This window comes from Mustela nigripes, chromosome 13 (assembly GCF_022355385.1).
Source record: "Mustela nigripes isolate SB6536 chromosome 13, MUSNIG.SB6536, whole genome shotgun sequence".
Lineage (NCBI taxonomy): Eukaryota > Metazoa > Chordata > Mammalia > Carnivora > Mustelidae > Mustela > Mustela nigripes.
In genome coordinates this window covers 101,968,613-102,112,791 of record NC_081569.1, presented here as the reverse complement: position 1 = coordinate 102,112,791, position 144,179 = coordinate 101,968,613, and the positions used below count along the sequence as shown (strand labels likewise).

The window sequence follows — 144,179 nt, the reverse complement described above, 5'->3', positions numbered from 1 at the left end:
TGTTCTTCATAAAAACTCTTAATAAGGTAGGACAATATGGATATAGGAATGTGGTTGTATCTGTAACATAACATGTACATAACATGTACATTTAGGGAAGGATAAATAATTATGTGGCTCTCAAAAGAAGTAGCTTAATACTTAATGGTGAATAACTATAGAAATACTTGTCAAAATCCAGAAGGACGAAAGTTATCCATGTCTCTACTATTGTCTAGCAATATCCTGGTGGTTAAATGCAGCTAGACAAGAGGAAAAAGATGAGTTTTATAAGTGTCAACCATTGCTGTACCAGACCCCTCTGTGGAACCAGCAGAATGACAACTAGACTCTTACATGACCAAGGCTTCCTCCATTCTCTCCCACTCTGTCCAAACCTGCCATAGCCTCTTACCCAGTACAACAGTGAAATGGTGAACAGTGATACTCATTCCCTTTCCATGCTGTTAGCCTAACCTTTCCCCAGTTTATAAGCCCCAACACTTCGTGTTTCTCGGGATGCCTGAGAGCCCCACATGACCTGCCAGTCCTTTACAGGAATTCCAAGCTCCTACCCCATCTCGTCAGGACTCTGCTCTCAGTCTTACCAAGCAGATAAAGACAGCTTTGTCACGGCCTCAGTAAGGACCAACAGGCTGAGGTATGACTCTTCCCAACAGCATGGTTTCACTGTAACTTAGCAGCTTTCAAGATATCCTTTCAAATATCTTACCTGAAAGGAGGAACCCTGACGGAGGGCATTTCAGGTAACAGCGGCAGATTCATGGTCCTCAAGAAGGAATTCCTGTCCTAGATAGGCCTTTCAGATGCAACAGTTAGTGATTCTACCTATATTCAAAAGCACTTCTCCATCTCACTGGATTACTGTTGTTGTTCATTTATTAATATTACATCTTGGGGCTGCTTCCAGAGTGCAAGTTTCTGGCAATAAAAAAGAATTAGAAACCACCCAAAGTAAAAATCATGTGAGGACTGAGCTTCCAGGAAGCCAAGGCAGAAGATGAAATGCAGCACGTTATATACCTTTCACTGCTTGGTAAACAGCACTACTGGCTTCTCAGTAGAAGCAAAGTTCTTCCTGGCCTGAAATACCAAAGCACACACATGCACAGGCACGCGCGCGCGCACACACACACACACACACAAGTATGCATGTCCAGACCCTCCTTCAGAGCTATCCTTTCAGAACTAGCTTTCAGAACAAGGTGATTTGGTAAGAATTCTGCAAAAGATATAAAAGATTCTATCCTTTTATTGGGAGATACCTCTCTGGGGAGAAGGGCACCAGCAGAGTGCAAAGGCAAAAACAGGAAGATTTAAAAAAAAAAAAAAAAAAAAAACTTGCTGAGCTTGGTTACAAATGTGAAAGTGAGCTTAATTAGTTCATACATGAGAAACATTACAGAACCTAAATAAAGGCTCTCCACAAAGTAGTCGTCATTATTACTACTCATCAGTGTAAATGTGTGGTTTACTTTCAGTTCTTCTGCACTGAAGCTAGTGAGACATGAAGATAAAGTTCCAAGACAACGTTAAATTACTAGCGCCTCTTATTAGAAAGCTGCATATTTCTTTTCAGGGTTATGTACTGCCATTTTTCTTATTCATTACTGGTGTAACATCAAGCTGTGAACTTCTGCAAGGCTGGAAATAATTCATGCAACCAATCTTCTTTAACAAACTAATCATCTCTCCCCTTCAGGAGGTACAAGATATGGAACACTGGTGATGATTATGAAAAATAACAGTATTTATAGGAATCCACTGAGCTCCACACTATCTCCAGTATAGCTAAGGAAACTTGAGCTGTGTTTAATGATCTCTCCACTAATACTCTCGTTGGGACAGGCAGGCCCTGTCACATCATTTTAGGACAGAAGTTCTCAAACATTTTGTCCTCTGAACTCCTTTACATTCTGAACAAAGTTATTAAGTACCCCCAAAGGGCTATTGCTTAGATGTGCTGTGAGTAATGACATTTGCTATATTAGAAACTAAAGGGAAAAGTTTTAAATATGTATTTGCTAATCTTATTATGAGAAAATCTATTATAACATTTTTATAAAGCACAACTGTATTTTCCAAAACAAAAACATTTGTGAGAAGAGTGATATTGTTTCACAATTTTTCTTAATCTCTTTAATGCCTGGTTTCAGAGTAGTTAGCTGGATTCTCGTATCTGCTCCTGCATTCAGTCTGTTCCAATATTACATGTCATGTAGCATCTGGAAAGCCCCAGCGCACACCCATGAGAGAACGAGAGTGAGAACGGAGGTAACAACTTGGTATTACTATTTAGACAGTTTTGTCCACACAGACCCCTGAGCAGCATCTCAGGGGCCACTGTATTTTGAGAACTGCTCAACATATTTTGAGAACTGCTGATTTTGATTATGCTGACGTCTATAAAAGTAAAATTAAGTTAAATTTACTTTCTACTGAAAAAAAAAAAACCACACACACACAAGAATTAGATGAGTAAAATTTCCATCCTATATATGTAAGCTAAACAGAAGTAGAAACCCATGTCTGTTTTAAGGGGCTTGAATTTTATCTTGCCTAGGGTGCTTAGGTATATTGCATTACTCTTCACCAAGTCTGCTACTCCTCTTACCTGTGACTCCTCAGTGAGTTCTCCCAACACAGACTCTCCCCATGGGAAGATGATTCTCTTCCCACCCCCCTTGGCTCATGTCTGGCCATCTGACTCACTCTGGCCAGTGTGATGTGAGTGGAGGCCCCATGCACCGCTACCGTGCAGAAGCTTTACGGACTACCGCGTGATTCCTCCGTCCCTCATCTCCTCTCCCCCAACACTCACTATGTCCCAGCTAAGGGCTTCTTCTGCAACCTACATCCAGAAATGAAGACTTGCAGCAGAGTGGCAGTCAGTCCATGAAGTACATGTAACAAAACAGTAGTACTCAGAGATTGCTGGAATTATTTATTACTGCAGCACAACTTAGCCTATGGTGACTGAAAAAGGTGAGATAAGATAATTACAGAAAAACTTACACATTAAAGAAAGTATCTTAAAAAATTATTCCCACATATTAAAGAATAAAAAGCAAAGGTGATCTATGTCAGCATACTCAATTTTTTTAAACAAATATTTTATTAAATGTAATAAGCATTATGGAGACAAACCTTACAGGAAACATCAAATATTCTGGGGTAAGCTATGATCTCAGCATGAAAGGAGCTGATGGGAAGCACGGCTTTGACATTAGACCTAAGTTAGAAACCTAGTTCTGCCACTCACAACTATATGACCTCAGGTAAGTTTTTTGTGAGTCTTACTGTTCTCATCTGTAAGACAAAAATTTGGTACCTACTAACAATGGTTTTGAAAACTAAATAATATGATTATATAAAGTATATAGCAGATAGCCTAGCATGCTGTGTGTTTTCAATAAAGACTACTTTTCTTCGTCCTTTGTCTCACGATCTCCCACCCCTGACTCCCAGATGAGGATCTAGTGATCCTAAACCTAGCTCTATCTACTGGGTTTCTCATTTACTTTTATAGAGTTTAGTCCTTCCATAATTAAAAAATTGGGAATGACTGGGTGGCTCAGTCAGTTAAGTGCCTGCCTTCGACTTAAGTCATGATCCCAGGGTCCTGGGATCGAGTCCCACAACAGGCTCCTGCTCAGAGGGGAACCTGCTTCTCCCTCTCCCTCTGCCTGCCTCTCCCCCTGCTTGTGTGGGAACTTGCTTGCTCTCTCTGACAAACAAAAAAATCTTTTAACAAAATTAAAAATTGTACATGTACAACATACTTACACACACATAGTCATTCAGTCTGTCACTCAAATATTTATTAAATACTATACCCATTTTACAAATGAGATGCCTCAAGCAGTAAGAGGTTTCATAACTTCCCCAAGGTCATACATTAAAACATATATATTTACCTCATATTTTAAGGGCTGATAATACTCAACAGTATTGATAAATTATAATTGACTTAATCATTCCCTTTTTGATGGACATTTTCGAACTGTGTTATGTGTTTACCATCACAAAAAAGAAACCTCCTTATACATTTGTAACTTATTTATAGAGTAAACTCTTAAGAATTGGATTGCTAGGTCAAAGAGGAGAGAAATTTAAATTCTGATAGAAGCTGGAAAACTGCTCTTTGAAAACATCTTTACCAGTTTATCCTCCTGTGCTTAGGGTAGGAATGGGCCCTTTCCCCAGACCTTCATCTACACTACCCCCTTAACCTGCAGCAGCTTGTGCCCCTGGAGCAATGTTTGCCGAACCATATTCCCAAGAATACCCTCACTGGGCACTGTTTAGAAAAAGCTCCTGCCTGGAGAGCATGCCTCTTTCTTGTCTCTGGTAGGTTAATGCTTTCTTTCACTGCTTTCACACATAATGCATTTGGGGAGTCTGGCTGGAAGTGAGCTTTGTTCTGCTCTGAACTACTCAAGAATAATTCATCTCTCTGAAAGGTAACTTGTATATTGATCCAGAAACATTGCACGAGTGTAGCTCTTTCATTGATTCTTTGATAATGGGTCATTTCATTTCTATCTCCTTGTGACTTCTCTAACTCGGATAAAAAAACCAGGTGACCCTGAGCACATAATTCTTCTCCGTGGAAAGCATTTTGCCTGCCGATTCACATTAGCTCAAAAAGCGACCCTGCAATCCTCCAAGTCATTTAGAACAATACATTCCTGTGATGCCTCTCCCAACCTGCCTTATTCTTGTTTAATATTTGGGCAAGAAACCAAAGGAGTCTGAAGCAAATTGCTTCTCATATTTTCTTGGAAGGAAGCAGAAGCAGACCTGAAACATCTTCCAATGGAGTGAGCCCACATGGACGAGAGCACTTGTAATCACTTCCATTGAGTGATCTTAGCCAATTTACAACCACATCCATTGAATTTATAATGATCAGCTGGGACTCACAGAGGCCTAATACCCAGGGCTCCACCGGGGGTTGCTGGCCAATAAATATTTATTGATGATCATTTGGTGACAGGGAGTGATGGGCTCAACCAGAAATTCAATCTTCCTGCAAAAGCGTCCCAGCCAAGATTCCTCCTCAAGCCACACAGATGCAGTACCCAGAGAAATGGGGGCAAAAAGAACTTTGAAGATATGTGAAAACTAAGAAATAGAGTTCTATGATTGTTTTGTTTGGTGAAAAGTAAAGGTAAACTCCTTAAGCATCACCCTTTTAACCAAATTGTCAACAAAGGGAAGAAAATTTGGAATTCAACATTTTGCTCTCATGGATTCTGAATTTTCCTTCCTATTTCAAAAAAGTATTTGAGTGATATGAGGCAGCAGGCATATAGCAGGCTGCACAGAGACTAAAAGGAGGCCCAGGACAAGGAATGAAAGAAATAGAAAGCAGGAAAAAAAATGGCAGAAAAAAAAAAGTTAAGAGACCCTTTCAACCTATGACCTATTTCATTGGCACTGAAAAACATTTAATCATTATTTCTCTCAAAGATGAATCAGCCTACTCTCTCCACTTGACAAACAGGAAAATTAGAGAGATAATTTAGCTATCAGTGTTCATCATCTTATTGGAGGGTGTATTAGTCTAGTCAAGATATGACAGGTTATGCTGCAGTAACGAAGAACCCCAAAATCTTAATGACTCAAAACCATGAAGGTTTCTTTCATGCTCAAACCACATGTCCATCTCAGGCTGCCAGGACATTCTGCTCATCAGAGTAACTCAAGGACACAGGTGGACAGAAAAGCCAATCGCCCTTTCAGAAGGAGAATCTTGCATCAACAATTTAACATTCTGGCCTTTAAGTAAAGAGCACTGATGACTACCACAGAGGGCAATAGTTAAGGCAGGTCTAGCTTTGACTCCCTGTTTCTCATTAACCAAGTGACCTTGAATACATCACTTAAACTCCTGGAGGCTCAGATTCCTTATCTGAAAAATGGGAATAATACAATTTCTCATGAAGTTGCTGTCAAGAGTAAATAAGATAATAACCATAAAGAATGAGCACACACTTGGGGCTCAGAAAATGATATGCTTTTGTTTGTTTTTTACTATATTAAAAGACTTGCAGCGAGCTCACTGAGTTCACACAGATGGGTGCTTTTGCTCATTTGCACATTGTATGCAAAATTCTTTAAAATCTGAATTAAACTACAACATCTATACATATCTCAAGGCTTTCATTGTTACTTATCATGATTCCTAACAGTTCAGTTTTGTACATGGGGAAAGGTGACCAGAAGGAGATGGCAGAACTGAGCCAAAGCTGTTCTACAGTTAAGAAAGTGTTAATATCCAACTTTGTGTCTCCTGACTTCCAAAACAATCTTATTATCTCACGGCTATTCCCTGCTTTTTGTGCGTGGGGGCAGAGGAGACAATATGCTGCACTCCAGGATAGCATCTTTAGCAGCAAACTTTTAGACACGGATCAAGTAAAATCAAAAGATTATTTTCATTATTCATACACCATGACTATGCTTCACAACCATATTTCACATAATAACTAAAAAAAAGTAAAGAAATTTAAAAAATGATTACAATTAAACTGTAATAATGGCTAACATTTACTAAGAATTTACCCTGTGCCAGGTCCTATTCTGAGAACTTCTAGAGGATTTTCTCATTTACTCTTCCCACTAACACTATGAGGTAGGTAATAATGTTACCCCATTTTGCACCATGAGGTGAAGTATCTATTTACTATCCTAAATAGTAAGTGGCAGATCAGGAGTCAAGCCCAGACAATCTTTTTCTCAAGCCTATGTTCTTAGCTTCTTCACTACAGAGTCATTATTTCTGAAATCCTGCTTCCCAAAAAAGGGAATGGGGGCTGATGCAATTCCTCCACAAGTTCAAAGTCTGTGCTAAGAACTGTAGGATCGTTCAGACATACTGTTTTACCCTGTTTACACTCCATATTTATACTCAGCATCTCCCCAGCATGAGACAATTAACAAACAGATAAGTTCCTGAACATGTAAAGAAAGAGCAGAAGAAAAGGGGCAGATTGGAGCATAGAGAAGGTGATCAACTGATAATTACTAAATGACTGAATGGCAATTCATCATCACCAACTGAAGAAAACTCAAATTAATGCTCTTCTTGTGCTAGTCAACAATATCCCCATCATAAATGAAATATGAAATTCATCATCTCGAATCTGTCAGCCCCTTAACACAAAATACATGTGCCGGATTCTGAATATTGAACCTCATTGCACCACTGCCTTTTTACAAGCCAAGGAAGAGGGTTTATGCAACAAAGCGTTTTAGGGAAGTGTCATAAAATAGAGGCAGAGGGCGGGGGGAACTCATGCTTATCTCCAGGGAGAAGGGGGAGACCCCATGAATGGAACAGGCAAGCTCCATTAGTCTGAAAGTTACTACTTCTGTGCTATGGGACCAAAAAAATTGGAGACAGAATTTAGTACCTACTATTTTAATGGTCAACTAAAGAAAATTTTATAATTCTCTATCTATGAAATTTTAAGGGACCAAGTTGTCTATACTAACCCCAAGATGTCATGTTCCGTCAAATAAAACAAATCTCTCTCCAGATGAAGACAACATTAAATGTAATTCTGTTTTTTAAAATGCATAACTGATTAATAATCACTTAGTCATGAGCTAATAGAACTTACTAGGTTCCCCTTCCTGATTTCTCAGAAATATCTGGAAATTAATGGGATATGATTTATCAGACTAACCCTATAAGCTATTTTCAAGCCTTTGTTCCCTTTTTTTTTTTTTTTCAGGTGACAAAGTGGGCTGCAACTAAGAATTTCTGTGATCACAGTATATGAGCAGCATTGCTAAGTGGAAACTGCAAGGGTAACACCAGTTTGCCAGGGTAGATTAGTGTCACATATAAGGCCTCGTCAGTCAACAAGCCTCATATCACACACTTCTATTTGCTGTCCCCACCTCCTCAACTGTGCCTGTTAAAAAAGGCTCAGCCCCAGCAGTTGGTGAATGGTCCCAGCAGTTGGTGAACTGGGATCAGAAATATATGAGCAATGAAAATTTATGGGCAAGGTAGAATCGATCCAAATTCATATACCCTAAAACAATTATGTAACAGTCTCCAAAGTTATCACTTTGTTATCAATAGCTTTCAAGTCAAATGAAACAGACCAGTGTCACTGAACCAACAGAGAGCCAAGATAACCCAAAAGGAAGCCATATGACTTTCTGTCTAGGTGCCTTAATTCAGAAATGATGGAAGGCACTCTCCTGCTTAAATGCTGAGCAGAGAAATAGCTCTCAAAACTACATGTGGTCTTTCTCACACCTTTGGGGTTTTCTGGGCTAGGTCATGGTGGCCATGTTGGAAATGGGAACTCGGCACCAACAACATACATGTAACTACGTGCCCATTTTAGGACTTAAGTTGTTACTTTCCTCTAGGCAGAAACTAACTCTCTAATGGCCTTGGATAGGAGCTATAGCACCTGTATCACCAAGATCTAAAATTGCTTTTGTTAAACTGATGATAGTATCACGATCTTGCCAATAAATACCAAATACATCAGCTCACACTTCCTGCTAGCATAGTAGTTTTTCACTATTCCACAAAGTGCCAGGCTTTCCCAGAATGGCTCACAGACTGTTGCCAAGACAGGAGGGGGAAGAGAAGGTCAAGAGGGTGAAGCATCTATCCCACCTCCACAACCAAGGCCTATGTTTTATATGTTTCATAAGGTGGGGCTACAGTTTTCCACTTGAAAAAGGGTCTGCTTCTTTAAAAAGTATAGAAAACGCTGTTCGAGGAGATGCCCAGATTATCAGAAAAAAATCAGTATCCAGTGTGCCCCATCACAGAGAAGCAGCTACGGAGGTTTCCACTTGCACCTGCGTCCCAGGAGGTACAGGTGGTAACAGTGTCCCCTCCATGCCTCTACCTCCCCCCTCCTCCTTAACACCTGGCTCCCTTCCCTCAGAAGGTCTTGGAGAACCTTCCCTCCCTCCTTGACGCCCCAATTCTGACCTGAGCCCAGAACGAGGGGAAGCGGGTGCCCGCGCAGGAGTCCAGCCGAAACTGACCGCACCAGCTCCCTAGGCAGCTCTGCCCCCGCTACTCGGATCAGCAAGGAGGAGGTGCGGGCCCTTTATAGGGCAAAGGTGACCGAGAGTCAGCCACTTCTCAGAAGCCCCGGAGCCAGGCCATCCTGCCCTGGCTTTTCTGCTCTTCCACCCACAGAGCAATGCCCCTGCTGGTGGAGGACAACGGCGCTGCCCTCAAGACCCCAGTCCAGTACCTGCACCTTGGGGCGGAGGCCCAGGACGTGGAAGATCTGTGCAGTGGTCGCCCTGGACAAGCCCCCGGCACAAGGCCGACTTCAGCAACCCAGCGGCAACCCCAGAGCCAGCAACTGATCCACGTGTCCAGGCGGCCTCAGGTGCCTGAGATCCTGCAGCCAATGGGCGAGCTGCTCGGGCGCATGCGCATTCACTGCCAGGCTCGCCAAGCGCGCAGACTCAGGAGCGGACCTGCTGGACCAGTGCTGGGCTTTCCCGGAGCATCTCCTTCGTGAGTGGCGTGCCTTGCACTGGCTGGCCCGAGACCTGCGGTGGGTGCTCATCCTGGAGAACTCGCCCGCCTGCCACATCCTCCCTCCGGACAGCTCCCGACCTGACGGGTGGCCTGCTGGTTTGACAACGTGAGCGACCCAGAGCTCCACGAAGTCACACCCTCCCTGAGCAGCCCAGCCGCGCGGATGACCGTACTCAGTGCTCATGAGCCTCAGCAGGGCAGCCGAGACCTGCCCTCACACTGGGGCCCACGCCCCTCACACGCGGACTCATCCTTAAGAAAGCCCAGTGACCACCGCCTCCTCAGCATCATGGGGAAGTGGGCTGGCCCCACCAACCTGGCCAGGCTGCTCAGAAGGCAACAGGCTGCACTGAGGGCGATGAGCCCCTGGCTCCTCTTGTCAGTGCCTTAGAACCTCCTTCTTCTTGGGCAACTGGTGGGGCTGAGTGCCACGCCCCGGTTCTCTGTATCTTTGCTTCTATGTGTTTCTGCTGCCAGACTGAGCACCGTGGCCCTTTCCGGTTCCATTTGGGTGAGGGAGCAGGTTTCCCCCTGCCCCATTCCTTGGGCCCACAGTCTGGGAACAGTTGACTCCAGTGCCTTCCATAGAGCTCTCTTCCCTGCCCAGTTTTCCCAGGGCCGCAAACCCCTCAGCCCTTGCCTTGAAGGGTCTCCAGGTTGTGGCATTCTAGGATGGTAGGGGAGGAACCAGTCTCCCACCTCCTCCCTTGGGACTGATACAACTGCCACCAATCTCTACCGAGGAGGGCAGGGAGGGGAGAAGATCTGTTACCGCTTGTGAAGGAAGCAGGGGTCTGGATTCAGGCCCTCAGAGTCCAACTTCTCTAGGCTTATCAGCAGCTGAAGGCTGCTCCTCCACATCACTCAAGCCCTGACCCCTCACATTTACCTTGACCACCCCAAGGCCTTGGGTCTTGGCTCCCCCAGTTCCTGGTGCAGGGGCATAAGTAGGACCCCTTTGTGGTGCCATATAAATATGTATATGTGTACATAGATTTCTAGGGGAAAAGAAAAGGAAAGGGTTGGAGTAGAGACACTCTTTCAACTCTTTCCTAGGACCATGAATTAGAGAGAGGGAGGGAAAGGATTTTTACAGTTTTTGAACTACTATTTTCTGAATAAAACAGGCTAGGCCAAGAGGCCCCAGGCCCCATCCTTTGTCCCTCACACCCACTTTGTTACAATTATTCATTAATTCAGCTCACATTTATTGAGCATCTTCTCTGTGCCCAGCATTGTGCTAGGCCCAGCAGCTGAGCAGGGTGGGGGGGTGTCTTGACACTTACTTGGTGCCTCCCCCACCCACCCCATACTTAACCATTGCCTTTTGGGGACCTGTGGGAAGTGGGACCCTTTTTGTGTAGTTTGGGAGACTCCAGGAAGCCTGACCAAGCTGTCCCCCTCTCCCATGCCAACCCGCCCCCTGTAGCCCCCTGCCTTGCCCCCTGCTGGCTGGGGGCAGCTGCCAGGACATCTTACAGCTTTGACTTCTTTATCTGAAACCCCTCCCCCAAAATGAGGAGTTTGGAAGTCAAGGCCTTGGACTGTCCCCAGGGTCTAACAGTTAAGGGGACCCACATACCAGTGCCAAGGGTGATGGTAAGTAGCGATATCATTGCTCCTCCCTGCCCCCCCCCAAGAACTGGGAGTGGGAGGGAGGACAAGTTTGACCTAAATCAGGTGACCTTTCCCTTTTAGTGTCTTCTCTGTCATTGAACCCCTCAGTGTTAAGACAACTAAAGAGAATGCCAGAATCTTCCCCCTCCCCACCCTCCAAAGAGAAGCAGCTATGTGTATAGCAGTGCTCTGGGTTTTCAGAGTAAGGTATTTTCCTTTCTCATTGGTGAATGTTAGTTACCCCTCAGTACTCTGGAAGGAACCAGCAACCCTGAGTGCCTCAACAGCCTAATGGGGCCCCTATTTGATTAACAAAAAAAGAAGGAAGGGAGGAAGGAAGTAAAGAAGGAAAGAAAAGACATGAGGAGAAAGAATAGGAGATATGAACAAGACAAGTAGTAAAATAGAATGATGCCACCATGGACATGCTATCTTGTCACCTAGTTTCACAGAAATTTACCCATCTTTATAGAAATGGTTCAACACAGCTATTAAAATCTTCGCACAGGGGCACCTGGGTGGCTCAGTGGGTCAAAGCCTCTGCTTTCGGCTCTGGTCATGATCCCAGGGTCTTGGGATTGAGCCCCGCATGGGGCTCTCTGCTCAGCGGGGAGCCTGCTTCCTCTTCTCTCTCTGCCTGCCTCTCTGCCTACTTGTGATCTCCGTCTGTCAAATAAATGAAAAAAAAAAAAAAAAATCTTCGTACAGACGGAAGGAAGCTGAGAGACCAAAGAACTTGAGTAGAGGCTGTGTCTGTGTTCAAGAGGCTGTGTCTGTGATGGCCTATCAGCTGACAGTCCTGCTGAGTCTACAGAGCAAGGGAAACTAGACCCCAGGCTGAATCATCCCTAGTCAATTCTGGATGCATCTCCAGACAAAACAGCAGTCAGACACTCTGGCACCAAAGATATGACCCAAGAAAATGCAGGGAAATGATCTGGGTACAGGTCTATGATCCCAAAACAGCCTATGGCAAAAAGTCTTTGACTCCACATGCATCAGACCGCTTTCATCCTGGTTGTCCCCGCATCAGACACAACCACTGGCAAGCTCCTTTCAGAGCAGGCCAAGATAACTCCTGCTTCTGAGGCCAGAGCCCCAAGACACCCAAATGGAACTTCTTTCAAAGCTCAGAGAGGATCACTTTAAATGACTTCTCCTCTAAGCACCGAGTCTAGGAGAAACTCCAGTCTCATTGTGAGGGGCACAGACCTCAGTGTACCTCTGTGCATCTGGGCCGAGGATTTTGAGGTGGAAAAAGACAAAGCTCTGCATTATGCACTGCTGGGTGGCTTTCCCAGCCCCTTAAAGACCTTCCTCCATCTTATCTGCAATCTGACCCAGCCTAAGAAACTCTGAAGTCATGAACTAATTCTTTCTCTTCTCCAATAAGGCAGCTTCTTTCATACTAACATTACTAAGGTGACCCCTCATCATTAGCTTGGCTTGGAGGCTTAGCAGCTTTGCTCTGTGGTGGCTTTGATCTGGTATTTTCATTATGATATCTACAGAAGAATTTGGGGACATTTTATAAGCCCTAAAGACCTAAATTGGATTTTTAGAGATTCATCAGCTCATGAAATCTTAGGTTATGTCATTGTTGTGTGACAGCCAATAAAAAGGGATCTGAACTATGTGTCTCTAGTGACCACATGGTTTCTCACAGTGAGATTCCTCTACAGCCAGGGCCATCAGACAACCCAGCGACTAGCTAAAGGAGGTGGCATTGTCAGAAGACACCAGGACTTCTGTCAGCATTTTCTTTGTCCCTGTAGGGGAAAAAGTTCCAGTTCTTATTTCTTTGTTTGCCAACAAGATGCTCAGTTGTCTAGAATTCATCTGTGAAGAGTCCCACAGGAATCTGGCAGTCACACCAGAGCAAAGGAATTCATTCCAAGTGATTAGAATGGAAAGTTATAATAGTAACTTGCTAATATCATTTATTCACAGCAGAGATTTGCAGTCTTTGCGGGCTGAGCCATCATTTTGTTTATTAGGAAGGAACGATATCAAGCTCCATCAGAGGAATTTAGATCATTTAAGTACAAGAGATTTAAAGGCTGTACACATACCTACCAGTGCATAGACAAAAGAGAGAAGATGCAGCCTTATCAAGGCAGGTCCAGGCAAACAGCAAGGAAACGAAAGATGGTGGGAGAGGTCTTAGTCCTCTGATTCTGTATTCCCCATCCCAAACTTGCCATAGAGACACTGGAGACTAGTCTCCCTGATCAGAGCCCACATCTCCCACATAGCTGCCGGGTTCTGCTTCTGGTCCATGGACAGAGTCTCTTAGAATGAATGGCATAGGACAGTGGCCTAGATGATAAATTCAGAGGGTACTTCAATTTGACCTCCAAAGCCTATGTTTGACTACTCTTAGCCTAGATTCTTTAGGCAAGGATTAAAGGCTAATACTTTAGTTGGGAAGTTCAATGCCAGGGCAATAAAGTGAAGGGAAAGGAAGGTGAGTTAGGGAAGGATGGGAAGTCAATGCAAGCTCATGTCTTACTGTGCTGTCTGCTGCTTCCTGACAAGTCTTAAAGAGAGATACCAGTGGGTATACCTACTTGGCCACACATGCTGTCTCCATTCAGGCTGTAAAGAGAAAAAAAGAAAAAAACTGTACCACAGGGCTGTCCATCAAAGGGAGGAATGGAGAGGGAATTTACCCATCTCGTCTCGCTGGCTAAAATGTAGCCTATTTAATTTCCCTGCCTTTCTGAGTTGCACCGAATGATCCTTACTCCTGAGAAAGCTAGGACCTCCCCCCCACCCCCCCACCCCCATGGCATGGTGCTCATTTACATCCAGAAGTACTGGAAGGAGACAGACTCTGGGCATCAGAACCGCACCAGATCCTTGCCGGAGTCCATCCCCACCATCACAGCTGAGACCAAGAGAAAAAGGGGGCCCTGAGATGCATCAGATAAAATGACCTGATAATGTAGTTAAAGGACATCACTCTTTGCTCCTGATTTTCAACATAGCTGTCGTTGATTCTGAACCCATTTCGGCAACTGGCAAAATCTGGAGGTTGTGGGAGAGCCTACAGAAAGGAATCTGAGATACGTGCCTCTGGTGACCACAAGGTTTCTCACAGTGAGACTCTTCAGCAGCCTAAAGTAAGGCAAGGAGCTCCTACCCCTCTGCCTGTCTAAGTGACCTTCAGGAATGGAAGACGTCCAAAGCTTTTTTGCACCTGCTCTCTCAGACAGGCTTTCCACTTTCCAGCCGCAAACATAACGTTGGCCAAATTAAATCCGTTTTGGCCCATTGGGCTATTGTGGGACTGCTCTCTAGTTCTTGTTCTGATGATGCGTATCAAGAAGTCAGAAAGAAGTTATGCGTGCCCTCTTCCCTATATTGAGGCAGGCAGCATAGCAATAGTGCCACTCAGGCACCCCAGTAACATCTTTAAAAAAAAATTAGAACCTCTTCATAGACCTGCAGTAAGGATGAAATGAGACATTCTCTGGCGAGTGTCTAAACAGCACCTAAGGGGCAGCTGGGTGGCTCAGTGGGTTAAAGCCTCTGCCTTCAGCTCAAGTCATGATCTCAGGGTCCTGGGATCGAGCCCCACATTGGGCTCTTTGCTCAGCGGGAAGCCTGCTTCCCCCACTCTCTCTGCCTGCCTCTCTGCCTACTTGTGATCCCTCTCTCTCTCTCTCTCTGTAAAAAGAAAGAAAGAAAGAAAGAAAGAAAGAAAGAAAGAAAGAAAGAAAGAAAGAAAGAGCACCTAAAAGTCAAGAAATACTATTCATAAATAAAAATCTCTTGTGTGTTATTATACTTCATGGTTTTGGTCCTAGCTGCCAAAAAATTGGGAAGTCAATGTGACTGCGTTTGACCTCCTCATTTACACACTTCTTTATTCCTCCTGACTTCCAGCTTTATTGTATTTGCATTGATGTGTGACTGTCCTTTATAATAAGCTGCATCTTTTTTTTTTTTAAGATTTTTATTTATTTGTCAGAGAGAGAGAGAGGGAGAGAGAGTGAACACAGGCAGACGCAGAGGGAGAAGCAGACTCCCTGCCGAGCAAGGAGCCCGATGTGGGACTCGATCCCAGGACGCTGGGATCATGACCTGAGCCGAAGGCAGCTGCTTAACCAACTGAGCCACCCAGGCATCCCTAAGCTGCATCTTTTACCTCCTTTCCCATGTGCTGTTCTCTTTACCCCATCCCCGCTGCTCCAGGTAAAGAAACCGGCAGCGGTCTGTGTCCTGCAGCCAGTGCCCTTTCAGGGGTCGGTGGCTGACAGCAAAATGGTCGCTCCCTCATTAAAAGGTGAGGGCAGGGAGGTAGGGTCCAGCTGTCAGCAGCAGAGTGCTGGGGGGTAGCAGAGTGCGGAGGAAGTGGAGCTGGAGTAAGTCCTTAAAAATAGACAGACCCCCCCTCAGACAGCTGCAACCCTCACAAGCCAGCTCCCCACCCCGTGACCATCCTTGAGCCATTTAGTGCTGGCCAACACTCTTGTGAGGAGGTAGGAGGCACCCTATTTTCTCCTGCCCAAACAGTGCATTCTGTTGCCTACAACAGTGAGTCTCTTGGGTAATGGACAGGATAGTTCATTCCTCCAGATGTAAAAACCCAGACTTCAGAACAGAATTGCAGTTTCCACTAGGTTACTAAAGCTGCAGATTTCCACATAACTTCCCTGGGACCCCAAAAGTCTCACTCACCTTTGTGATTCCTTTGCAACTACCAAAAGGCCCAACAGCTCAGAGCTAGTGGCTTTTCTGAGCCGCAGCCTCCCAACACCGCCATTCGTGCTGCTGAGAGAGCCGACACAAGGTGCGGGGGAGAGGAGGCTGGGAGCCAGCAGCCGGACCCCCGCCCCCCTCCCCCCATACTCCATGCTGCCACTTCCCCCCACCCCCAGGTGCTGCAAGCTTCCCCTCTGTCCCGGAGTGCTCCATGCTCCCTTCAACTCCTCTGCCCAATGCTCACATCCGACCCCGCCCAGCAGCCAGGGAAGTTATTTGCACTGCTGAAAGAAAGACTGCAGCAAATTCTCCTGCTGTGCGGGATGGAAGAGAACCTCCTGCTTCTTCAGGACTGCAGATGGTCTTCAGCTGTGAGCACCTTTGGGTCCCTGTGCCCCCAGGATCTTTACAGTCCTATCCATCATCTCAGGCCACGGGGCACAGACTGAGAATAAGGAGGGAGCTCTGGAAATGTGGAAAAAGTCCACTGCAAACCACTCAGAGCCCTTCTGTGTCAGGAATCCCAGATGGACTAGGAGAACTGGGCTAAAATAAAGGGTCTGGCCTCACAGTCCTGGGAAACCTTTTAATCCAGAACAAAATAGGCAAAGAAAATCCAGATGCAGTCCCCTCTTGGTAACACCAGAACAATGCCTGCTTATTTGTTCAGGCCCCAGCCAAACCCAACAAAATAAATGTAGTCATTCAATTTTCATGGCCTTGACTAAGACTGTCAGAGTATAACATTAATTTTATAGAAAAAATTTTCTGTATCTGAGCCCCCATTTTGCTGAAGGCAGCAAACTTCATCTTGTCAAAGTTAAATCAATGTCAATGCCTACCCTGTCTTCATCAGTCCGGACCTCTTTCAGCCCCTTCTTGCCCATTGAGGGGCATAGGACCTTTGGATATTCACACTGAACTAAGAGGGATGCCAGGACCCCGCCAGGCTGCCTCAGGGCCCCCTGGCAATTCCCCCATCACCTGTGACTTCTCCACCTCTGGTCTTGAAGGACGGGGAACACAGGTCATGCTCTGGTGCCACCTAGACTTATCTGGGATTTCTATCAACATCTCTCTTCTGCTGCTGGGCTCTAATGGTTTGATCCTTCCCCTGAAATACTCCTAATATCAAATTCAATTTATCTACTAACTCAAAAAACAAAACCAAGGACAATTCTCCAAAGCCAATAAAAAGTTTGCAGTTGTCAAGAAAGACTGACCTTGCTTACTCATTTTTTCCCAATCCTATTGTTTATGCAGTCAACCTTATCCTCCAACAAGTTTTTTTGACTTTTGGAACTCAAATAATAATAACGGTAATAATAACAACAATAATGGTAATTTTTAAATAGCAACAGCATTTATCCTCTAGGCAAGGAACTACAGGTTTCACTGAGCACGGTAGAGCCCAAGGAACTTGTGATCCCTAGGACTCATTTTTAGAGCCTCCCTTGTTCCAGGTGTCTGCCTTGGGTATTGAGCCTGAAAGAGCAAAGAAAGGAAATGCTGGTTTTTTAAAATAAGCAGTTTTTTTGGAACCCAAAGGAGGTAAAAATGTCTTACCCCAAATCAGTGCTGTAGAAGCACTTGTTCAACAGAAACAGGAATAGCCTCTGCCGTCAAAAGCTGTGGCTCTCCTGCAATTGTCTTGAAGGGAAACACGAGCTAATAACACAAGTTGCCCTTCAAGCTGCCATTACTTGATGATTTTCCCTCTTCTTTGTGAGATTCCTTGTCACCAAAAAATAAAGCAGAGAAAATTGAGACAGAAGATAGGAAAAGGAGCAAGTAAAGATCACAGGTATATTTACCAGCCTATAAAATTTGGAGACTTTAAAAAAAAAAATAGGTGGGGCGCCTGGGTGGCTCAGTGGGTTGGGCCGCTGCCTTCGGCTCGGGTCATGATCTCAGGGTCCTGGGATCGAGTCCTGCATCGGGCTCTCTGCTCAGCAGGGAGCCTGCTTCCTCCTCTCTCTCTCTCTGCCTACTTGTAATCTCTCTCTGTCAAATAAATAAATAAAAATCTTTTAAAAAAAATAGGTGCTATCTTTCTGAGACACAAATGCATAAATAATGATTTTTTTAAAAGATTTATTTATTTATATGAGAGAGGGAGAGAAAGCACAAGTGGGGAGAGGAATAGAGGGAGGGAGAGAGAATCTCAAGCAGACTCTGGGCTAAACATGGAGCCTGACATGGGTAGGGCTGGCTCTCTCACAACCCTGAGATCATGACTTGCACTGAATCCAAGAGTTGGATGCCCAACCAACTAAGCCACCCAAATGCCCCCATGATGAAGGCTATTTTATTTCACTTTATTTCTGATTTAATTTTAACTTTCCTACTATTATACAATTTCTAATATTGATATATCATTACAAGCCATATTCAAATTTCCTCAATTATCCTAATGCTGTCCTTTAAAGTCTGATTTTTCTCTAGTATTCAAGATCTAATCAAGGGTCACATATTGCATTTTATTTTTATTTTTTAGGATTTTATTTGTTTGTTAGAGAGAGAGAGCAAAAGCAAGGGAGTGACAGGCAGAGGGAGAAGCAGACTCCCATCTGTGTAAGGAACCCGACAGGGGACTCCATTCCAGGACTCTGGGATCATGACGACCTAAGTTGAAGGCAGACACTTAACTGAGCCATCTAGGTGTCCCCTGGATTTTTTTTTTTTTTTTTTAAGATTTTACTTTTAGAGAAAGGGAAAGAGCATGCATGTGTGAGGTAAGGAACAGAGGGAGAAAGAGAAAGAGTCTCAGGCAGACCCCAGGCTAAATGTGGAGTCTGACATGGGGCTCCATCTCAAGACCCTGAGATCATGACCAGAGCCGAAAAGCAGGAGTCAGGTGCTTAAATGTCTACACCACACAGACGCCTCCATACATTGCATTTGGTTAAAATGTCTTGTTAATTTCCTTTACTCTGGGGTAGTTCCCTCATTTGGTTATTTGACTCTTTCTTCTTGAGCGGATTCAAGCTCAACATTTTTGGCAAGAATCCCATGGGGATGATACTGTATCTTCATGTGTCACACCAGAGGCCAGGAGGTTGATTTGTCCACTATCGGTAATGTTGTTTGATTACTTCGGTTTGGTGGTGTCTGCCAAATATCTCCATCATAAAAGTGCCTTTTTCCTTATGTAATTAGTAAGTGACATAGGGATGATCCTTTGAGACTGTGAGAATTTCCTTTACCCAGTGGCTTTGGCATCCATTAGTAACTCTTACCTAAGTTAATTATTATGATGGTGGTTGAAAAATGATGGCTTTGTAACTCTGCCATTCCTCTGGATTTACTAACTGGCATTCTTCTACAAAGAAAGGCTTTTCTTTCACCCCTCTTTTATTTAGTACAAATAAAGACTGGTAGAGTCTTTTGTTAATGTAATATATTACTATCCACTACTGTCCTTATTAATTTTGATACTCAAGTTATCCCAAATTTGGTTAGGGGAACCCCTTTAAATAAATTATGTGTCCTTTTGACATTTCCCCTTCAGTATTTCTTTGAACCCTTAAGAATTAGTATTTAAAATGAAAGAAAAATGGGATGCTGGGTGGCTCTGTGGGTTAAGCGTCTACCTTCAGCTCAGGTCATGATCCCAGGATCCTGGGATCGAGTCCCACCTCAGGTTCCCTGCTCAGCGGGGATCCTGTTTCTCTGTCTCCCTCTGCCTCTGCCTGCCACTCTCCCTGCTTGTGCTCTCTCTCTGTCAAATAAATAAATAAAATCTTAAAAAAATAATAAAAATAATTTTAAAAAATAAAATGCAAGAAAAAGATTAAGGGAAATGTGGAAAGAGGAAAAAGAACCATGAAGGACTAGACAAGAGGAGACTTATGGTTTCAACTAAAACAGAGATCTTATCTTCAACTAGAGCTTCCCACCGTCCACTACAGGGGTCCAGACATGCTTTGTGGCCATAGGAACCGGTCTAACAATAGTCTATGTGCTTGAGTCATAGTCTTGTGGGAAGAACTCAAGATTTGTCCTCCAATAGGTTCCAAAATTCTGTTATGGCCGGCATATAACCTGTTTTCAGAGGGGTGGAGAAAGGTAGGAATCATCCTAAGGGCACGGGAAGTTCAGCCCAACTGATTGGTCCTTGGTTGTTAAAGGACATCGAAGTTCGCAAGATAAAAGTGTGGGAACTATTAGATGAACCCACCTCCAGCCAGCCCTGAATGTGAGAGAGAGGCAACTCTCCATGAGAGATTTAACAATCCTGCTTTGGGCCCCTTCTAACAGGTGGTAACACAAAGGTAAGAGAGCCACTCTTCCCTTGAGCAGCAGAGCCCCAAGCAGCTGTGGTTCCAGGGAAGCGGAGGAAAAATCGAAGGTGGCTGAGGGATTATCCGGTCAAACAGAATTGACACCACAGGGGGGCTTCTTCAGGAGTACCAAGGATTGACCCCCCAGAAACACTTCAGAGTAGGAGAGAAAGGGGACTGTTTGGATAATTGTGCAGAGACAAGAGCCAGATTAATATGGGTTACACAATAAATAGTGCTTTACCTGGATGGCAAACAGAAATGATAAATATCCCTGAATCAAAGGCTCAGTGGGATTCCACTATGTCTCAAGGTCAACCAGCGAGTGAGGGGTATTCACCCGGCTTGAACTCTTAGCCCAATACTTTTTTCCACCTAGCAGAGGGGGTGTTGAAGAATTCTAGAAGAAGGGAAAGGGAACACATCTAAGAGAAAAATGCAGATGACAATGACATAGAAGTAGCCATCAAATGATCTACATACAATAGTCAAAGAGGCCAGCTCAGGAGAACACTATTATTGGGATGGGAAGGATCAAGAATGTACCTTACTATGGTGAAATGAAGTGGAGAGAAAGAAGGAGAAGTTGAACCTCAACAAAAACAAAAAAGATCACAAAGGAGACAGAAGGTAAGAAGTCAGAGAACAAAGAAAAAGTCAATTCCTCTCCCTTTAATATCATCCATTCATTTTGGGGGGCAACGCCCACTATTCAAAAGCATTCAGAGAGTCTAGGATGCCTTTGTGGAGACACCTCAACAAAAACACAACATCAAACCTTTATGAGAATGCTTGCCAGTCCCTAATACAAACCTTTGCTTTTCTATTTCAAAACCCTGAGCATCATTTACAGGAAAAATACACTTTCCTTCCAAGACTACATACAGCTTATATGCATTGTCTGTTGCCTCCCCCTAGTGATTGCGTATGTGATGTGCACTAAGAATCCATTGACAGAGTTGGAAAATTAAGTGACCAATGATCACAATAATTGTGCTTTCTACTTGGCTGGCATTGCACGGTCCTCCAAATGCTCTCATACATGTAGTCTCCATATCCTGACCACAGCCCTGTGAAATAGGCACCAAATGGCCTCATGCTGACTTTGTTTCAGAGCCTGTTCCCCAAAACTGGGAAAGGAGAACATGCTAAGAGTTTAGAGTCAAACCCTCCTGTGAAGCCTGGTGCTGTCACGCATCTCTTTGTGATTTCCAGCCGGTGCCTTCTGTGCTGTGCCTGCATTGCTGGATGCACGGAATGGGGCCGAGACGGCAGGTGTCGGAGAGCTGCAGGAAGGGCTCAGTGAGTCCGATCTGTACTGGCCTGTGCATTGTGCCTGGGGTGAGCGAAGGCCCGTGCAAATTTTATGGTTGTCGCTGCTGCCGCTATTGGTAATGGCATCTTGGGGGAGGGGTTTCTACTTCCTTAGAAATCCATTCATGGTTTCTGGACCTCCTCAGAGGCATTTCTTCCTTGAAACTAAAAAACATGCAGCTAGAAAGTACTAAAATATACTTTCTTTTGTTTAAGTATCCTCATCTTCCAGTTACTTCTCCCTTTGGGACCTGGCTGATGACCTGTTACACACTTTACTTTTAAAGAAGAATGTTGGCATTTCACAAGAGTCCCCTTCTGCCGTCCCTCACCTTCGGTCACGAGCCTAGAGCGACATGCAAACCCACAGGACACTCTTTCCCGCTGCTCCCTCAGCTCCTGTGAATTTCTCTGTCCACGCCCTAGGCACCCAGGTTCCTGAGCACAACCAGAAGAGTGTGTTCAGACCAGACTTTGTTCAGCAAAGATGCTCTTACTCAAAGGCTTTCTACCATGGTGGATAAAGAGAAGTCAGTGATCATGAGGAAAGGGAGAAAAATACACAGGAAGCTCTTTAAGACTAAATCAGGGGCGCCTGCGTGGAGCAGTCAGTTAAGCAACTGACTCTTGCTTTTGGCTCAGGTCCTGATCTCAGGATTGTAAGATCAAGCCCTAGGTTGGGCTCCATGCTCACCATGGAGTATGCTTGTCCCTCTTCCCCTGCTCTCTCTCATTCAAACAAACAAACCAACCAAACAAACAAACATACATACATCAGACTTGTTCTTTGGTCAAGCTCATGAAGTACATGTGCACACATAGAAGCCCACAGAGGTTCAGAGCAGTTATAGGCTCATGAGATCTATCTGGGGATGGTGAGGAATAACTCCGATAGTTGGCTACCAAAAATAGGTCCAGCACCTGGAATGAGCAGATGTCAGGATGCAGAGCAGTTTGTTTCCGAGCACTTTTGACACCCTAGGAGTCACCCAGGCATAAGGTTAACAAGGGTTAACTTCTGTCTCCACTCCCTGACAAGGTCAAGACTTGCCAGGTCTCTTTTCAGTCTCAGGAGATGACAAGTTGGGGAGAAAGAAAAAGGGAAAGCAGGGACTACAGAAATGGGTTTATCCCGATGCCGCCTTCCCCCACAGTGAAAAGGAAACAGTCAGTCTTGGCCAGACCTGTTTTGAATCCTGGTTCTACCCCTCCCTGGTTAGTGTATCCTGAGAAAGTTCTTCAATCTCTCCGGTCCTCAGTTTTCTCATTCTTAAAATGGGCATAATAATAAAAACTCCTTGCAAGGAAATCAAGAGGAGTAGAGGAACGTGTAAAATCCTGGATCCTCTTAGGCAGGCAGTAAGTGGAACTTTTGTCATTGTTCCCTTGTAACCTAATCAAAGGCCCCTGGTCCCGTCAGCGAGAGTGTGATCACAGCCCTGCCATTTTGCCCTACGTGATCACACAGGGTCCTCCAGTGCCTCGAGGCTAATGGCCCTTACACGGTGCCTCTTGTGTTATTCTTATGCTTAGGCTTCATTAATTGTTTCAGAGATCTGTTAGGCACAACCCTCCTGAGATTCCTACTGTGCCCCAGAATAGCTTACAATTCTTCACATTAAAAATGAGCATCCTGCACTCTTCATTTCTTACCCCAAGCCCTCTGGGACATGTTTAAAACAATAATCAAAGCAGCATAACCAGTTGACACAAGTCTTGAATAAAAGCAGGCTGCACCTAATCCCATTCCTCTTGAGCTCATTAAGTGACTTACAGTCCCACTTTAAATAAAGCCTTTCACTCCAGCGGCTGAGCCTGAGAAGCTGCTGAACATCTTAAAGTCACTGCTCGTTACTTAGGTCCTCCTCCTCGTTCCTCCTGAACGCCCTCTTCCTGCTCACCCTCAGCCTCCTCTCCTTCAACACCCTTCCCGCTTTCTTGCTCTGCGCCCCCAGTATCCATCTGATAACATGTATGGCACACTTACAATGTGCCAGGCATTGTTAAAAGCAGTTTACACATGCTATGTCTTTGCCTTCTACAACAAACCCATGTGTGCATTTTTCACACGAGATGACTAAAGCACCCACATGTCTGAGGAACCCAGGACCACAGAACCGGTGGACACCCAAACCCACCAGGCACTGAAGAGCTCTCAGCCATCTTCAAGGCCTTCCTATGCCCATCTGTCTTCCACAACCCCTGACCAGGTCCTGTCCTGTCTGCCTCCTCGGTTAGCCCTGACTTTAGTCTCTCTCATCTGCATTGTCCTGTTTTAGCTCAGGGTCTCACTGCCTCTTGCCTGGATTCTTACTGCTGCCACCTCTCCACTGGCCTCACTGCCACTAGTGTGTCTCCTTCCCCACATCATTCTCCACGCGGCCGCATCATTCATTCGGTTCTTCAGTCATTTAACAAAATAGTACAAAGCAGCTATCACAGGCCAGGCACTGTAATAGCTTTGGGTTCATCCAAATGGTAAGATAGTCCCTGATCCCAAGGAGCTCTTGGTATTGGAGAAGTCAGACTCGGGGATAACGGAAAGAAAGACTGTATGACAAGTAGTGCAGAAGCTCAGAGGATTACTAAGTTCTGCCCAGCATTGTGTAACAATTAAGACTGATTTCTGCTGTAAATCACTATAGTGGTTTAAACAGAGTTGGTGTTTTGTTGTCGTTTCAAAAAATGTACTCAGGAGTCTGGAGGTGAGAAGTTACAGGGGTAGGTCAGAGTTTCAAAGATTTGGGGGTTTCTTTTCTGGTATTTCTTTGGTTTGTCCTATATGCCACAAGATGACTGCTATATCTCCAACCAAGGCATGTTAAAGAGAAAAGGCAAAAGGGCTAGATGAGCTCATATATTCCTTTTCTTTTTTCCTTTTGAATCAAGTGAGATTTTGCTTTCTAAGAAGTCCCTTCTGTAGTCTTCAACTTAGGGTTCACAGCCCAGATCTGAGCTATATCACCACCCTTCGCTGCAAGGGAAGCTGGAAAAGTGAGTATTTGGCTTTTCAGCCTCTAATGGGGGGCGGCAAAGGAGAAGGATGCTGGGTGTGGCTGTTTAAGTGGACAGGCCACATATGATCAGAAAAGTTTCAGGGCAAAGACTGTGCTTGCTATGGTCTGAATGTGACCTCCCAAAATTTGTATGTTGAAATCTTACCCCCAGATGATGGGATTAGGTGGTGGGACCTGTAGGGAGGAACTAGGTCATAAGGAAGGAGCCATCATGAATGGGACTGGTGCTCTGGTGAAAGAGGCCCAAGAGAGTTCCCTTGCTCCTGAATTGTACCACGTGAAGGCACAATGAGAAATCTGTGACCTGGAAGCCAGCCCTTACTCCACCATGCTGGCACCCTGATCTCAAACTTCCAACCTCTAGAACTGGAAGAAATAAAGTTCTGTTTTCAAGCTACCCAGTGCAAGGCATTTTGTTATAGAAGCCTGAAAGGACAAAGATATATCTAAACCGAGTCTTGATTCCTAATTCACACATTCCATAAATGAGTGCCATGATGGATATGCTGGTTCTCATTCAGAAATGCTTTCAGAGTGAAACTTTAGGGACAGAACTGTCTTGTCATCATTATCATGTACCCGCTCAACAACAGGGCAGATTTAGATGAAGATGGAAACACACCTAACATTATCCATCACCATTTCCTGTATCTCTGCCACTCCCCACCCTACTACATTCCCTTCTTTGCCTGTATCTCCCACTTCAGGCCTTAGTTTAGATGTTGTGTTCTCCTGAGCCATCCCTGACTTGGCTCAGTGGACCTCCCACACGACTTTCCATGATTTGTAACCCCATGCGGCCCCTTGAGCTCTGTGGAGACTCTGCTGTGTTCCAGACCCAGATCTCCTAAAGACTTAAAAACTTGAATGAATAAAAGTCATACATCTGCCATAAACATATTGTAGCATACCTGTATTTATAGGAAGTGCCTTTATTCTTAGCCAGAAAGCAAACAAACAAGCAAAAAACACCTGAGAAGTAAGGCCAAGAAGGAATGGGCTTAACTTTGATATGATCCAATACCAAGAAGCTACTTCCTGTGGAGATCTGTAGAAAATCCTAACACAGGAATCGAAATTAGAAGAAGACAAACCAATAAATTAGGCTGAGAGATGGTGCTCAAAGGATCTAAACCAGTTTCCTGGCAGCAAGGACCCGATTCCCCTGCCTCAAACACACCTCAGTGCACGTGCCAGCCCCTTGCAAGTATTTGCTATAGGAGGCTGATGTAGTTTGTCATGGGAGGGAGGAAAATTAACATCAGCCACATCGCATCTCACTTCCCCCACAACCGGGGGTAATTGGCTGTGCTGTATGTGGGACAATGCTACACAGCTAGAACATGCTGTGACAAGTAAGCCCCGGTGGCTGAACAGATTATTTCTTGCCCACTCAGTATGTGTCCGCACAGATCTCCTCCAAACACGGATCTGGAATCTGACAGAGCTCTCTGGTGTGACTCCATCAACCTGATCCTGCATTCCTAGCCATGGAGATCTTGCACTTGTACTTGCCTTGAGGGCAAGAGCAGCTCTATTGCAACTTGCTGCTGCTTCCTTCTTCCTCAATGCATAGGCAGCTGATGTACGTACCTTTAGCTTTTATCTGCTGCCGTCTTTTCCTCCTTCCGATGGTCCTTCTGGAAAGAATCCAAGACAATCCCACTGGCTTTCTCCCTCCTGTGCCTCCTGTCTGGCCTACCACAGACATCCACATATCTTTCATTCTGAAAAGTTTGTGTAAGGCAAGCTATTCAGCTTAGCCACTTCTCCCCTAACCTGCCAACGAAGCCACCACCTTTTGGCCTTCGGATTTTCCCGAAGTCATTCCCCAGTCCATTCTTTCCCAAATGCAGAGGATACATTACAAGCTCTAGAGACGGTCCCATTGAAAGCCCTCCCTCTTGACTGGAGAAGAAGGATTCCCACCATCCACCTATTTCTCCCCTTTGGTGGAGGTGGGACTCAGCAGAAGAACAGCAATCTCTGAAAAACCCTCTTACCTCATTGCTAACTCTGAACCCCTTTATGACATCAGAGTGGATGGAATTAAAAGCAGCAGCACCATTTCCCCCATCTTCCACTTCCAGTCCTGCAGATTTCAGAATCTCACCACTTGACACATTTGCTTCCACTTTTATTCAGATATGGAGCTCTTTGCCCGGCATGTGTGAAGGACAGGGGTAATGGAACTTAGTTTATCACCAAAGAACTGGAGATAAGATGGACCATCGAGAAAGGGATAAAATCAATAGGCAGTGTAACTTTTTTTTCAAATGTTGTCAAGGGGCAAAGGCCTCCGTAAGGGCAAACGACAGGAACAGTGGCATTTAGAGGCCAAGAGATCTAGAATGATGCAGGACTGTATCAGAGGATAGGACACTGGAGAATAATTACAAGGTTCAAGGTGTGGTCAAAGGTGTGAAAGGGATGAAGGTCTTTGGAGTCTTTCGAATAACGGCCCTCTCCCCAGCCACATCCTAATGCCCAGAACCTGCAACTATGTTATGTTATATGACAAGGGCCACCTGCGACTCTGATTAAGGATTTTGAGATGGGAAGATGATCCCGGATTATCCAGGGGGGCCTTCACTATACTCACAAGGGTCTCTGTAAGAGGAAGGCAAGAAAACCAAAGGAGGATTACATGTGACAACAGAAGTTATGTGTTTGGAATGACACAAGCAAGGGCTGCTCACCAGCCAAGGAATGCAGGGGCCCCCAGAAGACAGAATAGGGAACAGATTCTCCTTGAGAGCCTCCAGAAGGAACAAATCCTGCTGACACCTTTCGTCTACTGAAATTGACCTGGTGCTTCTAGCCTCCTGTAAGACAGTTATGTTTGTATTGTTTGAAGCTGCTAAGTTTATGGTAATTTATTATACAGCCATAATCAACTCTATAGGAGTCAAGGTCTAAATCTTTATTCCAACTGATTGGAGAGAAAAATCCCAACATTAGTCAATATGAAGAATAACATTCATGCACATTCAGGTTTGGAGTAGTGGAGATAGAGAAATTCATCAAAGAAGAAGGAAACTTAAGATGAACTTGTTTTCAAGAAAATACTCCTGGGGCGCCTGGGTGGCTCAGTGGGTTAAAGCCTCTGCCTTTGGCTCAGGTCATGATTTCAGGGTCCTGAGAGCCTGCTTCCTCCTCTCTGCCTCTCTGTCTAGTTGTGATCTCTGTCTAGTTGTGACCCCTCTGTCAAATAAATAAAATCTTAAAAAATATATATATATTCCTTGTGTGGCATAACCTGGAAATATCAAAAAACACCAAGAAAACCACCAATTGGCACTTTACATCTTTTTTAAGTTTTGGGTGAATTCCGTTTTCAAGGTAGTAGGCTGACATGCTGCAATCTCTCTCCACCTCCCTGAATTTGTAGAAATTATAGAAATGATATAAAAATAATAAATATTTGGCAATGTTTGAAAATAAAAACTCTCATTTGACAAGAAACTGCAAAGAAAATGCAAAAGAAGAAAGTTAAAAACCACAATGCATGATTTTCAAAGTGTGGTCACCAAACCCACATCAGCATCACTTGAAACTCATTCCAAATTGCAAATTCTTGAGCCCCATCTCAGACCTAACAAACCAGAAATATGGTAGGAATATATCAATTAACAATTTGAATTTAACAAACAGAAAATATCCATTCCCTTCAATTGCTTGGAATATTTAAAAATATTGACTACTGGCAACCAAGGAATTGAAGAAAATTCATTGTTGTATTTGGGTTCGAGTTTACTAGAGCTGCATTGTTTTATTACTTGTACAGCTAGCAAGGAAAAAAACTAGATGCCCAGGGCTGAAAAGCCTGCACAATTTAGATGGTGATCAACACAATTCATCAACCTAAGAACAAATTTCCATTTTCTACAACTATCATCTATAGATTACAACAATACCATGTTTTAGATATTTTGAAATGAATACTGCTTTGAGCAGATAAACAGAAGCTCAGTATTTTGGCAATGAATGAAATCCCAAGAACTCTGTATTGAATAGCTCAGAAAGAACCTGCTCTTAATTCAAACTCATGACTTCTTGATTCTTCATAGCAAGAGAATGCATAAATGTAAATAAGACCTTCACCTACCTCTTTGACTCTGTTTCCTGTGTTCCTGAGATCACCAGAAAATAAATATTACCCAATTCTTTATCATTTTCTAACTGAAGAGGATAAGAATTTGAGATTTCAAATCACTTCATTTAATGAACTCATTTCCTGCCACAACTTCACATTTTTGCTGATAAATCTTTTATTCTAAACCAAAACTAAATGATTGTTTTTGTTGTTGTTGTTTTTAATTTCTTTCTCCTAAAGTCTCCAAAAACTCTGGAGATTGGTGTCATATAAGGCATATTCACAGACCAAATGCAATATTAGGAAATAATACTTAAAAAATCCATGATTTGGCTGCCTGGATGGCTCAGTCAAACATCCAAATCTTCGTTTCTGATCAGGTCATAATCTCAGGGTCATGGGGTCAAGCCCCACGTTGGGCTCTGCATGGAGTCTGCTCCAGATTCTCTCTCCCTCTACCTCCACTCCTCTCACTTTCTTGCTCTCAAAAGAAAAAATCCATGATGTGAAAAATACACACTCCAAAAAAAAATAATCTCTTACCTTAAAGGAAATAAAGTTACATAAAATTTTCACAAATTGGTGATATTTAAATGTCCCTTTGAGGAATATGCCAAATAAACTGTGGCATATCCATAGTTAAAAATGAAGAAAAGAAAAGAAAAAAAGCTCCATGTATAAATTTTAAAGCTAATATTGGGCAAATAAAGCAAATAGCAGAATGATTTATATAAAGTTCAAAGACATGTGAAATACATACTATTTCTGGCTACACATATATATGTTAATTGTGTAACATGAAATTAAATGATAAACATCACCTTTGGTGCAGTGGCTACCTCTGGACCAGGGCGGGGTATACAAGCCTTTTAAACTGTACCTTACTTTAAAAAAAAACAAAAACAAAAAAAAGACCACAAAACCTTACGCAGGACAAAATGTTACTTGCTATTGAGAGGATACTCATAGGTTTTTTTTCTGTATGATTTTCTGTATGTCTAAAATACTTCTGATTTTTTAAAAATTAAGAACTGAAAGACAACAAAATCCTCCCATATCAAAATCTGTGGGATGCAAAATAGTACGGAGAACTTAGCCTTAAAATGAATTAGAAAACAAGAATTGAAAATAAATTATAAGAACAAGAAGTTGGCAAAGTGCAGCAAAATAAACAAACAAAAAAGATAAAATGTTTTTAACATTTTTAATTCACCAATCAATGAATGAAATATAAACAAAATACAAGTAAGAAAGTGCTGATAGTTGCCCAGTGTTGGGGAAAAAAACATGCCAGGACAAGCAGCTCTAAAATTTTTGGTCTTAGAAATCCTTTATACTTTACAAAGCTTTTTTGTTATTTCTATAACATTCAATGTACTAGATATTGAAACCAAGAAACATTTTAGATGTTCATTTCTTATTTTAAAATAACAACATAATGAATATGTTTTTGTTAAATGTAACTTCATTTTCCAAAATAAAACCAACCAAAAAGATGTAGCGAGAAAACTGGCATTACTTTACATGTTTGCAAATTTCTTTACTACATGGCCTAATGGAAGCCAACTACTTCTGTGTGCAATCTGCTGTGATGTGCTGTCTGAGTTGAAGTATATGAAGAAAACCTGGCCTCTGGACACAAATAACATGTCATTGGAAAACAGACCAGCAGCCTTTCAGACCACTGTGGATGTTCTCAGACAGAAGAGCAAAACTCAACATGTTATAATCACAGATTAATTACAACATGGAGTCTGAAACCCCATCAGTGAGCTTTTGCACTATTACACTGAAATCCATTAGAATGGATCTCATCACCATGCATGATTTTGTGAACACTGTGTGTTGGTCATTCTCCCCTCCCTGTCGGTTCTTCTCAACCTGAGTAATTTTCTTAGGGCTTCCTGCCTCAATTGGCTGCAGTGGTGGCAAGGGGAGTCACTAGAGACAGAGAACACAGGACTCTCTCTCTGGATGTTCCTTTCCTCTCTCAGGGATCTGCTTATAACACACTGGGAAAAGGTGGACAGTTGAAGATGGAAGAGGGAAATATGAAACTGTCCCAAATTGGAACAGACCATGTTATGAACTTCTTGCCACTTCAGAGGCAAAAAGGTGAATGTGTATTGATTTGGATGTTGAGGGAGAGGACACAAAATTAATGAGATTGGACTGAATCCTTAATTTAATAATTTAAAAATTGTTTTAACTTTTAAAAATTCAAACATATGAAGAGGTTGAAAAATAATTACACATTTTTTCCAAGGAACTAAGCTGTGAAGGGAAGGGAGAATGGCAAGAGAAAGGAAGGATTTCTGTTTTCTTTTTTCAGATGGCAGAGACATAGGTATATTTATAGACAATCGCCAAGGAAAAAGGTTGAGAGATGATATGGTATCTAGCCTTCCAATCAATTTTCCAGTGGTTTGCTGAAGGCAGCCAGGTAAGCCCTGAGATAGTCCAAATCCTCAGGCCAATCATCACTGGCCATGAGCAGCCTCTTCAGTTTATCTCTACATACTTTAGAAACACTATCTGGTGTACACGGGATGATATGAAAAGGCACCACTTCAAATAATTCTCTATAAAACTATAAAAATGAATTTCATCCATTCATTTGTTTCAATACCTGAGCACAAATAAGTGTTAGGCACTTGCTCAAGGGTAGGAAAAAGCAAAGAACAGAAGAGAGGATTCCTGCCCTCATGCAGCAACTTTCTAGCAGGAAGAAGAGGTGTGACCAAGTATATACTGGAGGCTATAAACATTGTAATAACAAAAATAGGTAGGTGGATAGGGAGGCAGGGGGAATACTGGATGATCCAGAAAGACCTGGTGAGAAAGGTGACATTCAGATTTCCAGATGGTGAAAAAGCAAGCCACAACTGACATCCAAGAGAAGAGAGTTTTAAGTAGAAGCATTAATGAAATAGCAAGGAGACCACAGTATGGGGCACCTTGGTGGCTCAGTGGGTTAAGCCTCTGCCTTTGGCTTAGGTCATGATCTCAGGGTCCAGGGATTGAGCCCCAATCAGGCTCTCTGTTCAGCAGGGAGCCTGCTCCCCCCCCCCCCCGCCCCACTCTGCCTGCTGCTCTGCCTACTTGTGATCTCTCTCTGTCAAATAAATAAAATCTTTGGGGGAAAAAAAAAAAAAAAAAAAGGAGACCACAGTATGGCCTAACAGACACTTTCATATTCAGTAGCACAAGACAGCATTCAGTGGTTAGTTAGCATCTGTAGGGTTCAGTGCTTGCATCAAATTATCTAATTAATTAGAACTTCCTCAACAAAAAATAACACATGCAAATTATATAACATAGTGCCTGACAAGAAGGACACTAAAAAGTTACCTATTATTGGTTAATAACAGTTAAGTGTAAAAGCAGAGCTCTTCCACCAAAAGCTGGAGTGGTGGGTCTGAAAGCTAAATTGTTGCCTCGGCCTTTCTGCAGCACACAGCACTGCAGGACACAGTTCACAGCGCACAGAGCCACACAGAAGACCCAGAACTCCCCTTACAGAAGCTGTATGAGTAACAATACCTATCTTACCTTGTCCAAGAGCTGCAATTAATAACTGTGTTCTAAATTATGTTCATCGGTATAGCTAATGAGATCTGCTAAAGCACAATGAAAATTAGAGCAAGTTTGAATAATAAGCATCCCTTTATTTGCTGACGCCATTACAAAAAACGGATTACATTAGCAACAAAAAAGTGTTTTCTTGAAGTCAGAGGCAGTCCCCCCCCCCAAAATGTTAAGTAAAACAGTGTACAACATCAGTATTAAAATGTTAAATTTTATATTGTCTTTACCACTTTTGATCTTCTGAACAATTTTATTGAGCAAAATAAGATAAAAGATTACATGTTTATTTTATCTTCAGGAATGTAAAGGTCTAATTATTCAAACAGTTTTTTATTATAAAACTAAACTCTGAAGGTGTCTACAGAGTTGGCTTTTTTTTTCTCTCTTTAAATCAGTAGTCTAACAAGGATTAGAAAAGACAAAACTCTGTTCAGTGTTTCCGACAAAGTAGAAAGGGTGAAAACATAAATAAGGCTTTAATTTGGCAAAATATAATACAATGCCTTCTGTTATCCTTGAATGAACAGTTTCCCAGTTACTTCACTCTGTAAAAGATCAGAAAGAAACAAATTCATTTTAAAAGAAGAAATAAAAGGCAATCAGAAGACATTTGTCAAACACCAAACATACATACTCTATTTGATCCAGCATGGCTCTTTCAACTAGGATCAAAGCAATTATACTAATGGTAATCAAAAACAAGGGAGAAATAACAGGAGGTGGATTTAAAAATATGAGTGAAAACCTCAGACCAAACAGAGTAATGTGGGGATTTAAAAATACCATTAGAAAATTTAAGAGAACATTGGGAATCCATTTTTGTTAGTTCTACTCAAGAAAATATAAAGCTAATGAGATGAGTAGCACTGAAATTTACAACTCTCCCCCATGAATAAAAGTTTCAGACAGAAATTTTCTGAGGTCATGTGAAGCTTTCCAAGTCAGATAAAATGACTGTAAGAAATTAAACCTCAAAAGTCATTAGAGAGACTAAAAAGACTTAACCAGATCCAACATATAAATCCTGGTTTGGGAAAAATAGCTAAAAAGATACTTGCAGTATAAATGGGGAACTTGAATATGGGTTTAATAATGGGTAATTTTATGTAACTACTGGTTTTGTTTGGATGTGATAGTGGTACAATGCATTTATAACAGAATGCTTTTGTTCTCCAAAGATGCATACCCAAGTGCCTAGGAATAAGCTGTCAAATCTGAAAGGTACTTTCAAACAGTTTGACATTAACCAAATACGTTTATACATGGAAAGAAATGAAGCAGGTAAAGGATGTATGAGTGTTGCACTGTTCTTTCAGCTTTTCTTTATGTGTGAACTTTTTCAAAATAAAAAGGGAAAAAGAATGAGAAATCGAAAAAGTGAAGTTATCACTGGCTATTATGTTCTCCATTAAAAACAAGATTAACACTGGATCAGAAAGTCTACATAGCCCACAGGTACAGGACACTTTAAGTGCTACGTAAACACACAACAGAAAATGAAAATGAAAATCAGTGATAGCCAAGTGTAAAGTGTAGATATAAAAGCTACTTTTTACTCTGGAACACTAATCCTTATACTTCAATACCACTATAAAAGAATATCTTTCAGAAACAAGAAACAACTACATCATAGATCTATTTGTCACACAGAACAGGGAGAGCACCTACATATAAAACACATACACAAAACATCACCTCAATTTTTTCTGGGTAACACTAAGAGTCTCTCCAACTCACTATTGCCAACAAAATACTTTAGAAAAAAGTCAGAATTGACAACCCAAACTGTAAGATGCTGGCAACAAAGGATTAGACAGAATGAGGAGGAAAAAAAAAGCATCAAGAAAAAGAGGTCAGGGCACAGAATGCCTGAATTACAAAAGAAAAGTACTCACTAAGAGCACAGGCACTGGGCAGAGATCACCTCAATTTAAATCCCAGCTCACCCAGCCACTAACTGCATGACCTTGGGCAAATTACAGAACCTCTGAGGTTCGGCTGTAGAATGGCAATTAAAAAAATAAACAACAACACCTACCTACCCACTGCCCTGGGTTGCTATGAAGAATAAGCAAATGACCACAAGTCAGAAGCCTCTCAAGCTTAGAGTGATACTCGTAAAGTGACTGCTGTTAAAAATCAACCTCCTGGGGCGCCTGGGTGGCTCAGTGGGTTAGGCCGCTGCCTTCGGCTCAGGTCATGATCTCAGAGTCCTGGGATCGAGTCCCGCATCGGGCTCTCTGCTCAGCGGAGAGCCTGCTTCCCTTTCTCTCTCTCTGCCTGCCTCTCCATCTACTTGTGATTTCTCTCTGTCAAATAAATAAATAAAATCTTTAAAAAAAAAAGAAAAAATCAACCTCCTCCCTCCACAGGATTCCATAAACGGGACCTGAGTGTTACAGTCTGAGTGTTTGTGCCTACCCCCAAAATTCATATATTGAAATTCTAATCCTCCAGTGTAATGGCATTTGGAAGTGGGGCCTTTGGAGGACTCCACCATCATGAATGGGATTAGTGTCCTTCTGAAAGGGACCCCAGACAGCTCCCTTGACCCTTCTGCAACGCATGGACTGTCAGAAATAAACGTTATTTAAGCCACCCAGTCTATGCAATTTTTGTGATAGCAGCCCAAACAGACTAAGACATTGGAGTAATGAAATCTTCTGATATGGTCAGACATATAGTTTGAACACTTAGAAGACAAGCAAATATGAAAGAAACATAAGAAAAATAGATATCTGGGAACAACAACAACAAAAAGCATACTATAAAGTACTAGTATTGTTAGTCCAAAGCTTAAAAAAAAAAGTATCTTAATTCATACAAAGGAAGGAAAAAGATGACAATCTTCTATTTTTGGGGTGGGGGGATAGGAGATAGGAAGACTTCCAAAATAAAAGAAAGGTTAAAGTTTTATAAATTAAGGATATAAGGTCAACACACATACCCCTACAGCTCAGAGAAAGGCTAAGTAATGTATATTAGAATTCAAAAAATTTAAATAACTGCACATCGTCATCCCATTTTTGCTTTTTTTTAAAGATTTTGTTTATTTATTTGATAGATCACAAGTAGGCAGAGAGGCAGGCAGAGAGAGAGGAGGAAGCAGGCTATCTGCTGAGCAGAGAGCCCGATGCGGGGGTCAATCCCATGACCCTGGGATCATGACCTGAGCTGAAGGCGGAGGCTTTAACCCACTGAGCCACCCAGGCGCCCCCCATTTTTGCTTTTTAAAAACTGTTTTTCCCTTAACAAATATGATATATACTTGCTGTATATCTTAAAAAGAAGCAAGTTTCCTGACATCAGATATTAACCTATTAGCTAAGTTTTGATGATTAATAAGCTGTATTTCCAATTTAATCATCACGTAATAGTGGGTTTGTTTTTCTCATCCAATATATGTACTAGTTTTAAAAGAGTTCACAAGAGGGGCGCCTGGCTGACTCAGTTGGTTGAATGTCAGACTCCTGATTTCGGCTCAGGTCGTGATCTCAGGGTTGTGAGATGGAACCCTGCATCAGCTTCCACACTGGCCATCCAGCCTGCTTAAGATTCTCACTCTCCCTCTCCCTCTGACCCTTCCCACCACCCCCTTTTTAAAAGGAAAAAAATAGTTCACAAGAGGAAGAATACACCCAGCTAAAAATGATGGCTGAAGTTTTAAAGGGTACAAAGAAGGCTGTGGAACCAAGGAAACTGTGGGGAGGGGCTACCACCGCCAATGCCAGGTAGAACTTACAGAAGAAAGAGTTCTCAAATGCCTAGCAGACGCTTTTCTTCATACAATCCATTCTATCCTTCACACTGCACTGCTGATGCTCAACCACCTTTCCACCTGCCAAATTTGGACTGAGGTTCATTAGCTGATGAAGAGTTATCACTTAGAAAAGCTGCCAGCCAAACTATAGTTTGTTTTTAGCTATGTTGCCAGGATATACATATTTAACAAGTTACTACAATTTCATAAATCAAAGAAAAACTCTGAAAAATAAAAGTGTTATACTACCAACAATCAGTAGAAGTCTCAAATTTAATATGAAAATGACCAACGTGGAAATAGGTTCGTAAGACTTAGTATGAGCAGACCACGTGTTTGGGAAGAAAAAGAAACACTAAAGAACACCTTTGAGGTGCCAGAGAGATACTACTGATAAGGTTGAAAGGCACAGGGTAGGAAGTAATCTTACAATTTTTGAGGCTCTCAGAAATGAAGTCCTTTCCTTATCACACCAAGGCCTATGGGATGACTTCAGCCTATTTAGCATATAACTATTTTAAATTTCTTATACTGGAAATTTATACTTTCAGTATCAAAACAAAGGCCTGTATCAGATCTAGCAATCAGGAAATCACTAATGACCTCAGCAAAAAAGTTTTCATCGGAATGCATTCTAGTGTACACAGAGCTGTTAAAACAAGTAAAGAAGTAGATACTGTGAGAATAGTTTCTTATTTTAAGAATCTCTGTTAAACAGTAATGTTAAAAAAAAATTAGGGTGGTAACTGAAGGAAGTACAAGGTTAAAATAAGACATTAGAGTAGGTTTTCAAGACTGAGCAGAATGAGCATGTGCAGAGAAGAGAATAAGGCTGAAAACATGGGAAAGAGAGTTACCAGCGAAGCAGGAAGCAGATTACTTTCTAATTTGGAAAAGGGAGGTAATGTGGCAGAAGTTTAACTATAGGCGATGGAGAGGTCAGCTTACCAAGGATAAATGATTAAGGTGTAGTTATTTTTGCTGACAGGTTAAAAGAATGAGTTGCATTTTTCCACAAAATCTTATGGAGGTAAATGACCTGATTAGCAGGTTTTTTTTTTAAAGATTTTATTTATTTGACAGACAGAGATCACAAGAAGGCAGAGAGGCAGACAGAGAGAGAGAGAGAGAGAGATGGAAGCAGGCTCTTTGCTGAGCAGAGAACCCAATGCGGGGCTCGATCCCAGGATCCCAGGATCACGACCCGAGCCTAAGGCAGAGGTTTTAACCCACTGAGCCACCCAGGCACCCCCTGAATAGCATTTTATTTTTTATTTATTTTATTTTTTTTTTTTTTAAGATTTTATTTATTTATTTATTTGTCAGGGATAGAGGGAGAGAGAGCAAGAGAGCACAGGCAGACAGAGAGGCAGGCAGAGGCAGGGGGAGAAGCAGGCTCCCTGCCGAGCAAGGAGCCCTATGTGGGACTCGATCCCAGGACGCTGGGATCATGACCTGAGCCGAAGGCAGCCGCTCAACCAACTGAGCCACCCTGAATAGCATTTTAAAGGAGAGTTTATGCTAAGGCAGACCAGAGGACAATCATTCTATAAAAGTGAGACAGAATGCCTCTATAACCAAAATGGTGATACATCCAACTTTTCCAGGACACCTAACCTATCAGGAGGGCAATAAAATTTCATAATATTGTTTAGTTAATGTTAGGTTTAAAAGTGAGATTTCTTTGATTACTTTATAAGCAGACTTAAGTAAAAACTCAGTTTCCAATTTTAAAAAAACTGTGATGACTTGATTTTCAATTCAGTATTTAATCTCAGTAAAAACATTTAACTTTATTTTACCAAGTTATAAAAAAAAAATCACAGATACTTTACTAAAACTAAGATCAGGATAAACTACAGAAGCAGCTGCCCATATTATGCAATGAATAAAACCTAGGTAAACAAGTTGTAAGAGAGCCTGTTTTATAAGAAGGTCAAAGGAGTCAAAAAAAAGGTCCCCCCACCCAAAGCTGTGAGACCAAAACATGGAAGAGATGAAAATAAAACTCTAAGAAAGCTAAACCTGTTATTTGCAGGGGCTGAAAGAGAGAAAGGGAATATTTCAATGAGGGCAACAGGAGCTCTGGTAGTCCTGGTAAACCCTCACTACAAATACACACATTCTGTCAATTAGCCCTAAACAGACAACAGTACTTCAGTTACTCTTACCTAATACCTGGTAGTGTTCTTTCTCCTTTGTGAGCTGTTGGTTTACTGCCTGAAGCAACTGCTGTAACTGTGTGACAGTCTGATTTAGACTTACAGACATCGTCTCCTTCTCAGAAGACTCCTGAAGAGAAGAGGGAAGAGATGAAAAAACTCCAAACATAAGGAAAAGGTATTTGCAACCTAAAGCAGAATATTTTATTGTTTTAGATACAAACATGAGAAATCTTGAAAATGACAAAAATTAACAAAAAACACATATAGAAACAGTGTTTGCTATCTAGTGACACAAATTAGGTTGCACCAAAGAAAGCTACGTTATGGGTGCCTGGGTGGCTCAGTGTGTTAAGCAAGGCTTTCCTCACTTTCAGATAAAGCAAAGAATTTTCTATTTTTCTTTATGATTTAACTTTTTAAATTATAAGAATATTACTTAGGGGCACCTGGGTGCTTCAGTTTGTTAAGTGTCTGCCTTCAGCTCAGGTCATGATCTCAGGGTTCTGGGACTGAGCCCCACATAGGACTTTCTGCTCAGCACAAGCCTACTTGTGATCTCTGTCAAATATTAAATAGATAACATCTTTAAAAAAAAAAAAAAAAAAAAAAAAAAAAAAAAAAAAAAGCTAAGTCATTAGGCCAAAAAGGCGAAAATCCAGACTCTGATTAGTAGTTGTAAATCCATTTCTCGTCTCAGAAAAAAAATCTGCCAGACACGACACCAAAGGAGAGGACATTCTTAACAGTAAAACTAAGTTCACATATATTGAGCTCTAAGTGCTAGGAAGCACCGTTTTAAGTGCTACGTACTACTCTTACGTGTTTTAGATAGTAACTCATTTATTCCCTTCAAAAATCCTACAGGTTTGATGCTATTAATATGGCCTTTCACAAATGGGGCTACCAAAGTACACAGAGGCTAAGTAAAGTTGTCCAAAGTCACACTGCTACTAAGTAGCAGGGTCAGGATTCAAGCACAGGCAGTCTAACAAAGCCCACATTCTTCAGCAATATACCATAATACTTCCAAAACAAACAGTACAATTAAAGTACTATCTTACTAAGCCAAAGTGACATTAATAAAAACATTAATTAAAAAAGTGCATTTCAGAGATGGAATATCTGGAAGAAAAGACAACCTTCAGTAAGAATCCAACAAAACTGACAGAAGTATATCGTTTTTTTTAGTCAGAGACAGATCTCACACATTTTTATTCTTCATGTAATTTACAACAAGGCAATTAGCCTAGAGATCTGGGGTAAAAGAAAATGCATACCATTTCTGGGGAAACATCACTATTCTCAATAACAGTAGTGTCTCCAGCAGCTTTTACTATTTTTGACTGAATGAGATCCAGCGACTGTTGAGCCTGTAAGGAAAGCAATATGGTAGCCTCTAAATACTACAGTGGAGTATTATGAGGGATAAAAGGAGTGATTTTCTAAGGTATTTTGTACAAGACTAAAGTTCATCTCAAAATACAATGGACAGCCAATCTACTCCATTTTTTTCTTCCAAAATGAAAACTGTTCCCTCCCTGACCAGATTATAAAAACATATGCTTGTTTTAAAAAGTTCAAGCAATAGAGGTTATGTAAAAAGACATTAAAAGAAGAAATAACCACAGTTGATATTTAGGTTAACATTAGTCTAAATAACATTAGTCTAATCAAGCATCAGCCAAATCTGGCCACAGCCTGTTTCTGTATAGCTCACAAGGTAAGACTGTTTTTTACATTTTTAAGGGTTGTGTTAAACACACAAAGAAGGGTATGTGAGAGAAACCATACATGCCCCACAAATTCTAAGTAGTGGCTTTGTTCTGACCCTCTTTTCCAGATCCCTCTTGTATACATATACATGCTAACAGAAAACTTGGGCAGAAAATTTCATATAAATGGGCTTTTAACATACCTGCTATTTTATACTCGCTTGTTTTACAAAGTATTTTATTAATATTTTATATCAATAAATATTTATGTGCATTTCTAATCAAGTGTTGCACAGTATTTCTGGCCTATAGATATGGGGCAGTTCACGGTCTTCTACGGTTGCATTAGCGATCATAAATAACATGGCCCATCCATATCTTTGAGCACCTGTTTAATATCCTTAATACTTGAGAAACTAAACTGCTAGGCTAAACCTGCATGTTTTATATTTTGATCAAGAGGTCAAAAAGTTGGGGCGCCTGAGTGGCTCAGTGGGTTAAAGCCTCTGCCTTTGGCTCAAGTCATGATCCCAGGGTCCTGGGATGGAGGGCCCTCTGCTCAGCAGGGGGCCTGCTTACTCCTCTCTCTCTGCCTGCCTCTCTGCCTACTTGTGATCTCTGTCTGTCAAATAAATAAATAAAATCTTAAAAAAAAAAAAAAAGAAGTCAAAAGTTAAAATCACCTATCAAACTAAGTCAGATTGCTCATCCTTGACAATGTATCATGAACCTAGGTTTGAGCAACCTGAATTCACATTTTATCTACTGATAATAGTAACACCAAAATAATCTGAAGCAATTCTGAATTCCTACACTTATTTTTTCATCATGCTAAATGTACTCTTTGGATTCCTAGACTTTTACATAACAATTAGAAGCTATATCATACAAAACAAACAAAAATATTTCTTCCAACCTGTAAAAAAGTGACATATTTGTTTTCCTAATGACTCCCACAAATACAATCATAGAGCTAAAGCAGCTCTGATACAAGCATATGTGACTTGCACTATTAAAAATACCTAAAAACAGAATTAAAAATAACTTGCCATCCTAATGTAGAGAATAAGAAATGTAATCTTAAAAACTACCCCCCCAAAAAACAAAAACAAAAACAAAAAAACCCCTCCCTACTTATATATGAGATTAAAGAAAAGTGTATCTCCACAAAGAAATAAATGAAAGGAACAAATTTCTGAAACATCCAAGATCTACACATTTTGGATCTATAAAAATCAAAAGAAACATACTCTGTAAGCAACTACGAAGAAAATCCCAACAAAACAATATATGGATGTAACCCCATTTTTAAAAAAGAGTACCTTCAATTACACTTAAAACTTAATCTGTACTTTATAAAGTAATTACTTATATATATGTGTTGAAATAATGAAGCAAATTAAGAATAATCGAAAAACAAGTCAGAAAGTAGTTCCAAAAATGCAACAGCTTAAATTTATAAACACATTAATATGAACAAAAATCCAGAATTAGCAGTACGTTTACTTAAGATTCAAGGCACAACAACATAGCACGGTGATATGGCATCTTTAAGACAAGCAGTGTCTTACCTTGTGCAAGTCACCAGCTACCTTCTGTCTTTCACTTTGTTCAGTTCTAAGCTTTGTGAGTGTTTCATTTAACTGTGCCTTTAACTGTAAAAATAAAGGACCACAATTAACTTAATTTGCATCCTTCTTTGATTGTGCTGAGACCTCTAGAAGAATGAATGAGAAAGAATGGGATCGCTAACAGTTATTATGCACAGTGGATTAGCCAATATGCTGCACCAGATGTATAGAAAAGCTAAGCAGTGGAGGTTCCCATCTGGAAAGCTAAATATAAGAAAAGCTACAGAAACAAAGTAGGGTTCAGAGTAGAAAACTGTAAATGTAAAAATAAAACCATCACATTCCAGTAAAGTGCCTTTTAAAAGTATTACTATTCACTATTCATAAAGTACTTCATTCATATTTAAATTAAAGTAAAAGGCAAGTAGGCCAGAAATTTTACTGATTGGTTTTTTAAGGACTTATGACCTATAGAGTTAACAGTCAATTGTGTAATATTTTTAAAAACATTGAATGGAAGATTACAAATCCAGTAAAATGAAAACTTCAAAAATTTAAATGTTGATCATCCTTTAAAACATCACTAAAGAAATCAGTGCAAGACCACACGGGCCTAATTATACAATAAACAATGTCTTAAGATACACTTCTCAAGAACCAATTTGTCCCAACAGTTATAAAGTTCTATAAACTCTAGTGCCAATATGTAATGCCTCTTCTCATGATAAATGCTCCGATTAAATAAGAATGAGGGAAATGGACTACACTGACAACAAATAACTTTCTTATTAAACTCATCAAGTTAATTAATTTTCCCTAACACTGATAGGCATAATACTCGTTTCTGGAGACCCAAAAGGGAGAAATATAAGATACTAACCTTTCCAACTGAAGAAAGGATTAATGAGGGACATTCCATTTGGAAATTTTATTTGGGGAACTCTATCTAAAGACCCAAATGCTTCAGGTTTTGCTCTTTCACTTAACTCTATTTAGTACATCAGAGTACTACTCCCTTGGCCGCCAAACATACAATGTATGTATAAGCAAAAAAATTATTTTATCTTAAAATGTGCCAACAGTCATCCTGAGCAAACGGAACTAAAATAAAAATTATGAATTCAAGGCAAAAATAAGAAACAAGTATCATTTAAAATGGCCCCTTAACAGAAGTAAAGAGGCAAAAATACAACAAGAACATTAGGCTGAATTTAACCATAATTCTATGGGTTTGATGGTACTGTTGGAGTTAGCTACTAAGCACCAAAGTTGAAAGTAAATTTTCCAACAATTGTAGTTAAAAATGATTTTTAAAAAACACATTATAAGGTAAGGCTTAAGGCTTTCAGCTATGGCATAATCACTATCCTGATCTGTACAATATATATAACAAGCATATGTATAAAATTAGTCACATGTTGCAGTGGGAATGATTCAATTAAATAAAATGAAGAAGATAAGTAAAACCAAAATTTTATTTCAAAAATAAAGAGGGGGACTCTATGTGTACTTTTCAAAGAGCCCTACCTTGAAAACTCATTTCCATAAATCACTGCCATAACACAGAAGACCAACCACAACTGAGTGAGTTAACAAGTTTTATTTGATACACACAGCAGTACTAAGAAAATTCCAAACCGGGCAAGACTTGAGGTGAGGAGAAAACTAACTATAATCTTCCTAGAGTTTATTCAGATACTTCCAATTTAGTCACGTGTTGTATTAATTTTTCAGTCATAGAAAGACGACGATTGTTTGAAACATACAATGAGACAGTAATATTTATGTAACAGCTAAGAAGCAGTATAAATTTGTAAATTTGCCAGAATCCATTAAATTTCCAGAAAATTTAAGAATGGGAATACAGGGTACTCTGTCATTATAAGGCATTTAGCTATCTTTAGTTAACTTTAAGTCTACAGTTTTAGAATTGCTATACTCTAAATATTATGTTGATGATAAAGACTTTCACAAGCTTGTTGTTATCTATAAATTTGTAGGAAGACCAGTTAAAATAAGCAGCTGGAATTAATTATTGCCCTTGAATGAAGAATATGTATCTTCAACCTTCAATAATCTCCTTCAGATTAGAGAACACGACCAGTTAACTATCAATCATTAACTCTAAAAAGAGAATCTTCACAATTCAGCCAATCTTTATCTATTTGTTTCACTTCTTTATTAACTGAAAATAATGCTGCCCAAAGAATTAAGTTTTACAAAACATGAATTTTTTTCTGGAAAAAAGAGTTGCAAGCCAAACATGCCATTGTTAGGAGCTAAGAAAGAAGGATCATTTTAGGAGTCAAGAAAAGAAAGATCAACTTAGGAGTCATCAGAATACGAAGATTATCTTAAACTTACAAAAATGCCAAGCTAAAGATGTTAGCAAGGAGAAAAAGTTTGGATGGTTTCTCCACATGTCAACACAAGTGTTTTCAGAGCCTACTTGATACCCAGTGGAGAACAAGCTTCTTACCAAATTTAGCTCTTCATTCTGTCTTACTGCTTCAGAATATGAATCATCAAGTTTTTTCTGCAATTCAGTCAACAGATCTTTCAGCTGCAATGAAGTTTAGAGTTTAAGATTGATCTCCTTATGATATCCCATGTTTTGTAGTACGCTACTTGGAAGCTCTGCCACAAACAACTTACACTGAAATATTTTATCACTATTACAAACTTAATTTAAATTGAGAAGCAAGGTCAAAAAATTCTTTAAGTACCTCTCTGACTTCTGTAACATAGGTAGATCGTTCAATTTCTGCCTTCTCTAGTTCCATTTCCAAATGCTCTCGTTCTCTTCTCAGCTAGCAATGCAACAAAGAAGAAAATGTTAACACATTTAAGAATTCCTTTCAATGCTATGATGCTCCCCCATAATGGAAAGTTATGGAACTTACAAATATAATATCATCTCAAACACTACCCAAGATTTTTTTTTTAAAGATTTTATTTATTTGACAGACACAGATCACAAGTAGGCAGAGAGGCAGGCAGAAAGAGAGGAAGGGAAGCAGGCTCCTCGCCAAGCAGAGAGCTTGATGCAGGGCTTGATCCCAGGACCCTGGGGATCATGACCTGAGCTGAAGGCAGAGGCTTTAACCCACTGAGCCACCCAGGTGCCCCTACCCAAGATATTCTTAAAAGCGTAACAACTGCATCATTACAGAAATCTTAAAAAACAGATCTTAAGACAATGCTTAATGCTAAAAATGAGTCCACAGGTTATAAGTCAAGCGATGAAATAACATACATTTTCAATATCTTTATTTTCTCTTCTTAATCGCTCTAGCTCTTGTTCTGAAGATGTGACTGACAACTGCATCTGAAATGTGAAACAACTATATGACCAAGTAAATCAAGAATATAGAGCTGCTATCTTGGAGAATTTTAATCAGACATTTCAGAGATTTTGAAATGCGTCTCATTCTAAAGTCATACTGAATTTTAAAAGACCTTGAAAGTGAGAGCATGACATTTAACTTGATTTATATTGTCACCAAAACGTACCCCATTGGCATATTATATTAAGGCCTAGCTAGAAATGCTTATTTTTTTTTCTAACAATCATTTAATAATTGGCTATATTTAATCCCCAAATGCATTATCATAGAATACCACAGGCAATGCTAAATTCTGTACAGGTTGGCCCAGGAAAACAACTGAGCAAAAGAGGACACTCTTTACTTTCCCTTTATTGTAATGGATTTTTATTACAGTATAACTGGCATACCATATCCTGTTAGTTTCAGGTGTACATTATAGTGACTTGATACTTTCATACATTACAAAATATTCCCCACAATAAGTCTAGTTACCATTTGTCACCATATGAAGAGGACTACTACAACAGATGACACTCTTTACCAGAGCCAAGTAAATGGGAGAAAAATTAGGGCTGTACAAGAATATTCAGATCACATGAAGAGAAAGACTCATTAACTTTTTCTTGAAAACGATATCATGGGTCACATATCAACATCGCAAAGCTTGTTCTGAACCCCAAATTCTTTGCCTTATTTTATCACATAGTAGTTCTATAACTTCCAAAGCACTTTACATTCTAGATAACTACCTTTCAGCCATGCTCTAAAACAATAATTCTCAAACTTGGGTGGGCATCAGAATCAGTTGTGGAAGCTCTTTAATGTACAGCCTGCTGTCTCCACAGAGTTTCAGATTCAGAAAATCTCAGGTGGGGCCCAAGAATGGGCATTTCTAACAAGTTTCTGGCTTATGGATACTGCTGATCCAGGGCCCACATTCTTGAGAACTACTTGCTCTAAGCTTTTTAAGGTACCTGTTTAATAGTCTTCTGTGATTCATCAACCTTAACTTTCCATTTATTTTCTTCTTGCTCCACACTTCTCTGTAGTTTCTGTAAAATTCCTTCCTATGGGCAAAAGCATAGTTGTTTTGAAAAATTCATGTTCTAATGACAAGATAAACTATTTAAGCCACTAAGGAATAAGTTAATTTAAAAATAAAGCCAAAATGTAGGTTAAAAATCATTTCCTACTGTTTCTGCTAAGACGGATTTGTATTTTTCACACTCGAGCTGTAACAGTGTGTGCATTTCATCAGCTTCTTTCAACTTGTGCTCTAGAACCTAGAAAGAATGAAATAAAGGAAACTTCTCTAGTTTTACCAGTTTTGTGTGCTTCAAATTTGTTACAGTATTTAATGGTATATAATGACAAATGGTTTCTAATTGTTTTATAGTGAGACACTACATTTCAACCTTCTTGAGTAGCAATCAAGTTCAATGACCCTTTTGGTCATCAGTCTTTACTAATGAAACTCTGAGTCTGATTACTATAAAATATATTACACAATTTATAACAGGCTTATCACTCTTTAGCAGGATGATAAAAATCAAAGCAGAACCACATGTGAAGTCAAGTCACAACACCTATGCTACACACACATGGAAAAGAGGATTTTATTCATGCCACTTGAGATACAAAAAAATCTTCCAAATTTCAGCTAAGATAAAAACACATCTAGATTCCGAACACTTTTAATGATGTATTTGGGGAATACTTTAGCAAATCAGTCAGTTTCTACCTACCTACCTCAACTGATCTTTACTTTTTAAACCCAGGCTAAAAAGAGAGTAAGAGATAGTTAAATATACAGTTTCAGAAATGATTAAGATACAGAGTTAAAGAAACAGCAAACATTAGCTTTGTATACTTATCAAACGCAATGAAGACTTACAGCATTTCTATCAAAATTTATACAAAATGAAATCACCTTCTTACACTTTCTCAAAAGGTCATTATTCTACCCATAATATATACTTTATCTTTCTAAGCTCATAAAGACAAAGTCTGATTTACTTCTTATTTCCATGTCTGGTTACAACATAGAGAGTTCATTTCTTGAACTAACCTTAACCTCCTCTGAACCTGAAGTTTCAGCCACACATTCTTTTGCCTTCTTTTCAAATCCACGCAACCATTCACTGTAACTCTGTAAAAAAGAGAAGTCAAAATAACCAATTTTCAAAAATATCTAAATGAAACAGGTAAAACATTTGAATCAACCAAATTAGATGACCATGAAAAAAACCTATAGACAAACACCACCCCTCTGGAAATTTCAAAGAACATAACTGCTGCATAAATTGTACCTAACCCAGTCTTGAAAATAATAGAGATAAATAGAGATCTGAGTTCACTTAATTCCAGCCTCTACCACTTACTAGTGCCAGGATTAATAGATTCAATCTTTAAAACAGAGAAAAATGAAAATAAATAAATTTCAAAACTTTTCTCAGGTAAACCCATTCTCAAAAACTAAGTGTTCTGAGTTCATGAACTCATGAAGTTCAACTGAAAATACTTTATTCAGAGGATTTCAAACACTATGAAGGCGCTCCAGGGATTCTGAAAATACTTAGAAATACATACATATAATGAAATGTTTTTAAAAGCATAATGAGAAGCAGTAAAAATACATAAACATTTACTTGTTAAAAAAAATTTTTTTTTAAGATTTTATTTATTTGACAAGAGAGAGAGATCACAAGCAGGCAGAGATGCAGGCAGAGGGGGAGGTGGAAGCAGGCACCCTGCTGAGCAGAGAGCCCAATGTAGAGTTCAATCCCAGGACCCTTGAGATCATGACCAGAGCCGAAGGCAGAGGCATAACCCACTGCCTTCGGCTCAGGTCATGATCCTGGAGTCCCGGGATTGAGTCCCACATCGGGCCCTCTGCTCAGCAGGGAGCCGGCTTCTCCCTCTGCCCCTCGACCCTTTCATGCTCTCTCTCTCAAATAAATAAAATCTTTAAAAAACAAACGAACAAACAAAAAACACCAAAAAGGGGGCACTTTCGTGGATCAGTCAGTTAAGCATCTGTCTTCGGCTCGGGTCATGATCCGGGGGTCCTGGGGCTGAGCCCCACATCAGGCTCTCTGCTCAGCAGGGAATCTGCTTCTCCCTCTCTCCACCCCTACCCCTGCTTGTGCTCTCTCTTGCTATCTCTCTCAAATAAATAAAATCTTTGAAAAATTATAATAAATAAAAACAAAAAAAGCTCTATTTGTGCTGATAGATTAGCTAATGCAAAAACAAGGCATATACCTTGGTTTAAGTCATTCTAGATTTTAGAATAAATTATCCTACATTTTTGATGCTTCTTGTCCAAATTTTAAACTCTGATAAAGAGTATCTCTTATAGGGGCACCTGGGTGGCTCAGTGGGTTAAAGCCTCTGTCTTCGGCTCAGGTCATGATCTCAGCGTCCTGGGATCGAGCCCCATGTCGGGCTCTCTGCCTGCCTCTCTGCCTACTTGTGATCTCTGTCTGTCAAATAAATAAGTAAAATCTTTTAAAAAAAAAAAAAAAAGAGTATCTGTTAGATACTTAAAAGAGACTAAGAGGAAATTTGATTTAAACTCTTGGGTTTAGTTTATTTCGAGTAAAAAGAACACATGAGATTTCTATCAACTGCTCAAATTTAAAGCTTTACGGATATGGCTGAATCAGGATTCTGTATACTTTATCAAGTAAGAATAAAAAACAAATAAAGCTGGATGCTGTGATCACCCCACAGTACAGTAACTCATAGTTCCAATTGGTCAAAAAGGCCTATTTTTTGTAAAGATTTATTTATTTTTGAGGGAATGAGAGAGCCAGTGAGCAAGTGAACATGTGGTGTGGGGGAGAAGAGGGAGAAAGTCTTAAGCAGACTCCACACTCAATGCAGACCCCAACGCCAGGCTCGTACTCACATCCCTGAGCCCCTGACCTGAGCCAAGACCAAGAGTCAGACACCTAACATCTGCACCACCCAGGGGCCCCCCAAAATTACATTCTTACATCATAAATTTGATCCAAGACTAAACGTATACTATTAAAATCCTACTTAGCTTCAAATACTGGAATTCGATAAAAGTTAAAAGTCAGCTGAAAAGATGATTTAGTTGCTTAAAGTTTGTAAACATTCCTCTAGGTCATATAGTTTGGATCTCTCCTATATTGATTAGCTAGCAGAAAAGCAAAAGAAAACAGTAAAAAAATTTTACTTCATGTATAAAATTCCTTTTATATCTACTGACTATATTAACTTAATAACTTTAATTAACAGTTTTATCATAAATTAATCTATCCTTCACATTTTCAAAAGCCTAAAAATGCTATACTTTTAGTAGCAGAGTTGATATATTTCTATATATCAATAGAAATAAGAGACTACATGCAGAAATAGCCAACTTTTTTAACAAGCGGATGAACAAAAGCGAAATATCATCACCCAAATCTTATGGTAATTTATAAATATTTGTAGTGTCAAAACCTATATGGCGGTTGAGAGTAATACTGCGGTTAAGAAAGAGTCTGTTAGGGCCCCTGGGTGGCTCAGAGGATTAAAGCCTCTGCCTTTGGCTCAGGTCATGATCCCAAGGTCCTGGGATCAAGCCCCACATCGGGCTCTCTCCTTGGCGGGGAGCCTGCTTCCTCCTCTCTCTCTCTGCCTACTTGTGATCTCTCTCTGTTGAAAAAAATAAATAAAATCTTTAAAAAAAAAAAGAGTCTGTTACATTAAGAAGAATTTTTCATGTCAGTGATTTTATACAATCTTTAAAGAACAGATATCATAATCACTAACTCTCAGCTCAATATAGCCAAATATAATAAATCCCAATTTTATTTCCACTAAGTAATAAAATTGTAAAGTAGAAATAAAAACAGGTCATGGCCATAAAAGAAAAAACATTAAATAAACAAATAGCAACCCCTTTTTCTAGGCTTCATGTAAGACCAGCACTAGAACTAACAATGTATCCTTAAGTCTGTCCAGTACAAGTTGTCTCATTAGTTGAACTCATAGTGGCAGACATTTAACTATTAGTGATCAAACCCGAATGTATCCACAACAGTTACCAAGGAAACAAAAGAATTGCTGCTTCTTGTACAAGTTAAATGTAGACAGTATGTAGATATAATCTGAGAGCAACAGCTAAACTCAGACTACACATAAAATGGACTATTAAATTTACTTATACCACACCTAGCACCCACAGAAAGAAGAGCCAAGAGCTCCTCGGAGAAACAGTTGACTCCCAAGTTTGGGGTAGAAGACGTAAACGATAAATCAGAAACATCTTGTCATATCACAAAACAAAGAAGCTGTGAGAGTTTAGCAGTGCTATGTCAAAAAAAAAAGACTTGGGGCGCCTGGGTGGCTCAGTGGGTTAAAGCCTCTGCCTTTGGCTCAGGTCATGATCTCAGCGTCCTGGGATCGAGCCCCGCGTTGGGCTCTCTGCTCAGTGGGGAGCCTGCTTCCTCCCCTCTCTCTGCCTGCCTCTCTGCCTACTTGTGATCTCTGTCTGTCAAATAAATAAAAAAAAAGACTTGATAACCAGCCTAAGTAAGTTCTCATCAGCCAAAGAAAAACAAGCAGACCTTTTACAGACCTCATGATAGAAGTGCACAACACTGCTATGAAGAAGTCTTGCCTTGGGGTGTCTGGGTGGCTCAGTGGGTTAAGCCACTGCCTTCAGCTCGTGTCATGATCTCAGGGTCCTGGGATCAAGTCCCACATCGGGCTCTCTGCTCAGCGGGGAGCCTGCTTCCCTCTCTTTCTCTCTGCCTGCCTCTCTGTCTACTGTGATCTCTCTCTGTCAAATAAATAAATAAAATCTTAAAAAAGAAAAAAAAAAAGAAGTCTTGCCTTACTCCATCCTACAACTGAAGGACCGAACCTGAATCTCATCAGGACTCTACTGACTACCAATTTATGGGACATAAAAAGAACAGAGAACACACTGACACTACAGGGATGCAGTTGGTTAAATCCAGACTGGGAAATTTCTTATGAAACTACCTGGTCTAAAAAAAGGCGGGGGGTGGAGGAGGACTGGGTGGCACCACTGGTTAAGCATCTGACTCAATTTCAGCTCATGAGATCAATTTCAGGTCATGAGATCAAGCGTCACATCAGGCTCCATGGTGGGTCTGGAGCCTGCTTAAATTCACTCTCTTCCTCTTGAAAAGAAAATAGAAGAGAAGGGGGGGGCTGCTGACATATAGGAGGGAATCTGCAGAATCAAAAGGATCTATGAGACATCTTAAACCAATCACATACTGACCTTACTTAGGTCCTGACTATAACAAACTAGAGTAAGTGGTTGTTATTTCATTAAAACTGAAAATTTATATGGCAAAAGGGAGAAATGCAATGACAAATGTATAAATTAAGGATTTTTAATATAATTTTTAAAGCAATCCTTATCTTTTAGAAATATATACTAAAATAACTATAGACAAAATGCTCAGATGTTTGAATTCCTTCAGAATAATCTAGGAAGTACAAGAAACAAGGTAATATAAGACTGTGTACTGATGAATGGGGTACACCAGCTTCATTATGCTATTCTCTCTACTTCTGAGTATTTATATAATTTTCCATGAAAATAAAATTTTAATCATTTTAAGAAACTACATGCACTCACTCTGCCCTCAAATATTCACTGTAATAATTCTCTGAATCAGAGAAACTTTTATCTCTCACTTAAGCTGAAGTAAAGCAAGATCTTCTGTATTATCTTCAAGCCTTTCCTTAAACAAGTTAATAGGTGACCAAAATCTTGAGCTTTGAAATGAAAAGAGCCTGGTTCAAACTATTAACACATTTAATTAAAAAATAAGGCGTTCCTGGGGCGCCTGTGTGGCCAGTGGGTTAAGGCCTCAGTCTTCAGCTCAGGTCATGATCCCAGGGTCCTGGGATTCAGCCCCTCAGGGAGCCTCCTTCCCCGTCTCTCTGTCTACCTGCCTCTCTGCCTACTTGTGATCTCTGTCAAATAAATAAATAAAATCTTAAAAAAAAAAAAAAGGTGTTCCTAAAATTAGAAGAAATCTATTTTGAGGTGTCGGGGTGGCTCAATCAGTTAAGTGTCCAACTTTGACCTCGGCTCAGGTCTTGATCTCAACATCATGAGTTCGAGCCCCATGTTGGGCTCCATGTGCACTGTGGAGCCCACTTAAAAATAAATACATATATATATATATATAAATATATATATATATTTATATATATAAATACAAAAGATTAAATTACAATAATAAAATCATGCTGTTTTGAATAAAGCTATTAAAAACATAACTGGTTTATTAAACATTAAGAAATATTTCTCTCCCAAATGTTTATGATCTTCTAAATAATACATATTATGTAAATTTCATAGCATACAACAAAAGTATCAGTTGAATAAACAGAAATGAGTTTTGAACCAAGCTATTTATCTTACCTACTCAAAAGCACCCAATGCTAAAAATAGAAAAGATTAAGGAATAGATGTACTTCTAAACCAAGTGTAGAATGCAAATGTTGTTTATTCACAACTTCCTTAAATAATGGTAAAGAGGACTTATTTAAAAAATAATAAATCAATCTTACCAAACTAGGAGGAACAGATACTTTTGGGAATAATTTTTTGAGAACTTCTTTAGCTTCTAATTCAATAGCTTCCACATGTTGTTGTCTTTCCTAAGGCAGAAGATGAACCAAGTCAAACTTACAAGATTATAGAATTTTTTTAAAAAAGCCTTTTAAGCTTTAAGGGAGGAAAAAGTCACAGTATTTTAAAAATTCATCTTAATACTGACAAAAGCTACAATTTCTTATTTTAAAACGTTAAAATGCTTCCATAAGAAAAAATCTGCAAAATTTCTAAAGCATCCTAAATAATGATGTTTTAAGTTAATCAAACCAAGGCAGTATCTGATAATATGGACACTTTCCTTGCTCTTAGAAATCAAGTGATCTGCCCTTCTAGAAACAATGCAAAACACAAACAAGAACAAAAAATTAAAAATACACTTCCTACAGCTAAAACTTAAACTACATGCAAAAAATATCTACCTGGACAATATAACTGAGGCTTACTGGCTGGCAAATCTCTTTCTATTAAAAAAAAAAAAAAAAGCATCATGGGATTAAAAATGGCATTTCCACATTTCCAGTTTCAAGGTCAAGTGAAGTTACAAAGAAAAAAAAAGGCCATCAAAATTTGATGGGTGGTACATATACGAAAAACAGGAAAGAAAAAGAGGAAAAACTGATGGTGATTAATTCACCAATACCAAGTATCAAGAAGACTAATTCTGACACTCACAGGACTCTATCAGCTGTAAATTTAAAGGTATTACAAATGCATGTCTAAATTTGGTGATTTTAAAACTACAATGGATATCAATTATTAACTCAAAACTATGGTTTGTCAAAATTAGGGTAATGACTTGATTACACGTTAAATAAAAATCTAATGGTCAAACTACCTCTACAAAATTTAAAAAATGACACCCAAAAAACGCACATCTAAATTAAGCCAAGAAAAAAAAACACTTGTGAAGTTCAACAGATGACAAGAAGGAAAGCAAGCTAGCAACATCTCAACCTTATCTTTCAAACACCATTTAAATGTAACCTTTGAAATCCATCGCTGATTTAAGATGAATACACATCAATTTAGAAAGTAAATAAGGGGCGCCTGTGTGGCTCAGTGGGTTAAAGCCTCTGCCTTCAGCCCAGGTCATGATCCTGAGATCAAGCCCCACATTGGGCTCTCCGCTCTTCGGGGAGCCTGCTTCCTCCTCTCTCTCTGCCTGCCTCTCTGCCTACTTGTGATTTCTGTCTGTCAAATAAATAAATAAAATCTTAAAAAAAAAAAAAAGTCTAAATAACATGAAAATCTAAAATTACACAATAAAAAGCTAGAGATTCACCACATTCTGTACACACACAAAAAACTTTTTTTCAACATTAGTGGCAGTATTTTACTAGATGTTTTAATGGATTACTTCCAGTGATTCAATAAAGTCCACTATTTTTCAGAAATACACCTAACTGCAGAAGATACATTCATTCAAGGAAGATGATTAACTGCTAATTCAGCATTAATTCACAATTAAGAGGTCATTTTTATCATCTGACGACAGAAGTGGCAGAACAATCACTAAAGAAAAATAGGAAAAGAGCACTGTGCAACGAAGTTTTATGGAAAACTTTCCAAGGGAAAAAGAATCTAACTAAAAGAAATGTGTCTTATTTATAACAAGAGGGAGAAAAATAAGTTAATTTTGATTTGTACTAATTTCGCTAAAAAGTTTCCATCTAATTTAGTAGTTTGGTTGTGGGTAGCATTTTCTATTCCACTTTAATACCCGGAAAAGATCTGGATATGGAAAGTTGCTATTTTTATCTAAGTGTAATATTTATGAAATATCTTCCACATGAGCCTATCATTTATAGTAGCTCCTCAAGAGTATTTACTACTTTAAAGATAACTGTGAAAAAGCAGTGTATCACCCTCTCTTATATTTTACATAAAGTTATTGTTACTTACTTCTATCATCTAAAGCACTAAAGGAGTTCTACAGAGTTCTTTCTCCTTCCAGCATAACTTATGGTTCTGCTTCAATCAACATCACTTTATACTCAGGCTGTCTGACAACAGTGTAAATTCCATTAAATTAGAGAAAGACTGGAAATTCTATTCTCTGCAGATCACTAGCTATGCAAGCCACCATACACGTGGTGTTGAGTTTTGAAATAAGGGTCAATTTCTATACAAAGCACACGATGAAACATGGATAAATTCTAGTTCTCTTTTGGAAATAATGTGCAAGAATGCCGAAAATGATGGCCTGTAATTTCTTGCAGGAATGGCATGATATTAAGTAAGGGATGCATACTTCCCAGAAACCCAGTCTCATGAACAAAATAAAAACTACAAGGCAGGTGTTAAGAGTAAAATACAAAGTAACAAAAACAACCAGAAATTACACCAGAACCCCCATTGCTAATGGAACTGACTGCAACCACTCACAATGAAATAAGTCCTACCTAGCTGGCCCTGCTTTCTATTTTCCCTGGCCTAGATTTCTCTAGTCCCAGTGTCTGCCAGCTGTCCCAAATTTAGGTCTTAGTGAAATTTAAGGCAGGTGAATAGGTACAGAAGTACAAGTCTATTACACTAGAGGAAAAATAATGACAAACATACTTGATTATAAAAAAAACTTTATAGAAACTATTCTACTTAAAAAAAAAAAAAAGTCCTTCAAATGTCATTAAGACCTACATTTAAAATTCAATAGATTACCATGGTCCACAAAATACTTAGAGAATGCTCAACTAAATCACATAATTGACTTTATTAACCCATCTACAAAATTCAATACCCCTGTTCCACATATATTCTCCCCCCCCCCCCACATATATTCTTGATAGAAACTGTCAAAATGCTTGACTGAACTGGCACATTCATTTGTCTCCATCTTTAAAAACAACTCTTCTCAGTATTAAGCCATCAGAATCTCTGAACCCATGGAACAACCTGAACTCATGGAGAATATCTTCTATTGTTTTGAAAAAGAGGGAGCTATATATTTTAGGAGTACTTTATATACTCAGGTCAAAAGAACTATCCCTTTTATTAATATTCCATACTAAACATAACACATGCCCCATTACTGTCCAGCCACTTCAAAACCTGAAGTTTAACTCATTTCTTCTAAGGAACCACCAGAATTGATCCCTTCCCTGTACTTAACACTTCGATCATTTTCTACCTTGTGTGAGTCATCTTGGTGTGCCCCAAAGAACTTAGGAGAGTTAGTGTGCATCTAGGTATTCAATTGTGTTCATTAATTCAGTTAGATTTTGGGGGGCCAACATTTTTACTAAAGTGCCCTTAACTAACCCACAAGGGGTACAGTGACAAGAGCTTACATGGGTAGCATAGATCTCTTGAGATTTTTCAGCTTAAAGCAGTCATCAACAAAGCTCAAACAATCAGGTAATCACAACTGCATGCTCAAAATTAAAGCTTCAAAGAGTAGATGAAAAAAGCAGAGATGACAGAGATGATAAATGTGGATGATAAGGAGATTTTATATTTAAATTGCAGTAAAATTAAATGCTTTAGTCCGATTTTAAGACAAGCTGCAGATTTTCTCTGTTCTAGGAGTTAGCATTACAACCTTGGAAGTCTTGTTCACTTTGTCCTGCAGCATTTTTTCAGTTGATGCCAATGCTTCCATTGCTTCCCAGTTTTTCTCCCGAAGGTCCTAATCATTTTTAGAAAGAATGATTTCAGTTTATCCATAATTGAAAGATTTTTTGCTTTTTATTTCATCAGTATTTTGCACTGCATTTAAATGCTGGTTACTGCAAAATTATTTCAATGGGAAATATGTATATTAGCAAAAAAATAAAAAGCAATGTTTAGAAGTCTGAATGAGAAAATAAAGATGCCCACTTCCCATGTTTTAGTATACACACCAGATATGCCAGCTATAGAGTAATTACTGTGTACATGTGACAAAGAAGAAAGCATTCAAAAGTAAACACACAAACCAAGATAAAACTATGGTTTCAGGTACACCAAGTATTAGGGGATTAAGGACAGGGCAAATACACAAGTACTGCAAAAAGCTTTACATATGATTCTTAAACAAGGCCCATGAACACTCAGACTTTCCACTACAGCAAAACATCGTTTCCTCTAAATAGGTTTTATTGAATTAATGCATTTCGAGTCCACCTAGGAATAACAGAGTCACTCCTTGTGCTTGCCCATCTTTTTTGGCATAGTCAAATGTGTATGCCATAAAGCAACCTGACATGAATGTATGAGCTACTTGATCAAGGCTGAAAACAGGGAGGCTGGAAAGCTAAAAACCACATTCTTTTGGAAGAGAAAAAGAAGTCACTGGAAACTGAGTTCTGAACTATCTATTTTAATAGCATTTCATTAGCAAATACCAGTAAGGACAATCTGCTATATTTCAGTCTTTCATCAGATTTAGAAATCTAAACATTAGATTTAAAAAAAATAAAAAGCCAATAATCACCACTTACTGAATTCTTAATGTGCCCAACATTGAACTTGGTGCTTCCCATAAATTCTCATTAACTCTCACAACAACGCTAAGAGGTGTTTACTCCCATTTTATAGATGGGGAAACCACAGGTAGGGTAAGTTAACAATTTTGGCCAAATGTACACAGCCAGGGTGGTGGCTGAACTAAAATGGACTCGTTCCCCAATGTTCTGGCTCTTTTCACACACTTCAGTGCCTGGTGCAATGCTGCTGCATTAGACTGCTATTACTATGTCCACCTCATCTCAGAATCCGGATAATAAAACACAGTTAAGATGTTAGCAGTATATTGGCAAATTCACCTCAGGTTTTGTGGCCAAGCAATACTGTTAGTAATATTACACAAAAATACAAAGGGCAATTCACGTACCTAATTTTGACAAACTCAGGAGTGCAAGTGCATGTCAACTTGTTAAACAAATTTATGCAAATTTTGAAAAACTAAGCTTTCATTAGAAAACACATATCAATTTCCTACCAATATCCCCATAAGAGATTTCAGTAACATGTTTAGCCTTGTTGACGTCTTAGCAATCATACTTTTGTGTGCAAAAATCCCTTCTCTAGCAAGAATGTTTGGATTCTACTTACAGGTATCACCTTCTGGTCAAAAAGAATTTAAGAAAATCACCCAAATTCACTAAAAGTATTCAGTAAAAGTATTAGGACTTAAATTTCTTAGGGTACTACCCCTTCCCATTCTAGTATTAATGTATTAAGGCTCTAAGGCCCCTAATAATCTTAATTACCAAAAATCTGATCCAAAGGAGGTTCCACAAGGCTCTGAAAGACAAGTACTGAAAATACTAGGTTTCAATACTGGATTACTTCTGGTTTACAAAAAGGCTAGCCCAGTCAAATTAAAAGGCGATGCCACTGATTTTAAAATACTGAGATGAAAAAATAATTTTTTCAAATAAAAGTTCAACAGAAAGTTAGCTGTATTTAAAAAAAAATAAGAAATCTGAAGCTGTAGTAATTATAGTTCAATATCTAAAATGATAATTAGAAGTACACAAATTCATCTTTTCATTTATTCATTAAAATATCTGTTCTCCAATAAAACGATTAATAATCCTCCCCAAAAAGGCACACACAGAACAGTACTTTCTTACAAATATCAGGAAGAAAACTACAGAAGTAAATTTTTTAAAAATGTGATGCACGGTATTTCAGTGAATAAAAAGAAAAACTTTATTCTGACAAAGATTTGCTTACATTGTTTTTCTTCCTCTGGTGTTCAACAGCCTCCTTCAAAGAATCTAACTCATTCTGAAGACCAGTTATTTCTTCCTCTCTTTCTGAAATTCTAAACCAGAACATAAATACACATAGCAACATTTTAGGTAAACACTGAAGGTATTTATTACTACAAAATAAAAACAAGTAGATGATGCTTTGCAAAACTTATTAACTTAACAAGCAAGCTCTTTTAAGCTTAGCTATTAATTGTCACCATAGAAAACCTATTTGTGATACATTCTTACTTTCAAAAATGGCTTTTACAATATGGCATGATGATATTTGTGCTCAAGAGAAATCATCCTCTTAAGAAACAGTTCATGAATATATGAACTGCTGTAGTTATAGTTGTTTCTATTTTTATCTGTGGCAGGGAAGTAGCTATTTTCAGAAGAATGAAAACTGACAGACATATTCCCTTTGATATTTTTCCCAAAAGGTAATGAAATTAGTTATGACTTTCTTTAAATGGCTAACCCACAATAGAAGTATGATATTAATGTGAGGTAGGTATCATCATTTTCATAACATTTTCAAGATTCAGGTTTTTCTAATTCTAATGCATTAGTTAATTCCCAGAAATGCAGAAAACAATGGCAAAGATTCACAATTTAATTCTGTTACAGTTGAGAGCAGCTTGGGTAGAAAGTTAAATTACAAATAGCTCCTTCTTAAGAGTAGGTTCTATATAAAAGGCTGGCAAATTAGGGATCGAGGCCCAAACAACAGTCTTTTTTAGTCTGGCCCTCAAGCCCAGAGCTGAGATTATGGTTTTAAAGAATTGTTAAATCAAACAAACCAAAAAAAAAAAAATGGGGGGGGGGGATGCAAAACAGAACTCTGTGGCCCACAAAGCCTAAAATGTTCACTACAGGCCATTTATAGAAAAAGTTTGCTGACCTTTGCTCTATACAAACTCCAGACTCAATATACCAGTAAGTAATTCTAAACTAGTAAACTAACAACCTTGTAAATGAATCAATATAAAAGAATCTTTACTTTTATCACCTAATACACATAATGTGGATAACAACTAGAATATTCAAACATACCAACTTAGCTGAAATGACTTTAAATATACCCTTTTACAGAAAAATACAAGCTAACAATGAAAGAAAAATGCTTTAGTAAAAAAAAGTCTCCTTAAGGTGACTGGGTGGCCCAGTCAGTTAAGCATCTGACTCTGGGTTTCAGTTCTGGTCATGATCTCAGAGTCCTGCTCAGTGGGAAGCCTGCTTCTCTCTCTCACTCCCCCTGCTTGTGTTCCCTCTCTCACCGTCAAATAAATAAAATCTTTGAAAAAAAAAAATATATATATATACACACATATATGTATTTTAGCTTTATTAGATGTTTTCTAAAGTACTAAAAACCTTAAAATCTCCCTTAACAAAAATCCAAATATCATAAAAAAGCACATCAGTTTAGCCAAGGGCATAGCTAAATGCTAGTGACCCTGTCGTTCAAGAAATCCAAACATTAATGGAAAAATTAGGTGCCATTTGAGGTACATTAAATTCTTATCTGAGAACTGTTTAACACATAAAAACGATTACCACTATCCAAACCGTGAATCAAAATTATTACTTACACTTTTAATAGTTCTTCATGGGGGGGAAAAGATGATGCCTATTAAAAAAAGTTAAATGTTATTTCAAAATAGTTATTTCTACAAGTCTACAAAAAAGCTCTTCTCAGATATAAATTAACAAAGGTAAAAACACTATATATTCTACCTGTGACCAAGTAATTTTAATAAAAATATGTGTAAGTTTGGAAAAGTACTGAGTGTTAAATCGAATCTTCGTTGCCACAACATAAACTCTTCATTTAGCAAGTATTTATCAATTTCCAATATATGTAAAGCACTGAGCTAATGCCCTAACTCTTCCTATTGTATAATTCTTATTTGACTATATTAAACTTCCAAAAGCCAAAAAAAACCAAAACAAAACACAAAAACCTTAAGATGAAGTCAAAAGAAAAACTAAGAAAAGTTAGCTTCCATGTAAAAACAGAAATTCTACATAATATGTATAAGTACACAGACCTTCACATACAGTATTTACATTCAATCTCCCAAACTTACCTACTATACTATAGTATCCCAAACTGAATGACTACAATCTCCCAAAATGAACCACTGTTCTATAATCTTCTTGCTAAGAAGAACACATTCTTTGGCCCCTCATAATACTCTCTAGCTTACATATATTCAGAAAAATCAAACCATATTTTCTTAACACCTTAAAAAAAATTACACATTTCCATTTTATTTTTATTAAGCAGAATTATACCTTGAAAAAGTATTTTAAATAGAGGCCAACTATTATTCATAAGATTATACATTTCCTAGTTTCTCTCCAATTCCTAAATTGCAGGGAGGGCGGGGTTGGGGGGATGGAAAGGAGGAGGGAAATGCGGTATACACCTAGAGTTAAACTGACCTCTCTAGGATTCTAACTGACTTGCTAAGAAAAACATTCTGGAGGATCTGAAAACACAGAGATATATAAAAGAGCTAGAATACAGGTAGCAGTATTATTTGCATATACCTTATAAATTATAGATTATTTTATCTTGCATATGGCATAGTAAATTACTCTTTTTAAGGACATCTTCTAAATACTTATAAATAAAACAAGATACTTTAGTCTCCATAAAAAGGCAAAATAGTTAAGAATACTTATAGACAGTTATGAGTTATATAACTTCTTACCACATAACTGAAGGGCAAGCTACCTAATAGTACCTACCTGTTGGTAGTTCAGTTGCTTAAACTGCTCGATTTCAGACTTAAACAATTTGTTTTCTTCCTGTACTTCCTATTGAAACAAAAATTAAACATGAATACCTGCACAGAAATTATTTTCCATATAAATTTTTGAAACATATCATATAAGCCAGGGTAATTCTAAAATAGTTTTTTTAAGTGATCATTTAAAAATAAGCCCTATATTAAAACACAGTATAAAATTAGAATAAATTACTCAGTAACAATCTGAGAGTATGTCTCAATGGAAGAGTTCAGGATCCAGAAACAGATCCAAATACCTCTAAGGTATATAGGGTGACATTTTGGATCAGTAGGTCAAGTTCTAAGTGACATTTTGGGCTGGATATTTCTCTGTTAACAGGACCATCCTGTATACTCTGGCATGTTCAGCAGTATCTATGGCCTCCATCCTCTATATGCACTAGCACCTCTCCACCTGCTATGACAACCAAAAATGTCTCCAGACATTGTCCCCTGGAAAGCAGAACTACTCCAGGAAAGCAGTAATGGATTCTTTAATAATGTGGTTAATCTTTTTTTCCCCCAAAGCTAAAACACTGTTCTCAGAACTTACTCAAATAAATTACACGAGTAAGACATCAAACAAAAAAGCAAATTATAAACATATCGAAACGTGAAAATATTTTTATAATCATAGAGTAAGAGATACTTTTCATTTCAAAACTTCTCAGGAAATTACTTATATTTGAGTATATAAAAGTTTTAACTTCCAAAAGTAGGAAGAAAAACACAAAAGAAATTTTTTTAAAAATTTAAGAAAACAAGTCACTTCTTAGGTGACAAAAGGTTAATTTCTCTTATTATGGAAAAAAAAAAAAGGTTTTAATTTGGTGAGGAAAAGTCAACCCAGAAAAAAATATGGGAAAAATTAAAGGCCAATTAATAGAAAAATCAAGTACTTCTCTCACAATCAAATGCAAATTACAACAATCCAACCATCTTTCAAGCATAATATCAAATGTTTTCATCTTTGTCAGTGTTGGGAGAGAATGAAAAGGAAATGGCCCCCTGTTTCAGTAGATGCAACAGATGCAAATAGATGCAAAAAAAAAAAAAAAAAAACTTTTGGAGGGTGATTTAGCACTATCTAACAATATTTAAAATGAATCCACTTAGCGGAGAAAGAGAACGCAACAGAACACTTGGAGCAAGAAATGTAAGCAAGAGTGGTTGGAAACAATACAGCCATCCAAAATTTGCTTTCATTTCAAATTAATGTTCTTTCAATACTTTCAATACTTTCAATATAACAACATGGGGATGAGGAGATAAGGATTTTCAATTTTAACTACCTCTTTTCAAAAAGAAACTACATAACGTTTGGCCCAAAATTTTGTTTCCTGGAATTTTAAATACAGATATACTAGCAAAAGTACTGACAAGGCACACACAAGGATGTTCACTCTTGTAATAGGAAGGCAACCATATGCTGTAATCTAGGCATCCATAAACCAAGACTGGTTATATAAATGACAGCAGATGATACAACAGAATACCACAAAACCATTAAAACTTGAAGACAGAAATGTGCTTACGTGGAAAGATCTCAAAAACATTAATAATAGAGGGAGAAAAGCCAAATACAAACTTGTGTATAGTTGAATACACGTGTTTAAAACAAGTACACACATATTTTATGAATGGACACTTTCTCAAAAGATATACAAATAAGTGCTAGTTTTCTGAAGAATGAGACCCAGTACCTGGCTGGGAGGAAAGAATCTCTCTATCCTATTTTCTTTTGTGGTAGTTAAAATTGTTTAAAATATGCAAAGACAATAATTCACACAATAATTAGTTTTAACTAATATATTCACCTGTAACAGCTTTGTTTTGCTAGAAAGATCATTCTCCCTCTCTTTTAGTACAGTTTCTATTCTCTTCATTTCATTTTCCTTTTCTTTCAACCTAGAATTTTTATAAAGACCTTATATTTAGTTATACAGATAAAAAAGGACAACCAGACTTCAATACCACCCATAAGGAATAAAAGCAGAAACAAGGTCTAACAGATCTTCTCTCCAGATTACACCAATTTATAAATTTGTTTTAAAAAACATTGCAGAATCACTCAACTCAAAGTACATCATAAAACTGTTACAGTTTATTTCATAGTTAACATTTCTTAAGCAAGCATGGTTTTATCAATGCAGAAAATCTAAACCAAAAAAAATTTTTTTAAAAACCCATTATTAGTTGATACTGGAACTTAAAATATGGCCAAGCCTTTGTAAAGCTATGCTACATATAATTTAATCTGGTTCTCCCTTATCCAACATAGATTTAAGTCTTACTCTATCTAGCTCATGTGAATCCCAATTGCCCTTGTCAACCTAAGCAAAAGCCTCAGTAACACCTAGCGCTATTAAATTGATCTGTTTATCTATTTCCTCAGGGCAAGAACCCATCTTAGCCATTTCAGGATTCCTGTGCCAAAGGGCACAAAACCGGCTTTCAAATATTTGCTGAACTGAAAGTTATTTTTATCCCACCTTAATGTAGAAAGAACTTCAAAATGTTTCTAGGTCTACATGAAAAATGGCAAAGGAGAACACATGTAGAATAGGATTAAAAAGTTGGGGGGAACCCCAGAAAAACTTAAATACATATTGTTAGGTGAAACAAGCCATTCTGAAAACCTATATTCCGTAGGATTTCAACTATATCACATTCTGGAAAACTCAAAATTATGGAGACAGTGGTAGCTAGAGATTGGGGGTGGTTGGGGGTGGTATTTGGAGGAAGGAAGGGATGAACAGGTAGAGCCAGGAGATTTTTAGGACAGTGCAACTATTTTGTACGATACTATAATGATGGATACATGTCATTATACATTCCTCAAAACCCACAGAAGACAGAAGAACCCTAATGGTATTTCCACACTAGTTCATCAATTGTAACACACCTACACACTAACACAAGATTTAACAAGAGAAACAGGGTGGAGGTGGGGGGAAAATAGAAACTGTACTTTTTTCTCAATTTTCTGTAATCCTACAATTGCTCCCCCCACAAACCTAATTCTATTTTTTTATTTTTTCAAAGATTTTATTTCTTTATTTGAGACAAAGAACACACAAGCATGGGGAAGGAGCAGACGGGGAGGTTCAAGCCAACTCCCTGCTTAGCAGGGAGCTTGCCACAGGACTCCATCCCAGGACCAGAGGATGGAGATCATGACCTGAGCTGAAGGCAGACACTTAACCAACTGCGCTACCAAAGGGCTCCTATTAATTTTTTTTAAAAAAGAAAACTAATGCAGAAATAGACCTAAAATCACATACTTTGGGGCACCTGGGTGGCTCAGTGGGTTAAAGCTTCTGCCTTCAGCTCAGGTCATGGTCCCAGGGTTCTGAGATCGAGCCCTGCATTGGGCTCTCTGCTCTGCAGGGAGCCTGCTTCTCTCTTTCTCTCTGTCTGCCTCTCTGCCTACTTGTAGTCTCTGTCTGTCAAATAAATACGTAAACGCTTTAAAAAATAAATAAATAAAATGGGGCGCCTGGGTGGCTCAGTGGGTTAAAACCTCTGCCTTCGGCTCAGGTCATGATCCCAGGATTCTAGGATCGAGTCCCGCATCGGGCTGTCCGCTCAGCAGGGAGCCTGCTTCCCTTCCTCTCTCTCTACCTGCCTCTCTGCCTACTTGCGATCTCTGTCAAATAAATAAAATCTTAAAATAATAAGTAAATAAAAATAAAAATTTAAAAAAGCACATATTTTAATGATTTATATACCTACTACAAATAGGTCAGAAATGTGTCTCTAAGCTTTCTATTAGCAAATGAAACAAGTACCTTGATAACCATACAATGCCCCTATGATAAACAATTAGCTGTACAAATGAGAATTTTAGTGTCAAGAATAGAGACATCTCCTTTGTCCTCATAAAGACAATGACCTAATATCTTCAATATCTTACTTTTAAAGACACAGTTTCAAAGGGCCACTTCTTAAACATCCAAAAAGATTGATGGCATCACAGCAAAGCAAAAATATCTTAAAAGTAATTCTATAGTATGCCAAAAAAGATGAAGTCCAGATATCCCTCTCACCACTGTGAACTGATTTAGTTAGCTAAAATTAAGAGAACAGACATTTTAATACAAAAATTTTCTAGGATGAACATCTATTAAGACTAGTAGTACCTTCTGTGCTGATCAGACTCAATATTTTTATTCTTTAGCACAGTAACTGGTATGAAAACAGATAACCATTCTTCTCAATAAGCAAGTTATTTCTTAGAGATTAAATAATCTTCATCAAGGTTATAACTAAGATTATCTTCTGGTTGATGGGTTTGATATAACTAAGATTATCTTTTTGGTTCATGGGTTTGAAGGGCTTGGAAAGGATAATATCCCCATGTATCTGAAAGCACTCTCTTTTATTACCCCATGTATCTGAAAGCACTCTCTTTTATTACACCAAAAGAGACTTATTAGCTTATATGCCTCTGGACTTTAATTCCTAATTTAACAAGAAATGACTGAGAAGAAACTCATGGTATTCAAGTACATTCTGCAAAATAATGAGAACTTCCTCTTTGAAATGCTGTATAAAATTATACTTACACAGTCTCAAGTTCTTCAAATCGTGATGCAGAACATGCCTAAGGAAGAGATTCACATTTTTAATTCTAACATCAAGAAGATCAGGTATTACAAACTACAAAGTATATGTACTATATATAAAGCACCAATAAAATAGAAACATAAAAATAAAGACATAATTTTATGTTAAAATTAGGCTATCTACAAAGATAGAATGAACTTTAACTGGATTTTGTATATCCATTTCTTTAAGGATTACAGATTAATATACCAATTAAACATGGATACTTAGGTAAGTTTAAGAGTCAATCTCCATAAGTAAGGATGGGAAATGCTGTTAGGCTTAGGCCAACAAATCAGGCAGAAAGACTTGAAAAAGATAAAATTTAACTTATTTTATCAACAACACCACAACTACAGTACAGTAATTTTTATGCCAAGTAAACTAAGAGAGTATACTAACTTCTTTATTTTCTAACATAATATAAAACAGACTCCTCACTTTTTATGTAATGTGCTGGTAATCTATTTATACTATACCTCTTTCAAGTTACATTGTGCTACCTCCTGAACATGAGCTTTTAAAGATTCATTTTCTTCTTGAAGATCCTGAAAAAGAATTGGTATGAATTGAACTGACAGTCAAGTATAAAAAAGGTGTTTACTTTTGTTTTTAACTTCTTACCTGTAACCATCTTCCTCGACTGGCTAGGTCTTTCTCCTTCTCTTCTAAAACAGTCTTCATGGTATTCATCTGTTCTTCTTTTCCTTGTAATCTGAAAATAAGTTAATAAGAACTATCAGTGAAAATATTGCAGAACCATACAAACCAAAATTATTGACGACTAGAGAAGTAGATTTTGGATTGTAAACAGACATAAAATAAACTAAATATTTTAAGTAAAAAACCATACAAGATTTTGCAGATAATAAATTAAGAAGTATAAGATGATTGGAGTGCCTGGGTGGCTCAGTCAAATAAGAGTCTGCCTTCAGCTCAGGTCATGATCCTAGAATCCTGGGATTAAGCCTCATATCAGGCTTCCTGCTCCGTGAGGTGTCTGCTTCTCTCTCTTCCTCTGCCCCTCCCCCTGCTCATCTTGTGTCTTCTTCTCTTTCTCTGTGTGCTCTTTCTCAAATAAAATCTTAAGAAAGTAAATATAGGATTATTAAAGAAAAAACTTCCATCTATCACTGCAGATCCAGATACTGAATAAATCAGGGTAGCTCTACTCTCACTCCATATCATCTTCTTTAAACCAATACCAGGAAATCAGCGTATTACCACTGGTTTGGCTATGAAATAGATAGTCAGTTTCACAGTGGCTATTAAAATGGGCAAAGAGCAATATCTCAGTCCAAGGTCATATTCAGATTATAGATGATGAAAAATAAGACTTTCCACTCTACCCCCATTTCCATCAAAAAGCTTAAGTTAAATCCTAATGAAAACATAAAACTATGATAACATTTTGAGATATAATTTCATATTCCTAAAAATACTACATGAAATTAAATAAAAAGCAGCTCTGATTTTCATTATAACTATAGTGTATTGAATTATACATACTTATATTTAACCTGTGGAAAAAGATATTAAAGGGCAATGAAAGAAATGGTACTTACAAGTTCTGAAGCTCCTGAATTTGAGAAGTAATAGATAACTGAAAGAGAAAAAGAAAAAGCAGAAAAAAGGCTATTTATAATCCATTCAAATGACCTTATGCTTTATGATAAACTTTAAAATGTGTACACTTCAAATTACAAAGATCCTAGCTGAATTATTCATGCCAAAATGAGATGTGTTTGGATTTTGACTTCTTTTGATTCCAAAGACAGGAAGAGTAACAAAATAAAAATTGGAATAATAAGTCTAAATAATGTGGTAAATCTAAAGTTGTGAGAATTAGAGTAGTAACTGTACATATACCTCTCTACTGTATCAGAGCTCTTCTTTCCAGTTTTCCATGTCATCCTCTCAACAGTACTCAACACTGTCCTTTTTTTTTTTTTTTTTTTTTTTTAAATCATACAGTTATTCAACACCAACTTTTACCTCCCACTGTCTTCTCACAAGTTCCTTCAGATTTTGGCTTAGGTGTCAGTTCCTCAAGAGATTTTCCTAACCTTTCAATCTATATCAGAGAACTGTGATCTTTTCATCATACCCTGTTTCTCTCAACACATGATCTTAAATCATTAACACAGTGCTTTCACAAGAAGAAGGAACTCAGGAAATATTGTTGAATAACTCTGTGGGATGAATGGATGAATCCTCACTTTTATGCAATCTTACTTTTTCAATGAAGCCTTATCAGATTAAACTCACCAAACCCCATCTATGTCCAGTAATCTCTGGCTACCTCTGAAATACCCTCAATGTCTTTTGTTCTATAGGCAAAAGTTAAGCAATACATATTCTATAACAAAACATTTTAATCCATGCAATTAAAAAAAAAGGTTAAAAAAAGATTTACCAAACTGTTTTCTGTTTAACTTGGCAAACTAAAATGAAACATTAGTACAGAAAACAATTTTTAAAAGTTAAAAAATATATTGAATAAAATATCAAGAACACTTTCTCAAATCAGGCATAAATAAATAAAATACATTTTTAAAAAATGCACATAACCCAAAATACTTACAGCACACTACTAAAAGTTTTTTTCTGAGTAACAAGAAAAAAACCAAACAGCTCATAAACACATACACTAACAAATCTGTCATGCTATGGCTCCGGGATTTTTACCTGTTGAGCCTTTTCAAGCTGGATATTTCCTATTTCTTCTTTTAGAGCCTCTATTTCCTGTTTCAAATCCTTGACAATGACAAAACAGACAAAATTGGACAATGGAAACACAGAAATTGACATAAAATGCAATGTCAGACAAACACATGAAATTAAATGATATTCACTAAAGCTGATAAACAAGGGGAAAAAAAAAGGAAGAAAAAAACCCAGCACACAGTTTACTCTCTCCCAATACCTGAATAGTTTTCTCCTTATTAGCAACTTTGAGAACTTCTGCTTCCAGAAGCTCTTCCACAGACTTGATCTTTCCATCCTTTTCATGAATCCTTAGATGAAGAAATGCAGTATTAAACTTTAATAGAAATCAAGACATAAACAAATAGCACCAACAGGGGTCATCCAAATTTACTCTTCCCATTTTAAATAAAATAGCAAAGTAGCTTGCACATAAGAAGGGAAAAAGATACTTAAAAGTCTTCTTAAATGAGGGGCGCCTACGTCGCTCAGTCAGTTAAGCATATGACTCTCGATTTTGGCTCAGGTAATGATCTCAGGGTACTGAGATCAAGCCCAGCATCGGGCTCAGTACTAAGTGTGGAGCCTGCTTAAGATTCTCTGCCTCTGTCCACCCTGTCTAAGAAAGAGATGGCAGGGAAGTATTCCTAAATGAGAATTAATCAGTAAATACCAGATGGCTAAAGCTGATACACAGAAGGAGATACACACAATACTTCAAAAGTGCATAGAGAATGATATGACTTATACCCTGAAAAACACCGGGAAGAATCAAGTTTCTCTCAACAATATTGGCTTCCAGAGTTCTGAAAGCAGTGGCAGAATGTATACACAATCATGGCATCAAACTTTACAGAGGTCAAGAAGAAGATAAATGCTCTCTATATCCAGTATATCCTGTTTTGTTGTTGTTGTTTTTTTTTTAGTAGTTCAATTCTTACTGCAGAAGCAGAAAATTAACAATTCGATGCCACAAGAAAATAATTGGAATTACGAAATGTTTTAGCAATCACACTGCACTAGAAAAGTACAACGAAATTCCCTTAATCCAGCAGTGAAAAATTCTAGAGTGAAGGTTAAACTAACATACAGCTATCTAAATTGCACAAAACAAGATCTATGAGCACTAAGAAAATGGACCAAAAGAGAAAGACCAGTTTAAAAATATCACCACTTACACTTTCTTAAGTTCTTCAACTAGAGATGCAAAAGAAACCTGGAAATAGGAAAGTATCCTACTTAGCAATTTGCTCAAAATATTAATGAATTCAGAAACAGAGAGTATATTATCCTTAAATTTTCTATTATACCAAAATCTAAATGAGAACAATAAACCCAGGAATTCTTTCTAGGTTTTTTTTAATGTTCTAATTATGAAAATGAAAAGCACTCTGAAAGTAAGTAGCTTTAAGGCTACTTATGGAAAGTGTAGGCTAAAAGAAAAATCAACAGATACAATGTTACAATTAATGAATAATTCTAACCAGATAAGAAGAAAACAGAACTAGGAAATTGCCTAATTCCAGATAGCTCCTTCTACTATTATTTAGAGTCTTTCTCCACATTTGTACACTCAGAACTTTTATAACTGCAGTAAGCAGCAATGGCATCCTATCTAGAGTATGCTACCCAGTGTCTGGTATATAGTCAGCATTCAAAAAATTGCAGCTTCTAGTACTGTTAATCAAGTCACTAATCATTCACAGATTAAAACTATGACTGACAAATTCCACACTGATGAAAGGAGGAATAAACAACAGACTTGCTCTATTTGAAAAGAACAGGTTTGTGCACTGTTTAAAAAGAGAACAGTTGCAGGATCTACTGAATACATTACCTGATCATTTTGCTTAGCCTTTAAGTCTTGAACTTCTTTCGTCAGAGATGAATTTTCTGTTCTTATTGCCTTTTTCAAAGATAAAGAAGCACAACACACTCTTAACTTTCTAAAAAATTAGCTATCTTCAAAATATCCTCATTTCTCATTTTTCTTTAGCTGCTTCTTTCCCTCTCTGGAAGACCCAGAAGTCTCTTTGTCACACATGTCTACAATTCTGTAACTTCTGGAGATACTCAAATGAATTTTTAATTCATTTATTCCCACAAATATTTCTACCTATGTTTCCACAACCTCAAGAGCACATAGTATACCACTTAAGTGGTATACTTAAGTCATTTCTCCCCCTAAACTCAAATACATCTCTAACATTTCTTCCAGCAACCCTGTCCTTATCACGTTAGTTAGAACTAATGATAATCACAGAACAGAACAGGAGTCTCTCCTTTCCCTGGCCTCCAATACTATTTCATGAACTTATGAAATCTGTTAGTTTTCATCTGGGCATGGTGGAGGTGGGGAAGCATTAATTACAAACCGAAAAAAAAAGTATTTCATTAAGACAGTGAATGCTATAATCAACTATGCATTTTTGTATTCCTAATAAACTGTTAAGTTTAACAGAAAAAAGTAATATACTCATTAAATGTGGATAACTAATATTAAGTTTTAAAGGTTATGGAAAAAATCTTAATTTACAGTAATCCCCTTCATGTTCACAGACAAACTCACAAGGAAAACAAATGTACAAAATGTTTTACATTCAGTTCCTCCTCTTTTGTGGCCACTTGAATAAGTCCAGTTTCAAGTAACTCTTCTACAGTCTTCAACTTCTCATCCTTTTCTTGAATACTGAAATCATAAATTTAAAATATATTAACCATTTTTCAAGGTAAATACTATCACTGCTAAATATTTTATATCAACTCCTGTGTCTCTCATTTTTTATAAACTTAATTTCTAGAAAGGTTTCTGAGATCTCTGATCATGGTCTAAAAGTACTTCTTAACCAATAAGTAAAATGTGTCAAGTAATACATAATGGCCTAAATAAAATCATTCCCACACCAAACACCACAAACCTACTGTAATCCCAAATCAAACCAATCAACAGCATGCCACCAACAGCATGCCACCATACTTCCATTATGAAGTACAAAGAGCACTTTAAAAATCTAGATTAATATAGTTAATAATTCTGTTATCTCAAATTTGGTAGAAATTAGTCATTAAAATATAAAAAGAAAAACTAAAACTTACCATTTTTCCATTTGTTCCACAACATCTTTATTAGGCTAAAATAAAAATCACCCCAAAAAAGAAAAATGTTTAATTTTACTAGGTTTACATGATGTAAAACTAATTTAAAAATATGATTCTATGAAAATTGTTTAGTTTTAATTAGAACCAAAATTTAGGAAGGTGAGCCATACTTGAAGACGGCTAATAATTAAAGTGTTATTTAATTTAGAAAACTCAAGACAAAAGAGAAGCAGCTACACAAAAGACACAGAAAAGGATGAAGTATGAGCCAGTAAATTATTAATTATTAATTAATTATTCAGTACCTTCTGAATAATTTTTAATTGCCATAAAAGAAAATCTTAAGAATAAAGAAGAGAATCTGCCTTAATTCTGTATCAATTCTGTTCTTTGAATATAAAAAATCCAAGGCTCTAAAGCCTTGAAGACCAAGAAAGGAGGCTTTGTTCTTTCTTCTAATAAATTGATTTTTGACATTAAAAACTAAAGTATAACGTTTATATGGGCAAGTGCAAAAATCCCATATACAAATCAATTAATTTTTAACATGTAGATATTATGTGACCACCACCTAGACAAATATATACAATGTTTTAAAACTGATTATAAGTTGCAGGAGCAACACATGAATATATTCTCCCTGTAAAGCATTAAAACAGGATATGTAAACTGACCCCCACTTTTAACTACTTCCCTTCCAGCATCTCTCCAGAAACACAAAAAGTTCCCACTGCTATAATTTATTTTGTGTCCAGAAGAGAGGCTTCCCCGTTAGCATTCCTAAGCCTTCAGGCAGCTAAGTAGCCTACCAAAACAGACTTGGGGTGTTTTCTTTGAACATTTTTTCTGCCCATCCCATTCCTTATCTGTACTTTTCTAATTTTCTAGTTTCCTTCTTTTCCCCCAATTCTATTATAACCCTTTTCACAAATACTATTAATTTTTCCATTGCCAAATCCAAGTCCTGAGACTCCACTTCTTACATAATTCTAAAATTAACCTCCTTTTCTTCAATGCCTTAGGTTAGGCCCTTGTCTTCATCCATCTCAAATATCACAATACCACACTATACTTCTCTCTGCCTGTTGCCTACAAGGAGTATTTTGTGAGGGGTACAGGAAAAACTTCCCAATGGGAAAAATTTCCCTATTACCAGAAAGGAGACTGGAGTTGTCAAAAGTATAGTAAGTCAGGTTTATAAACTACAAATATAAATCATGCAATAAGTTTACAAATTTTTCATCAAGATGGGTTTTTGTCCATCTTTATTTTTGCTGATGGCCATCTCATGTAAGGTTTAACAGGAGCATTTGGGAGGCTCAGTCAGTTAAGCACTGGACTCCTGATTTCAGATCAGATCATGATCTCGGGCATGAGATCAGGACACGCATCCCAGCTTCATGCTGGGTGTGGACCCTGCTTGGCGCTCGCCCTCTCTCCCTCCCTACCACCTCCCTTCCCCCAACTCCCACCCAGCCAGAGCGCGCTCACACACGTGTAGTCTTTTAAAAAAAAAAAAAAAGATTAAACAAAAAATTTGTAACCGTATGGTGATGAATGTTAACTATTAACTGGACTTCTGCTGTGCTCATTTCACATTATCAACACATAAATCATTAGTCCTTCTGAAACTAATGTTATATGTCAATTATATCTCAATTTTAAAAAAAGACAACACTATTAAGTCCAAGTTATCTGCACCTTAATCACTTACTGCATTATACCTTTAATCCTACATACTTCTCCCCCACATAAATTCAAATACCTCATTGTTACCAGAGTGATCTAAAATGCTAGATAGAACATTTATTCATCCTTGCAATTATCTTTCAGGGATTTACCAACATGCTAGCTCAAGTTCATGGTCCATACACAGCATACAAAGTCCTTCATAATTGGGCTATAGCCAGCCTTTCTCTACTCCTTACACTGTATCCTTTGCACTTCTACAACATGCCAATAAACTATGAATACACCAGTTTGGCCACACACTGCCATGACCCATGACTTTTTTTTTTTTTTTTTTTTTTTTTTAAAAACAAGGGAAAGCACACACACAGTCCCCCACAACCACAAATTATGCAGTCGAGTTTCCCACATTTGGGGAAATCGCAGGAGTCAGCACATCCGGAGTGCAATGGATAAGCCTTGCCCTGGGAAAAACACCTTTATGACCATAGTATCTCCCCTGCCAGGTAAGTATTAACACTTTATTCCCTCAGCTGGATTTCCCCTTAGCTGTTGGGCAAACTGATGGCTATTTTTCCAAATCAAGCCTTCTCTGTGATGCCTCCTTACCCTTAGTGTCCGTCAGATAGAATTCATTATCTCTTCCTCCAACCCTGTACCACAGTTAAAGAATTTTATTCATCATACTTTTCTGTGTTACACATCATTCTCCACACTAAAAGCCATATTCCTGAGGGTAAGAACCAAGTCTCATTCATCTCTGTAGCCTCAGCATGGAGCATAGTGTCTAGCACATACTCAATTCATAAACCTGAATGAAATTAATTTCCTTTAACAGAGGTACACTTTAACATGTACCATGTACTCTCAGTCATCAGCTTACCAAATATTCAATTGCAGAAAAGTGACCAGCTTAGCATCCATCCAACCTTTTTACTTTAAACATTACCGGCCTAACCCAATCCAATTTCGTTCTCCCTAGACAATTTCCCAAACTACATTTAATACAATAATAAATTCTTCTGCAATAAAACATAAACAGGCAACAGGGCAAAGAGGAAAAGATTTCCTACCCCTATAGTTTTCACTAATAAAAATCTCCTAGAATAAGAATAAATATGCTGTCCCTATGCTTTAAAAAAAAAAAAAAGATAAGTCAGAACCTTGCTTCCCCAGAAGTTTTATTTTGAATAAATGAGATCCTAGTAAGTAACTGATTTATTTGCTTCATTAGGGTTATCATATAGGCTTATATCAGCATGGAGCCTTGCCCTCTTTAGTGTATAAACAGGTTACCTTACCTGGTATTTGTTGTCTTTCTGTCTCCTACACCTGAAGAAACAACAACTTGGCACCATCACTGGTTTCTGTTTCAATAAGCTCAATCTTTTCCTCCCAGATAAAAATCCATGGAGCAAAAAGACGGAATTTTTTTTTTTAATATATATAACTAAACTGTTCATCTCTCAACTGTCACTTAGAATTCTGACTGCTGGATAGGAAGGGGTTAAAGAAAGGTGGAAATCAAAGAAATTAAGATTACACTAATCTTTATCTCTTCTTTCACTAGTGATAGCAATAAAAATGACTAGAAAAGAAGCCAAAGAGATGGTTCTTTGGTATGCCAAGATGAGAAAGCTAAGTCACAACTACAACCAAAACACACCATTGTAGTTAACATGCTTTCTAAACTATTTTTAAGAGAGAGCTTTAAGAAGAAAAGTTCTAAGAATTACCAAATGGCAAATCTTAAATTAGTACCACAAAGTAAGTTTTCCTTATCAAATTCTTTTAAAAATGTAGCTATAAAATTTTGTTCTGTGGACTCTTCATTAAACTTCCTAAAACTATTCTTCATTCATTAAAACCTATCTCATGCAAAAAGCTGTTATTCTAATAGAATATCTACAGGTACATGGAAATCTTAGGAGTATCAGAAAGCTGATTTGGTTAAGGTAGAAATTAGAGGATTTTTTTAAAGATTTTATTTATTTATTTCACAGACAGAGATCACAAGTAGGCAGAGAGATAGGCAGAGAGAGAGGAGGAAGCAGGCTCCCTGCTAAGCAGAAAGCCAGATGCAACGTGGGGCTTGATCACAGGACCCTGACATCATGACCTGAGCCAAAGGCAGAAGCTTTAACCCACTGAACAACCCAAGCGTCCTGAGGATTTTCTTTTTTAATATTAACTTCCACACATACACTGGGGAATTTTATGTAAGATATTAGAATGGCAATTCTTAAATCATCATCATATTCTCTTTAAGAAAAAGAAAAATTTAAAGCTATTGGTTTTGTTCCTGTCTAATGAGGCAGAACTAGAGGATTAAAAGATTCTAAAAGTTAAAAGATTTGTAAAGATTCCCGTTTTCTATTTAAATGTAAGAGTTACCAGCACCATTAATACTGAAATCCCACAACAGAGTCATACATTTCTAGGCATTTGTTTTCCCTTCCATGAAGTTAATTTTAGGAAGTATTTAAAAGCTTATACACTGAAATAAGTTTTTCAGAATCTCTATAACCAACTCACAACTTAACATTCTGCTTTTCTGGGCAAGAGGTAACACAAATCAAAAATTATCAATCACATTTTACCTCATCCAAGTCATTAATGTTACATTTCCTACTGGTATTTTATGTAGCTACTAAAATTTTAAATGCTGCCAGCTAACCAGAGATTCTAAGATACATCCAGACTTCAGAGATGCTAAAGTGAGGGGGGACAATTCTTACAACTGATGAAATGAATCTCTTATAAGCTATATGACAACAAAGGGAAATAAGATTTAACAGTAAGACTTAAATATTATTTTAGGATTACAGTGGCATGAAGTCATGTCCCCGCACTGCACTAAATATCATCAGTTTAGCATTACCTCCTCTACTGCCTTTTGTTTGCAAGGGTAAAGTATATACAAAATAATAAACATTATGCAAGGCATTATCATATTTAAGAGGAAGAGAATAAGATTATTTCTTGAAAAGTGAACAGATATTAACAAATACTTCCATAGCATGTGGCTCACCTGAAAAAGAGCTACTTATACCAATTTAATACCTCCACAATGTGAATTTTAAAATAAAAAATGAAAGGATGTATCTTTGAAAGGAAGTGTTACCATCTGCAACTTACATTTCAGCTTCTAATACAAGTCCCCACGTTTAACACTATTAGAGAAACATTCAAAGCTATTTTAATGTGTCATCTAATACCAAGAGTTTCTAGAGTATTTTTAAACCCTGGAATTTGAAGAGTTCTGTAGGAGAAAAGTCCAAAGGCAACTCTTAGGAACAGCCATAGAATGGACATTGCCTGGAGCTCCAGTTTATGGAGCCATGTATACTAAGGCTGCTACAGTTTTGATAGGTTGCTATAAATACAGAAGAGTCTGATGACAGCAGAGGGTAGAGAGGAGATGAAAAAATAAATATTCTAACGGAAAGGAACTGAGGTTTAAAATGCCTGCTTAATGCCAACCACTAGGCGAAGTACTATACATAAAGGTCCCCATTTAAATCTAACAAGCTTATGATATAAATAAAATCTCAGTGTAAAAGACTTGGAATAAAAGGTCTCAAAAAGGTTAAGCAATTTGATCAACATCACTCCACTTTTAAGTGCTGGTAGCAGGTTTCAAACCCACTTTCTTTTTAGAAACCATGTTGCCTTAGAAAAAAGGCTCCAAAAGTGTAAAGAATTTTATCCTGAGAACCAAATGTAAAATACTTTTTTTTGTATTCTATGGCACTTTTTTTAAGTGCTTATAACAGGGAGTTAGCATTAGCTTCCCCTCAAGGAAGAAAAAAATTTTTTTAGACACTTGATAAGCACAAGATGAACTGAAATGCAATGGAAAGATATACCCATAATTCAGCAAAACTCCTCAAAAATAAGCTGGATATTATTTAAGAAGAATCAGATCTTGTTAATATTAGATATTTCGGCCTTATAATTCATTAAAGCCTTACCTGTTCAGAAACAAGAGTCTGTAGCTTCTGAACTTCTAACTGTAATGCTTTGTTTTGGTCATTTAGAATCTGAAGGGGAAAAAAAAACCTCAATATCCTGTTCTATTAAGAAAAGATAAAGCAATCATTTGAATAGGTTAAAAAAAAAAAAACCAACCCCCCCACCATTCAAACCCATATTAACCCTTCAGATATACTTAAAGTGACAGGTGAATTATATACTGACCTACAATGCAAATTTCATGTGATTTCCATTTTTCATTTTCAATGAATGTACTTCCAAAATATAAAAATACAGGACTAGTATAAACAATCTGTATAATGATCTCTAAAACTAGTTTCAACTAAGCCTTCCACTTCAGTCATGTGTTTATTCCAAAACAGAACAGTGTTAACACTGTGCTTAGAATTGTATCATGTGTATTTCAAAGAACTGAAACAGTCTATGCCAATGGATTCTGGGAAATCCTGCTTTCCTAAGTGAATATTTACAGGATTCCTATTAAATTAAAGCAAAAAAAAAAAAAAAAAAAGAGGAAGAAGAAGAAGAATGCAAATCTCACACACATGAAGAGATGTACCCCAGCAGTACGAATGCGCTCAACTCAAGCTGAGAGGCCATGACCAGAAACTAGCACTGCACTGACAATGGAGGCAATTAAAACTATCACACACTACCAAATGAAAACCACAGTAGAGCAAAGACTGAGGCAAAACAAATTTCAAAAGTCTATTATAAGAACAGATAATCCAGGCAAAAAGTGTAACATTCATTGTCGTATAATCCCCAAATAAACTACAGAAACATTGCTTCAGGCTGATTTCATATAAAAACTAGTACAATTAGACTTGTTTCAACTGAAAATTTTAGTAGGTTGTTCTAAGCTCAGCTGACAAGCTTAATCACACACCTTAAATTCTTCCATTTTGTTTGAAATTTCACACTGTAGCTGTTCTTCAAGCAATCTTATTTGATCATCCTTAACATGAATACTATGAGAAAAAAAAATCAATAATTCACACTAAGGTTTACATAAATCATGTGCACAACTATCAGTTATGAGTAGCAATAATTTATGCAACTATACTTGAACATAAATGTATGAATGGCTCCATGTACAGCAACACTCTAATCACCTTTTTTGCATCTTCTCCAGTTCATGTGCAGCAGCAGCCTGTGTTTGGAATGGAATGAGAATTAAATCATTTCTTAGGAAACACCCAAAACCATTCTTTCCCTTATTTTTATGTACTGAAAAGCTGCATTTCCATATATTTGAAGTAAATGTTAAAGCAGTATCTACGTATTTTTGCAATACTTTTTGCTGTCCAGTATTTTGTACTTCTCACTCATCAAATTTTATCCAAATGAAACTATCCTTTTTGATTAAATAGCAGAAGGCTAAAACAAATCAGCACATTAACAATGTTTTAGTGGATTCTTTGGAGATCCGAAAAGTGATCAATTCATTTGATCAAACATGAGTTTCAACATGAAAATAGTACTATCTAGGTGGGTTGTGACAGTCATGGTCAAATAGAAGAGGCTTTCAACAATATGCCATGTAACCAAACACAAATAACCATTATATTTACTATGTATATGAATGAAATTAGGGCTTGCAATTCCAATGGAAGTAAGTATAGACAAGGTCAAATTCTGACGTAAACACTCAACAGCTATAAAAAATCTACCTGTTCATTTGCCAGGGCCTGTAACTTTTGCACTTCAGCTTTTAATAAGAAATTCATATTCTGTATGTCCTAGAATAAGAAAGAAAAATATGTAAATATGCTTGTAAAGCATCTCTTCTACCTAAGTAAAGGTCTCAAAGTGAAGGCCTCAAATCACAATTTCTTAAATAGGAAAAGGAAATCATCAATTCCTGTTATTTAGCAAACTTCCCAAATTATTGTGAATTGCATCATATGAGAAAATCCTCTGAACTTCTTTTCTGGAAGGCTAATGAGGATTTTGTAGCTTAATTAAGAGACACACATTTTAAATGACTTTAGAGTATTTTCCATTTTTCATAGATGGTCATACTGATTACCCTATCAGAATAATTCAATGCTTACAAAATAACTTGCCATTTATCAGAATTACTGTACCTTAAGTTCCTCCTCTTTACTTGTTAAGTGATCATGTTCATTTGCTAAAGAATCTTCAGTCTGTTTTATCTGCTTATCCTTTTCAGCAATCCTTTAACAGGAAGTACATTTTTATATTCAATAAACATTTCGAAGTCAAGTCACAAATCAAAAGATTAAAAGCCTTAAATATGCTCACGCTTAGTTAAGTAGTTTCTCATGCATCTGTACCCTCCATTTCTGTAGCTCCTTTCAGTTTAGCACTATCTATCATATACATTCTACAACTTCCTAAAATACATACCCCTGTTCTAAAACTTGAGGTAAAAGAAGTATTTTGTTCAAGCTCACAAACCTGGTAATGCCAAAGCCAGATTTTAGATCTTCTGAACTCAAGTGAGCCATGTCTATGTAAATTAAACAATACACTAAAAACAGAACCTTGTTTTGGGTATCTCCATATAGTTAAAATACAGTGTAGGTAATAACTACTTATGAGGCACAAAAACTAATTTACTTCCATTAATCTCAAATCACAATTCTCTTTCACTGCTAAACCCCACATAAAAAAAAGGTTCCCCAACTCTTTTTACGATGAAGACATAAAAACACAAATGTGTTCGTGCAATGTTTAGGAACTCAACTCACTGAGGTAAGGGGGAGAGCAAAAGTTGCTCCAGATCTAGGTAGGAGTATTTTCTGAATAAGTCAGAATATAAAGCAAATCATGTTTTGATGGAACAGGTATCATTTAGTGGTGACTAACCAATTATAAGAGAAGTGTAGAAAGGCAGACTTACACTTTATGTAACTCTTCTGCTAGGACTGAAGCAGAGGTCTAAGAAAGAAAAACAGTATCAACATAAAAGCATTTAAGTCTAAAAGTTGTACAATAATCAAACAGCTTTAAAAATTAAAGAAATTAATGTATATCAAGTTGTTAAGGCAGTATCTGGCCCATGATGAGTGTTCAATAAATAGCTATTATTCTGAAAGCAACTTGATCACCAACAACCAGTATCAGGGAATTATACTGCATAAAGCAGTTAAAATGAAACAAATTGCCAGACCTGGAAATTATATAACTGACAAGTAACAATATACAAGAAAAACACCTACAAAGGCCATGTTTCATCTTTATCTTAATAACAACTTCCAATAAAGAAATGATACAGTTCATGATTAAGGTAACAATTAAGTTACCTTAATTTAGTAATTTAGTAATAACCATGCTCCTCTTTTTCAAATACATACTTATAGCATTCTCTATTTAATTCCTGATAAATTTTCTAGAGCTACCTCACAGCTAATAACTTAAGACTTCAATCCACTTTGAATTGGTAATTTATATATACATGTACATTCACATATGTACAAACATCCTCCTCTATAGTAAAAAATTCTTAGTTCATTTTTTATTACAGTCTCTACAAAGAAAACAACTAGAAACAAATATGTGCAATCTCAAAATTTTGGGGTCTGAAATTGCCTGAAATTCAAGAACAAGTTTTTAATGTTAAAATTACTTTTTAAGGTAGAAAAAACTAGTACTTTTTCTACAATTTTTAGAATTTTGAAGTTGAGGAATTGAAATGAACAGTACATGTTACAGAAATAAGTACTTAGAAGTTTTTCTTTTTTAATATTGTATTATAGATATATACACTTTAGACTACATCTATGTTAAAAAACAATGTTGCCAAAGTATAACAGGTCTAACAATACAACTTGCAAAACTCCGGAAGGTGTCCCCACTTGCTAAACAGAAGTTTTAAAGTGATCTTTTTGCACACATAATCTGAGATTATGTATTAACATACTGTATTATATTATTAACATACTGCTACCACCTGAGGGTATATAAAGTTTTCCCTTATGGCCAGTGAGTATTTAGTAAGCATTTTTAATACATAAACCACTATTCTAAACACCATTTGGGCAATTTCTTCTGTTTGAGTCAAGATTATGAACGTTTCTTCCTCCTATGGTAAAAACTCTCCATTAGTTGGATTTGGACTTCTTTCTTGGTATTTTCCCGCAACACTATATATATAATTATCACAATGTTGGGCTCTCAGGACTATCAGTGTTGATTCACAGACTAGTTTCCCAACTACCATCCAGTGCCTAGCACTCAACAGGCATTCAGACAATTAATTTAATGGCTAAGAATTATATTCTATTATATCATTATTAAATTATATGTATTTATATTATATATTGGTAATAATATGTTATCATTATTATAATATATATTAGTAACAACAAACAATATGAAAGCACATTTACCTGGGCAGCTATCTGGGAATGGAATTGTTGAATTTGAGCTTTCAAAGCCTCGTTCTGCTCCAAAATATCCTTACATAAATAACGACCAAAAAGAAGAGGGGGGAGGAAGTATGCTATTAACAAATATACCAATATACATGAATTAAATGAGGTACAAACTTACGTTTATCTTTAAAAAGCCATTCTCAGATTCCAAAAGCCATAATTTTAACAACAATGACTAGGCACTATATTTTGAGAGTTGATATAGAAGGTAAATTAAGAATAGGTTGTGTTGTTCCTAATCTAACACAATTTAAGACTGAGTGAGGACATCTTTAAGCACATATTCAAACACACCATATTGCAACAACTGCTCAAAGATTAAGTTATAATTATTCATCACCACTCCACAATTAGGGTAAAGTAGATGGTCTTCTCTCTTCTACAGAGACACAGATTTTCTCAAAAAGAGAATTAGATACCTGAACTTGCATTTGTAAAGACTCTTCTTTGGTCACCCTTTTTTGCTCCGATTCCATTAACTGCATTAGTCTCTGCTCCAACTGTTGCTTTGATACCAAGGTGTCTGTGAGCTTACTATGCAGACTCTGTACTTCATTTTCTTTGGCCACAAATTTGCTCTGTAAATCTGTAACCAAACAGCATTTTACAAAGTTCTCTTCCTTTGCATGGTTATTACTATTCATCTTTAGCACAGGCATTATCTCCTCTAGAAGAAAACTCCTTGAATCTCTCCTCTTTTCCCCCGCCTGCACATGGCTCCTCTGAGTAGTCCAGGTTTACCTTTATCACAGAACCTGCCACACTGTACTAATTCCTCTCCTCGCCTACAAAGTACACTTTCTGAGATCAGAATTACCTTTTCTCTATATCCAGAGCAGTGCCCAAGGCTTGGTGCACAATACATTCTCAAAAATGTGTTAAGTTAATGGTACATGGATGCTTAAAAGTGTTGTATCATTTCTTGAAAGCATTCTTTATATCCCCAAAGACAATTTAGTAAGTTATCTAATGAATTTCTTATAAATTCCCCATACTATCCTACCTGGAAAAGAGAGAAAGTTGTTGAGGGCTGACAAATGTTCTGGTGTAGAATGAAATACAACTTTTCTGTTGTACTTTTTTCTGCTTCTCTTATTAGCAATGACCCCAAAACAACAACAACAAAAAATGAGAAACAAACACAAACTATCTTTGATGCAATCAGAAATGAATTAACTCCAAATCCAGAAATTAAGATAAAATGAATGGGGAGATAGATGATCACTAACATGGAAGGGGAAGGTGTCTGAAAAATCTGGGAAGTCTCAGGAAATGGAGGTACTAGGTATCATGAGAGCTACCTCTTAGCCCCACAAAACAAACAACAAGTCCACCACCACAACCACCACGGAAGAGAAGCAAATACAGAGAAAAAAAGAAAATGCAAGTGTGTGTATATTTTAAAAGATGTTCCTGTCATAACAAAACACCAATAACAGAATGAAACAGAACTCAAAAAAGGACTTATAATTAAACATACTGGTCATATCCAGGATTGGAACTCAGAAGAGCATATTTCTTTACCAGCAATAGTGAAAGTCAGAACACTGAATTAATGCCTTCAAACTTCTGTGGGGAAAATTATCAATAACCTAGAACTCTCCATCCAAACTACAAATCAAGCATGAAGACAGAAAAAATAAAAACGTTTTCAGATATGCAAAACCTTGACAAATGTACTTAGAGGCATGCTCTCATGGGACTCAAAGATATGCAATTAAATGAAGAAGGAAAGCAAGAAAGATGGCAGTAACATAGTATCTATCCAGAATCCAGGTAGTCTCAGGAAGACAGCTATGGAGCCAACCTAGAAAACAAGTCCTGAAACAGGAAGACAGAGGACTCCAGAGGGATATCCCCAGGAAAATCTGAAAAGATTCTCCACTACCTCATATGTTGAGAGACAGGCAGAGGAGAGAGGGTAATAGTTTAACCATAGGTAAAATTTTAAATCATAAAATAAAAATCAAACAAGTTAAAAACATAAAGCAGTAATTAGCTCTAGGAAAGAAAACATCATTCATGGGAAGAATTGCAGTTTTAATATTTATCTTGGCTCAGGACTAAGCTACACTGTAATAATGATGTCAACAATGAATACTGACATGATCAAGAAGTATGCGTAACCATGCTGGCAGAATGAGGGGAAGGTGGGAGGAATGGTGTGGGAGTTAAGACCTCATTTCCTGTAATAAAAATCAACAGATGCCTATTAAGGGAAAGCAGTAAATGTACAAATAATACATGTATTTACAAATATGATAGACAATACTAGAAGCAAAAATGATTGCTTCTGGTCAGAGTGAGGTTTTACGGTTTACAGTTACATAGTTTATAGAGAAATATATTCAGTTTACAGATCAATTCTTTTATCAACATTCATACGTGCTTCATTGATGAAATGTAAAATGTAAATTTAAAAAATAAGCTAATGTATCTGAACATTGACATAAACTTCATATATAAAGAAAAAAGCCTTTAAGTATGTTGGGTATATTAAAATATTGAACCAAAGGGAAATATGGGAATGGAGGGATGGCAGGCATGGAGAATCAGAGGAAACCGAAGGTCTAAAAACCCAAAACTGTATGATTTATCCTACTGTTTCGAACTGTATTTTACTACACTGACTCTTACAGGAGAAAAGGAGTAACGGTGACAAATAATACACATAATACAAGCTCCATTATCCCCCAGATGGATTCATCAAATTAAGAGTAAGTAATGAAAGTCAGCATTTAAGTAGACTGTTTTAAGTCAGCTATTTGAAATGGTAATGCTCTTTCTCTTCACAATACAGAAAGTGAGTCAGTCCTCCTTTACAAACAAAAAATAAAGAGGTAATCAAGGAACCAAAGGGAATAACTACAGAAAGGAAACACACACAACTAGATTCCTATTACTCCATTATAAACTATAATTTTCTTTGCAATTTAATGCTTCAGGATAAAGCTAGTAGAGAATTTATTTTAGGAACTCCAACAACTCTTAAAAAAATAAAGTAATCTGAAAGTGCAAAAGCTACTTTCAATGGCCTAAACAAAAAATGTCAAATCACACTTTCTTCATATATACAGAGGGGAGCAAATTTTTCTTTTAACTAACATATAATGTATTATTTGCCCCAGGGGTTCAGGTCTGTGAATCATCAGGCTTACACAATTCACAGCACTCACCATAGCACATACCCTCTCCAATGTCCATCACTCAGCCATCCCATCCCTCCCATCCTCCTCTTCCCCAGCAGCCCTCAGTTTGTTTCCTGAGATTAAGAGTCTCTTATGGTTTGTCTCCCTCCTGGTCCCATCTTGTTTCATTTTTTCCCTCCCTACTCCCCCAACCCCCTGCCCTGCCTCTCAAATTCCTCTTATCAGAGGGATCATATAATTGTCTTTCTCTGATTGACTTATTTCATTTAGCATAATACCAAGAGGGGAGCAAATTTAACCCAGGATTATATACCAAATTTACATGAATACCTCTCCCTTACCTTGCTGTGCTGCCTCATGCTCTGCTGTTCTCTTCCTAATATAGCTTTGGACTTCTTCCCACCTTCTCTCAGCTTCTTGTAGTTGAACCTGGAAAAAGAGTAAGTCAGCATAATCACAGGATTTCAAATTTAAAAAAAAAAAAAAAAAAAAAAGCATCCTCCTCTTTACTCTTGTCATAAAACTGCTTATTCCATCAGTCTCCCACATTAATAAAACAGGCAGATATGTCCAGACTTAAAACATACAAAGATATCAGCCATAGTCATTCTACCCTCCAAGCTACAAAAACCAAGTATTTGTGCAGGTAGATCATTATAGCTACTACTATGTATTTATCTGATCTATTTAGTTAAGATCTGTTTTCCATTTTTATTTTCTTCAGCTGATAGGCTTTCAAAAGACAGAATAGTATCTTTACTGCTAAATCCCAGTAGGTACCTAAAATTCAAATTTTGAGGTCCAGCACACTTCAATGATGACTATAGTCTTTACTATCATTTATCTCCTTATCCATATCCATATAGAACTGCCCTATTTCTAAGTGCCAGCAGTAAACAGACCAGCAAGATAAATTTTGCATAAAAGAAAGGATAATTATATTAATCTCCCAGAGGGAGCCATGAAAATGCCAAGAAAACAAACTTCCACCTTCATTTATTCTCAAAGTTCTTTTAACCCCTACCACTCTGAAACGGATATTAAGGTATGATTCTACCAATGACCTAGGTAGGAATCTAATATACTTACACAAATTAAAGTATGTGTTCAATAAATCCTCTCCCCAGTAAAAGGAAGAAAGGACAATTCTATTTAGAACTCTACTCAATATGCATATGCTATAAGGTACAAAAGAAACAAATCTATTCCTCTGTAGACTAAGCAACCCCATGCATGACTTCTCAACATGAGCTTCTAATGGTACCAAGTATCCTTCTGGTATCTAAAAAAAATCTGTGACTTTTTTTTTTTAATACTATGGCTCAAGTGAAAGCTACTAAAGCAGTTCTTGGTCTTATGCAAAAGAAAATCATCTATTCCAATACTGGAAGAAAAATATGCTCTAAAGAACTTACTGAAAAATCCAAGTTATGGATGATAAATTAAAGGTAATTTTAACTACTTGATTTTTGCCTCACATGTGAACCCTAACCACCCAAAGAAATTATGTCAATCAGCAAATTTAATTTTTCATTTCTTCAGTCTTTAACTTCAGTCTCAAGCCCATATTCAATTCTCTTGTTACTACACATGCGTCTACACAGGCAGAGTACTTAAATTACAGGTTCCTTTAAACCTCAAACTGCATTTCTCAAACCTACATACACATTTAGGTCCCTGAATTGAATACCTACATTATTTATGAAATGATAACAAAAGGGGTGGGACTAGATCACCTTCAGCTGAGTAACTGCTTGCTCAGCATTCTTCTTTTGGACCTCCTCTTGCTGTAGCTTTCCTGTTTTCTCCGTTAGCTCATTAACCAACCTAGCATAATCCTGGCGTAGTTTATTTAGTTCAGCAGACTGCCTGAAAACAGTAACTGGATTAGGAACCTTCCGTTATTACAAACACATAAAAAGAATACACAAAACATATTTGATACCTGTTTTTCTGAGTAATTCCACTTATAGCCAATTGAAAAGAAAATGTTTTATGTCTACTAATAATGAAGTTTGGCTGACTATAATTTGTGAATCATCCTGGTAACAATTACACAAATTCTAAAATCACCATAATCAAGAAAAATGGATGACCACATACTCATGAGCATATCAACAGCGTCACCCTCAAAACGGCTGTTCTGAAAATCGACTGAAATCAGTCAGAGTGCTTATTATTCTTGTAACCATGCTACTAACTCTTCTCGAAGGCACAGTTTCCCAAAGCATAGACCAGGGCCAATTTCATGACTTTCACAAGGTCTATGTCTTAATATGCAGATTCCTGGGCTCCACCTCAGAGCCACTAAATTATAATCTTTTAGGGGTAGGACTCAAGAATATGCTTTTTTAATGAACATGCCAGAAGCCTTTCTGAATAATAAAGCTTAAGAACTGCTGTTAAAAGGAACAGGTGTTTTAAAACTTAGAAATTCAGTTTCATATATTTGTAGACAATGTTGCATGGCTAGCACTAGTGTTTATCACATAGCTTAGCTGAAGAGGTTCTTCACATAGCAAGAAAATTGTTTTGGAAAATTAATTCATTTTAGAAACCAATGTAAAACACAGAAGTCTAATCTATTACTATCAAACACGATTTTGATGGTTCAAGAAAATATTCTGCCATTCAATGAAAAATAAAGCATTTGGGAACATACTTGCTTTCTAGCTGGTTTGTAGTGTTGCTGACAGCATCTCTCAGTATGCCATTCTCCTGTTTCAAGTGAGCTATCTCTGCCTCCATCTGCTCACGAACTTGCTGGAACTAAAAGTATTTTACAAACATAAGATTTACAAACAATGACTGCCAAAGCTAACTTAAAACATACTTCATTATAATGAGAATGTAAAAGGCATCAATAGAATGAAGTTTGGACCATCTTTTTCAAATAAATATAAACAAATTTAAAGTATGAATTATGTTTCTTTTCAATAATTACTTATTTATTTACTTGACAGAGAGAGATACAGCAAGAGAGGGAACAAAAGCAGGGGGACTGGGAGAGGGAGAAGCAGGCTTCCGCCGAGCAGGGAGCCAGATGTGGGGCTCCATCCCAGAACCTCAGGATCATGAACTGAGCCAAACGCAGCCCCTTAACAACTGAGCCACCCAGGCACCCCAAGGATAAATTACATTTTGATTGTGGTGAATGCAAAGTAAATACAAGCTGCCACAACATTCAAGAATGCAAGTGGATGTTAGCTGCTATCATACTGGAAATGTAAAATAAATACAAATAGAAATGTTGTTTTAGAAATAAAAGACTTAGAATTTCTTTCCTACCCAACAGACTCCTACAGAATAACCCTATCTTGATCCTTTATCAATTTTATGTTTGTAGTTTTTAATGAAAAGATTTTAGTAATCAAAAGTTTAAAAACTGAAAATATGCTTAACACATTCATATTATCACAAACGGAGCTATAACCAAATAGATGGCAAATTCATCATGCAAAAATCTATTCTCTAAAATTCTGGCCTTTCAACCCACAGAATGGGAGAAGATATTTGCAAATGACAGCACAGACAAAAGGCTGATATCCAGGATCTATAAAGAACTTCTCAAACTCCACACACACAAAACAGATAATCGTGCCCAAAAATGGGCAGAAGACACGAACAGACTCTTCCCCAGTGAAGACATACAAATGGCTAAAAGACACATGAAAAAATGTTCTTCGTCACTAGCCATCAGGGAGATTCAAATTAAAACCACATTGAGATACCACCTTACACCAGTTAGAATGGCCAAAATTAGCAAGACAGGAAATGTGTGTTGGAGAGGATGTGGAGAAAAGGGAACCGCCTTATACTGTTGGTGGGAATGCAAGTTGGTGCAGCCAATTTGGAGAACAGTGTGGAGATTCCTCAAGAAATTAAAAATAGAGCTTCCTTATGACCACGCAACTGCACTACTGGGTATTTACCCCAAAGATACAGATGTAGTGAAAAGAAGGGCCATCTGTACCCCAATGTTCATAGCAGCAATGGCCATGGTCGCCAAACTGTGGAAAGAGCCAAGATGCCCTTCAACGGATGAATGGATAAGGAAGATGTGGTCCATATACACTATGGAGTATTATGCCTCCATTAGACAGGATGAATACCCAACTTTTGTATCAACATGGACAGGACTGGAAGAGATTATGCTGAGTGAAATAAGTCAAGCAGAGAGAACCAATTATCACATAGTTTCACTTATTTATGGAGCAGAGATAACATGGAAGACATGGGAAAATGGAGAGAAGGGAGTTGAGGGAAATTGGAGGGGGAGATGAACTATGAGAGAGTATGGACTCTGAAAAACAATCTAAGGATTCTGAAGGGGCTGGGGGTGGGAAGTTGGGTGAGCCTGGTAGTGGGTATTATGGAGGGCATGTATTGCATGGAGCACTGGGTGTGGTGCATAAACAATGAATTCTGGTACACTGAAAAGAAATTAAAAAAATAAAAAATAAAAAATTCTGGCCTTTATTTCTTATTTCAGAATTACAGAACCAAGAGATAAAGAACACGAATCTCATATTCCCGTAAGAAAAGGTCTTATTTTAAAATGTGAAATAATCTTAATTTTAAGAAAACCTAATTGAGAGAAATTAAAGTATATGTATTTATCTTTCAGAGAACATATCACATAGAACCTATATCCTGGCTTCTAAAAAAGAAAAAGAAAAAATAAATCAACTTCCATCCTCAATAAGAGTACTACAAATACTTAATAGTAAGTAGCAATTAAGAAGAAGAAAAAGAAAAAATAATTTGAAACTAGGAAAATCAATTCGTCAATAACCCATTTATTAATGGGAAAGGATATCTCACACCACTCGGGGTTGAAAAGACAGAGGATCAGGTCAAGTGAAAGCACAAAGCAGTGGATATTATAAGAACCTGACAACAGATTCATTCACTTCTTCTTTTTTAGTGTTTTTCTGTGGAAAACATTGGGACTTTGAAAGTTGTGAAGAATAAATTTTTTCACAGACTAGCAATGTGATCAAAATTAATATCTAAGAAATAAATATCTGACAGTACTTACGTGTTTGAATGGAAATGAGAGATTAAAAATCGACTATAATTATTCCAGTATGAAATAATAAACTAAGGAAGTATCTAAGAACTGAATGAATGCAAGAGTACCTTGAAATAAAGTATCTTAAAGATTTCAGAAAAAAACTGTAAACTGGGCAAGAGAGAAAAACCAAAACGATTCAAGCATGAGGATAATAATGCCTCGGATGTTGGAAAATAAGAATTTGATCAAAAGCAAGAGTATGATCTTAGACATATGTTAAATTTGAGGTGATGACGAGAGCTTCCAAATTGAACCATCAGCTAGCAATGGAAAAAATTCAAAAAAATCACTGGCCCAGAAAGATCATATAGGCTAAATATTACACACCCAATAGATAAGCCAACACAAACCATGTTCTTCAACAGCCTCTTCATCAACGATAAAAATGGTATTTCAATCTTAGAGAAAGAGAGAGAGAACCAACCAACCAACCAGACTTAACTGGAATCATGAAAACAAGTAACATGTAGAAAAGAGAGTAAGAACTGAACCTTCTGAAATGCTGAAAGAAGAGAGGTGGAAGACAAGAGACAAGTCACTTGGCCAAAACCTTAGGAGTCATCACCCTTCGTTATCAGCTCTCTCTCTTGCTCTCTCCTACACTCCATCACTAAGCCCAATCTACTAACTCTTCTGTATCACTCAAACTCAACCCTTCATTGTCAACATCTGATTTTAGGCCCTTGTTCTTGGACCTGGATTCCTGCAAAAGCCTTGCAATTATCTCATTCCACTCTCCACACTGCTAGCAGAGTAATAACTAAAAATACTAATATAATCACACCACTGAATTCCATAAACTCTTTTAGTAGCTCCCCAGTCTTCAGGTATATAAGGCCCTTTAAGACAGGGCCTCTATTTGCATCTCTAGATCTCTTCCTCACTCTACCCTTGATTTCCAAACACAACTTCTACTGCATTTCTTATGAACTGTTATCACTGGGCAACCTCTATCAAAAACATTTGGGATGCACTCATTAAAAAGCTCCATCCTAAAGAACCCAGATGAATGCATAAAGAAGATGTGGTATAGGGGCGCCTGGGTGGCTCAGTCATTAAGCGTCTGCCTTCTGCTCGGGTCATGATCCCAGCATCCTGGGATCGAGCCCCCTGCCCCCTATCAGGCTCCCTGCTCAGCATTAAGACTGCTTCTCCCTCTCCCACTCCCTCTGCTTCTATTCCTTCTCTCTCTGTCCTGTCAAATAAATAAATTCAAAAATACACACACACAATGGAATACTATGCAGCCATCACAAGAAATGAAATCTTGCCATTTGCAACAACATGGATGGAACTAGAGGGTATTATTCTGAACGAAATAAGTCAATCAGAGAAAGATAATTATCATATGATCTCCCTGATATGAGGAATTTGAGAGGTAGGGCTGGGGGCTGGGGGGGGTAGGGAAGGAAAAAATGAAACAAGATGGGATTGGGAGGGAGACAAACTGTAAGAGACTCTTAATCTCACAAAAAAACTGAGGGTTGCCGGGGGTGGGGGGTGGGGGGTTGGGTTATGAACACTGGGGAAGGTATGTGCTACAGTGAGTGCTGTGAAGTGTGTAAAACTGGGGATTCACAGATCTGTACCCCTGGGGTTAATAATATATTACATGTTAATAAAAAATTTTAAAAAGTTCCATCCTGGGCCCCAAAATAGACTCACTGAACAACCACCTCTAGGAATGGGACTAAGGAATCACACCAATAACTCACTGCCCATTTCTTCACTCTTTACCTGATAATGCCTAATTGTTTTAAAACATTCAACATAGTCTGCATTATCATTTCTAATAAGTCTTCCCTATAATCCTCCTCTTCCCTACTCCCCATATCAATAGTTCCAAAGCATCCACTGCTTACCTCTACAGTAATCCCCTACCATCCACAGGTAGTACCTTCCAAGATCCCCACATAGATGCCTGAAACTGCAGAGTACTAAACCATAGGTATACTATGTCTTTTCCCTATACATACATACATACATACATACATACATATCACAAACTTTAATTTATAAATTAGGCACAGTTAAGAGATTAGTAACTAAAAATAGAACTGCAACAATATACTGTAATAAAAGTTATATGAAGGTGATTTCTCTCTCTCAAATATATTATACTGAATTCACCCTTCTTGTGATGATGTGAGATAATAAATGCCTACATGATGAGATGGAAGGTAATGACGGAGGCACTGTGACACAGTGTTAGACTACTACTGACCCTCTGACAGTATGTCAGAAGAATCATCTGCTTTCAGACCACAGCTGACCATGGTAACTGAAACCACAGAAAGTGAAAAGGGATAAGGCAGGACTACTACATTGTAATGGAGTATTTACTTGTCAGTTTTGAGCCTCTGCCTCATATCTACCTCAAAAAGGTGCTTACTTACAGACAGGGAGCCAGTTTAACTAGTCACTGTACCATTGCCCAGCACACACCCTTGCACATATTAGGCACCTGAAGTTTGCTAATTAATGAATGCAAAATTTCATTTTGTTTTCAAAAAATAAAAAGATACCTTCATCTGCATCTGCTGAGTCTCTTGATAACTAACATGCATTTTGTTTTGAAATACATTATGTTCCTTTTCTAATGTGCCAATACGATCTTTCATCCTTGCTATAACCACATTGCTTCTTTCTTTCTCTGACATCATTTCCTAGAAGAATAAACCAGAAAAAAATGATGAAAACTTATTTAAAAATAAATACCATAAGATTATAATTTTAAAAACATTTTTAGCATCAACAAAACTGATGTCAGTAAGACAATCATGAATTTTGTAATAAGTATATGCTTGAGGTCAAAGGTTTAAAAAAGAAATTGTCTCTGCATCTTACCTGCATCTAGCTTTACACCAGCTACTTTCATAAACACTTTGTTGTTCCATCTACTCTTATTCCAAATCTACTTTCTAGTCTAAGAGTTAAAGAGCTAAACCTAGAATAATTCCTACATTCTAACTTGATTATAAGAAAGAATAGTTTTAAGGCAAAATAATTAGGGTTTAGATAAAGACCTTAAAAAAAATAACCTAGCAGAGAAAAAAAAGAAGTCCCTTTGCTAAGAGAAAAGATAAAAAGATGCTTATAGTAGAATGGAAGATTGGAAGAAGGAAAAGTAAAATATCAGAATTCCAAGTTTTATTATCTTCCCAAATCAAATCTTAAAAGGGTGATTTCATTTTGTATTCCAACTATTATGAGCTCCTAGAACAAATATTACCAAAGTAAAAGAGAGCCAACCAACTTTAAATTTAACCTGCAGACATCATCAGTTTATACTCCCTCCTCTAAGAAACTGAAAAGTTTTAAACTTTTTTTTGAAGTGAATATATGTGTGCATGCAGGGGTGGGGGATGGGGGTAGGGCAGAGCAAGAGGGAGAAAGAGAATCTTAAGTATGCTCCATGCCCAGCATGGGACACAACTCAATCTCACAACTCTGAGACATGACCTGAGCCAAAATCAAGAGTGGGATGCTTAACTGAAAGAGCCACTGAGGCACCGCCAAAACTTAAAACTTTTATGGACTGATGGTTTCCTCCCATAAGAGTTTACTTATATCTGCAAAGTGTTAACTGATGTATATAATACACTTAGGAAGAAAGTATACATGTCATAAGTATATATAGCTCAATGAATTCTACCAAGTGGATAACTTCTTAATCTTTAAATTATAGTCTGAAAATTATAGCCACATAAAACTGTACTAAAGTGTGTAATCTTAAGGAAACATGCTATTTTAGTAACATTTATTGAGTAACAACTTCGATTAATCTTAATCTGACCAAGTTTTTCCATTAATTTTTATTTACTTCAAATTCACATAAAAGGTATTATATTCAAATGAGGCCATCCTCATAATGTCATCAAGTAGCTTTATGAAAGATTAAAAAAAAACCTCATTTACTGTATTTAACTCCTAAAAGGAGAAACAAGTACTTCAGGAGGAATAAGACCACATTTTTCCATAGAATTTCAATAAGTCTACCTAATTTTTTTTGGAGATATAACTAACACAGAACATTATGTAAGTTTCAGATATACAACATGGTTCAATATTTATATATATTGCAAAATGATCACAATAAGTCTAGTTAACATCACCATTATAGTTACAATTTTTTTTTCTCATGATGAGATCCTTTAAGATGTGCTTTCTTAGCAACTTTCAAATACATAACACAGTATTACTAACTATAGTTACCATGCTGTATATTACATCCCCAGGACTTATTTTCTAATTAGAAATTTTTATCATTTCACATGATCTTTACATAATTTTTAAAGGTTTTTTGGGTTTTTTTAACCTCTTAGAGTAAAATTTCTGGGGTTTGAAGAACTTCATTGATTAAAAATTATAAATATTTATCACAAGAACCTTTATAAATAAAATTAGCTATTAAGAGTTCCACATTTATCCTACTGGATTTAAATAACCAGTTCTATGCTTCCTTCAAAACTAATAATAGGTCAGACCCAACTGAAACATACCCCCAATGCCCAAATGCTTCTGTTATTTGAAATTAATACACTTAGGAGTACTGTTATTTTAAATTTGTAATTCAACTGTAGGTTACAATATGAAAAAGTGAGAAATCACCAAAATTCTGTAAGAAATTGACTCTTACTGGGTATAAATTTGCTATAACAAGCAATTTCTATGATTAAAATTTCTGAAATCCCTCACTGCTTTTGATTCAGAACACATAAGCATTAAATTCAAGAATGTCACCTGAGTCAACTGCTTACACCGATCCTTACTAGCAGCCGCGTCTTCCTTCACAGCAGCAAGTAACTTGTCTTTTTCTTGAAGCTGATGTACAAGTGCAGTCAATTCTCCTTTACTTGACTACAATTAGAAAATCAATACAGAATTAGTAAGAGTGAACATGAGCTACTGAAAATTATGAAAATGAAGTATCTAACAAAGTGTTCTTAGGCCGATGCAGAGTTCACAATTACATATAAAGCAGAATCATGTTCAAGTACTACTCAGTGAAATAACTTTCATGAAAGTCACTGTATCATTCTATATTCTGATGCATACAATAGGATACATAACAACCAAGAAATAAATTTTTTACAAAGAATTTTAAGTCTCCAGTTTTAAACCCAGAGTCAAGATAGCAATCTCCTTCTTCTCTTCCTAAAAGATCAAAAGAGGAATATAAAACCAAAATGAGAACAACCAAAATGAAACAATCATCTGTAATATCAAAACGTACATCAGAAAAGACTGCCAAAATTAGTGCAGATCAAATACAAGTGCTTGACAACCCTGTCAAAATACACAAAACTATAGAAGTGCCCCAGTGCCTAGTTCTCTGAAATTAACCAGCATATCCTGAAACGAAAAACCAACAATCTTCCACTTGACATCAGGAACAAAGACAGAAGGTAAGAATCTTCTTGGAAGGAGAGCTCAAGAAGCAAGAAAAGAAGAAATCAGACAGACAAACTTTACAAAGTGAGCAGCTAGTGAGGAAGAGTCGAGAGAAATTCTCTATAGTGGGACTCCACAGTGAAATCTTTTTTTTTTCTTATGATTTATTTGACAGAGAGAAAGACAGAGCACACAAGCAGAGGAAGGGACAGACAGAGGGAGAAGCAGAGTCCCCACTAAGCAGAGAGCCCAATATAGAAATCGATCCTAGGACCCTGGGCTCATGACCTCAGCTGAAGGCAGACATTTAACCAACTGAGCCACCCATGTACCCCATAGTAGTGAAGTTTTTTATCTGAGAAGATGGAAAGGCTAAAAGAACTTATTTTCACACACAGCCTGAGGAAAACAGCAGCTACCCTTGGTCCTTCCATTATCAATCTCCAGGCACAGAGCTGATCCAAGAACAACACCCTCACTGAGAGTACTGATTAAAAAGAAAATAGGGTCATGGTGCCTGGGTGGCTCAGTATGGTAAGTATCTGACTTTAGCTCAGGTCATGATCCCAGGGTCCAGGGATCCAGCCCCAACACTGGGCTTCCTGCTTGGCAGGGAGCCTGCTTTTCCCTCTCCCTCTGTGCTCTCTTCAAATAAATTAAAAAAATCTTCAAAAGAAAATCAAGTCTATGCAACATACATGAAAAACGGAAGGAAAATAACAAAAATAAGCAACAAACGAAGAAAAATCACCCAAAAAGGATTGTAAAAGAGCAGACAAAATTGTGTCAAAAAATATTGCCAGGATTGTTAAAAATCTTACAGCAGTCACTTTTGGAAAAACAAGAGCAAAGAACAGAGCTCATGAGAATAGATAAGCTCAAAGAAAAGACCAGAGAATGAGATGAAATATGAGCTGGCAAAACCCAAACTGGAAGTAAAAATTATACCATCTGAGAAGTAAAATCCAACTAGAAGCAGAGAACAGAAAAAGACACGCTGCTGAACTACAGTAAGACATAGCATCCAGGATGGAGAAAAGTAAAAAAGAAAGAAAAATAAACCAAACAAAAATTTTTTTTTTAAGGATTAAAATGTGAAAGATAAAAACAACAGGTAGAGATTTGGCATATACTTAATCGATACCCATTATTTCAATTATGCTAAAGGGGCAAATCTCATGACTGAAAATACATGCTTTACCCAAAGAAATATTGAAAGAGGACACAGGTGTCAAGGCCAAAACAGTATTAAATTTACTGCTGAACTTAAAAGAAGCTGAATCCCTTGATGTTTGTACAGTAGGTGGACACTGGTAAAGTCCAATAAATAATAAATACTTGGAAAGATTGCCCAAAGGATGTTTTTATTCTGAGTGTGTAGTCTGACAAAACTACATGAGAAGAGTACAAAATTCAGCATGGTTTCAGACATCTATCCAGCTATATGAGTAGAGAATAGTAAAGCAAGAGTGAAAAATTCTCTAGAAAGTGAAACCCAGATATATTATACCCCACCAAATTATCATTCAAATATAATGACCAAAAAAGTCATTTTCATCTGCCAGAATTTGGAAAATATAGTTCCTATGAGCCCTTTTTGAAGAAATTTCAAGAAAAAGAACTTCAGCCAACCAAGAAACGAACACAGAAACTATGTCCAAAAACATAGTTTTTTGGACATAGTTTTTAAAGCTTATCAGATAAGCTTTAAACCCACCATTAATCTGTGAAACTATGATGAAAACAAACATGAAAATTACAGTCACAAAACTAACATTAAGTATTCTAAGTATCTGACAAACAAGTGCTATAATTAACAAAAGTTTAGAGGCAAAAAGGAGAAAGTATAGGAAAAAATTTAAGTAGGCAGACTTCTTCCTGTTATATAGCACAGAGTCAAAAGAATTAAAATTTAAAGTTGTAAATCACATAATTGAGGCAAGTATATCTAAAGGCCAACACTAAGAAATTAATAATCAACTCAAATTATCAAATCAAATATTTTCTTACTAATAATTACATTAACAGTTAACATTTTTGAGCATTTACTGTATGCTAGGAACTCTAAGCACCTACTATATATTATTTCATTTAATTTCAAAACCTGATTATCATTCCCATTTGGGAAATAAGGAAACTGAGGCACTCAGGTTAAGTCACTTACCTAAAGCCAAATAAATCTCATATAGCAGAACTCAGATATGACCAGGAAATGTGACTCCAGAACCCAATATATTAACCTAGGTCTAATATAAAACACAAGTGTCTTGTACTTTAAAAGATAAAGACACATGCGAGCACACATGCACACAACATAAAATCTCCTCTTCAAGTCTGCAATCCCTTTAGCACTTTTTCTCCTCTTCCCATCTAAGATTATTCAAACTGGACACATTATCACCTTTCCTATTTAATAGTTATTTACAGTCTAATACTCCAATGAAACTGCTTTTACTGAGGACATCACATCTAATTTTTCCATCCTAATCCTCCTTGATCTCTCTAAAGCAGGTCACTGCTGACTTTTCCCCCTCACCTGTGAACTCTCTATCCGCCTTAAGCATCTGTGATTCCACTGTCTCCTGGTGTTGCTGCTCCTCTTCATATTCTTTGTGGTGGCTTTACCTAATCTTTACATGTTGATGTTTCTCAGGGCTCATTCTTAAACCTTCTTAGCACTCCCCACATCACACATTTACCATGTGCATTGGAGATAGATTACTTTCCTAAGTCACACCCTAAGTAATATTTTTTCAACTCCAGAAAATATATATTCAACTGTGAAATGAATATACCCACTTAAATGATCCAAAGGATGCCTAAAACAACTTCCTAAAATTTTTCATAATCCTCTACACTCTCCTGCTCAGCAAAGCGTTCATAAATACCGCAATCACCACAAGCTATCCAGTGACTCGAGGAATAATAAACATTCATTCTAGACCTTTCTTTAGTCACCGTATCCAACTGGTCAGCAAGTCCTCTAACTCCTATATCTCTATCCTGTGTTGGTGCTCCTGCACTTACCTTCACCCTTTACCTGGAGCAATCTTTATTAGGTGTGGGGATTTATTTATACCTAGAACCCTGCCATCTCTTAAAAGGTCTGATCAAGGCAGTTGTTATGACAGGAAAGGGAGAAACTAAACTTACTTTTGCAGTTACAGAGGACAAAGATACTGAATCCCTACAAGTGAGAACAGTACCACTCCAGTGGTTCCAGAACATTTTACAAAAAAACAAATAGTTCCAAAGATGGGGAAAAATGTGAAGCTGCAAAATACTCTATTTTAAAATGCTATCATTAAGAGTACCCAACTTCCTCTTTGGCCTGTCTAAAACAGCTATCAAGGGGAGGCTCATTTACCACCCAGTCTCTAAAGTTCAAAGCAATCTCAGACAATAAAATAATTATTCTTGCCCCCATAAGCCACCACCAACATCCTCAGAAAAGAACAATTAAAGCAGTTATTTTCAATTTTAAAGAGGAGTAATTTCAAACATTCGGCATAGTAACTTCAGCTAGAGGCTTTTCCCTTATCCCCACAAATAACTAAGAACCCTTTTAAGATATACACTTACCCAATTAAAATAAAGTAAACGAAAGGGCAAATTCTTCAAATAAGAATTTCAAGAAAGTTTCTTGGAACTGAATAGTCGATTTTGTAGCCAAAGTCACACATAGTCACCACACATACCCTGATAAACCCTGGAATTCCTTGTTTACTCTAGGCCATTGCTGGCACCATGTGGAGACCCTTCAAAAAGCATTATAAAATTCCAGAGTTGTAAAATACACTGTCAACAGATCCTCTGAAGTATAGACACACTTAATATGCTATGATAAATGCTATGACAAAAAAGTCCATATAGTTAGGAGAAAGAATAGTAGAGAGAACAATTTAGATAGGGAAATTCACATTAGCCTTCTATGAGGAAATGATACAGACACATCAACTAGGACTACTAAAAAGTAATCAGGTGAGGGGGATGGCTTGGACTGAAGAAAAAATGGAAGCCACTCATGGTTTTAAAGCAGGTAAGTGGCTAGCTGTGTGTGTGTTAGTATGTGGGTGTTTAGAATAAGAACAGTTAAGTCCAATATCTAATATTGAATATCAGACACCATGTCATCTTATCTCACACAAGTAACACTTGAAAACTTATCACCTTTCTCGGTATGACACAGTATACATGAAAATAGAGTGAGCATGACTCATGAGAAATTAAATATTAACTCGATGGATTGTCTTTTGTTGGGGGGGTTGTTTTGGTTTTTTTGTTGTTGTGGTGGTGGTGGTGGTGTTTTTGTTTTTTAACATATTTTAGTCAGTCATAGTAGTAATTCTACCATCCAAATCACTTATTTTAGAAGTATGATATCATATGCATATACATACATATACACACACACACTCCCAGGTTCTCTGAAGTATGCTATACTGAGTCACAGAAACATTCCATATAGTCTACCCAGAAATCACCTGACCTTGCCTTCAATACTTCCAAGCAGTGCAAAGCAAGGTTAAGTGCCAAATGACTTTAAAATCCTATAAATCATCAAATCATCTTACTCATTATAAGCACTTCATTTTTGTCAAAATATCAGATGACTCAACACCTGACAAAATAAGTATAATGATTAGTATAGATATAAGAAATAATTTCTGAAGCCACTCTGGAATTAAATAAGACTGTGCTTTGGAGTCTGAACGATAGGAATGTGAATTTATTCCTCTAAGCAAAAATCTTATTTGGCGAACTTTTGTTTGTTTTTGTTTTTGTTGGAGAGTGCAAGCAGAGGAGGAGGGGTAGAGGGAGAGAGAGACTCTCAAGCAGGCTCTACACCCAGCACAGAGCCTGACATGGGGCTCAATCTCACAACCCCATGATCATGACCTGAGCCGAAACCAAGAGCTGGACGTCTAACCAACGGAGACTCAGGGAATCCTTGTTCAATGAACTTCTCATCTCTGTTCCCAAATATGCCCATGATTAAAAATATGCTTACCCTCTTTAAAGCATCCTGTATCACACCGGACTTCTCCTTTAGCAGGTCTACAACACAAAGGGCCTCATCTTCAGAAAACATCATAGTCTTCAAGGACAGAAGAAAATCTTTAAATTTCACTTCAGCATTTTCTTTAAAAAAATAAAAAGTTGGCATTTAAGAAACACAAGTAATAACTTCAGCAAAGCTAAGCATCAAAATTTCTTGATTTTCTTTGTATTAAAAAAAGAGTTCATCATCTTTAATATACTATGGAATAATTACATTAACTAAAAATTTGACCAAATTGTGGAATACTTTAAAGTGCCAATATGCTCTCACTTTAAAAACATCCAAATGTCTAGTATGCTGATATCTATACCAGATATGTTCATTAATATTCTCATTTAATACTCATGACAGATGAATCAAATTTTATAGGAGAAAATAAGCACAAAGATAATTTTTAAAAAATCTAATTTTATAAATATTATACAAATACAAACAATCTTGACATTAAAAAAAAATCCATGCATCAAGCATCCCCTGATTCACCCAATTTCCCCAGGAAGCTCTTAATATCAAGTACAAACTTCCTCTTTGTAAAAAGCAACTGCAACCCATTAGACCAAAAGAAGCCCAGAGTTATAATAGTTCAGTAACATGGTAAGTTTAAAAAATCAGATGTGTGCATGTGTGAGGACAACACGTATATGGGAATTCTCTGTACTTTTCACTCCATTATGCTGTGAAGCTATCACTGCTCTTAAAAATAAAAATAAAAATAAAGTCTGTTAAGAAAATAGTAGTAAAAGATGGGTTGTGAATTAACATAGAAACCTCACAAGAGACAACAGCCAAAGCAAAACAACTGTGAAATCTTAGGGAAGTCAAATTCCAGAGTCCAGCTCTACAAAACTTAGCAGACTGGACTAGAAACCACCAATAAGCCTTTTAGTACAAAGATTCTATTATTCTTTTACAATTCATTATTTCTATGAGAAAATTGCCTCGACTCCACCAGAACTCAAAAATGTGTTTCTTCAATACAACAAACTGTTGCATGCTAGGTGTTACCTTTGTCGGTTTCAGTCTTCAATTTTTTAGCCCCCGTTTTCTGGATTCCTTCTACTTGGTCAGGTTTAATTAGATCAATAACCTCTCTCTTATCAAGCACAGGATTTGAATCAGCATTATCCATCAAAGGAATATAAGTAGTTGCATGAATAAGGGGTTCATCTACCAAGGCTGCAATTTGAATTCAACAAAATTACAATTATTCACGGCTTTATGTAACAGTAATTAATGACATGCACACACATTTAAGTTTAATGATAAATGGAGTTATTTTCAAATATCCTACACCAACTTGGCTTTAAATTCCTCTTATATCATTTAACAAGTCAAACAGTCTAAAGCAGTACCCGTTCAATATTATTTTACATTAAGTCATTTAAGTTATCTAAAAGTGAGTTAGCATATCTTTTTAATTATATCTTAGGATTTCTTCTTCTACATCCTTTACATTTTAGTTAGTTCTCATTTTCTTCCTGTTTTAACCAAAAATCCATCCACATTTAATGAGTGCCCAAGGAAAACCATTAATCTGTATTTATATTGGTACTTTACTAAATTCTTACTGCAATTGCTAGTTTTTAACTGAGTCACTTTCTAGGTACAAGAATCAGTCATTGTTCCTTGCAGATATCATCTCATCTCTATAAGTTATGCCTATAATTTCCATGGTACATCTTACTAAACTGGTTAAAATTTGCAAAACAAGGGGCGCCTGGGTGGCTCAGTGGGTTAAGCCGCTGCCTTCGGCTCAGGTCATGATCTCGGAGTCCTGGGATCGAGTCCCGCGTCGGGCTCTCTGCTCAGCAGAGAGCCTGCTTCCCTCTCTCTCTCTCTGCCTGCCTCTCCATCTACTTGTGATTTCTCTCTGTCAAATAAATAAATAAAATCTTTAAAAAAAAAAAAAAAAAAAAAAAAAATTTGCAAAACAACATTAAAAGTGGAGGTAGGAACCCTCCTTATACTTTGTTCCTGATTTTAATGGGAAGAACTTTAAGAGTGTCAACATTAAAGTCTGATGTCTGGTGACCAGAGATATAAACTTACACACACATATGGAAATCTCTCTCTACTTCTTTAAAAAAAAAAACATTGGGGCACATATTTTTTTATTTAAAATTTTAATAAATATTTAATATCATCAAATATTTGAGGGTAGTATTTTTCTATTGAGGGTAGTACTTTTCTATCTGGTTGCTTGATACATTATAATTTTAATACAAATAATAGAATTTCATCTTTTCCCTTCCCAATTATACTATCTTCTAGCAATAGTTGGTATCACAGCCCAGTATTATTTGAATAACATGATTTAATCTACAATCATTTCTTAACTGCCTTCTCTAGACAATTCTGAACCCATAAAAATTGCCCTACCACTCTTACTTGGACGCTTCCTATATATACATGCAAGCTATGTTTAGGAAATAATTGGGACTATAGGATAATGACAGATCTAGTCAATGTCCCCTAGCAAAATCTTTAAGTAATATTTAAAAGTACAAATGTTTCAGGAATACTGTTCTTCTATAATTTGTATGCTATTTACATTATTTCTAAGACTCCATTAAGAATGAGAATATTTAATAAATGCTTTGTCCTTTTTAAATTTCAGATTAACTTCCTCATCACAAACTTAGACCCTGGCCATCTGTCAAAGCACTACAAAACCCCAAAGCTCAAGAGATCCCTGGACTTGTATTAGCATTAACAGTTGTTATAGTACACGTTAAGCTGGGAATTAAAGAGCACGCAAGGTCTCTAGGGTCCTTGTCCTAGTCTACTTCTCTAGGATTAGTATTTATAAAATATATATCTACACATCTCACCATTTTCTGCCTTTTGCTTCTTTGAAGAAACTTTCTTCTTTCCTGATCCACTTTCTTGTTTAGTCTCTTGATGGAGGGGTAATGATTCTTGTTTTTTTGAAGGTGCCAGAAGAGTTTCCACCTTTTTATCCTGATCATCTTTATTGAAAATAAATGAAAAGTCATCACAGCAAACAATGCAGTAGATTCAATTACTAATGAATAATTAGCAAACACAGAAAATTCAATTACTAATGAATAATTCCCTAAATGCTTTACCTTCAAATTTTGAAACTCTCTACTGTAAACATCATTCTAGCTTTCTTACGGTTATACCTGTTTTTAACTTTATCAAGATTTCTAAGTACTTGCTCCTTCTTTTACCTCCCAATTCTGAGCCACTCTTAATCTACTCAACCTATGTGCATGCTCAAATCTCTACCATCTTAAAAAAATAAAACCCTTCCACCACTATAATTCCTAGCTTCCCACACCCATTTCCTTCTAATATTGACAACAGAATGATCTGTACTTCCTTTTCTACCAATCATTTCTTGACTGAGACCTGATTTTTATCTCCTTCATTATATCCATGAAAGAGTTTACACAGCCACCTAGTGTCCCAAATGCTATGCTATACCAATATCCTTTAATTCTTCTGACTTCTATTTTGCATTCTACACTACTGCTTTCTACCTCCTAAAATTCTCTCCTCTCCATAACTGAAATAAGACAATCACAAAAGGACAAATAACATATGATTTCATAGATATGAAGTACCTAGTATAGTCAAATTCACAGAAATAGAAAGCAGAATGGCTGCTGCCAGGGTCTGGGGGAGACGGGAAAGAGGAATTATTGGCTAATGGGTACAGAGCTTCTGTTGGGAAAGATGAAAAAGTTCTTGAGATAGCTGGTAGTGATGGTTGCATAAGAATGTAAATGTACTTAATGCCACAGAACTATACACTTAAAAATGGTTAAAATGGTAAACTGTATGTTATTGTTTATTTTACGACAAAATAAATTTAAAATTCTCTATCAGCTCCTATAATTCTTACACTTGAAATATTCCTTTTCAGACCCTATGTGAGCTGTTCCTACAGAAGACCTCATGGTGAGTATTCTTCGGGGTAGAGTCTTTAATTTAAATAATTTCCTTGGATGCCCTTATCTACAGCCATAACTTCGACGACTACTGTCATGCTTAAGGCTTCTGAATTTATATTCTAGCTTTATGCCTCTGCACTTACATGTCCTATTGCATCCTAAATTGCTCCTTAGGTAAGGGGCCCCTCATAGGAACCTGAAACAACCTGAAGGCATTCTCCTCTCCATATACATCCCCTCTCTCTCCAGTATTCCTTCCCAGTCTTAGGGCTACCAACCATCTACCAATCAGGGGTCGGCAATCTTTTTCTGTAAAGGGCCAAACATTACATAGGTTAGGTTCTACAGACCACACAGACTCTGTCAAAATTATTCATCTATTGTTGTAGTATGAAAGCCAGCCATAGATATGTTAATGAATGAGTGTGGCTGCATTCAAGAAAAACTTTATTTATGGACAAAGAGGTTTGAATTACATATAATTTCCACATTTAGCAAAATATTACTCTTCCTTGAATTTTTTTCAAATCATTTAAAATGTAAAAACTATTCTTGGCTCGTGGGCCATAAAAAAAAAACAAAAAAAAAAACAGAAAGCAAGGCCAGATTTAGCTCAATGATTTTAGTATGTGAACCCTGAGAAACTTAGAACTGGGTAATTAGCTTTGATCCTGCCTTCTCCTAATCCATCATACCTTATCTAATACAATTAGTCATGTCATCTTTTTTTTTTTTTTTTTTAACTTTGTAGTCTTCTCTAATCCACTTTCTTTTCTTCTTCTTTTTTTTTTCCCCCCCAAAGTAGGTCCCATGACCAAGGTGGGGCTTGGACTCAGGAGTTGAATGCACTACTAACTGAGCCAACCAGGCACCCTTTTCATCTACTTCCTATTTCTTCTCATCACAATAGTTCAATCCTCCAATTTAACTTCAGAAAACCTCTTAACTATTTAACCTCTTAACTAGTCTATCAACATTAAACATTGCCCCATAAAACTTGTCCTCCTCAAGTTCTGCCAAAGATACAGTTCTAAAATATAAATGTGACCATGTAAAGTAACCAGCTTGAAAATCTTCAACAACAGCCAACCTACAGCAACCCATCTCCTTAACACTATACAAAAACCATTATGGTCTATCCCCTGCATATCTTTTCATCTTTGTGTCCTTCCACTCCGAACCTCTCATTTCATGGTTCAACAATACTCCATATTCTTCTTTATGCCTTTCTACATGACATTCTGCCAGTATGGAATGAGATACACTAGCTGCTTGGGTGAAGTGATTCATTCTGGAAGATCTCAAGCACTGCCTCCTTGAGATCTAAAGTTCCTCCCCGCTGGCCCCCATCAGCAGTCATTTAGGCTTCTTGCATTTCTTCTATACTTTGTACATCTCTTATGGAAGTCACATTTTTATTACAAGTCCTTTTCCCCTGCTAAAATAGAGGAGCTTACTCTTATTTCTCTAAGTACCATGCCTTGATCATAGCTGGCAAACAAATATTTAAAATTCAATATAACTAATTTAACACTCCATTAAGACACAAACAACTTAGGGGTGCCTGGGTGGCTCAGTTAGTTGAGTGACTGCCTTCAGCTCAGATCATGATCCTGGACTTCCGGGATCGAGTCCCACATTAAGCACCCAGCTCCTTGGGGAGTCTGCTTCTCCCTCTGACCTTCTCCTCTCTCCTGCTCTCTCACTCATTCTCTCTCAAATAAATAAAATCTTTTAAACAAACAAAAAAGACACAAACAACTTAATGATGAACATAAATCCTTTCATAGGATTTCACACATCATGACACCATTTCTTATGTGCTTTCCATTACATGTTTGTTTTGTCTTGTTTTTTAAGTAGGCTCCACAGCCAATGTGGAGCCCAAGATGGGGGTCAAACTCACAACCCTAAGATCAAGACCTGAGCTGAGATCAAGAGTCAGACCCTCAACCGACTGAGCCACCCAGGTGTCCCTTCATTACATCTGTTAACCCCTCTACCTGGAATACCCTATCCCACCCCTCCCCTACCATCCAAACTAGCTAGTACTTATGTATCCTCTAAGATAAATTTCAGGCATTACATCCTCTAAGTGATCCACCTTAGAACTACTACATTGGTTTAGACATAACCAAGATCATTATTCTAAACAGTTTGTAAGAGGGGCACCTGGTGGCTCAATTATGATTCTTGATCTCAGGGTCATGAGTTTAAGACTCATGATTGGCATGAGCCTACTTAATTAAAAAAAAATTAAATAGACATTTTATAATAATTACTTGTGTTCATGTCTACAGCTTAAAAATGCACTATTTTCATCTTTGGAGTCCTAGTACCTAGTGTATTGCCTAGTTTTAAAAAAGCTGTACCATAAACCTTTGCAAAATCAAAGGCAAAAAATGGTATCTAATTTATCTTTTCATCTTTAATTCCTATCACACTAATTAGAAAGTACTGGTTGAAATAAATTTAAGTTTCTAACTGCTGATATTTATAGGTCCTTAGTGGTTTTAAATGCTGTTTTATGATCATTTATTTTATCAGCAATTAATGTTAATGAAAGCAAACACACAGTAAAAGGACAATGTTCTTGGTTTCTAACTCAGTATCTAATATAGTGTACACACCTAACAAACTAAATTTCAGGTTCTAAAGTTATTAAAACAAATACAATTATTTATAATATAGTTGAATATATTATAATACCGCTTCCATTTTTAGACTTCTTCTGTCCTGGTTTCTTCTTTGAGGCAGTTGCTTCAGAGGGGGGAGTGGGCTGTTTAGTAACTGGGACAGGTTCTACTTTTTTGCCTGGAATCTTTGACACGTCACTTTCTTTGGTGACCTGTTCTTCTGCTATAGGCTTGTGTTTCTTTTCTTTTTTCTTTCTTTCTCTGACACTACTTGAAGTTTCAACTACATTCAGTGGAACAGGTACAACTTGCTCATCTTCTACAGCCAAGGCATCAGCTAATTTAAAGTCCCGGGGTACACTCTCAGAATCAGATTCGTGAAGGTTCCCATTCTGAATTTCTTTCTTTTTATTCTTTTTCTTTTCCGCCTTCTTTTTATCTGTTTTGGTAGGAATAAGCTTTTGTTCTCTTTTCTGCTTTGCAAGAACTTCATCATATAATGTTTCTTTCATGAAAAGCCAGAAGAAGAGGAAAATTACTGTAATAACTACTGAAGGAATAAGAACAATAAAATATGTTGACTCATAAAACTCCATGGTGCTTTTGTTAATGTGATCCTGTAAAACCTAAATGTGGGGAGAAAAAAACAACCTTGAGTCAGTATTGTAAAAATTAAGCATGCAAAATTTCTGCTCTTTTAAATAGTATTTCATATCTAATCTGATATACAATCTAAACAGGTTAATCGCTTAAATCATACTCTTGTTTTGCCATCTACAATTCAAATACACTATGAAAAAAAAAATGTGTGGCAATAACTAAAGAGTGTAACACATCCTGCTATTTTTAAATCATGTGAAAAGATCCTCATGGGAGGAAAAGAACCTAGACATTCATTACTTTTTTTCCCCCAAATATCAACTTTTGATGTTTTATTAGTATTTACCTTTTTTCCTTTTATTAGACATTAGTTAATGCAACTATATGTGGAAATAGAGGCATCAACTATTAATGAAACACTGAGTATTCATTAATAGTACCATACTTTTTTAATGATTTTTTTTTAAGATTTTATTTATTTATTTGACAGAGAGAGATCACAAGTAGGCAGAGAGGCAGGCAGAGAGAGAGAGGAGGAAGCAGGGAGCCCGATGCAGGACTCGATCCCAGGTCGGGGGGGAAAAAAAGGCAGTTCATTCCTTCACTTAGAGATTTAAGCCCATTCACAAACTCCTAGCACCTTAATTTCAGGGACTAATAGCCTCATGATATAATGGGATACATCACAAATACGGAAATATAATAAAGACAAAATCAAAATATTAGGTTTTATCATTTGGTATTAAAATAAATTACAAATTAGATGGTTTTCTCTCTTTTTTTTCATGATATTCCTTACTACAAACAAAGTACATACTGCAAAAAAAAGCTGGCCGTCATAAACTTTCCCAAATGCTAAAAGATAAAAGAGGCCTTGCCTAATCAACAGAGTAAGTCCTACTTTTAGATTAACCCAATAGTTACAGAAAATAAAGGTAATGCTGTGGTTATCTAGATCTGCCTTGAATATAAGCACTATAATCCCTCATCTGAAGGGTGGTTACAGCTAAAATTAAACCCCAAAGTAAGACTGATTCTGATGTTTAGACTCTAGATATCCTTATTCCTATAAATATGTGTAAGCCACATAAATATGGTTTGTAATCTTGTAACTCTTACCAAACTTATTGTGAAAAAAGGCAAGGTTGAATGCAGATAAAATTAAGCCTGAAGACATGCTTCAGATAAAGCTGGTTAAATTCAACTTTTGTGCTTTTAATGTATAAATGAATCTGAGAATTTAAGTTTTTTAATTATCCACTGATGTCTCAAAAAGAGGTAATGGTTAAAGAAACAAAATTCTACCTGAACAGAGGAATCATTCTGAGAATTATTTTAGACCTTTGAAAACATCAGCTTTACAAACTGAATAAATCTGAGTTTAATGATTTTAAGACCACCAGAATGATTTTAATAGGACTTGAATTTTCCAAGATAAAATAAAGCTATTCACAGTGGTCTCTATTAACTGCCAAGATAGACCTAGAAATCTTTTATTGATAACAATAAATTTAAGCAAATTATTTAAGTCTTTCAACTTGCTTATATCTCATTTTAAAATGTGGGGTATACGGGGGGAGGGGGTTTGGGAGAAGGGGGTGGGATTATGGACATTGGGGAGGGTATGTGATTTGGTGAGTGCTGTGAAGTGTGTAAACCTGGTGATTCACAGACCTGTACCCCTGGGGATAAAAATATATGTTTATAAAAAATAAAAAATTAAAATGTGGGGTATACTTTTTCGAGTTGGAACCTGAAAACAGAGTTGTTTATTAGGCACACTCTATATCTTTATGATTAAAACAGCATTTGCAGGGACACCTGAGTGGCTCAGCTGGTTAAGCCTGAGCCTGCCTTTGGCTCAGGTCAGGATCTCAGGGTCCTGGGATTAAGTCCCAAATCGGGCTCCTTGCTCAGTGGGGACCCTGCTTTTCCCTCTGTTTGCAAGTTCTGTCAAATAAATAAATCTAAAATAAAATCTAATCAAATAGCATTTAACACTTCATACTTCCATAAGCAATTTTTAATGGTATTAACACAACCCTAGACTTACTTAGACAAGGTTTTAACAAGTTGAAGTGGAACAGGAATCACACACTAACAAAATACTAAAAGAAACTAAACAGAATTGTTCTTCCCTGATAATTCATGAACTCTCCAGATTTTTAATTGATTAGACATATTTTACTGTGTCTGTTAAATGTTACTAGTCAACCAGAAATGCTTTCAAGGAGCAGAGACCACGTTCTATTTCTGGTTTTTTGTTTGTTTTAACCTTACCATCCATAGGCTACCCATAGCCTATCCAACTTAGCTGGGGATTTGGGGGAAGAAAAAGGACAAAACAACAAGTCAATACCCAGATTTTTAACTTGGGGAAGAAAAGACACAAAGGCACTTAGCAGCAGCCATAGACGGTCAGATCTAAGGGGTCAGATCTAAGGGGTCAGATCAAAGTCAGATCTTGATGAACAACAAACCGCAGCCATGTGCAGCCAAGGTCTTAGGAAAGCAAGCCAAGTAAGAAGCAAATGTTCAGGGGAAAGAGAAGCCGTAAGACCACAAGAACTCTGAAACACACATTCCTCAAATGTTCTGACGATTTTCTCATTTCCTTTTCCAAGTCCCATATAAGCCTGGAAGAATCATGATTCCCATCTTTGGATTTTCAGGAGATTCCCTTTACCAATTTCAATTCACCTTCTCTTGAACTTGCTTTCCACATCTATAAGAGCCTAACAAGAACACCGAGACAAATTTAAAGTCAAGAAAATGCTTGAGTTTCTTTAATCCAATAATCCTGATAATCCAAGACATTTGTAAGGAAAAGCACAGATAAAGATATTCACAGCAAGAATTACACATAATATGAAAAACTGAGAAAAATATAAAATATCCAACATCAAAATGGGTTCAAATATCAACTCAATAAAACACTGCTATTAAAACTGTAAATACTTGGAGCCTGGGTGGCTCAGTTGTTAAAGCATTTGCCTTGGGCTCAGGTCATGATCCCAGGGTTCTGGGATTGAGTCCCACATAGGGATCCCTGCTTAGCAGGAAGCCTGCTTCTCTCTCCCATAACACTTGCTTGTATTCCCTCTCTCAAAGAGTCTCTGTCAAATAAATGAAACCTTTAAAAAAAACTGTAAATACTTAAAAATAAGTTTTGTCAAATTCAATTCAATAAAGCTAAAGTGTCAAAAACCATAATTTTACTTGTACAATCAAGACATTTCATGAACAATAGGATATAAAAAGATGATTTTTTTTAAAGAGTTGTGCCAGAATCATGGCTGTAGTCTCACCTGCCTTAACATTTTAGTTTTATACTTTGTTTAAAAGAAATCCATAAAAATGTTTAATTCTTTCCCTATTTTAAAACTGGCAAATAAGTACTACAATATCCATAATAAACAAATGAAAATCAAAATAAGAAACTTCACATTACATACACAGGTAGAAGAGTAATATAAGGAGAGGGGCACCTGGGTGACTCAGCCAGTTGAGCATCTAACTCTTGGATTCAGCTCAGTCAGGGTCATGAGATCAAGCAGCTCAGCAGGAACTTGGATGAGATTCCCTCCCTCACTATCCCCCCTCAAGTGCAAGCACACACATGCTCTCAAATAAATAAATTTAAAAAAAAAAAAAAGTAATTTAAGGAGAGAAAAGAGGCAAAAAGCGACTGGGAATGAAATCCAGAGAAATACAAATAAGAGCAAAAGTGGGGGCAGGGGAATACAATGGAAAAATAAAAGGAAGGGGCAGGAGAAGTTAAGACAAAGTTAATTTAGCTCAGGGTGACAGGAATCAAGTTGCTAAAATTTTCTCAGTCCACAATATGCAACTCAATGTAATGTTCGTTGAGTTCATAAAACACAGAGACAAATGGCAACTCGGGTTTTGAGATGACAGCAAAATTCACCAGCATCAATAATTTCTCCTCATTATTCCCTTTGTAATATTAATGAACTTCAAACCTAATCATTCCTTAAGCCTTAACAGATTCTAACCTGAATGTAATTAACAGTCAATGGTAGACAGGAATGAGATATCCATTGGATCATAAGAAATGTAGCTCAAACTCTTCTCAAAAGGTATTCCATACCAGTGGCCTTAATATTTTATTTAGACTAAAATCCTCCAAAAAAAAACTGAAGAAAGACCAGTCCACTTCCTCAAAATGCAGAGATGCCTGGTCAGTCGTTAAGCATCTGCCTTCGGCTCAGGTAATGGTCCCATGGTCCCATGGTCCTGGGACCAAGTCCCACATCAGGCTCCTTGCCCAATGAGGAGCTTGCTTCTCCCTCTGCCTACCGCTCCCCCTGCTTGTGCTTGCTCTCTCTACTGCTCTCTCTCTCTGAAAAATAAATAAAGTCTTAAAAAAAAAGTCTAATATGCTAAGGTGTACAAAAGGTTTCTGGCCTCCTTAAAGAGTATACAGGAATCCCACGCTTAAAATCCTGCTCTAAAATAAGAGACGAGAGTTTTCATCCCTGCCCTACCAATAAAGGTCTTAGAATTTTAGAATTTTTTTTAGGTCATCAGAACAGAGAAACAATATTTAAAATTCCGTTTCATCTGAATATATATTATGAATGGTAATCAAATAATTTTAAGATTCCATTTACCAGTCCTTATAACTTAATTTGTTCATACAAAAATTGAACTCCGTTACTCAGTTAAATCTTGTAAACTTTTCAGAAGACTTAACATTCTTTTTGTATTAATAATGTAAAACCTAACATTTTAAATTATAAAAAAATAAAATTGAGGAACAATTATTATAATTTCAACCAAATCACTTAATCAAAAAGGATAAAACTATATACATAATAACAGATTCACTGTTTATAATGGTAAAGCAACAAAACTATCTAAGTGTAGGACATCTACAGAAACATCAGGCATTTAAAACATCACACCATTTGGATGCCTGGGTGGCACAGTCCCTTGAACATAGATAGATTCTTGTTTTTGCTCAGGTCATGACCTCAGGGTGGTAAGATCAAGCCTGGCTCAGAGCTCAGTGAAGCATCAGCTTGAGATTCTCCCTCTCTCTCTGCCCCTTCCCCTAGTGTTCCTGCCTTCACTATCTCTAAAATAAATCTTTAAAAATCACACCATTTAAAAATAATTAAGACAGTGTAATGCAGCAAAATATATTACATTAACAAAAAAGCTAAAAATTATGTTGAGCACAATTATATACATATAGATATAACCAGATATTATACTGAAAAATGAGAATCACTTTTTAGAGTAAGATTACAGATATATTTAATGTACAGATGACCCTTGAACACCACAGGTTTGAACTGCACAGATTATGAGAGCTTTTTTCAATACATAAACTTCCATTATTGATAAATACAACAGTGCTATAAATGTATTTTCTCTTCCTTATGATCATCTTAATAATATTTTATTTTCTGTAGCTTACTTTAACTGTAGGAATACAGTATATAATCGTAGATTACACAAAACATGTTAACTATCATTAGGAAGACTCCCAGTCAACAATAGGCTATTAGTAGTTAAGTTTTGAAGCAGTCAAGTTAAATGTGGGTTTTTGACTGCCTCTAACCCCCGCATAAGTGTTCAAGTTTTAAATCCTTCTACATTAAAACAGAAATTTAAGTAACCATCTTGAATGCACATTATACTCTTAAAGGTTTAAGCACAAATAAAAAGGAATTGGTTACATGTTATAAGGAGGGAAAACGAAAAGAATTTGATCAGTATACTACTGAATTTCAAGTAAATATTAGATTTTAAATTCTACTTTCTTAACACCATAGCATTTCAGTTACTCTTGTTTCTGCCATCATTTTCTTTAACCTAAAAAGATTTAAAACAAAGGGTATCCAAAAAAAAAATTTTTTTTTATCAATTCTGCTCGTAAGTTGATAAAATTGTGTTAACTGGGATGACTCAAAGAATTACTGGGAAAACAACAACAACATTTAAACTAAAATTCAAAGAAATTCAAAGTCAATTTTTTTCCATTGATATACACCAAACATAGTAGTAAGCAGGCACATTCGTAAAAAAGCAATCAATTGAGGGAAAGATAGTTCTCAACCTAGGAATACTAAATTTCATTAAAGTTCCTATATAAATCAATACTATCTGGACAACTAAATGAACATACCTTTAAAATATATACAGACACTCAAAGTAGCTTATAGGAGCTTTATTCAGTATACAACATAGCTATAATTCTGTAAGTAACTATGAAGCCTAAACTAAAAGCTCTTACTACAGGTTCTTTATAAAAATACTGTTCATAAGCAAAAAAGAGATCTGTAACCTGGTTGCACTGAATCTAAATCATCTGCATTCCAAACATGCCACTACTCATACCATGTCTCCCTTCCTTTAAACCCATAATAACATCTTACGTTTTTTAAATGACCAAGTTAATTTTTTTATGAAAAATGGTTTATGGAAAGTACAGTGATAAAAAGTCTATTATTGGTAGGTAAGTATTTAATCAGATTTTCATTCCACAACAGAAGTATCTATAATTTTTCCAAACTCTTCTTGCTAAAATTTAAGAGTAGGCATTGTGTTGTTGCTAACCTTCAAATACAGTCTGCACGTTACAGTCCAAATATATCCTAAGCCAAAATAAATTAAGACCAATGAATAGCAGTAGAATAAAGCACTAAAATGAAAGAGAGTCTTGACTTTTGGTCCCCTTCTGCCCTGGCTCCAGGGGTCTTTTTTTACAAAGCTCTTAAGGTCAAAAAACCCACATATCTTGGACTATGAAGCCAAAAAATTTAAGTGGTCCCAAGGTGGTGGTGCCCACAGTGCCTGTGGCCAGAAATAAATGCACACACCCTCTCTGGTGGAATGCTCTCTCAAGCTAGGCTCCTCAAGATACCCAAAGACTGTCATCCAAGTAAGAGTTCACAATCCAAAATGACAGAACACAAGATAAGCCACCATGAGCAATAGGCAACAAAAACAAAGTAAGGAATTAGATCCCTAAAAATTTAAGATACTGGAACCAATAGATTACAACATACACAAGTAAGAGGGAATTGGGAAAATAAGAAAAGAACTGAAACTACCAAAAGTTAACTGGGTAGATATGAGTCAATCAGAACATTTACAAATAAAAATATAAAATTTAAAATCCAATGGATACATAAAACATAGATACAAGGAAGCCAATTAAAATTACTATTTCGGGGCACCTGGGTGGCTCAGGGGGTTAAGCCTCTACCTTCAGCTCAGGTCATGATCTCAAGGTCCTGGGATTGAGCCCTGCATCGGGCTCTCTGCTCTGCAGGGAGCCTGCTTTTCCTTCTCCTTCTGCCTGCCCCTCTGCCTACTTGTGATCTCTCTGTCAAAGAAATAAATAAAATCTTTTAAAAAAATAAAATTACTATTTCGCTAGGCCAAAGAGATCTGATGAGAGTAAATTAAGTTAATGCAGACAGGGACACTTGGGTGGAACAACAAACAGGGAAAAGGCAACTCTTAGAACATAGTGAAAGTGATGGAGGAGATTAACACACTCTTCATGTCTAGCTAGGCAAGTTGGTGGCATGGGGACTATTAATAAGAAGTTGTTAAATTATATACATTTTGAAGGTAAAGACAAGATGATGTGCTGAGGACTAAACTGTGGGGTATGAGAGAATCAGCAAAAAAAAAAAAAAAAAGTCAACTCCAAAGATTTTAGACAACACCAAAACAACAGAACTGCCCTTTACTGAGATGAAGGAAATGTGGAAAGGACAAGATTGGGGTTGAAGATCAGGAGATAGGTTTTAAACAGGTGGAGATGTCTAGGAGACAGCTAAACAAAAGTGGGTGACAGGTGAGACATGCAAGCTGGAGATACAAATTTAGGAGTATTCAGCACATGAATTATACCTAAAGTCAATTAACAAAAATCAAGATCATGCTACCCTGGTGGCTAAATGAATGGTGTACGAAGAAGGAGAGATGGATTAATATTACCAAATGGCATCTTTAATAAAGTACAATGAAATCTAGAAAGTGACTATTGGATTTAGGAACAGAGACTTCAGTGTTGATTTTGGCTAAAGCAGTAGTTGTGATGAAAACCTGACTGAAATGAATTCAAAAGTGAGGATGCCAGCAGGTGTAGACACAACTCTTTGGAAGAATTTCTATGAAGAGATTATAGAAATGAAATGGAAGCTAGAAGGAAATATGAGCTTGAGAGTTTGATTTTTAAAAATAGAAGAAAGAAATTATAGCACGTTAATATACTGACAAAGATGATCCAGTAGAAAGCAAAGATTGGTCTTGCAGGAGAATGAAGGGCAATGTTTTCAAAGGGCAAGAATAGGGTTTGGTGTACAAGCAGAGAGAGTGGTCTTAGATGGAAGCATAAACTTGTGTAAAAACAGAAGGAATGAAGAGTCCATAGGCACCTATACAGGCAAGGGGATAGATATGGTACAGAAGTTTGTGGAAACACTCTTCCACAATGCTGCCATTTTCTTAACGAAATGGGGAACAGTTATTAGTCCAAAGTAAGGATAAAAATGATGGTACTGGAAGTCCCACTGAAAACACTGTTTTCAGTTAACAATCATAATTAACAATTATATTGTTAATTTTTTATTCTTGGTAAATTATTTGACTGTCCAGTTAAATTTAAAAATGTGAATGGAAAATGCTTTAGCAGTGTTCACAAACTGATCTGCTGACTTTAAATGAATTCGTGCTCTTGCTGAGGAAGTTAAGCATATAGTACCAATAAATCAGACCATAAAAACCAAACCCGAACCTCCATGTAGTTCCACTCCTACAGCTCAAGTACCATTCCTACAGCTAGTCTCCCTTCTCCTAAAATCCTAGAGTACTTTCCATGTACACATTAACAGAATTCTATGACATAGGAAACAATCTATCTAACAAAGGGAGGTAACAACAGTCTATTGCAGTGTGGTACAGATAAAAGGACAGTAACAGAATCCAAATCTAAGATGGAACCAAATAGATAAATATTTAGTTTACTGTATGTTATTCCAAGTCAATAAAGGCTGCATCATTTACATCAAAGGAAGACACCAGATTAAATTTTTAAACATTAAGAAAATGTATAAAGTACTAAAAAAACACAAGAAATAAAAGACTCACCTTATTCTGTACAGTTGTGTATGGTTAAAAGTTCACAACTGTATTGTACCTGCAGTAATAATTTTTTAAAACTTGATTCTAGGGGTGCCTGGGTGGCTCAGCAGGTTAAGCCTCTGCCTTTAGCTTAGTCATGACCTCAGGGTCCTGAGATCAAGCCTCACATCGGGCTCTCTGCTCAGCAAGGAGCCTGCTTCCCCCTCTCTCTCTGCCTGCCTCTGCCTACTTGTGACTTCTCTGTCAGATAAATAAATAAATAAATACGTCTTTTTTTTTTTTTTTTTTTTTAAAAAAAAACCACTTGATTCTACATATCAATAAGAAAAAGACACCAATGAGAAAAACCGAAGCCATTAGCCACTGGCCGTCAAAATATAAAAACTCATCTAAATTTCCATTCTCTAGTCAGTTGCTACACCAAAAGCATAATGGCCCCAGAATCCACAATAAAACTATAAATTCATCTTTTAAAATAAGATGAAAAGATTTCAAAGTTACTAAAATATAATCTAGTAAATGAAACACTGAATTGCCTGACATGGGAATTCCATTTACAACAGCTTTTCTAAAATTAACTTTATAGACTACACTGAAATCTCAAAGCTGTGGTGTAATTTCTTCTTTTAAACTGTAACACACAGTTATTTCTGTGACTCATACCTTATTAACACACCTCTTAACTTATTTGAAGCAATACCCATTCTAAGGCACTGCTACTCCAATCTGAAACAAATTCAACTAATGCCAGAGATGAGTAATAAAATTTAATTTCTCCATTTGATATTATGTCACAATACATAATGAAGCTTCTATATTTTCTTTTAGCCAAGCTTACTTTTTTTAAAAAAATACAAGAATAGATAAATCCGTCTGAACAGCTTCTTCAAGAAATTAAAAAGGATCTGCATAGCTGGTAGGTGCTGAACGTTAAACCAGTATCTTTCAGACTTCTGTTTAACCATCAAGCCCAAACTAGTCCATTTTCTCAGGAAACACCATTGCATAAAACCTCCATAAGTGGTAATCTTGTTAAAAGTTTATTCTGTAAAGAAATCTAACTTCTGATAATAAAACAAATCAAAAACTTTAATACCAAAAGCACACTTTAAACACACAGTATTTCAAATAGGTTCCATGTCCAGCATGGAACTCAATGCAGAGCTTGAACTCACAACCCCAAGATCAAAACTTGAGCTGAGATTGAGAATCAGACATTCAACCACCTGAGCCACCCAGACACCCCTAAATACTCAGTATTTCAAATCAATACATAGTTTCCAAAGACACGAACATAAATCATCAAAACTGCTCAAAAGTGAACATTAGGACATAAAATTCACATCAGTAATATAATTGTAAAATAGCTATACCATATACAGAAGACTTCCTTCTCTTAACATCTATAATCTTGATTTACCTTTACCTTTTTTTTTTTTTAATTTTATTTATTTATTTGAGAAAGAGTCACTGAGAGAGAGCATGAGAGAGGAGAAGGTCAGAGGGAGAAGCAAACTCCCCATGGAGCTGGGAGCCTGATGTCCTCCGAGATCATGACCTGAGCTGAAGGCAGTTGCTTAACCAACTGAGCCACCCAGGAACCCTACCTTTACCTTTTCACTAGACTTTTAGGTTAGAGAGAGCCATCCAATCCAATTAGCCATTCAAAGATTGGACCCACCTGAATGGTCAGTGAGTCTCTGTTTGAAAACCTAGGACGAGCACTTCCCATAAGCCCCTTTTATAGCCTCAGAAAGTTGTTAGAACATTTTTCTTGGTTTTGATCCAAAATTTTATCTCCCTATAACCTCCTCCCAAGGTCCTACTCCTACCTAACATCACGAAACAGGTGCAATCCACCACCAAAAAGTAGTTCTAATGTCTGGTATTAATTCAATTTACCAGCAAACAGAAAATCTACTTCAAAACCTGTCATCCCTTAGGAAAGCCTGATTAGAGTGTTAAAAAGTTGCATCTAAGAGTTATTTTATCAGCCTGTTTTGTTCATCACTTTAGGTCACTCAACAATGAGAATACTAAAATGATAAAATGTTATATTTATTCTTGCCTGTTCCCAGGAAAGGCATAATACTAAAAAAAAAAACATCATTTCACAAACCAAACATGAAATGCAAATGATGAGACAAGAATGTCAAATACTATCCAAAAAGACTGAGGGAACTACTGAAAAAGCTTCACTTAGTAGGAAACAAGAATTTTTAAAACTTGCCCAAGAACAGCCAAATAAACACAGAAGAAATAGACCAAATGCATATGAAAACTTTAGTATATAATTGACAGGCCATTTCAAATCAATACATAAAAAATAGATTTAATAAGCAGTACTAACACAAATGACAGCCATTTTCATAGGAAAATAAGTCCCCCACACCTCAATAATATATGGATCAAAGTTTTAAAGGATAAAAAATTAAACCATAACTAGAAGACAGAAGTGTATTTCTTTGCATTTTAAATAATCCTGTTTTGAAAAAGGCTTTTCTGTGTCTCAAGTAAAACCAAGCGCCATAAAGGAAAAGACTGAGAAAGCTGACTAGAAAAATTAAAGATTTTTACGGCAAAAGAAAAGTGACTAATCACAAAAAAATGACCAAGGTCTGACTGCCCTAACTTACAAGTATCACTTAAAATGTGAGAAAAAGATAAACCCAAAGGACATGTTAAGAAGGTTCTCAAGGGAAAACAAATATATACAATAAATGTATTTTTTTTTTAAATGCAACCTCAGTCAATTTAAAGAAATGCAAATTTCTACTTAAACTGGCAGGGCAAGAGAATGTGAAAATGAGGAATCACAAAGGGGTACAAGGAAAATTTTGGAGGTGATGCATATATGTTCATATATGTTCATTATCATGACTGTAGTGGTTTCTATGTACACATCAAATTTTACACATCAAAATTTATCATATTGTGCACTTTAAATATTTGCAGTTTATTGTGTGTTATATCCTGATAAAACTGCCTAAAATATCAGACATAAAGAGGGAGTATGAAAACCAATATTCTCATTTAGCTTTTAATTATAAATAGTGTAATCTCCTTGGAGAGAAATTTGGGGAAATCATTAAGTATAAAAATAGTGCATACTCTTTGACAGAAAAAAATTCCTACTCCAGAAAAGCCACCAGACATCCATATTATATAGATCTAATCACACAAGTACAAAGACATACCCAACAGTGCTCACTTAGCAATGTAGCTCTGTGAAAACCAAAAAGAACTGTATGTCCAGCATTAGGGAAATGACTAAATAAGCCTGTAATAGAGTTTCACATGTAATATGGTAAGACATTGAAAGAAATATTGCACATAAGTCAAAAACACATAAAAAGTTGCAGAGCAGTATAGAGAGAAAATTACCTTTCACGTGACAGAGTCATGCTCATACATGCTTAGAAAACCCCTAGGAAACATCAGAAACCATTAACTCTATGGTGATTTCTGGATACTTTTTTTGGTAACTTTTCACTTTTTATCCTTCAGAATGTTTATATTTTCCCATCATGCATACATTAGTTTTATAACATAATTTAAACTTAATTTTTTTTTAAAGATTTTATTTATCTATTTGACAAAGAGAGATCACAAGTAGATGGAGAGGCAGGCAGAGAGAGAGAGAGAGAAGCAGGCTCCCTGCTGAGCAGAGAGCCCGATGCGGTACTCGATTCCAGGACCCTGAGATCATGACCTGAGCCGAAAGCAACGGCTTAACCCACTGAGCCACTCAGGAGCCCTAAACTTAATTGTTTTTAAATTACGAGTTTATTTATGACTTAAAAACCAAATTGAGGAATCCATGTGTAGCACTATGAACACTCTTCCAATTAAATATAACAAGAATTGTTTTGCTCTAAAACAGGCACGTCTTCTGGTATTTAAGGGAACTCCTAAGGAAGGGGGAAAATCAAATAGGAAATGAAAGTGTTAATGGCCATTTGAGGCAAAGACAGAAGACAATGAACTGCACTTGGGGAAGTGGAAATTAGGTACTAAAATTGAGACTTTCGAGGGTTCCACAGTCAGCAAAGGCTAATTAAGAGGAAGAAATTCCCATATTTACACAAGAAAAAGGAAAGCTTGCCCCACTTTTCCTACCATTCAAAAGCTAACAGAAAGTTTTCATAAAGATTTTTATAACCATGGGTTCTGAGATTTGCATCCACAGTCTCTGCCAGTCCAGAACACTCCCACCCCTTCAATCAAAAATAACACAAAAAATGGTGCCAACGTCCTGAAATCCGCTGGGAAAAAATTTCTTCTACCCTGTTAAGCCTACACCGTACAGTATTTACATTCCTCCAGAAAGTGAACTTACAAAACAGGGATTATACCTCCAAGAATTCCAAACAGAATAATGTGAGAGAGTATTAAAAAAAAACAAAAACTTTCATTTGTTAGAAGCACAAAAGAAATCACATACAAGAAAGAAAACTCTTTTAAGACCAAAAAGATTAGAAAGAACAGAAGAAATTGTGTATAAGCATCCTTACATATGTATACATACAGATACACAGACTTTTAAAACTAAACAGACTGATAATGATAAAGAATAATAAAACAGAAAGATCTCATCAAAACTGATAATGTGGCACAAAAGAATACATTAGAGAAAACATGAAAGAAAAACTAATAGACACAAAGGAAAGAATGTGAAAAGGTCCAGAAGGTCAAACGGGAATTCAAGGCGAGAAAAGAATCAAGAAAGGTAGTATTTGATGAGATAATAACTGAGAATTTTCAAAAACTATTGAAAGATTAGAAACTTCCAATTCTAGAAGGGCAATAAAATCTAGAAGGAATACACATTTAAGAGTGTGTGTGTGTGTTTGTGTGTGTGTGTATACATACATATATATTAATATACACTTAAATATATATATATATCAGGGGGCACTTAGGTGGCACAGCTGGTTAAGAGACAACTCTTGATTTCGGCTCAAGTCCCTATCTCAGGGTTGTAAGATCAAGCCCTACATCTGGTTCTGTGCTCAGCATGAGTCTGTTTAAGTTTCTCTCTCTGCTCCTTCTCTTCTCTGCCTCAAATAAATAAATCTTTAAAAAAATAATAATAATAAAGGCTATGTCAGATTCAGGATTATGACTTGAGTGTATGATTATGGCATAAAAATACATACATACATACATAAAGTATGTATCTAATGTCCAGATGTCTCCCCCTTTGTAGTGACAATAGCAGCCATTGATGATCTTTGCCTAGACATTATTAAGAGATACAAAATGGTGGTATTCCATTATTCTTTCTTGGTTAGGTAGAATACATCCATAGAAATTTCTCTCCTGCTCTATTTGGTTACCCTGAGACATAAATCATATGAGTAAGACAAATGTTTATTTTTTTATGTATCAGTTGTCAAAATAATAAGCTGGCCCAATAGCAACTAATTAAAGGGTTTTTTTTAAATGTTTTTTAGTATCTTGAATTCACAGGTTAGACATTTGATTGGTCTCGAATCACTAATTACTATCATTGATGTTCAAATTCCCCCCCTTTCTGGCCAATGAGATATTATTCAGGATGGCTCCTGGGTTGTTTTGATACTACCGTCATAGTTTGCGGCCTCTCTGTTGCTTCGGATAGGTTCTAGGCTGTGGCAAACAGACTCTAGAGTTCCCCACGGCCCCTGCCTCATGGTGTTCTCACCCTTGTGCAATCTCCTCCTGTTATGTGTGCAGGAGACCTATGTCTTGCTTCTGATTAATAAAGGAGGGCAAAGTGACATGATCTCAGTCACCTTACATATACATGATTACACTACCTAAGACTGTAACCCATGTTACTAGGACACGCGTTCTCTCCCTTAATGGCTTTGAAAAGCAAGCTGCCATGTTGTAAGCTGCCTATGGAGAGGGCCATATGGCAAGGAGGTAACAACAGCTCCCTAGACAACAACCAGCAACAAAGTGAGGCTTTTACTTGGGCAATCTTCAAGGATCTGAAAGCTGTCAACAACCACATGAACTTGGAAGCAGATCTTCCCCCAGCTAACCTTCAGGTGGGGTCCCAGCCTTGGTGAACACAATAATAGCAGCTCTGTGAAACAATGTAGACCCAATTAAGCAGAGGACCCAGTTAAGCAACTTCTGACCCACAGAAACCGTAGTATAATAATGTGTCTTGTTTTGAATGTGTATTGTATAATAAATGTGTTGTTTCTAAACTTGTAGTAATATTGTAACACAGAAATTAATCATTAATTTGTAGGTTCATCTCATACAATTCCTGCCTTAGAAAATGCCCATTCTAAACACTAGTTTACTTTTATTGAGAGAGGTACTTGAAGACCACAATATAAGCAGCAGAAGTGTTTTTTGCTATTGGGTTTGATCTTTGTTTCTAGGTCTTTTGGGCCAGAAAATGTACACATCTTTAATAAGGTAAATAACTGCATGACTCATACAGATCCTTTCATTCAAATATAGTACTATGGGATTTTTTTACTTAATTTCACTGACCTTAACACTACATCAGTTTTCAACAATGTTAAAAATCCATTTTCAGTAATACCAATGTAATTGCTCATTTCATTTAGCCCACAATGCACACATTACTCAGTACTGGAACAACAATGTACACATTACTACCAAAATTATGATTATAATAGTTGAAGATTTGTTTTTCTTTTTTTCTTTCTTTTTTTTTTTTTCCATCCCTCCTCCAATCTCTTCCTAGAGTATATTCTAACTAGGACTTACAGTCAAGTACCATGTTTTAAAGTCATATGGCATAGTTCACTCTGGCATCCAGCAAGCAAATACAAGAAAGATTCAGTGGTTTCATTTTACTTTTTACTTTTACAGATTTTTAGATTTTTGTTTAATAATTATATAAAATATTTAAACGGCTCCAAAGTCAAGTCTTCAGAAAAAGGAAAATTCAAAGCATAGAATATACCCTTGTGCTTTTCTACACTATGCTTCTTTCCCCGTAAGTAGTCATCATTTTTTTAGACTTCATTCTTTTAGTAAGAGCAATATATATAACCATCTCCTTCTTAGTACACGATTGCATATTAAAAACATCTATCCACTTTGCCTATTTTTTTTTAACTGCATCTAGAGGCAGTGGACCTCGTAGAAACTAAATAACTTGGAAAGAGGGGTAAAGGGAGTTAGCACTGATGGGAAAAAAAAGTTTTAAAAACTCTCCACTCAAAATAAGCCCAACAAACCAAAATTTCAAACCACAGAAGAAATTTAATGACGGGTGGGGTGCCTAATAAAAAAATTAACACCAAAGCTTTACAAAATAGTCTTCACAAAGATTTTTAAATTTGAACATGTTGAAGATGTCAGAGAGATAAGAGACTCCTTTAAAGTAGCCAAAAGATTATAGAAAACCAGAAGGAATTCAAATAGACAGGTATGTATGAAAAAACAACTCCAAATCCAAGAAAACTGTAGATAATAGCATAGAGACTCAACAGAGAAGATAGTCTACACTGAATAGAGAGGTATTGGTAATTGCTACATAGTACTAAATTATGTGGCATAGAAAAATAAAGGAAAAAAACCGAAATAACAATTAAGACCCCAACTTAGGTCTTTCAAAAGAGAAATGAAAATAACAGAAGCCATATTTAAAGAGCTGAGAATTTTCCTAACTTGAAGATCAGATTCCTCACAGTATATGTAATTACTCTCAGTAATATCCAACTCTAGTTGGATATAAAGAAGTTTGTCCACACTTACAATGCACTGTGGTGAAACTGCAAAATATCAAGCACAAATTGCTGCTACTTAAGGAAATAATTAACCAGACTGCTTCACAACAATGTCTGTAACTTAAGGAAACCACATGCAAACACTGGCATCACTAAAATGTTTTCAAATCTCTTATAAAGTCGCATGGGAATGTAGACTTCAAAGTTACCTATACTTTAAACTCTATCCATACTTGAACATTCTTACATAATTACGACCCTATGAAAGCAAGCTGTGGACACTGCATAAAAACTAGTACCTCAAAGACTTACTTCAAAGTATCTAGTAAATTCACGCATTTTAGCCTTAAAAAAAAACCAAACAAATGCTGATCAATAAAATTTTAGAGAAAAGAAAACAGTAGCATTAAAAGAGAACAAAACTCAATTCCAAGCAAAGAATTGTGAAAGGCGACATAAAAGGATGTGTAAGAGTATCTTTATAACCTTGAAGTAGAGAAGGATTTCTTAAGACACAAAGTATAAATTGTAAATGGAAAATACTAATAAATTAAACTAAATTAAAATTCTGAACGTTTACTAAGATAACATATAAGGCAAAGAAAAAAAAGTATGAGACACGAAGTAGGAGAAGGCATTTGTGATACTTATCAGCAAAGAATGAATATTCAGAACATATACAGAACTCCTATCAAAAACAAAAACATCCCAACAGAAAAATAAACAGCCATACCGAGAGAAGGGGAAAAAAATAGCCAGCAAACATTAGAAAAAAGGTTTCTTCTCAGGAAGCAGAAATGTAAAAACTATAAGTTATCATTTCATTAGGGTTTCTAACTTTAGCATTTGCCAATTATCAAGTATAGGCAAGAACATGAGCCAACACATGTATATATTAGTGAGGGGAAAAAATAAACTGGTACAACGACATTGGAAAACATTTTGGTGGTACCTAATAAAGCTGAAAATGCACCCCCTCCAACAGTTCAGCAATCTCATTCCTAGTGTAAACAGGTGCTCCAAAACAATATGCTTAAACTGCAAATTTCAGCTCATTAGTGGGTAGCAAAAATCAACTTAGTGGGTCTTAATCAATATTCTTATTTTTAATGAAATGGACTAGCATCACATAGGTACCTTTTCTTGAACATTTTTTGTTACAGATGTGGCACATCTGATAGCGTAATGAGTCTCACAATATAAAATTTATTACAGTAAGTAGTAACAAAAAGGTTTTTCAAAACACTATCCTGGGAAAAAAATTTTAAAAAATAAGAAATAAATAAAGCACTATCCTAGAGACATTTATGTATGCAAGTGTACCAAAAAACCTATGCAGGGTGTTCACAGCATCATTTTTTTAAACAGCAAAAGAAAAGTGGAAACAATTGAAATGCCCATGAACAGGTAATTAAGTGAAAAATATTCACACAAACAAAACAAAAAGTTCAAATACAAAACAGAAAAAAATATTTTAGGTATAAAAGTATAAAAATATATGTGGCAAAACTACAAAAAGAAAAAAAAGCAAATATAAATGGTTACTTCTGGGGCAGAAAAGCACCAAAAGGAATCAAAAGTTAGGATAATGTTTCTGAACCGCGGATTAGGTACAAGGCTGTTCACTGTATCCTTACTCTGTATCTTACATATATCTTATAAATACTATTTTTATGTACTTAGTTTTAAAAGAAAAATTTTTTAAAATAAAGTTGAATGAAAGGTACACAGGTATTTGGTACAAGGTCACTTCTTTTGTATTTTATCTTTAAATTGCACAGACACATTCTATATTCTCTTGTACATCCAAATCATACAGTATTTGTTTTATTTGAGAGCAAGCAAGCCCGCACAAGCAGGGGAATGGTAGGGAAGGGAGGTGAAGAGAAGAGGACTCCTCGCTGAGAAGAGAGCCTGATATGGGGCTTGATCCTGGACCCTAGGATCATGACCTGAGCCGGAGGCAGGCACTCAACTACTGAACCACCCAGGCACCCCTCAATATTTGTTTTAACTTTCAACAAAATAAAAAGATGACAAGAACAAAAAGGTCAACGTAAGTTTAAAACTAACAAACAGGTATATACTTCCCCCCTTCTTAAATGTATACAATATAATTACTACAGCACTAAATACCTCTAGAAAGTTACACTTTGAAACAAATCCTCCATGCCCCAAAATAAAAGCAAATACTTCAAAATATAAAGAAATTTCTAAAATCTTTACCAAAAATACCTAGGGTTTTCTTGACCTACCAAAAAGCTACCTTAAGAAATCAAATATAGTAACCCAAAGTAGTAACTAAAACTCCTTATACCAAAGTAATGTTATTTTAGGGGCACCTGGCTGGCTCAGTCAGTGGAGTGATTGATTCTATCTCAGGGTTTTGAGTTCAAGCCCCATGTTGGGTATAGAGATTACTTAAAAAAATAAAATCTTAAAAAAAAAAAAAAAGTAGTATGTTATTTGAAATGCTGCTGGGATGTTTTGCTTAAATAAAACTGAAAGAATATGGAATATAATTATTCAATTCATGCCAGATAAATAATGCCAGACAAGCAGACAAGAATGCAGCCTTGCCCATTTTATAGTTATTTTATATTTATAAGGTATTTTTTTTCTCCCTTACCCCTATTAAACAAGGTAAATGCATGGGTTATATTTTACATAAAATTCCAAGGCTAATCTTAAGTGTGTATTTTACTTGAAAAGTACTCCAAAAATTTCCAATTCAGAAAGACTCAGTTCAGGTTAAAACTAAATGTAATTTTTTGGACTCTCCCCCACCTGCAACTACCAAAGGAACAAAAGAACTAAGACACTTTTACAAAGGATCCAATTTAACCTTAAATTACAGTTAACATCTAGGTCAAACTGAAAGAAATTACTTCCATCAGAACAGTGTACCAGCCACGTTTTATATACCACAGTACATGAAAACTGTATCTAGAAATGAAGAGTACCAAATGATATGAGAAATTCACATCACAGAAATCGTAACTGTCAGTCAACCTCATTCAGGTTAAGAAAACTATAAAAAGAATTAGAGCACATTTCAAATAAACATGACTTTCCAATAAACTAAGTACAGGTCAGAAGCAACATAAATGAATTCAACCTGTGTGTAGATATTTAGAAAGTAAGGAAACATCCTAATCAGCAACATAGCACTCAGAACACTTGGGAGCTTTCAGTGTACAGCTTAGCTTGTTCTAGTTTATTTCAAAGACAACTAGATCTAAACACATGTAATCACTAAATTATGTACACATTTTACTCAAAACACATTAATGATCAACAAAGTTAACTGGTACTAGGCACAGATGCATTTTTGCTAAAATTCGTGTATTAAAAGCTTTCCATTCCGCTCCCAAGAGTAACCCTAAAACCCTTATTCTGGAGGTTTCATTTTACATGGGATTTCATATCAATCAACTAGCCTTGCTAGCAGAGAAGAATGGCACAAATGATAAGCAGAAGGCTCAGTGAGTCCTCATCATGTTCAATCAAGCAATTCATTCATTGAACTGACCACCACCCACCAGAGATAGAGTTCCATGGTAAATGACAAAGTTCCCACTTTGTAGCGCTATATTCTTATAGGTGAGACAGCTATCAAGCAATATAAATAAGCATATACTATAATGGTTGGTAGTAACTGATCAATGAAGAAAAATAAGGCTGGGACAAGGAATAGAGTATTTTAGGCAGGGTGGTAAGGGTTGGGCCTTTCTGATATAGCCACTCAGCGATGCCTACAAGATCACATGGCAGTAACTCATAATACACAGTCAAAAGAATTAAAACTAAAAAAATTTCTTAGGATCCAGAACAATCATAGTCCATCTATTTTCTACATAAAACATTTTATGGCATTTGGTTTAAAGTTGCTTTTTCTATTTCCTCCACTTAAAAAATTTCAAGTTCTCAAATTTAAGTCACTAACATTAAGAGCCAATCCTCTAACTCTGGGAGAAAAAAAATCTGTGTAACATTAATGTAGTTTTCTAACACCTAACAGATAATTGCACATGGACAGTGCCTTATTTTTATTTTTTTTAAAGATTTTATTTATTCACTTGACAGAGAATATAAGAGAGAGAGAACACAAATGGAGCAGCAGAGGGAGAGAAAGAAGTGGGCTCCCTGCTTAGCTGAGCAGGAAGCCCCATGGGGGCACCCCTATTTTTAAGACATCTCTACACCCATTGTGGGACTTGAACTCCACCAATGATGGACCACACTCCACCAACTGAGGCAACCAGGCACTTCCTTCCTTCCTTTTCCTTCCTGCTTTCTATTTTTAGAAGGCATACTTACAAAACAGCTCAATGAGTGAGGACAGACTCTAGGGTCAGAACACCTCAGTTCACATTCAGGTTCCTCCTCTTGCTGCTCTTTGGACAAATTATTTAACCTGTCTCCCTAGTTTCCACCCAATAGTAACAATCTCATAAAACTGTTCAGAAGGATTAAATATGGTACTGTACAGAAAGTGTTCACAGAGACTTACAGTACTCTAATAATTAGCTATCTCTTATGTAGCAACTAGTAAGATAATACAAGCAAGGCAAATGAACCTTAGGCAGGTTAAAGATAGTAAGTTCACACATACAGTAAGTGGTACTAACTAGCAAGACCAAACTTAAGCTCTTCAGACTCCCTACCATGCTTTTTCCATTACACCAAACATTATATAAAGTACTGAGAAAAAAGAAAATTGCATAAAACCTAGGAGTTATTAAAGTTTAAGACGTGTAGGTCTCCTAAGTACTGACTTCCAGCTTATTACACCAGGCCAGACTGTTTCCCTGGCAACTTAAATGACTCATGAGCAAAAATAAGTAATAATTGCCCCACATTTTCCAGTAAGAATGTAGAATATCAGGTCTCTTGATAGCCAATTACTGAAAATCATATAAGTTCTGATAACTAATCATAAATATTACTAACCAGTCAAAATAAAGAAATGTGGATAAAGGACATTTTCCTCAAGTAATGGTAGGCAGCTAGGATCCTATACCGCAACAAAACCTTTTCAATATGGAAGCTATCTTCAAGGATCTCTTCCAATGCAGTAAATGACATTTCTCCCCTTTGTAAAAACAAAAGAGCTAATATCTACAGAAAGCTAAATGTTTCTGGAGAGCAGTCTACTCTCCTATATACTCATTTATTTCTATAAATTCATTAAATAGAAGATTAAAAACAGAAGCTGTTATTTCTATAAAAACTAAGTTACATCCTTTGGAAGGCCTTAATGAAAGGAAAATCTAGAATGATTTTTAACTTGGAATGTTTCCCAGAGCCCAGATTTTCACTCCATTTTAAAGAAACCAATACTAGAGGGGCGCCTGGGCTCAGTGGGTTAAGCCGCTGCCTTCGGCTCAGGTCATGATCTCAGGGTCCTGGGATCGAGTCCCGCATGGGGCTCTCTGCTCAGCAGGGAGCCTGCTTCCTCCTCTCTCTCTCTGCCTACTTGTGATCTCTCTCTGTCAAATAAATAAATAAAATCTTTAAAAAAAAAAAAAAAAGAAACCAATACTAGAAACCATAGGCAATGCTTCCAGGGTATAATTTACAGAAAAAAGATCAGTAACTCTTACTCAGAGACTGATCCAAATAAAAAGACAAAAATAAATGTTTTGAGTTAAAAAAAAACACTTAAGGTACATATAGATATGAGTTCTTGCTTCAACCAACTTTTTAAGTCACCTAACCAATGGTCCTAATCGCACAGGGAAGGTCCAGAAGATCTTAGCACTCTAACATCACTACCTCCAACAAGGAATCCCAAAGGCTCTTGCCACTTTTCTTCTGTTCTCTGTTCCTGCGTAAGGAGCAAACTGAAAACTCCATGTGTTCAAGAATGAATCCATCACAGAAAGAAACTGCAGGATAAGGATTTAATTCACTTACAATGAACAGATATTTAATAAATCTTTACTTTGGATTTAATAAATCCAAATAATAATAAATATTTATTTATTAAATAAATATTTAATATATCTTATTTAATAAATCCGAGACCCTTAGGATCCATCAATAAACAAAACAGACAAAACACCCTGTCTTCATAAAGGTTACATTACAGTATGTACAGTATGTATGGCAGAGAGGAGAGACAATGAACACGATTAACAACGAAACTATATAGTATATTGGAAGGTGCAAGTGCCATGGAGAAAACAGAGCTGCATACAAGACTCATTAAGTAGGGGAGTGCAGCTTTATTTTTTTGTTAAGACTCATTTATTTATTTATTTGAGAAAGAAAGGGAGAGGGAATCTCCAGCAGACTCCCCAACTGAGCTTAGAGCCCCACTACGGGGCTGCATCACCACCCTGAAATGAGGACCTGAGCCAAAACCAAGAGCTGAACGCTTAACCGACTGAGTCACCCAGGCATCCCAAGGGAGTGCAGCTTTAAATAAAGCAGTTAAGATAGACCTTTTGAAAAACATGTGAAGAATAAAGATTTGAAGGAGACGAGAGAGTTGGCCATGCTGATATCTTAGGGAAAAATGATCCAAGGAGGGACAACAGTCAATTTAAAGGCCTTAAGACAGCAAACAGGGCTGGAAAGAAATAAGTAGGGGGCAGAGCAGTAGCTAACTTGAGAGGTAAAGGATATGGAAGAGGAGATTCTATAAGGCACTGCAGGCTATAGGGACTTTAGCCTTTATTCCGCAAATGAAAAGTCACTGCAGTGTTTTGAGAAGTGATTGGATCTGCTTGAAAAAGACTAAGGGAGCTAGGGAAGAAGCAGGAACGCTTCTTCCTTCAGGAGGCTAATCGCCAAACTCGAGGCTAAAGATAAGATGGCGGGGACCAACTTAGCAAGCAATACAGGTGGTAAGAAGTGACCAGATTCTGGATATATTTCCAAGATAACACAAAGCCAAGAATGCCAAGTGTAAAGGATAAAAAAGAGATTAGTCAGGAATGACTCGCAACTTTTCTTTTGCCTGAATATTGGGTAGAGCTGCCATCAAATGAGATGGCATAGACTGCACCATAGGAGTTTTAAAGGGAAAAATGGAAGTTAGCTTTGAGTTGACTACTTCACCTACAAGTGGAAAAGCAGAACAGGTTGTCTGGAGTACAAAAGGAAAGCCTGGGCTGGAGATATAAATATGGAAGCCATCAGCCATGACATTGGATGAGATCACCAAGGGAGTATAAAAAGAAAAGTGAACCAAGGACTGAGCACTTCTACTTCAAGAGTAGAGGATGAATCATAAGGCTGAAAGAGCAAAGCAATTACTAGGAGAGAAACCCAAAAAGCAATGTCCTGGAAGGAGGGGAGAGTATAAACAAATTAACTTGGGTTCTACTTAGTGTACAAATCACTTTGCTGAAACCAGATTTAAGCTAAAAGTTCTTAATCCACCTGTGGTAAAGATGATACATAAAATACTACATCACAACTTTTTCGAAAGGAGTGGAACATTTCTTAAAAATAGCCTAGGAATACTCTATCTCCTAGCAGAGTCTCTACTAAAACTAGGCTTAGTACTAAAAGTACATTTTGCCTATCCTTCCAACGTTAAAGCCAAAGGGGTGAGGGGGAAGCCTAAATGGTTTGCTCTCTCTCTCAAAGATCCAAAAATATTTAAAAAGCAAGTGAACAGCCTGGCATGCAAACAATTACAAATTATCATTTCTTTTTCTACAGCTCAGCTACAGCAAGTTAAGTTCATCAAACTCCTTAATTCACAGTACTTAAGTTTTTCCCGTTTCATTCTGTTTATAGAAAAAGTAGCTTACACTCTTACCTAAACCAATGTTTTCCCTTTGATTTGCACATGAACTACATTTTTAAGATCAGAACATCCAAAGTCATGTTCACAAAAACTGGAAGAGAAAGCAGTAAAACCCAACTCTATTTATGCATAAGAGTAATCAATGTCATTTATAAAAAACCAGTTACTTGCTTCTAACCTCTAAGTATACTCTGGATTTACCTTCAATGTAATTAAAAACATAAACAGTACAAGAACAAGCAGCTTATAAGATGCTGTCATCCTCAAATATTTTAATGTTCCTGCAAAGCATGATTTCTCTTCACTTCTTTATTACACATTAGAGATCAGATCCCTAAAAAACCCAAAACCTTCCTGGAAACATTAGAGATCTTTTAGATTAAAACTTTCTTTGCAATACAAAAATTAGAATAAACATTCAATTAAATATACATCTTTCCATATCTTTTCAGGTAAAATTCAATTTTTACTTCAATAACAGTAACAATTTTAACATGAGTCCTTCAGTCCTTCAAAAAAGCCTTCACTTATTAGGCCCTTTAGAAAAGCCATATTGACTGTTATTTAACATCTAATTATTAAAATGTTTTCCCTACTCAAAGGAGATTAAGGCCTACAAACTGGAAGAAGACTTGGAGTGAGAGATCCAAGAAAACACATCATCAAGCAGAAGAGACACTGATGTTAAGGAAAAATACAAAAAATACTAAATTGGGAACAAAATCATAAATGGTTCTCCATATTGCTGACCCTGAGTCATCAAGAAAAGGTTAAATAATATTTGATATCCTTTATAATTTTAAAGTGCTTAACACATTTACGAAAAATTTTCATTATGCTTTCTTATCTTTTAAGTTTCAGTAGGAGTCTCAGAAAGGTAAACAGAACACCTCATTCTCCAAGCACACCTGACAGATACTGTTATGACTGCTCATGCTGCAAAATTAGAAAACTCATTTCTAATTCAATGTTACGGAGGGAAATTAATGTTTTTCTTAGAACCTACCAATAAGCCCAGCTACTTCTTGTTAGATCCTAAGACAAAGGGCGAAGGGGGGAGCTTGTTTATGAGAGAACACAGTAAATACCAAAGTCTACAGCAAAGCAGGTCTACCAGAGTACTCTGTTATTCTTGGGAAGATCATCCCAATCTTGTTAGCAACCGTTTTAGCCAACCTGGAGACGCCAGCTAGGTGAGGTAGCACCAGTGCAACCTAATTTAGCAAGAACTCAAACTTTAAATCAATTCCTACTCAATTCAAAGTGTTTCATACATCCCAAGGTATTTATCTATAGCAAGGCACGGGTGTCTAAAATCTTCAGGACTTTCCACAAAGCATCTCAAAAAAAACCCACAACTTTAAACAGTCAGCTCTTTAGACAGTGCATATGCACATGTCTGCTATGGAATCCTTCTCTGATACAGGCCCAAATACGAATTTCGATTCCTCCTTCCTCCCGGGAGAAGGAATGTCTAAAATTAAACAGCCCGCTCTTGAACCTAATCAAGCTGCTGCTGGACGAGGTTAGGATGCCGCTCCCCGTGCTGGGAGCTCCCCGTCTCTGGTGCACACACACTCCTTCACGACAAACGTGTGTGCGGGGCTGCACATCCCACACCAGGTGTCTGATTACCGAACGACTTTTCTAGGGGGCCGGTTTGATTTTCGGCGGAGCTCCCCAACGCCAAAAATCTCATTGTTGGAAACCGAAAGGGGGAGGGGGAATCGCTAAGGAAGACACACCCCTCGGGGAGAGGAAGGGATAACTTCCCCCGGCTGGAGGGCGGTCCACATTTTTCCAAACTCCCCTCAGGCCGCTTTCCTAGCCCCAACCGCCCCCCACCGCGACCCGGGGACTCGCACACGGCGGTGGGAGGAAGCACTGGGAAGGGGGCCAGCGCCGGTTCCCTAAGTATCCGGAGGGACAGCGAGAACTGAAATTCCAGCATGGCGTAAGCATGGCCCAGCTCCGGCCCAGGGACGCCGCCGGAGACGGGCTCCCTCTGTCCACCGGCCGAGGACGCGGTAATCCGCCTTCCTCCTGGGGGCCCTCAGGCCCGGCTAAAAATAGGAGCCTCGGTCACCCCAGGGCCCTCTCCGGCCAACCTCTCACCGGGAGACGTCCCCAGGAGACTCCGCGCCCGCCAGCGCTGCCGCGGAGCCGGGGTCGGGCCCTTAGCGGCCCGGCGAGGCCAAGCGGTCCCTCGGAACTCTCCCGCCGCGGCGGCCCGGCTCCGGAGGGAGCCCCGCCGCGGCGACCCGGCGCCCGAGGCCTACCGGCGAGGAGGGGCAAGCAGCGGGCGGCGTCCGGGCCCCGGGGCCGCGCCCCCCGTCCGGCGCAGCCCTCCCGCCCGCCCTGGGACACCGCGGCTGGCACAACCCTCCCCCCCTGCGGTCCCCGCGGTCCCCGCGACCGGCGCCAGGCCCGGCGCGGCCTGCTTACCCTTACTCTGCGCAGCCGGGAAAGGAGACCGGGAAGACGCGGCGGCACGGGCACTACAGCCCGGGCCGCCCGCTCTGAGGCGCCGCCACCACCGCAGTTGCTCAGGTGCCGTCGCGCCGCCCGGCAGGAAACGGGCAGCTTCGGGGCGGGGCGGCCCCCGGCACGTCCCGGCGTCTGGGCCGGCGGTGCCCGGAGACCGGCCCCTTAAAGGGACAGGCGCCCGCCGCCTCGACCTCCGCGCGCGCGTCCGGGGGCTCCCGTAAGCCTCAGCGTGAGGCTGGTTCGGGATTCCGGGGCTTTCCTCCCGAGGCAATGTCCCGCACCTAGGTGGGGGGGTGGGAGCACAGGGTTTGGAGGCTCAGCGGAATCCCCTTCATTCATTAGCCCTGCTCTCGTTCTCTCTCCCTCTCCCCCCTTTCGCCAAAGCTGGTTTCGTCTTGCGTGGCCCTCCCACTGAAGAACCACCTGGCCCCCACACTGGATGATTTTTTTTTTTTTTAAACCTTAACCAAATGGTACCCGATTTCACCCTGCCCGTCCTGAATTTCCTCCCAGAAATCACTAGAAAACGAAATCATCTTCTCCTCCGTCTCCAGAGTTTGCCTGAATTCTCCTCTGGGTAACCCCAGCTTCAAGCGGAGAGAGAAATGAAAAACCGACCCAAACAAATTGTATGCAAATATTATGAAGCTGTTGTGTCTGCCAGCTGGTGGCCATTCATTAAGCCAGAGTAAATAACAAGAAGCTGCAACGGAAAGAAGAGGTTGGCCCGAATCCCTGCTTATTAGTTCGCTCTTTGCTGAGAGGATAGCAGCGATCTTCCTGGTCTACTGGCAAAGGAGAGGTGCTGATTATCATTACTGATTGCTCATCAGTCCCTTGCAAAATGCCAGGCACTGCCCAGAACACACACAAACACCCCAAGCTCTCCTCAAACGTTATGGAAACTCAAAATGATTGAAACGCTTTCAATCATTTGAAGATGGGGACTGAGATAAGTAAAATTAGGGACTCTTCACTAACTCCTCCCCCTACATCCTGACCTGGAGGGAATAGCAGCAGTCTTCAAGGAATGAACATCAGAACAGTTCCTACACCAACAGAGAATCTCCTGTAAATGGGCTGGCTAAAAATGCACTTGACATTTGAATTTAATTATTTTTGTCTAAGCTTTCTAGAGCACCCCCAAAATACAAATGAAAACTGAAAATTATGTGTCTTCACATAATTATGTAAAATAATAATTTATTAATTTAATTAATTAATTTAATGTGAAATAATAATTTCACAAAATTATGTGTTTTCATCTCACAGCCTGAGATGTTGAAAATTCTGCCAGTCTGCAGCCACTATGTCCTCCAAAGATGAATTCTGTCTTATTTTAACTGTCCTCCTTTTTCCTTTCTCAGTAGTGTAATTCAGTCCCTCAGCTGCTCCAGTGCCCCCAAAGCAATCTACCTCTAAACCATTGGATGTCTCCTGAGTGTGTGCCCAAGGATCCAGCTCTATTGAAGAGGGAAGCCATTAGACCCAATACAAAGGGGGCAGTGCATCATTTGTATAATGGAGTTTAAGGACTCTTTATTAGCTTACAAATAGCCACCTAATTCCCTTGGGTTAGTACTAAAGCACGTTCTAGGCTAGAATAAAAATTTCTATAATTTTCATGACTAGAGTAAAACCTCAGTGTCATTTTAGAGACAGTAATATTTAAGTACATTTATACATAAGACAATAAGAGGAGTTTGGGGACATGTTTACCCTAAATACACTAAGTTTTACAATCAAAGTACACTTATTTTTGTACTCTGCAGTCTGAAACAAAGAAGCATAAATGTATCAGCTATTTAGGTTTTTCTGGGTGATTGAACTTTGACTTAAAAGGAGAGTGATTAGTTGCTTCATTTTTATAAGCTTCCTATTTATTCTCATCTTAACAAAAACACTAACTAGAACTGTTATGCATGGTAAGAACTTAATATGTCTATTAAGAACTAAGACATATCCTCTAAGTTTTGAAATATAGTACAATTAACTATAATTAGCATGTATAATTAACTTAAAACATAATTAATTTTGGTGGCTGCTTACTACCTTCCAAAGCTACTGACAGAGCAACTAACCTGCTAAAAAGGATTATTAGCATCTGAGGTATCTCTAATTATAACAACTAAGAAATAAATTAAATTGAAAATTTTGAAGTGTAACACTGTTACCTAAGAGGACTGTGTGTGTGTGTGTGTGTGTGTGTCTCTTTTTTTAATTTAACAAAGTGCAATTTACTGGAGCGTGCCTCCCGATAATAATTCTCTTTGTTCTGAATTTTGGAAAAGTTTTAAAGACACAATACACATCTCTCCAGTGGAGAGAGAAGGAGCTGGCTATTCCTGTTTTATCCAGGGAAGATTTCCCAGAAGTGGTGAGTTATGTAGAGATCTGAGTAATATGTGAGTAAAGGATTACATCTCCACCAGATCATGAATGTGAGGTGAAAGTATAATGAAGCGATTCACAGAACTGAAAGTAAAGGGCAGATTCCAGGTATACTTCTCTTCCCAAGTAATGGAATGCGGAAGCACTTGGGAACATCTGCAGGAGCTGATCTACAAGTAATCAGCTATTCCAACAAAGTATCTGGCACATAACTGTGCTTATTTGAATCTGAACTGTGCCCCCTTTGACATGTAGTTGCTTCAAGCATATGGTATTCAAGTGCTTTCATGACAAATTGTTACCAATCTTTGCACAAAGAGGTAGGGTCTGTGTCTCCTACTCTTGAATGTGGGAGGGCTCTGTGACTGCTGTGACTAATAGGATACGTTAGAAGTAAATATCCCAAGTTCTGGGCCCAGACTGTAAGAGACAGGCAGCTCCACTTCCTGTCCCTTGGAACCATTGATCTTAGAACCCTGAGCTACTGTGGGAGAAGTCCAACTACCTTGCTGGAGAGACCATGTGGAGAGGTTGTGAGACTACATGGGAGTTGGGGGTGTGGGGGGAGGACCCACCTGGGCCTAGCCTTCTAACTGTACCTACCACTGTGCCAGATATATGAACGAAGCCTTCTAGAACCCCAGATCACCCAGGCCACAAGTTAAATACCACCAAGGGGTCCTCAATACCACGTGGAGGAGAATAATCCATCCAGCCAAGCCCCAAGTGAATTTCTGCCCCCATATAATTTTTATGATTTTTAAGTGGTTTGTTAATCAATAATAGATAAGCAGAACAATCTTTCTTCCACTTCTAAATAGCTGCAAGAAATACGAGAGTCTCATATAAGCAGAAAGGATTTCCAACGTTACCCATACAACCCCAAGACTTCACTGGGGGAAGTCTTCAAGGGAAACATGGGCAGGATTGGGTAGTGATATAAAGCTACTTGATAGCATAATTTAATATTATCGAAACCACCTTCATGTCTCCCATCTTCAAAGTCTTGTCCAAGGATCGAAAACTTGTAGATTAAATGAGGAAAGACAAATCAGTACTGATCGTATCTATGCACAGTGCAAGTGTTTATTGTACACTAGTTCACACAATTACCAAAGCCACCCTATAGTATAGTACTAGGCTTACACTGGATAACTAGTTTAAGGGCACAGAACTTAAAAACCAGCATCTAAACCCAGACTCCAATTCCACGCGTGTGCCACTGTACTATGTTAACTTCCAAAGTATAAACCTTTAGGTACACAAACATTTAAAACCTAAATTTTCATTTATATGTAGGTTTCACTTACTCAAGATGTCTTTTCTGTCATTAGCATAAATAAGGAGCACACATATAACATTCAACTAAATCAGCAATTTGAAAATGGCTATCAGCCACTGTCCTGTAAACTCTAATAGAATTCAGTATTGAAATGGGAAAAGAACAGTCTCTTCAATAAATCCTTCTGGGAAAATTGGCCAGCCACTTGCAGAAGAATGAAACTGGACCATTCTCTTATACCAAACACAACGATAAACTCAAAATGAATCAAAGACTTAAATGTGTGACAGGAATCCATCAAAATCTTAGAGGAGAACAAAGGCAGCAACCTCTTTGACCTCAGCCACAGCAACTTCTTGCTAAACATGTCTCTAAAGGCAAAGGAAACAAAAGCAAAAATGAACTATTTGGACTTCATCAAGATAAAATCTTCTGCACAGCAAAGGAAGCAGTCAACAAGACTAAAAGGCAACCTACAGAATGGGAGAAGATATTTGCAAATGACAACTCAGATAAAGGGCTAGTATCAAAGATCTGTAAAGAACTTATCAAATTCAACACCCAAAAATCAAATAATCCAGTCAAGAAATGAGCAGAAGACATGAACAGACACTTCTCCCAAAAACAAACAAACAAACAAACAAACATACAAATGGTTAACAGACACATGATAAAATGCTCAACATCACTTGTTATCTGTGAAATACAAATCAAAACCACAATGAAGTACCATCTTACATCAGTCAGAATGGCTAAAATTAACAAGACAGAAAACAACAAAAGTTGGTGAGGATGTGGAGAAAGGGAACCCTCTTATGCTGTTGGTGGGAATGCAAGCTGGTACAGCCATTCTGGAAAAGAGTATTTAGGTTCCTCAAGAAGTTAAAAAGAGAGTGCCCTTACAACCCAGCAATTGCACTACTGGGTATTTACCCCAAAGATACAGATGTAGTGAAACAAAGGGGTACCTGCACCCCAATGTTCATAGCAGCAATGTTCACAATAGCCACATTATGAAAGGGGACAAGATGTCCATCAACAGATGAATGGATAAAGAAGAGGTGGTGTAAATATGTATACAATGGAATATTACTCAACCATCAGAAAAGATGAATACTTACCATTTACATCCGTGTGGATAGAACTTGAGGGTATTTTGCTAAGGGAAATAAGTCAATTGGAGAAAGACAGTTATCATATGGTTTCACTCATGTGGAATATAAGATACAGTGCAGAAGACTACAAGGAAAGGGAGGGAAAACAGTGGGAAGAAATCAGAGTAGGAAACAAACTATGAGAGACTCTTAGCTATGGGAATCAAACTGAGGGTTGTTAAAGAGGAATTGGGTGGGGAAATGGGAAAATTGGGTGATGTGCATTAAGAAGGATACATGATATGATGAGCACTGGGTGTTCTACGCAACACAGTTGCTGAACACTATCTCTGAAACCAGTGATGTACTATATATTGGCTAATTGAATTTAAATTTTGAAAAAAAGAAAGAAAAATGAATTCAGTATTGAAAACATACACTTTGTCTTAGTATACATAGTAACTGGAAGAAACGACCTTTAAATTTAAAGCCTCTTTGATACCTGACTCCATGATTTTATAAGGACTTTTGTTAAATAATTGAATTTGTAATCACAGAACCTGGTTTTGCCCCCTAGCTGTGCTCCTTCCTAGCTGTGTGACTTTGGACAAGTCACTTTACTTCTCAGAGTTTTAGGTTCCTCCATGATTACAGCAGATAAGAGTACTTAGCTTTAAGCATTAGTGTGAAAATTAAATGAGATTGTGTGTGTGTGTGTGTGTGTGTGTGTTTAAAGTAATCTCTACACCCAACATGGGGCTTGAACTCACATCTCCAAGATCAAGAGTCACATGCTCTACTAATTGAGCCAGCCAGGTGCCCTGAGATTATGTATTTTTAAATATTCTGAAATAAGATGGTAATAATGTTATTATAGACTAACCAACCACCTTATGACAGGTTCTTACAATATGAATATTAAACCATGTGTTGTTTAAACTAAATTATATCTGAAGTATAAATATGATATCAGCTGCTTTTTATATACTGCTTAAAATTGCTAATTCTAACAACAGTTGAGTGAGACATAATTATGCCCATTTTACGGTTGAGAAAGCTGTCTCCAGAAGTCAAGTAACCTGCTTAGGTCAAATGGCTCGTTAGTGGCAGAGCTGAATCTGAAATTCCCAAATCCAAGCTTCTTCCACTCTAACCCTGACATGCCAGTAGGCTAGTGGATAAACTGCTTGAACAGTGTTAAAAAAGAGAGAGCTGATATCTCTCCTTTCACCTCAGGCCAAACCACTCCTACCCCTACCCATTAGGCAGAAATGGTTCTTTTCCCTTAAAAAAAAAAAAAAAAAAAAAAAAGTTACATACAATTCAACATTCTTCCTCAAACATTGACTTCACAGTTAAAATGTTTAGTAAACCCCCCCTCCCCAATGTAATCCTTCTGTTAGTCTAACCTCCATCTTGGACACCTTTTTAATTACACATTCATTGTTAAAATACACTTGGCAAAGAAAAATAAATAAATAGAAAGAAGCAAAATAAGTAAGTAAATAAATAAGTTTATTACCTATACAGCTATAGAGTTACCAGAGGTAACATTTTAAAATTTTTGCCATTTTTAAAAATCTGTGCACATTTTTATCATAAGCAGGATTATAAATGCCAAATGAAGTAACATATGCAAAAATTTTAGATAACGTTCTGTTTTTTATCATCTATTCTTTCTGACTTTAACTCAGGAAGCTGGCAGGACTGCTACATATTAAAGAGACAGAACAAAGAAATGTGATAAGTTACCCTTGATTGGATCATCATGCAAAGAATGTTATGAAAGACATTTGGGGTACAAATTGGGGTTATCTGAATATGGAATGAGTATTGGATAATACTAGAGGATGACTGCTAATTTTCTGGTGCGTAGCAATATATGTGATGGCAATAAATAAACATGTCTGATCCCTTTATTTTTCAGAAACACCTGTTGAAGTATTTAGATGAAAAATCATGATGTCTATAACATACTTTCAAATGATTCCCCAAAATTATATATAAATAAAGGAAATATGGGGAAATGTCAACAACTGTTGAGTCTAAGAGGTAGGCATGCAGGTGTATATTACACTGTTTTTCAAATTTTCTGTACATTTGAAATTTTTCCACAATAAAACACTGAAGAAAAAAATCCAAAAGAAACATATGTTTGTTAATAGGAAATTTGCAGAAAACACAAAAATGTAAGGACCAAAGTCAGTGTGGTTTTAAACCTTTTCTTGTATCTTCTGATACATTTCTTTGTAAGTACTTGAAGACTTTAGGAAAATGACCCTCACAGTGTTCTCCTTTCTCTAATCCAATTACTACCCGTCTTACGTTTCAGTTCTTGCCTCATCTTTGGGGTCCTCTCTTAACATTTTAATGGCACCCTAACAACCGATGCTACACTTTTACTAATCAGAGATCTAAATAATGCTCAAGGTCAAAGAAGATTAACTTTTCTTTCTTGAGTCTTCCCATGACAAGGGTCACTTGTTTGGTAGGTTTCACCTGTTCATTAGTATTAGCTATTTAATAAGGTCTAAAGAAAAAAAGTGGTCAACACGCAGGCTGCTTAGTGTCACATTAAACAAAACAAAACACAACAACAACAAAAACTAAACAAAACTCTCTTTCACACTATTGTCTACAAGTGTTATCCTAACCAGCCATGTTGCAAGGATGAACCATGGCCTGAGGACTCAGGCAAGAGAACATGGACATTTCGGCATAAACCATCACCACTCCTACTCAAATAATTCTTAAGAGTGTGACCTGTTGAGGCCAGATCAAATCAAACAAAATAAGCAATATTTGCAACATGTATAGCATCACATTAGGTATTTAAATATAAAATGTACATCTAAAAATTTTTGTTGCCAGGGGCACCTGGGTGGCACAGTCATTTAAGTGTCCAAGTGTCCCGTGCTCAGAGGGAAGAGGCAGGGAGAGAGAGGGGGAAGCAGACTCCCCACTGAACAGGGAGACCAATGCAGGACTCCATCCCAGGACCCCAGGATCATGACCTGAACCAAAGGCAGACACTTAACCAACTGAGCCATTGAGGTGCCCCTGTTTGGGAAACTTTGTACTTATGAGACAAGGTAAACAGATTGCAAACTCCATTATAAATAATCATCCTGTGAAGGCTGTAGAATAATTCCTCTGGATGCTGACTCATACACAGAACTCTGAATGTCAGCTCTCCTGGCCTCCTCAGGGACCTTATTTAATCAGCAATACCCTTTCTGTCTGTTTCTTCACTCTTTCCCTCTCTGTCAGCCATCCATGCATTCAGGGCTCTCTCCACTCAAATGGAGGGAGAAGAGACATTCCTTCAAACTCTAGACTACCCCATTTCTTCCAATGCCAGGTTTTTTATTGGTTGGTTGATTGCTTGGTTAAGAGACAACTTACTTGACTCTATTCTCACTATTCATTCACTTACTCCTTATACTACAGCAATCTGTGACCACAACTGGTTTCTGAAACACTTCTCATCAATGATTCCTCCCCTGCTAACCTCTCTTTGTCACTTGACACCACTGATTACTTCTGGAAATGCTCTTTACTTGACTTCAGGGACCATACCAACATAGCTCTTTTGCCTCTTCTTCTCTGTAGCCTGAAGCTCCTTCTCAGTCTCCTTTTGAGTTTCTCTTCTCTGTCCCTTTCCTTTTGCTGTCCCTCAGGGTTCCAGCCTGGTCCCTTTGTTTTCTCATTTTGCAGTTCCTCCCTTGGATTACAGTATAATCTGTATTCCCGAGAGAGGGCCAAGTTGGTACATTTTTGCAACCCCTGCCACTATGGAAGAGGCAACTGTATTAGTTCACATTCTCCAGAGAAATAGAACCAATAGGTTATAATATATATTGAGAAAGAGAAAGAGAGAGAGAGATTTAAGGAATTCATGATTCCTTAACTTCTGTAGTTCTAGAAACTAGCAAGTCCAAAATATTATGGGTGAGCAGGCAGGATGAGGACTCAGAGAAGAGCCAATGTTGCAGTTCAAGTCCCAAAGTAGGCTACTGGGAGGACTCCTATTCTCCCAGGGAGGTCAGGCTTTCTCCAGTAAGACCGTTAGCTGGTTAGGTGAGGCTAGCCACTTTATGAAGGACAATTAGCTTTACCCCAAATCTGCTGATTTGTATGTTAATTCCATCTAAAAACTATTTTCATAGAATCACCTAGAATAATGTTTGACCAAATATTTGGATACTGTGGCTTAGTCGAGTTGATACCTAAAAAATAGCCGTCCTGAGTAACTTTGGACTCTGAGGCTGATAGATATCACATCTGGGTCTGCTACTCTAATTTACTGAATGATTTAGTTTGCTAACTTCAAGTGGGGCTGAGGACAAGAAAGAACTCCATCCAGGGCTTTTGTGCCCTATCATCAGTTGAACCTTATGACTCAGCAGATTCAATAATGCTGGAGGCATTGTCATCCGCAGAAGATGAGAAAACTGTAGATAGCCTCTGGTAAGTCTCAACAGAAGAATCAGAGTGCAGACATCTAGGTTTTGGGACATACTGAATGCCACTGTGCCCTAATCAAGTTCAAGTACCTGACCATGAAATGACACCAAGTGACCAGGTGACCTGAGCTGCCCATTATAAATTAGATGTAATCCAACCCATCAACCCATTTTGGGTGAGGGAAAGGATGTTCATCATCAAGCTAGATCTTACATAAACCATATGTAAGATCTAGCTTGAGCAGTTTCTGAAAGCACAAATGAGTTACACAAACGTGCTGTCTACTCCAGTGCCACCTCTGCTTCATTCACACCTATAGTCTCATATGAAATTCCACTTGATCGAGGAAGCAAAAAATTTGAGTCTGGCTTAGAGATGCAACTACATGATATGTGAGCACCAGCTGAAAGTCAACTGTTGCAGAATCATAACCCCATTCAAGGGTGGCCCTGAAGGATGATAGGAAAAATAAATCTTCCGAGTGGACAGGAAATCAAGCCATACATTTGGTGTGCACTTTGCCTGAAGGAGAGATGCTTATGTATTTAGGTCTACACAGATTCATGGGTGAAGGTTAGTGACCTAGAAGGTGCAAGATTGAAGAACTAATAACAAGGAGGTTTGGGAGAGAGGCATGTGGATATGTCTACTTAATAATCGACATAAAATGTAAGGACATTTCTTTTCCATGTCAATGTTCATCGAGGGCA

At 37.4% G+C, this 144,179-nt stretch overlaps 1 protein-coding gene and 1 non-coding gene across 10 annotated transcripts; both read right to left on the bottom strand.

Moving 5' to 3' along the window:
• Positions 1 to 32,228: 32,228 nt before the first annotated feature.
• On the bottom strand, positions 32,229 to 134,352 carry KTN1 (kinectin 1). 9 transcript variants are annotated; one of them, XM_059373262.1, is made up of 44 exons: positions 134,194 to 134,352; positions 106,622 to 107,174; positions 102,824 to 102,961; positions 100,998 to 101,168; positions 99,942 to 100,072; positions 94,280 to 94,396; positions 92,062 to 92,202; positions 87,122 to 87,228; positions 86,196 to 86,328; positions 84,801 to 84,888; positions 81,730 to 81,896; positions 81,266 to 81,334; positions 79,777 to 79,814; positions 78,998 to 79,088; positions 78,581 to 78,649; positions 78,023 to 78,060; positions 77,797 to 77,878; positions 76,886 to 76,954; positions 71,220 to 71,254; positions 70,722 to 70,812; positions 69,961 to 70,029; positions 69,302 to 69,339; positions 68,344 to 68,434; positions 68,106 to 68,174; positions 66,983 to 67,020; positions 66,042 to 66,132; positions 65,897 to 65,965; positions 65,378 to 65,415; positions 62,627 to 62,717; positions 60,769 to 60,837; positions 59,604 to 59,641; positions 57,989 to 58,079; positions 55,869 to 55,955; positions 52,285 to 52,374; positions 46,775 to 46,855; positions 45,900 to 45,989; positions 45,681 to 45,773; positions 44,634 to 44,705; positions 44,104 to 44,187; positions 43,857 to 43,940; positions 41,378 to 41,461; positions 39,372 to 39,464; positions 38,101 to 38,221; positions 32,229 to 32,714 (listed from the first exon to the last, which is right to left on the bottom strand). In XM_059373262.1, the coding sequence occupies exons 2-44, from the start codon at positions 107,142 to 107,144 to the stop codon at positions 32,710 to 32,712; spliced, it is 4,074 nt and encodes a 1,357-aa protein (XP_059229245.1). In that variant the 5' UTR covers positions 107,145 to 107,174; positions 134,194 to 134,352; the 3' UTR covers positions 32,229 to 32,709. The 9 variants fall into 9 exon arrangements, with proteins under 9 accessions (XP_059229245.1, XP_059229246.1, XP_059229247.1 ...); XM_059373263.1 differs by lacking the exon at positions 134,194 to 134,352 and adding an exon at positions 133,864 to 133,956; XM_059373264.1 differs by lacking the exon at positions 68,106 to 68,174.
• Positions 73,262 to 73,425, bottom strand: LOC132000561 (U1 spliceosomal RNA). Its single transcript, XR_009399410.1, has one exon. It is a non-coding gene; the product is annotated as a U1 spliceosomal RNA (small nuclear RNA).
• Positions 134,353 to 144,179: the final 9,827 nt, after the last annotated feature.

Bases quoted from the DNA above. Each gene is read 5' to 3' on its own strand.
- KTN1 (XM_059373262.1), bottom strand. From the start codon at position 107,144: ATGGAGTTTTATGAGTCAACATATTTTATTGTTCTTATTCCTTCAGTA. The intron at 79,815-81,265 runs GTAAATGTGCTT...TTTCTTTCTTAG, and splicing joins ATTCCCAGATAGCTGCCCAG to ACCTCTGCTTCAGTCCTAGC. The intron at 68,435-69,301 runs GTAAGTGGTGAT...TCTTCATCTAAG, and splicing joins GTTGAAGAACTTAAGAAAGT to GATTCATGAAAAGGATGGAA.